At 45.6% G+C, this 144,179-nt stretch overlaps 1 protein-coding gene across 2 annotated transcripts; it reads left to right on the plus strand.

The window, feature by feature from the left end:
* Positions 1–52,848: 52,848 nt before the first annotated feature.
* Positions 52,849–119,539, plus strand: REST (RE1 silencing transcription factor). 2 transcript variants are annotated; one of them, XM_077475814.1, is made up of 4 exons: positions 52,849–52,980; positions 84,190–85,074; positions 99,336–99,419; positions 108,778–119,539. In XM_077475814.1, exons 2-4 carry the CDS (start codon positions 84,198–84,200, stop codon positions 110,943–110,945), a joined length of 3,129 nt encoding a protein of 1,042 aa, XP_077331940.1. In that variant the 5' UTR covers positions 52,849–52,980; positions 84,190–84,197; the 3' UTR covers positions 110,946–119,539. The 2 variants fall into 2 exon arrangements, with proteins under 2 accessions (XP_077331940.1, XP_077331939.1); XM_077475813.1 differs by having other exon boundaries at positions 52,857–52,976.
* Positions 119,540–144,179: the final 24,640 nt, after the last annotated feature.

Consider the following 144,179-nt stretch of genomic DNA (forward strand, 5'->3'; position numbering starts at 1 on the left):
AAGTCCGGGGGGGGGGGGGGGGTTCCTCTTTACACTGGTTTGGCCACATTAATACTCTCAAAATGGATACCCTACCCAAAGTATTGTACCTCTTTCAAACGATCATGCCTTGATGTCATATCAGTAATTGTTGAACAAGACCTGGCCCCTGTAGACTTGCTAGCCATCCTGTCATGCACCTTAGGTGTGAGTCGGATGTGCAGAGGGAGACCTCTCGTACAACCCCGGCTCAGAGGCCACTGGAGTTGACAGTGGTGGTAAGAGCACAGTGGGGTAAGAGTGCCTGCAGGGTTCTCTTAGCTGGAAGTGGTGGTGCCAGACGAGAAGCCAAAACAGCTGGTGTAGGAGTGCTGCGGATGCAGGGCAGCGAATGCAGGTCAGCAGGGGCAGGTATGCTGCAGATGCAGGGCAGCAAATGCAGGTATGCTGCAGATGTAGAGCAGTGGATGCAGGTATGCTGCAGATGCAGAGCAGCGGATGCAGGACAATAGGCTGGAGCAGGGTCAGAAAAGCCAGGTCATACACAAAGGAGCAATCAGCACAAACAGCAGGCAGAGAATAGTCAGAGTCCAGGCTGGGTTTTGGCAACAGGTAATCAGGCCGCCAGACAGGAGAAAGCAGGGTTTAAACAAGACAAAGGTCAGGACTGGAGATATTAGCATGGTCAGGAAGCCGGGTCAAACACTGGAACAGAACACAAGCACAGAGTCAGGTTTCAGGGGACAGCTGCAGCTTAAACCGCAAGGACCTAGTGCACCTGCAGCATCTTTATAGGCCACTAGGCGCCAAAGCATGTCTAATGCAGGCAGAAGGTCCCAGACACCTCCCCTGGGGTTACCAGAAAGGCCTATCATGCTTACCCTCTGCTTCATCACTAACAGTAGCAGCTCTTAAATTATGGTACAAAAGAGGGTTATGCACAGTTCTATCCTTGGACCTTTCTTCTCTAGCATCCCTGTCTGACAATCCCGCCTTCCCTCAGGGCGTGGTGGTTCCTACATTAGGCTAATTTCATTGTTCTCTTGGTCTCAGGCCCACGCATTTATTAGACCCATATTGGGAACCCCTGCTATCCCTGCGGGCACACGTGACTGGCTTACCTCCCTTCGCAAAACAACTGTTCCTTTCATCCCAAATACACCATCCACTTACTGAGCTTGAAAGGCTGTGCTCTCTGCAGGACTTGCCCGGACATCTACTTTCCTCCCTCTATGGTTTGATTCAAGCCCTTACACATAACGACTTACCCATGTACAGTAGGATGTGGTCTGCAGATTTGGGAAGGGACATCTCGAGAGCGGATTGGCAGACCTAATTTCACTTTACGCACAAATCAAGCATTTCCTGCTACTCACAAGAAAAGAATTATAAGATTATATCCTGATGGTACATGGAACCAGCCATGTTACACAGAATCTTCCCATCCACCTCCTGCTACCATTGTAGTTCAGCTTCTGGTACATGCTTCCATGTCTGGTGGGAATATGAGAGGATCCGTCCCATTTGGAATCAGGTATTTCAAGTATATAGTAATGTATATAATGAACCCCCGATGCCATCTCCAGCGATTGAGCTTCTCTCTATCCTCCCCTGCTCTATGACTTCACAAAAAAGAAACCTTCTGCATTTCTTTCTTTCCACAGCACAGCAACTCATCCCACTATATTGAAAAACTACCACTACCCGACCTCTGTCATTGTGGGCTTCCACAATGAACATGGGTGTCCGCAGCAGGGGGCAAGGGGGGTCCTGTGCCCCCCCTGGAATCCCCAAGGTGTTGCAGCCGCCGCCATGCTGCATTTTTTTTACTGAGTCCGCCGGTGGCTGCATCCTCCGCTCTCTCTCCTCTGAATCACAGAGTGGGCTGCCTCTGTGTTCAGCGGCCGCTCTGTAACATGCCCCCCCCCCCAGACCTGCTTGTGTGATAGTAGAGAGAATCAACGTTCCGCCTATCACACGAGCCGGTCTGGGGGGGCGGGGCCGTACACAGCCATATCCATAGGAGGAGATTCTGCAGGTACAGCCCGCCCTGTGTGCCACAGTGCCTGGATAGGAGGATGGGGGGGGGGGCTGCAGTGGGCCCCACTGCCAATTCTCCTATCCAACTTATTTTAATGTCCACAGTTTACCTTATGCTCCCTGCCCCCCCCCCCCCCAGTGCTCTCCTCCACCACCACACTCTCCTGCCCCCCCCAGTGCTCTCCTCCACCACACTCTCCTGCCCCATCACACTTTCCTGCCCCCCCCCCAGTGCTGTCCTCCACCACCACACTCTCCTGCCCCCCCAGTGCTCTCCTCCACCACCACACTCTCCTGCCCCCCCCCCCAGTGCTCTCCTCCACCACCACACTCTCCTGCCCCCCCCCAGTGCTCTCCTCCACCACCACACTCTCCTGCCCCCCCAGTGCTCTCCTCCACCACACTCTCCTGCCCCCCCCCAGTGCTCTCCTCCACCATCACACTCTTCTGCCCCCCCAGTGCTCTCTGCCACCACCACCACACTCTCCTGCCCCCCCCCCCCCCAGTGCTCTCCTCCACCACCACACTCTTCTGCCACCCCCAGTGCTCTCCTCCACCACCACACTCTCCTGCACCCCCCAGTGCTCTCCCCAACCACCACACTCTCCTGCCCCCCCCCAGTGCTCTCCTCCACCACCACACTCTCCTGCCCCCCCCAGTGCTCTCCTCCACCACCACACTCTCCTGCCCCCCCCACAGTTCTCTCCTCCCCTGTTCTTGCTGGCCCCCTGCTCTCCCCATCCTTCTCTAGCCACCATCCCAGTGCTCTCCACTCCCCCCGTTCAACCCCCAGTGCTCCTCCCCACAGTCCTCTCCACTCCCCCCAATGCTCTCCCCCTTGTCCCCCCCCAGTGCTCTCCTCCACCACACTCTCCTGCCCCCACCCCCACAGTTTTCTCTTCCCCTGTTCTTGCTGCCCCCCCTGCTCTCCAGTTCTCCCCATCCTTCTTTAGCCACCATCCCAGTGCTCTCCCCCCCTGCCCCCCCAGTGCTGTCCCCCCAAGTGCTCTCCCCCCTGTTCCCCCAGTGCTCCCCCCATTCCCCCCACAGTGCTCTCCACTCCCCCAGTCCTCTCCCCTCCGTGCTCTCCCCCTGTTCTCCTCCCCAGTGCTCTCCCCCCTGTTCTTTCCCCCCCAGTGCTCTCCACTCCCTCCAGTTTCTCCCCCCCCAGGGCTCTCCACTCCCCCCACTGCTCTCCCCCAGTGCTCTTCCCCCCCCATTCTTTCTCCCCCAGGGCTCTCCTCTGCCCCACAGTGCTCTCCCCCTGTTCTTCCCCCCCCGTGCTCTCCACCCAGTGCTCTCCACTCCCCCCAGTGCTCTCCCCCCTGTTCTTTCTCCCCCCCAGTGCTCTTCAGCTCTCCCCATCACTCTCCAGCCCCCACCCCAGTGCTCTCCAGCCCCCCATTCTCCCCACCCCTGTTCTTTCTGCCCCCCTGGTGTTCTCCAGCCCCCCCAGTGCTCTCTACCCTCCGTGCTCCCCACCCCTGATCTTTTTGGCTCCCCCCAGCACTCTCAACTCCCCACCCCTGTACTCTCCACTCCCCCTGCATTTTGCCCCCACCCATGTGCTCTCCAACCCTACCAGTGCTCTCCACCCCCCATAGTGCTCTCCAGTCCCCCGTGCTTTCCACCCCTGTTCTTTCTGGCCCCCACTGGTGCTCTCAAGCTCTCCCCCATTGCTCTCCACTCCCCCCTGTTCTTTGTACCCCCCCAGTACTCTCCAGCCCCCGTGCTCTCCACTCCTGTTTTTCTGCTCCCCCCCCCGTGCTCTTCACCACCCCACACTCTTAGCCCCCCCAGTGCTCTCAGCCTACCATGCTCTCTACCCCTGTTCTGATTGGCCCCCCCAGTGCTCTCAAGTTCCCCCCAGTGCTCTCCGCTCCCAATCCCTGTGATCTCCACTCCCCCTCGCTCTTTGCCCCCACCCATGTGTTCTCCAACCCCACCAGTACTCTTTGCTCCCCCTTCTCTCCAACTCCCACCCAGTGCTCTCCACTTCCCCAGGACCAGAGGACAGGCTGACTGGGGCTGGAAAATGAGGACAGCTGAAGGTCCAGGTGGCCAGGGACCACTCCATTTCACAGCAGGCAGATCCTCTGGAAGGAGCACCGTCCCCATCCAAAACGACAAAAGACCCTGCCTGCTGCTGGCCATCATGGATATCCTGCTGGCATGCAAGGTACAGTACCAAGCATCAACAACACACCTTCCCACAGACAGGGACTGCAGACTGGGACATGGGGCACAGGAGGGGCTGCAATGATGGACTCAGTGAGGCTGCATTCACGGCACAGTAAAGCTCCATTTGATGGACACAGTGAGGCTGCATTTGATGGACACAGTAAAGCTGCATTTGATGGACACAGTGAGGCTGCATTTGATGGACACAGTGAGGCTGCATTTGATGGGCACTGGTGAGGCTGCATTGAGCTCTTGCATCAAGTTTGCAGTCTCTGACCATCTCCTGTAAGGAGTCTGGAGAGGAGTCAAGAGTGGGAGCACCGCCAGGATGGGGGTCATGGGAGAAGTCAGACTTGTGTGGACTGTGGCCAGGAGACTATAGGATAAAACCAGAGCCACCAAACTGAAGCCAACTGACTGAGCCCTGCATAGTGCACCTGAGAGGAGGTCAGTAAAAGCACCGCCAGGCCAGTCGGGGGGGGGGTCACTGATGTAAGGGGGGAGTGAATACGATAATGTAAGGGGCAGGGGCGTACCTAGAGCATTTGGCACCCGGGGCGGATCCTATATCTGGCACCCCCCCACCATAAAATGTAAAAACACCCACCGTGTCCCCTGCATACCTCTGCATCCTTCAATATCTTTTTGTCACTACTGTGTACCCCCCCTCTCCACAACTGCACCTCTGGACCCCTTTAAATTACACAGCACCCTGCACCTCCGGACCCCTTTACATTACACAGGACCTTGCACCTAAGGACCTCTTTACATTACACAGCAGCCTACACCTCTGGACCCTTTTACATTACACAGCAGCCTACACCTCTGGACCCCTTTACATTACACAGCAGCCTACACCTCCGGACCCCTTTACATTACACAGCACCCTGCACCTCCGGAACCCTTTACATTACACAGGACCTTGCACCTAAGGACCTCTTTACATTACACAGCAGCCTACACCTCTGGACCCCTTTACATTACACAGCAGCCTACACCTCTGGACCCCTTTACATTACACAGCAGCCTGCACCTCTGGACCCCTTTACATTACACAGCAGCCTGCACCTCTGGACCCCTTTACATTACACAGCAGCCTGCACCTCTGGACCCCTTTACATAACATAGCACCCTGAACCTCCTGACCCCTTTACATTACACAGCCCTTGTACCTATGGATCTCTTTACATTACACAGCACCCTGAACCTCTGGACCCCTTTACATTACACAGCCCTTGTACCTCTGGACCCCTTTACATTACACAGCACCCTGCACCTCTGCACCCCTTTACATTACACAGCCCCTCACAGCTCTGGACCCTCTGCATGTTACACAGATCCCCTACAGTGCAGACCCCCCTCCCTACCATACAGACCCCATCTACAGTGTAGACCCTCCTACAGTACAGACCCCTCCACCCTATAGCGCAGACCCCCCCCTACAGTGCAGACCCTCCTACAGTACAGACCCCTCCCCCTACAGCGCAGACCCCCCCTACAGTACAGACTCCCCTACAGACCCCCCTACAGTGCCGAATCTTCCCCTACAGTACAGACCCCCCCTACAGTGCAGGACCCCTTCTACAGTGCAGGACCCCCCTACAGTGCAGGACCCCCCCACAGTGCAGGACTCCCCCCTACAGTGCAGGACCCCCCCTACAGTGCAGGGCCCCTTCTACAGTGCAGGACCTCCCTACAGTGCAGGACCTCCCTACAGTGCAGGACCCCCCTACAGTGCAGGACCCCCCTACAGTGCAGGACCCCCCCCACAGTGCAGGACCCCCCTACAGTGCAGAACACCTTCTACAGTGCAGAACCCCCTACAGTGCAGGACCCCCTACAGTGCAGGACCCCCCCTACAGTGCAGACCCCCCTACAGTGCAGGACCCACCACAGTAAAGAACCCCCCTACAGTGCACAGCCTCCCCTAAGGACCCATAGTGTACCTCGAGCCCAAGGCAGCGGCATTGCAGGGGGGAGGTGTGGGCAGCACCCGAGTGAAGTGTCACTTGTCGGCTCAGTGATCCGGGACCCGGCGCAATAATCCCCTTCTCTCTGTGGTCGCGTGACTCACGTCGCGCCGTTCTGATCAGTCTCGGGCAGCGGCTGTCACTCACAGCTGAGCAGAGTGAAGCCGCCTCCCCCTCCTCCTTTATGTCTACACAGTGCTGTGCATAGAGGAGGGGGAGGCGGCTTCACTCTGCTCGGCTGTGAGTGACAGCCGCTGCCCGAGACTGATCAGAACGGCCGCGTGACGCGACCACAGAGAGAAGGGGATTATTGTGCCGGGTCACTGAGCCAGCTGATGTCACTCCACTCGGGTGCTGCTCGCACCCCCCCCCCCCCGCAATGCCGCCCACTGCCAGTGCCTTGGGCTCTCTCTGTGTGGGCTGCGAACCCGAGGCACGGCGCTGTCTAACACTTCAGTTGCGGGGGGGGCGCTGGCCTGACCCCCCCCCCCAGTGTGTGGCACCCGGGGCGGCACGCCCCCCCCGCCCCCCCACTTAGTACGCCCCTGGTAAGGGGCACTGATATAAAGGGTTTCCTCCGTATATTAGTAACCCACCCCCCTTACCTTCGAATATTCTTTCTGCAGAAGGTGGTCCCCCCCCCACGTTCTGAGTTACTGGGGTCCCCCTTGATGATTGATCACTTACCACTATTAACTGGTAAAATGTATGGTTTTCCCTTTCATGAACAAGAAAATAATGACGTTATGCTGTTGGGCTGGTATAATAATGCTGTGAGGCTGGTATGAAATTTTTTCCAGGGCTGGTTTTTGAAAGCATGGGCGTCCGCAAGGTTACACAGGTGGCTGCATACCATGCCCATATAGCCTAGAGGATGTACATCTTTTTACACTGCAATACATCTGTTGTTCCCATATTTTTATCTTTATGTAAACAACCTATACAGTGACAGTATGAGATCAAAATATGGCCACAACAGATGTACTGCAATGTAAAAAGATGTACATTCTCTAGGCTATATGGGCATGGAACACAGCCGCCAGAGTAACTTCCAATACAAAGTGAAGATGAATTATCTGTTATATAACACATATGTATTACCAGTGGAAAGATTTTCATGAGATTGTCGAAAAGGGGCGGAGCATGAGCAGCCTTAAAATGATGCCCCCCCTTGGAAAAAGTTCTGTGGACGCCCATGACAATGAATGATATTATGAGAATGGAGGAAATGCTAGCACTAGATAATGATACATTTGATCAATATAAGGCTTTATGGTTTATTTGTCTCTGCTTCTCTTCCTCTGATACCCTTACTATTATGCTCTCAACCGTCTTCACCTTAGCCTTGACTCAGGGCTTCTAGAGATGATTTTTCACTTTGGGTCCATTGTTAATTCTCCCTCCACATGACTCTCTAGCAGATCCCTCCCTATCTTTTATTTTTTCTCCTCTATTCTTACTAATCTTGTCTTCTACATTTTCTTTGCCTCCTCCCTTTTATTATAATGTTGTTTTGTTTTGTTTTCCTTTATGTCATTGTTATTTTTATTTCTATTTCCATTTTTGTTTTTTCTATGTAACTTTTTCCCCTACACTGTTGAATTATTATGACACCTGCCAAAATGATTCCTGTCTTAAAGCGGAGTTCCACCCTAAAGTGGAACTTCCGCTCATCGGAAACCCTCCCCCCCTCTGGTGTCACAGTTGGCACCTTTCCAGGGGGAGGGGGGTGCAGATACCTGTCTAAGACAGGTATTTGCACCCACTTCCGGGCATAAACTCCCATGGGAGTCTATGCTTCTTCCTGTCTTGGCGCGCTGTCTGCTGGGACACACACGGATCCCAGAGACAGCTGGGACCATTCCCATTGCACTGCACGACTCGCGCATACGCAGTATGGAACCGGGAAGTGAAGCCGCAAGGCTTCACTTCCTGATTCCCTCATCGAGATTTGCGGCGGCAGCAGCCGAGAGCTGAGCAATCGATCGGCCACGGCTGCCGACATCGCTGGACCCTGAGACAGGTGAGTGTCAATTTAAAAGTCAGCAGCTGTAGTATTTATAGCTGCTGGCTTTTAATAATTTTTTTTCAGTGGACTCCCTCTTTAATGTTCATTGACTCAAGGTGAGCTATAGGTTATAGTCACTGGGGTGCCTCGCTGTCCCTTTATTCATTATTTGATGTTGTGCTTAAGTTATTGGAATGTTGTTCTTAAATTTCAACCCTAAAAAATTACATTGTAATAAAAATTAAAAAAAATAAAATAATAAAAATAAAGAATTACTGACACCATGCACTGCCCTACTGACACCATCCTGCACATACTACCCACTGCCATACACTCTTCACTCCTTTCCTTCACATACTACACTCCTCTCCCGCACACACTACATGCCACCATACACTCCATACTCCTCTTCTGCACATACTACCCACGGCTGTACACTCTGCACTCCTCATCTACACATACTACCTACCGCCATGCACTCCATACTCCTCTCCTGCACATACTACCCACTGACATACACTCCATACTCCTCTGCTGCACATGCCACCTACTGCCATACGCTCCGCACTCCTCTTCTGCACATACTACCCACATACTACCCACTGCCGTACACTTCACACTCCTCACATACTACTCACTGCCATACACTCCGCACTCTACTACTAAACATACTACCCACCACCATACACTCCGTACCCCTCTCCTGCACATACTACCCACAGCCGCCCACTCCTCACTGTACATTCCCTATTTAACATTACCACATTCTGCACTATGTAAGTCACCTCAGACTATTAAACCACATCCCCTTTAAGGCACACCCAATATAAACAGCGCCCACCTTTCACTGCGGCCCGAGTAGCCCCCCTCACATTTTTGTACATTTTTTTTTTATATCTTTTCATGTGAAAACACTGAAGAAATTACACTTTGCTACAATGTAAAGTAGTGAGTGTACAGCTTGTATAACAGTGTAAATTAGCTGTCCCCTTCAAAATAACTCAACACAGCCATTAATGTCTAAACCGCTGGCAACAAAAGTGAGTACACCCCTAAGTGAAAATGTCCAAATTGGGCCTAATTAGCAATTTTCCCTTCCCAGTGTCATGTGACTCGTTAGTGTTACAAGGTCTCTGTGAATGGGGAGCAGGTGTGTTAAATGTAGTGTTATTGCCCTCACGCTCTCATACTGGTCACTGGAAGTTCAACAGGGCACCTCATGGCAAAGAACTCTTGGAGGATCTGAAAAAAAGAATTGTAACTCTACATAAAGATGGCCTAGGCTATAAGAAGATTGCCAATACCCTGAAACTGACCTGCAGCACGGTGGCCAAGACCATGCAGCAGTTTAACAGGACAGATTCCACTCAGAACAGGCCCCACCATGGTCAACCAAAGAAGTTGAGTGCTCGGCGTCATTTCCAGAGGTTGTCTTTGGGAAATCGATGTATGAGTGCTGCCAGCATTGCTGCAGAGATTGAAGGGGTTGGGGGGGGCGGGGGGGTCAGCCTGTAAGTGCTCAGGCCATACTCTGCACATGCATCAAACTGGACTGCATGGCTGTTGTCATAGAAGGAAGCCTCTTTTAAAGATTATGCCCAAGAAAGCCAACAAACAGTTTGCTGAAGACAAGTAGACTAATGACATGGATTAATGGAAGCCAATACCTCAGAATAAGCCGCATAGAAATCCAGCGGCAAACCATCGTGCCCAGGCGCCTTGGACGTTGCCAAGGATGAGAGCGCCAGCTCAACCTCCTCTAGCTTAAACGGAGCCTCCAGATCCGCGATCTGGGCCACCGAAAGCTGGGGAAAGAGAACAGCCTGCAAAAAGTCCCGGGTCTCCTGAGGCGTGACCTCCACATGAGAGGCATAGAGATCAGCGTAGTAGGACCTGAACAGCTCCGCAACGCTCTCCGGGTCAGAGACAATAGTTCCCCGCTCATCCAGCAGCGACACCACTACCGGCGGCCTCGCAACCTGATGAGCAAGATACGCCAGCAATTTACCCGCTCTCTCACCCTGCTCAAAAATCCGTTGTTGCGTAAAAAAATGCTTTCTCCTAGCCTGTTCAAAGTGTAATTGATCTAAAACACGAGTTTGGAGCCTGAGAGCCGAGGCGTTCTCCGCACTAGGGTGCAGAACAAACTCCCGGGTAACAGCCTCCAAGCGCTCTTTTGCCTGACTAAGTGTAAGTTTAGAGGAGCTTTTTAACCTGTTAATGCGCCTGATCAGAGTGGAACGCGCATGGATCTTAAATGCCTCCCAGACACTGCCACCAGTCGCCGTTCCCCTATTAGCCGTAAAGAAATGAGTCCATTCTGCCGACAGGTCCTCCTGTTCCCCCAGCGCCTTCAGCCAAAAGGGATTGAGGCGCCAGACCCGAGGTCCAGTCTGCTGGGCCAGCGTAAAGGTAGCCCAGCACGGAGCATGATCCAATAGGGATCTCGCACAGAACCCCGCGTCTTCCAAATAAGGGAGGAGAACGCTGGACGTCAAAATGAAATCTATGCGGGACATGGTAGAGTGCGTGGCCGAGAAGCATGTGAACGCCTGAGTCGTGGGATATCTGTAACGCCACACATCAGTTAATGAAAACTCCTTGAGGGTGCGGCTTAACCTAGACTCCGTCTGGGCCGGAGGCGCGGAACCACCCGGCAGTCTATCCATGTGCGGGTTAAGGGCTACATTAAAATCCCCCAAGCCATATGGCAGGGATATTCGGGTGCTGAGCCATATAAGAGAGTCCCTCAGACACGATATTGGCAGAGTAGGGAGGTGGTATGTAGATTGCAAGAAGTAGATAGCGTCTGCCTTGTATAGTGCACTGTAGAAAAACAAACTGGCCCTGGGGATCTGTTCGTAAATCAATCAACTGAAAATGCACGGTTTTCGCTATGAGCAAGGACACACCCCGGGAATAGGAGGTGTGGGTCGCATGGTACGCCCAGCCAACCCACGGTCTCCTAAGCGCCAGCTGAAGCCGGCCCGTAACATGAGTTTCCACAAGCACTATAACATCAGCTCTGTATGATTTAAGGCAAGTAAAAACGGCCTTACGTTTAAGCTTATCCCTGATACCCCGGACGTTCCACGTCAGAAACTTGATCGGAGCCATAAGAGATTAGTGCTAAGACCAGGTAGCAGACGGGGCAGACCGGACCCCAGAATTGAGTCCACTCCTCGCCCTCCCCCCACCAACCACCCTCCCATCTGTGAACATAGAAATACATTGCACTGTACCATATATGCAGTAATCAACCAAAAAATAAACATAAACTCAAACCCCAAACACAACCCCCCTCCCCCCACCCAGCTCTCAGCCCCCCTAACTGGGTTGGAGCATACATCCCCAAATTGCCAAACTATAGTCTGCATCGAAGGCGTCCAGCGCAACCTCCTCCCCTCGCCTGGATTATTCGATTCCGCAGGGGGACAGACTAGGCACATAACCATACACGGGGCGGTCACTCGCTGCATAAGGTTCAGGGAGTAGGCCGCCGGACAGGGGCGTAGAACAGGGGACACGGCCTCCGCCCCCGGTATCAATGTAGAAAAAAAAAATCGAGAAAAAGGGGGGAAAAACAAAACAAACAAAAAACATTCCAAACACAGCACGGCGATCAGCTATGATCATAAAAAGGTGAACACAAGAGGGAAAGATGGGAGAAGGAGAAAGGGAACACAGACAAGTAAAAGAACAGAGGGAGAGCCTGCTTCTGGCCCAGGTACAGTTATAGCACAAGGCCTGTTGGCCTTTGGGAGGCAAAGGGACACAGCACCGAGTCCGCCAGATTCACATAGATAGTCCCAGAGGAGAGGAAAGTAGGCAGATATGAGGACATCCGATTGAACTGGGACAGTCACAGTTTATGCAAAAGTGCACAGGGCGAAACGGTCTATAGTAGTGGGTACAGCCAAACAGGTCCGCAGGTGTCAGTAGGTTGGCGTGCGAGAACAGTCAGTGTAGCCCAGGTACCAGCCGGTAAAGCCGTACTCCCAGCAGCAGGGATACAGTCTAGGGAAGGAAGCCAGAAGCAGCGGCATAGGATAGAACAGCTTACCACCACGAAACAACATGTCGAAGCATCCGCTAGGCCCGGCGATTCCTATCAGCCTCCCTCCTCTCCAGCCACTCCACTGCCTGCGTCGGGTCATCAAAGAAGTGCGCTCGGTCCTCTCCCAGAACTCGGAGTCTTGCCGGGTACATCATCGCATATTTGAGGTGGTGGGTGCGCAGTCGCCGCTTGACCTCGGCGAAACGAGCCAGTTGTTTCTGGACTTCTGCAGAAAAGTCTGGGAAAGCCATGACATGACTCGCTTGGTAGGGGATGTTGCCCTTTTCTCTACTCAGTCTCAGAACAGCGTCTCTGAGTGTGCGAGGCGGTGCGCCTTCCGGCGGGCACCTCGCGGGCATACGATGTGCCCTCTCCATTATGAAGGTGGTAGAAAAGGCTTCCCGTCCGTAAGTGTCGATCAGGAGCCTCTCAACAAAAGCAGGTGGATCGGGTCCCTCCGCACCCTCCGGCAGGCTTATAAAACGAATGTTCGACCTGCGTGATCTATTTTCAAGATCATCTTGCTTTTGGGCAAGAAGCTGAAGTTGGCGCCTCACCTCTTCATGGGAATGCTGGAGTGGGTGCAGCACATCTTCCGTCCGGCCGATCCGTTCCTCCGTCTCCTTCACCCGGTCCTTAAGTTTAGACATATCCTGTCTAATGAGGGATATGTCGACCCTGACCTCCTCAATTTTTGTGGTAAGGGAGGACTGGCAGGCAGAGATAGCTTCCAATACCTTGTCGGTGTCATTCGCCGCTGGTTGAGAAGCGGAGGGTAAGGAGGCGCCATCTTGAGCAGAGTCTCTGTCTTGCCTGCGGTACTTATCCAGAGAGGTCACCGCCGCGCCGTGCTTTTTCGTAGGCGACATGTCAGGATAGGAGATGGGATCTCAATCCACCGATCCCCGTTAGTTTCAGGCCGTTACCGAAACACAGGATGACTGTACAGGATAGACCGGGAGCGGAGCAGTCCTCACGTGCGACCTACTCCATCGCCGTCCAGGCCACGCCCCCGTGCCTCTCACTTTTTAAGGGACCAAAAGTAATGGGACAGCTTAACAATCATCCATCAAACTTTCACTTTTTAATACTTGGTTGCAAATCCTTTGCAGTCAATTACAGCCTGAAGTCTGGAACGCAAAGACATCACCAGACGCTGGGTTTCATCCCTGGTGATGCTCTGCCAGGCCTTTACTGCAACTGTCTTCAGTTCCTGCTTGTTCTTGGGGCATTTTCCCTTCAGTTTTGTCTTCAGCAAGTGAAATGCATGCTCAAACGGAGCAGATAAGTTCAGGTGATTGACTTGCCCATTGCATAACATTTCACGTCTTTCCCTTAAAAAACTCTTTGGTTGCTTTTGCAGTATGCTTCGGGTCATTGTACATCTACACTGTGAAGCCGTCCAATGAGTTCTGAAGCATTTTGCTGAATATGAGCAGATAATATTGCCCGATCCTGCTGCTTTTGTCAGCAGTCACATCACCAATAAATATAGAAACAGTTCCATTGGCAGTCATAAATGCCCACGCCATGACACTACCACCACCATGCTCCTTTCCTTCTCCATAATCTTCTCTTCCCATCACTCTGGTACAAGTTGATCTTGGTCTCATCTGTCCATAGGATGTTGTTCCAGAACTGTGAATGCTTTTTTAGATGTTGTTTGGCAAACTCTAATCTGGCCTTCCTGTTGTTGAGGCTCACCAGTGGTTTACATCTTGTGGTGAACCCTCTGTATTCACTCTGGTGAAGTCTTCTATTGATTGTTGACTTTGACATACATACACCTACCTCCTGGAGAATGTTCTTAATCTGGCCAACTGTTGTGAAGGGTGTTTTCTTCACCAGGGAAAGAATTCTTCAGTTATCCACCACAGTTGTTTTCCGTGGTCTTCCGGGTCTTTTGGTGTTGCTGATCTCACAAGTGCCTTCTTTCTTTTTAAGGATGTTCCAAACAGTTGATTTGGCCACACCTAATGTTTTTTGTTATCTCTCTGGTGGGTTTGTTTTAGTTTTTTAAGCCTAATGATGGCTTGCTTCACTGATAGTGACAGGTCTTTGGATCTCATATTGAGAGTTGACAGCAACAGATTCCAAATGCAAATAGCACACTTGAAATTAATTCTGGACCTTTAATCTGCTCCTTGTAAATGGGATAATGAGTGAATAACACAGACCTAGCCATGGAACAGCTGAGCAGCCAATTGTCTCATTACTTTTGGTTCCTAAAAAAGTGGGAGGCACATATACAAACTGTTGTAATTCCTACACCTTTCACCTGATTTGGATGTAAATACCCGCAAATTAAAACTGAATGTCTGCAGTTAAAGCACATCTTGTGCTTTTCATTTCAAATCCATTGTGGTAGTGTATAGAGCCAAAAATATTAGAATTGTGTCAATGTCCCAATATTTATGTACCTGACTGTATAACAGGATAAACCCAAAGGACAAATGAATAGGTGTATGTATATATATATATATATATATATATATATATATATATATATATATAAATTATATGTAAAAACTGGTGCTGCATCTATAAAAACATTAATATTCTGTCCATAAATGTCTACAACAAATAAAAATGTGCAACCAAAAAAAAAAGGCATATATAAATGCAAAAATGTGCTATGATTAATTAATGTGCTGTGATGTGATGTGATTAATTAAATTAAGCTGTATAGTCCAAAGAAGTGCTTGACCTGATGCAAATAACTCGGAAGAACAAACGATTTTTCTGTTCATCAAAGAAAGTAAGTAAAACATCGCCGCTTACCAGATGAGATGGATCTCAAATTATAGAGATCGCTTAGGCACACACAGGAAGGATCTCTTGGCCAAAAAAGATGTATCCACAGGGTCTTCCAATAGAGGGATCCCTCCTCCTGTAGCGGCTTTCCTCTGCTGCGATTTTCCTCATAGAGCTTTTAGCAAGATAAACTCCACCGTGGGATGTATTATGAAATGGAAAGAAGAGGCTTCATGGTACATTAATCAAATTAAAAGGTATTATATAAAACTTGCCGGTGCCACTTATGTGCACGCTTGCGGGAGCAAGTCCCCGGGACCTCTGTGGGAAGAAGAAAAGAAACGTGATACTGCCCAATCCCATCCACAGCATCACCATTACATTCTTTGCTGACGTCAGTTCTGGTATATCCGTCATTTGCGCTCCATCGTGGCCGATGGCTTCCCCTCCGCTTCGATACAGGCACCATCATGCCACAAAACTGATGCCAGCATCCCGAGGACACCATTGATCATTGTGCGCTTTTTACCTCCTCAAATGTAAGCTGACAATTTGTTATTTTAACCCTATAAGAAGTGCTCAAATCCGGGATTGAGATTGTGGGGGGTGGAGAATCGCTATAATGATTCTCTGTGATTAATCATGTAGCTCTACTGATAGGGGGTGTCTATACTGATGGAGGGGGGTCTGCACTGAGAAGGATCTGCACTGAGGGAGGGGGGTCTGTACTGAGGGGGCTGTCTATACTGAGGGGGTCTGTCCTGAGGGGGGGTCTGCACTGAGGGGGAGGTCTATACTGATGGAGGGGGGTCAGTACTTAGTGGGGGGGTCTATACTGAGGAAAGGGGGTCTGTACTGAGGGGGAGGTCTACATTGAGGGATGAGGTCTGTACTGAGGAAAGGGGGTCTGTACTGAGGGAGGGGGATCTATACTGCTGGAGGGGGATCTGTATTTAGTGGGGGGGGCTATAGTTAGTGGAGGGGAGTCTGTACTGAGGGGGGGCATTAGTTGGTGGTGGGGGTGACACCAATTTTTTCTGCACTGGGTGACACCAACCCTAGTGACGCCACTGCCTTAAACCATTATTGTTTACAGGGTATTTCAACTATTTCAGAGATAGTACATGATACCTGCTTAGCCATAATGGGAGAGCTGTATCCATCAATGATGCCATTAACAGATGGAAACGTGATGAAGAGTAGCTGGTGGTTTTTGGAATCAGGGAAACTTTCCAAACTACATCTAAGCCCTGGATGGGAGGCATATCCGCATACAAATGCCTCCCGGTTCCAGATCAAGTTTTTATCATTTCAAGAAACATATCTCATTGGTTCTCATGGCTATCTGTGATAGCAATATTAAATGTATAGCTGTGGTCATTGGGGCATACGGAGCAGTTCTGATTCCAGAGTGTTCCCGGGAGTCTGTAATGGCTCTGCAAGGGCGATTCAACATATCGTTTGATCAGCCTCTGCCAGGAACAGAAGGACCAGAACTGCCTTTCGTGCTTGTTGCAGACGAGGCCTTCGCACTTTCTACATACCTGCTTTGGCCTTATGTGAAATGTAATCTGGACGATAAGAAGAGGATCTTTAATTACCTCATTGTATGGGCAAGTAAATGGCATGTTTTCTAAACAATTTTTGCAATTAGACTTGAAAATGTTGAACTAGTAATTCAGAAACATTTCCACCTGCCCTCTGTAGAGTATAGCAGAGTGAGAGCAAGGAATGCTTACATAGCCATGCGGGACAAATTTTCCAACTACAGTGCCTTGCGAAAGTATTCGGCCACCTTGAACTTTTCAAACTTTTGCCACATTTCAGGCTTCAAACAAAGATATAACATTTTTATTTTTTGTGAAGAATCACCAACAAGTGGGACACAATTGTGAAGTGGAACGAAATATATTGGATGTTTTAAACTTTTTTAGAAAATAAAAAACTGAAAAGTGGTGCGTGCAAAATTATTCGGCCCCTTTACTTTCAGTGTAACCAATGGAACCAGGAGAGGTTCCATGGCAATACCAATATGTGTGATGCAGTACATATGTGAAATAGTTAGGCTCTGTTAATTAGATGTTTGCTATTTTTGGTTAATTTATGTTTTTCATGTGCAGCACTACCCCCCTAGGAGTTGCTGATGTCAGGGTTGCAAAGCATATTCTTCTTACATCCAGACACAGAAATTAGCCCATGGGGCTTGTTTTTTTTATTTTTATTAGGGGATGATAACTTGGATGGGGTAAGGGATTATGAGATGCCCAACCTGAAAATGTCCAACTAACAAAACCAGGGACAACGTCCTCCCTATTTACAGATTCTTCTTCTTACTTCCTCCTGTACAGACTTGGTTCCTTTTTGTACAGCTACTGTTGGATCACTCCTGGAGGAACTAACAGTCTCTCTTTAGCTCAGCAACAGCCCATTACAGGCTAGGAACTCTCAGTACCTTGGTAAAGTAGCACATGTGGAATGAACAGCATCTCTCACCACCTTCTGCTTCCTCATAGACACTGATTCCAGCAATACTGCTTGCAGAAATGCTAGCCCACCTGGCTGCTTTCTCTTCCCAGTCCTCCTGACTGACTGTCACGTAGCTGACAGCCGAGCCTGACGTGTAGAGGGAAGGCCTCTTGTACAACCCCGGCTTAGGTACCACTGATGTTGTAACAGTGGCCGTGAGAGCGTGGTGGTGTAAGGGTGCCTGAACCGTCTTCCGTGCAGTGAGTGCGTCACCAGGTTGGCCCAGAAACTGAGACAGCAGGCGTTGGCAGGTCAGCAGACTCTGGGCTAGTTGTATCAGGCAGAAGAAGCCAGGCAGGTACATGCAAAGCAGAAGAGACACAATATGTGAGGTCATACCAACTGGGTTGGTAACAGACGGTCCAGACAGAGCTTGGCAACGTGATTTCAGGCACATAAGCACGAGGCAAGAAGCAAAGCAAAGGTAGTAAATGTTCAAATAAGTCAGAGGCAAACTGGATCAAATGCAATAAGCACAATCAGGCTCAGGAACACAGGCACAGCTGCAGATCAGACAGCAAAGTGCTAGTGCAACTGCTGCACTTATATATGGCATTTGGCATCAAAGTTCTTGGCATTAGCGTGCGTGTATGTGAACATTTGTGTGCCTGTACCCGGTACGATGGACACTTGTGGGATCTCGCATGCGCATTTGCTTCTGCCTTTGATCATCAGCTGCGATATGGCCAATAGGGATGAACTTTATGTTTGGGTCGAGTTTGACCCAAACATTGGGTGTTTGCCCGTTCGACAAAAAAACAAACAAAAAAAACCCAAACATCATAGTGGCGTTATGCAGCGTTCAAGCGCCATGCAACGCCCCATAATGCACTGTGAGAGTGCAGTGCATTGTTGTATGATGACTGGCCAAAGCATTCACTGTGACCTCCATGCTTTGGCCAATCCCATCGCCCTCAGCTAAGAGAGCCATAATTGGCCAAAGGCAGGTTGGCCAACCATGGCTCAGGGGGGCTAAGTCCATGACCCACACTATATAAGGCTGCTTGCATGTCGGCCCTGTGTAGTGTGTTGTTGGCATGGATTTAGAGAGAATGTCATTTAGATTGAGGCAGGCAGGCAGGTTATTCAGTTAGCTATAGTGTATATTATATATATATATATATATATATATATATATATATATATATAGAGTCCGTTTCATATATATATATATTTCTTGATCATACATCACGGGACACAGGAGCTCATTACATAGTGGGTTATATAGGCACCTCTGGTGATTGGACACTGGTTAACCCCAATTAAGGAGAATTCCTCCCCTATATAACCCCTCCCATATGGGAGGCACCTCAGTTTTTTCGCCAGTGTCTATGGTGGTTGGTCACGTAAAACATGTGCTATGAAGAAAGCTCTGTGCAGGGCTACAACAAACCGGATCCATATCTCGGGCCGATATTTGACTCTCAAGATTGTATGGTACCCGGGCCTCGTCTGCCGAAGAAACGAGGTTTGGCCTGTAAGTCCTCTCCTGTTGGAAGACTGGGCTCTGGGAAAACCAGACTTGGTGTACTGTTTATACAGAGCGCACAAAAGTTTCTGGCAGAGTCTTTTACAAGGTCCAGGTAGGAGGCTCTTCTGAGAAAGAGCCCCAGATAAACCTGAAGGTTGGCTAACACTGCTCGCCGTGATGGGTGAAGGCTGGAATTGGTCTGTTTCAGCAATTCCTGCGGCGAGGACAGGTAAGGGAAGTTAATCCTATATATATAATTAAATGATGGATTTCTTCATTGTGAGTAGTTGTATGTCTTACCTGGTTTCCACCACTAGAGGGAGTAAGAGCAGCCTGATGCATACTTACATGCCTTTCAGTAAACACGCTCAGTGAAGCCTGGTTCTCCAGAGGTCTCACGTCTCCACTGCAGTCCCTGCCACAACAAGGTAATACAGGGGTCTGTCACGATCGTCCCAGCGTCTCGGTCGCACACGGGAGAATTACCCACAGAAACCTGTTGCCAAGAACCCGTCGTTCCCCTTTGACGCGCGTGTGCGCGGGGTCACGAACGGGCGCACGGCCACTCGCGGGGGCACGCTGACTCGTCGTGCGACCGTTTTGGCGCCCTAAAGGCTTCTTAAGGTCTCTGCTCCATTCCCTTCTTGCTGTCCAGTCTACAGCGTGTTCGGAGATTCTGCTATTCTGTTACCTGTTACCCGTTGCCTAGATTCCTGTGACCCGGCTTGTTCTTGACCACGATCCGTTGCTGCCTGCCTTCGACTACCTGCCTGTCTGACCACGTCTCTGCCTCGTCCCCTTGTACTGTGTTGACCGCCTGCTGCCGACCCGGCCTGTACCCGACTCTGCTGTTCCTGCCAATCCGTTTGGATTTCCTGTGCCTGCTGTCTCCGCTGACGATCGTCTGCTTGCCAGTCTATCCGCTTGTGCCTGCCGTCACCAGCCGATTGTCATCAGCCTTATCTACCTGCTGTCTGTGTGCTGCTGACTATCCGGACCTGCCTCTACCTGCCAGGCACTTGTGCCCTCTGAACTTTTGAATCCCTGTTACCACCTCCAGGGGTTCTTGAGCCAGGGGATACGAGGGGCCGCTCCCTGCATTCCGGGCTCGCCTACTAGGTACGTGACAGTACTGGACAGCCATGTCCGAGCCTGCGCAGGGAGCCTCCCCCATGGACGAGCTCTGCCGCCACCTGGCTGGCCTTACCCAGGCGGTAAAGAGTCTACAGGAAGGTTATGGCAGATTGGAAGAACAAGTTCAGGCGCTATCTGCTACCTCGCCAGCTGCCCCAGGGGCCCATGCCCTACCATCAGTGGTGATGATGCCACCCGAACCCAGGGTCCCAACTCCGGAACGATTTGCGGTCGACCGGAATAAGTTCAGAGCCTTCCGCAATTCCTCTGAGCTCTATTTTGCCCTGCAACCGAGGACCTTCTCCCTCAAGGCGACCAAAGTGGGGTTCGTCATTTCCCTATTGACGAATGAACCTCAGGCCTGGGCACACCGTCTACTGGAACGAAAGGATCCGTCTTTAGACACCCTAAACACCTTCTTCCTGGCGATGTCTAGACTTTACGAGGACCCCCAACTTGCTGCGACCGCAGAGGCAGCCTTACACACCCTGCAACAAGGTCGCAGGCCAGTGGAAGATTACGTGTCGGAATTCCGACGTTGGAGCGCTGACACGGACTGGAACAATGCAGCTCTGCGATACCAATTCCGCATGGGTCTGTCTGAGCCTCTGAAGGACGAACTGGCACGTGTAGGCATTCCCGAGACTTTGGAAGCTCTGATAGACATTTCGGTCCAAATTGACAGACGTCTGAGAGAGCGCCGCCAAGAGCGTTCCACCGCAGCTACTCGCCCCGTCTGGATGTTGCCACGAGTGCCTAGCTCCGCTCACCCAGCTCCTTCTGCTCCTGCCACAGTCACACTGGATCCTCCGGAACCTATGCAGCTGGGGCTACTCAGTCCATCCCTGACTCCAGAGGAACGTCAACGTCGCCGGGCCGGTAACCTCTGTTTGTATTGCGGAGAACCAGGACACTTTGTTCGCACTTGCCCAGCTAAGTTGCGTAAGTGCCTCTTCATCCCACCTGTTCCCTCACCTGTGTTGTCTGATAATACCTCTCACCTGGCTGTTCCTGTTCTTTTGCAGCTTCCAGGAAGGACTATCCCAACCCACGCAGTTATTGACTCCGGGGCGTGTAGTGGCTTTGTAGACTCGTCCTTCGCTCTGAAGAACAAGATTCCCCTTAGACCTAGAGAGAAGGGGCTTTCGGTATTCCTGGCCGATGGGTCTACCCTGGAATCAGGACCAGTGACTCAGGAGACTACCCCCTTATCTGCTACCATTGCCGGGACTCACCAGGAATTTTTATGTCTAGATGATATTAAGTCTCCTTTGTTCCCCATCATTCTAGGCATGCCTTGGTTGAGAGCACACAACCCACGCATCGACTGGGCCACTGGGATGATTGAGTTCCCTTCGGTCTATTGCCTCCAGCATTGTTGCCCAGCTGTTAACAGGGACTCTTCGGCCCTCCTCTGTTTGGAAGCAGACGCTGAAACCCGGCAAGCTGTACCCAAGGACTATCATGATTTCCTAGATGTTTTCAGTAAAAAGGGGGCCGAAACCTTACCACCTCATAGGCCATATGACTGCCCTATTGAACTACTTCCAGGGGCAGAGATCCCTTTCGGAAGAATCTTCCCTCTATCCGAGTCCGAACTGAGTACCCTGAGATCCTACTTAGATGATAACCTTGAGAAGGGATTCATCCGACCTTCTACCTCCCCGGCTGGCGCAGGGATTTTCTTTGTGGAAAAGGAGGACCATTCCTATGGACTATCGGGCATTGAACAAGATCACCATTAAGAATCGTTACCCCCTGCCATTGGTACCCGAGCTTTTTCAGAGACTAGGTTCTGCTAAGATATTCTCCAAGCTGGATCTTCGGGGTGCCTACAACCTCGTCCGTATCCGGAGGGGTGACGAGTGGAAGACTGCCTTCCGTACCCGCTTTGGGCACTTCGAATATCTTGTGATGCCGTTCGGGTTGTGTAATGCCCCAGCTACATTTCAGCACTTTGTCAATGACATTTTTAGAGATTACCTTGACCTATTTGTAATTATTTATCTCGATGACATTCTGATTTTTTTCCCCCACTTTAGCCGACCACCGAGAACACGTCAAGAAGGTCCTGACTCGTCTCCGTCTTCACGGCTTGTATGCTAAACCCGAAAAATGTGTCTTCGAACGGCAGAGCATCCAGTTTCTCGGCCTGGTCATTTCCATAAGAGGGGTTGAGATGGATCCCCAGAAGATCTCTGCAATCCAGGACTGGCCTGCCCCTTCCGATAAAAAGGGAGTTCAGCGGTTTGTGGGGTTCGCTAATTTTTACCGAAAATTTATCAAAGGATTCTCTTCTATCATCTCTCCCATTACCGGATTGACCAAACAGGGTCAGAAGTTCTGATGGACCCCTGAGGCGCAAGAGGCCTTCAAGATCCTGAAGGATTTGTTTGTATCGGCCTCCATCTTAAAACATCCCGATCCCGCTCTACCATACATCCTCGAAGTGGATGCTTCGGAAATAGCAGTTGGGGCGATACTTTCCCAGAGGCAGGGGCCCAAGTCCTTACTTCCCCCGGTCGCCTTCTTCTCCCGCAAATTGTCGGAGGCGGAGAAGAACTACGACGTCGGTGATCGTGAGTTACTGGCAATTGTCAGGAAGATCCTCCTCACGGACGTCCGAGCGGCAAAAGTCGCAGAAGATCTCTTGCCCAGTTCCAGGAGTGTTACCGCGATCGGCGGTGCGCGCGTGCACGCGCGCGCGGCCGTTTGACGCAAATTGGCGCCAATAGCGCTATTTAAACTGGATCCATGCCTCACTGCCTTGCTGCCTGATCAACAGCGTTCCTGTGCGTCCTGGTGATCCGTATCTGAATCTGAACCTGAACCTGAACCTGTACCTGTATCTGTACCTGTACCCTGATCCGTATCGAACCCGGCTTGTTCCCGACTCTGCTGTTTGCTGCCTGCCCCCCGACTTTGGCTTGTACCCGACTACTCTTCTGGATTCCGTTTCTGTACCTGATCTGCCCGCCTGTGCCTGACCTGGACTGTTACACCATCCGTCAACTGTAAGTTGCTTGCTGTTGTACTACAAGGACACCTCCCAGTCCTCCGCAATATTTGGCTGTACTCCTTCTGCGTTTGTAGCCTTCTACCTTTGGCCACAGACTACTGGACTCTTCCGCTTCCGCTTATCCATTGCACCTGCATCCGTTGTTGGACTACAATACCCCTCCGTTGTTTGTCACCTCCTGCAATCACTTGTATGCCGTTGCTGGACTACAGGAACCCTTCTGCTGTCTGCTGGACCTTATCTCACCTTTGCCTGCATTCAGACACCGGACTACAATACACCTCCTCCTTCAACGGTCTTCTGCCTCTACCATCTGCTATCCAGTCCGGCACTTGTGCCCCTCTGTGCTCCTGAGCCCCTGTCACCACTACCAGGGTCTCTCGAGTCAGAGGTCTACGAGAGGCCACTCCCTGCACTCCGGGCTCTGCTTAAAGGTACGTGACAGTATCAGGCAGCCATGTCTGAGCCCACGCAGGGAGATTCGGCCATGGATGATTTATGCCGTCATCTTGCTGGACTTACCCAGGCTGTTAAATCTCTACAAGAAGGCTATTCTCGATTGGAAGAGCGTGTCCAGGTCTTATCTACCACAGGCCCTACCGTGTCGGGAACTTCTTCTGCGCCATCAGTGGTTATGTTACCCCCTGAACCCAAGGTCCCAACTCCGGAGAGGTTTTCGGGAAATCGCAGCAAGTATAGAGCTTTTCGCAATGCCTGTGAATTGTTTTTTGCACTTCAACCCAGAACTTTCTCTCTAGAATCCACTAAGGTGGGTTTTGTTATCTCCCTCCTACTGGGTGAGCCCCAGGCTTGGGCCCACCACCTTTTGGAGCAAAAGGAAGCCTGCCTTAATAACCTGAATACATTTTTTCAAGCCATGGGTTTGCTCTATGAGGATCCTCAACAGGCGGCCACAGCGGAAGCAGCTTTATATTCTCTTCAGCAAGGCCGCAGAGCGGCAGAGGACTATGCGTCTGAATTTCGGCGCTGGAGTTCCGATACTACCTGGAACGATGCTGCTCTGCGATACCAGTTTCCCATGGGACTCTCTGAACCTCTAAAGGATGAATTGGCCCGGGTGGGTGTTCCAGCAACTCTTGAAGCCCTTATCAACCTCTCCATCCAGATAGACAGACGCTTGAGAGAACGGAGAACAGAACGCACTGCCGGGCCGTCCCGACCAGTCTGGATGTTACCCCGTGTACCTAATCCCCCTACACATCCTGCTGCTGACACGCCTGAACCCATGCAACTGGGCTTACTTAGACCAACGCTCACCACCGAGGAACGACAACGCCGGCAGCTCAACAATCTGTGTCTTTACTGTGGAGAACCCGGACATTACGTGAGATCCTGTCCTGCCAAATTCCGTAAGCATTCTTCTGTATCTTCTCCTGTTTTACCTGCTGTGCCTAGTAATGCTACTCACCTGGCTGTTCCCGTCTCTCTTCAGCTACCCGGAGGGAACATTCAAGTCCCCGCAATAGTTGATTCTGGAGCGTGCAGTGGATTTATGGACTTATCGTTTGCCCAAAAGTTCCAAGTGCCCTTACGGCCCAGGGCGAAAGGGTTGTCTGTACACCTTGCCGATGGGTCAGCTATCAAATCAGGACCAGTGACACAAGAGACATGTCCTTTGACTGCTACTATTTCCGGTAACCATCAGGAACAACTCTGCCTGGACATTATTGAATCTCCCCTTTTCCCTATCATACTGGGTATGCCCTGGCTTCGGGCACACAACCCGCAAATAGACTGGTCCACCGGAAACATTTTATTTTTCTCCCCCTATTGTCGTCAACACTGCTTTCAAGAATCAACTAAGGTTTCACCCCATTTAATGTGTATGGAGACCGATGTTGAGACTCGCCAGCACGTTCCTGAGACCTACCATGACTTCCTGGACGTGTTCAGCAAGAAAGGGGCAGAAACACTTCCCCCTCATAGACCCTACGATTGCCCAATTGAGATCCTTCCCGGAGCCGAAATCCCTTTCGGGAGAATATTTCCCTTAACAGAAGTGGAATTGGAGACTCTCAGGACTTACATTGATGACAATCTGAAAAAGGGGTTCATACGTCCTTCTACGTCCCCAGCTGGGGCAGGAATCTTTTTTGTAGAAAAGAAGGACCATTCTCTCCGCCCTTGTGTTGACTACCGGGACTTAAATAAAGTTACAGTCAAGAACCGGTACCCACTGCCTTTGGTACCCGAATTATTCCAGCGCCTTGGATCAGCTAGTATCTTCACAAAATTGGATCTTCGCGGAGCCTATAATTTGGTCCGTATCCGAAGCGGGGACGAATGGAAGACTGCCTTCCGCACCCGCTTCGGACATTTTGAATATCTCGTAATGCCCTTTGGGCTATGCAACGCTCCTGCGACTTTCCAGCATTTTGTGAATGATATATTTAGAGATTTTCTCGACCTGTTTGTTTTAGTATATCTGGACGACATCTTAATTTTCTCCCCCTCTCTGCCAGCTCACAGGGAACACGTTAAGAAGGTTCTCACTCGGCTTCGCCAACACGGCTTGTACGCAAAACCTGAGAAGTGCGAGTTTGAACGTCGCAGCATTCAGTTTTTGGGGCTGATTAATTTGGTGGATGGAATCAAGATGGATCCGCAAAAAGTTTCGGCCATCCTGGACTGGCCAGCCCCTACTGATAAAAGAGGAATTCAACGCTTTGTGGGGTTTGCGAATTTTTATCGAAAATTCATCAAGGGATTTTCTACAATCATCGCTCCAATCACCAGATTAACGAGACAAGGTATCAAGTTCCGGTGGACTCCGGAGGCACAGGCCGCATTTTCTTCCCTTAAAGAACAGTTTGTGTCAGCATCTGTCCTGAAGCATCCTAATTCTGCGCTACCCTACATCCTTGAGGTGGATGCATCCGAAGTTGCAGTGGGAGCAGTCCTTTCTCAGAGACAGGGCCCAAAGGCTTTATTGCACCCAGTGGCGTTTTTCTCACGTAAATTGTCTGAAGCGGAAAAGAATTATGATGTCGGGGACAGGGAGTTACTCGCTATCAAAGCCGCACTTGAGGAATGGCGCTATCTCCTGGAGGGAGCAGCCCATCCCATTCTGGTATACACTGACCACAAGAACTTAGAGTATTTAAAGACTGCTAAGAGGCTGAAGCCGCGTCAGGCCAGATGGGCACTGTTCTTTACAAGATTTTCCTTCCACATAACCTATAGGCCCGGATCAAAGAACACCAAACCCAACGCGCTATCCCGGATGTTCAGCGAACCCGAAGTTCTTCAACCCACAGACACCATCCTTGCGCCCGGAAATTTCCTTATGCTCCAGGAAGATCTTCTATCCCAACTTAAGCAGGCTTCATCTTCACATCCCTCAAACACCACCTTACTCTCTAGCAATAACTTGTTATGGCATGAAAACAAGATCTACGTGCCCCAACAACTACGGGTTGCTGTTCTCAAGTCTTGCCACGACCACAAATTGGCCGGTCATTTTGGGGTACACAAGACCGCCGAACTTCTCCAACGCACCTTCTGGTGGCCTCAGCTGCTAAGAGACTGTAAACTTTATGTTGAATCTTGCATTACCTGTACCCAGAACAAGAGTAGCAAGACCAAAGCCTGGGGGTTGCTGAAACCACTCCCCATCCCGGAAAGGCCTTGGAAAATGATTTCCATAGACTTTATTGTAGAATTACCTCCGTCAGAAGGCTTTACCACTATCCTTGTGGTGGTCGACAGATTGTCCAAAATGGCTCACTTTCTGCCCATGAAGGGTACACCTTCTGCCCCTGAGACCGCAAGGATCTTCATTAAGGAGATTGTAAGACTCCACGGTATACCTGCGAACATTGTTTCCGACCGAGGGGTACAATTTACATCAGAATTTTGGAGAGCTTTATGTAAGTCCTTGAAAATTGATCTTTCATTCTCGTCTGCCTATCATCCCCAGACCAACGGCCAGACCGAACGAACGAACCAGACCCTTGAGCAATATTTGCGGTGTTATTCTTCTTTTTCGCAAGACGATTGGGTATCCCTTTTACCACTTGCCGAGTTTTCCTACAATAACTCTGTTCATTCTGCAACTAATCAATCTCCCTTCTTTGCGAACTATGGTTTTCACCCTCAGTTCCTATCAGCCAATATCCCAGAATGCACGGTTCCAGCAGTTCAAGAAACTTTGGACTTTTTCTGCACCAATAACAAGTTGCTTCAAGAAACGATGGCAAGAACTCAAGAACGCAACAAAGCAGTTTTTGACAGAAAGAGGAGAGGGGAGCTCGACCTAAAACCCGGAGATTTGGTTTGGTTATCTACTCTGAATCTAAAATTAACATGCCCATCTAGAAAACTGGGCCCAAAATTTGTGGGTCCTTTCCCAATTTCCAGGAAAATTAACAATGTGGCTTATGAGCTGAAATTACCAGAATCGCTGCGTATTCACCCAGTGTTTCATGTGTCCCTCTTAAGACCTTCAATCCAGGATCCCTTCACCGATCGGAACGTGGGCCCTCCTGAACCTGTGCTTATTAATGGTGAAGAGGAGTTTGAAGTAGAAGCAATTTTGGATTGCAGAAAGAGACGCAACCAGGTACAGTATCTGGTGAAGTGGAAGGGGTATGGTCCAGAAGAGAACTCCTGGGAACCAGAGACTGGCATCCACGCCAAGAGGTTGGTTCTGGCATTTAAAAGATCTCACCCAGGTAAGATGTCCCAGTTGGGCATCCGGAGGCTGCCCATTGGGGGGGGGCAATGTCAGGAAGATCCTCCTCACGGACGTCCGAGCGGCGAAAGTCGCAGAAGATCTCTTGCCCAGTTCCAGGAGCGTTACCGCGTTCGGCGGTGCGCGCGTGCGCGTGCGCGCGGGAGCGCGCACGCGGGTGCGCGCGCGGCCGTTTGACGCAAATTGGCGCCAATAGCGCTATTTAAACTGGATCCATGCCTCACTGCCTTGCTGCCTGATCAACAGCGTTCCTGTGCGTCCTGGTGATCCGTATCTGAACCTGAACCTGTACCTGTACCCTGATCCGTATCGAACCCGGCTTGTTCCCGACTCTGCTGTTTGCTGCCTGCCCCCCGACTTTGGCTTGTACCCGACTACTCTTCTGGATTCCGTTTCTGTACCCGATCTGCCCGCCTGTGCCTGACCTGGACTGTTACACCATCCGTCAACTGTAAGTTGCTTGCTGTTGTACTACAAGGACACCTCCCAGTCCTCCGCAATATTTGGCTGTACTCCTTCTGCGTTTGTAGCCTTCTACCTTTGGCCACAGACTACTGGACTCTTCCGCTTCCGCTTATCCATTGCACCTGCATCCGTTGTTGGACTACAATACCCCTCCGTTGTTTGTCACCTCCTGCAATCACTTGTATGCCGTTGCTGGACTACAGGAACCCTTCTGCTGTCTGCTGGACCTTATCTCACCTTTGCCTGCATTCAGACACCGGACTACAATACACCTCCTCCTTCAACGGTCTTCTGCCTCTACCATCTGCTATCCAGTCCGGCACTTATGCCCCTCTGTGCTCCTGAGCCCCTGTCACCACTACCAGGGTCTCTCGAGTCAGAGGTCTACGAGAGGCCACTCCCTGCACTCCGGGCTCTGCTTAAAGGTACGTGACAGCAATTAAGTCTGCACTTGAGGAGTGGCGCTATCTTCTGGAGGGTGCCACCCACCCGATCCTGGTTTATACAGACCATAAGAACTTGGAGTACCTTAAGACAGCGAAGAGACTGAAACCACGTCAGGCCAGGTGGGCACTCTTCTTCTCCAGGTTTTCATTCCATATCACCTACCGTCTCGGATCCAAGAATACCAAGCCTGACGCCCTCTCCCGCATGTACAGTCAGCCGGAGAGCCTGCCATCCACGGATACCATCCTCTCTACGGGGAACTTTCTTCTGCTCCAGGGGGACCTAGTGTCTCAAGTTAAGCAGGCTTCCATAGGCACAACACCTCCATCCGGTATCCCGTTGTCTTCCAGTAATGACCTTCTGTGGCATGAGGACAACATTTTTGTTCCCCAGGAAGTTCGGACTCTGGTTCTGGCCTCCTGTCACGACCACCCATTGGCCGGCCATTTTGGGGTATTCAAGACTTTGGAGTTACTCCGACGTACATTCAGGTGGCCACGAATGAAAGACGACTGCAAGAAATATGTGGAGGCTTGTGTCACCTGTATTCGGAGCAAGGGCAGCAAGTCAAGAGCCTGGGGTCTGCTGAAGCCACTGCCTGTTCCTGATAAACCATGGAGGATGATCTCCATGGATTTCATCGTTGAGCTACCCCCTTCGGAGAATTATTCAACAATTTTCGTCATAGTTGATAGGCTCACCAAGATGGCCCACTTCCTGCCTATGAAGGGCACCCCCCTCAGCCTCAGAGACAGCCAACACCTTCATTAAGGAGGTTGTGAGACTCCATGGCAATCCTGCCAACATCACATCTGATAGGGGGGTGCAGTTCACCTCAAGATTCTGGAGAGCGCTCTGCGGAGCTCTAAAAATCGAACTTTGCCTGTCCTCAGCCTACCACCCGCAGACCAATGGCCAGACCGAGAGGACGAACCAGACGCTGGAGCAGTACCTACGTTGTTTCTCGTCCTTCTCCCAAGACGACTGGGTTTCGCTTCTGCCTTTGGCTGAGTTCGCCTACAATAATACAGTCCCCTCTGCCACCAAGCAATCCCCATTCTTTGCGAACTTTGGCTTCCACCCACTATTCCTGTCTGGCAATCTCCCCGAGTGTGCGGTACCAGCGGTACAGGAGAACTTTAACTTCTTTGAAGTAAATAACAAACTTCTGCAAGAAACCCTGACCAAGTCAAAGGAGTACAACAAAGAAGTGTTCGACAGAAAGAGAAGGGGGGAGCTGGATCTCAAGGTTGGGGATCAGGTCTGGTTGTCCACCTTGAATCTTAAACTGTCTTGCCCCTCCAAGAAGTTGGGCCCGAAATTTGTGGGTCCCTTCCTGATCAAGAGGAAACTGAATAATGTGGCATTCGAGCTCAAGCTTCCTGAATCCTTCCGGATCCATCCAGTCTTCCACGCGTCACTACTCAAGCCTGCAGTCCCGGATCCTTTTGCTGACAGAATTACCAGTCCTCCAGAACCCGTGATGGTCGATGGGGAAATTGAATTCGAGATTGAATCCATACTGGACTGCAGGAAGAGACGGAACCAGATCCAATTCTTAATCAAGTGGAAGGGGTACGGACCTGAGGAGAACTCCTGGGAGCCAGAATCCAACATTCACGCCAAGAGACTAATCCGTGCCTTTAAGAACTCCCACCCGAGTAAGATGGCTCAACTGGGCATCCGGAGGCTGCCCCTTGGGAGGGGGCAATGTCACGATCGTCCTGGCATCTCGGTCGCACACGGGAGAATTACCCACATAAACCTGTTGCCGAGAACCCGTCGATCCCCTTTGACGCGCGTTAGCGCGAACGTACGCACTCGGGTGCGCGCCGGCACGAACGAGCGCACACGTGTGCGCGGGGTCACGAACGGGCGCACGGCCACTCGCGGGGGCACGCTGACTTGTCATGCGACCGTTTTGGTGCCCTAAAAGCTTCTTAAGGTCTCTGCTCCATTCCCTTCTTGCTGTCCAGTCTACAGCGTGTTCGGAGATTCTGCTATTCTGTTACCTGTTACCCGTTGCCTAGATTCCTGTGACCCGGCTTGTTCTTGACCACAATCCGTTGCTGCCTGCCTTCGACTACCTGCCTGTCTGACCACGTCTCTGCCTCGTCCCCTTGTACTGTGTTGACTGCCTGCTGCCGACCCGGCCTGTACCCGACTCTGCTGTTCCTGCCAATCCGTTCGGATTTCCTGTGCCTGCTGTCTCCGCTGACGATCGTCTGCTTGCCAGTCTATCCGCTTGTGCCTGCCGTCACCAGCCTTATCTACCTGCTGTCTGTGTGCTGCTGACTATCCGGACCTGCCTCTACCTGCCAGGCACTTGTGCCCTCTGAACTTTTGAATCCCTGTTACCACCTCCAGGGGTTCTTGAGCCAGGGGATACGAGGGGCCGCTCCCTGCATTCCGGGCTCGCCTACTAGGTACGTGACAGGGTCCCTCGTAGTCTGGGGGTCCCACGCAGCTCTGATGAGACTCCTTTTCCCCCCCGGATTCCAACGGTGCGCGGGCGCGCGCTCCCGAGCTAATGGAGGAGGGGGGAGTGTGGTTGTGAGCCGTGCATGTTGGTGTGCACGGCGCTGTACTGCGCAGGCGCCAGGCGGCAGTTTTAAAAGCCCAGAGCATCAGGGAACTGTAAGTGAGAGACACAGGAGCTGTGGGCAGTAAGCATCCCAGGGGATTGTATCCAGGTAAACCTTAGACACCTACTCGGCATCAGGTTGTGCAGTATTAAGCATATATATGTTATTGTGAGACTTTTAGCACAACAGTGATTGCACTTTGTACTAGTACCTCTGCTTTGTAGCTTAGGACTATGTCTCCTCGTAAGAGGGTCTCAGGGGGAGGTAACAAGGGCACTGGTAAATCACCGCCTAGGTCCAGGGGTTCTAAAAATGCCTGTAAGTTACCATCCCCCCCTGCAAGACTGGAGCCAGCCTCACAGGATGAGTCATTGCCCCTGTCAGGTTTTGCAGCCTCTCCTAATGTCCCAGCCCCGGTATATGTCACTGAGGACTCCCTTAGGGTTACATTGGAGGGTTTTGAAGGGAGAATCATGAATTTTATTTCTGCTTCCCTGAAAGATAGCAGGAAAAGGGGTAGATCCCCTCCCTCTGCTGAGATTCCTCTCTCAGATGATTCTTCTGACAATGAGGAGAGATCCCTATCTTGGGACAGGGATCTTGAGCAGTCGGAGGAATCAGAGGAAGAGGAGGGAGTCCCCTCCTCCCAGGCGCTCAGAAAACAGGTGCAGTATTATACCACATTCAGAATGCCTGCTGCTGAAGTCGCTACGTCCTCTGTTTCTTCCCTAGGAGTCATTTAAATCCCACAGACTGCTTTTTCCTTCCCAATTCATCCTTTAATGGATAAATTGATGTATGAGGATTGGGGACATCCCGATAAACTGTTTACTCCTCCTAAAAGGTTTTCTATGCATTATCCTCTGGAGGAAAGTTTCACCAAGAAATGGGGGGTCCCATCTGTTGATGCGGCTGTTTCTTGTGTGAATAAAAACCTGACCTGTCCTTTGGATAATGCTCAGGTATTTAAAGATCCAACTGATAAGAGGTTGAAAACATTATTAAAAGCCTCCTTTTCCATGACTGGCGCTGTAGTGCAACCTACAGTCGCAGCCGTGGGGTTGTGTCAGTTCCTCAAGGAACAGGTTAAGCGGAGCTTGGCCTCCTTCCCAGTGAGGAAGTGGAGAATTATGCAGAAATACCTCAAATTCTGTGTTTCATGATTGATGCGATTTTGGATTCTGTCCAACAAGCATCTCGTTTATCTCTCCTGTTGGTACACATGCGAAGGGCCCTATGGCTAAAGAATTGGGCAGCTGAGCTATCGCGCAAGAAGCATTTAATTGGGTTCCCGTTTAAAGGGGAACGTCTGTTTGGAGAAGAATTAGACAAATTCGTCCAAAAAATTTCAGGGGGTAAATCTACTCTCCTTCCAGTCAAAAAGAGCAAACGTCCGTCATTTAGGCACTCTCTCTCCCGGAGAATCAAGCTCTAAGCAGTGGCGACGGCCTTCTCAACCCTCCTCTACAGGAAAGGCTCAGGGCCGGGCCCAAGGGCAGAAAAAGACTTGGGGACGGAAGCCTGCCAAGCAGAGCCCGAAAGCTTCCTTGTGAAGGGGCACCCCCACTCGGCCGAGTGGGGGGAAGGCTTCGGCAGTTTGCGGAAGCCTGGCGGGAAGAGATCCGGGACAAGTGGGTGATCTCTTCGGTGTCTCTGGGCTACAAGCTAGAGTTTCAGGAGATTCCACCTTCTCGCTTTCTAAGGTCAAGGATCCCCAGGGATCCAGTAAAGCAAAAACCGCTATTTCTGGCCTTGGATCACTTACTATCCCAAGGGGTGATAGTAGAAGTGGACCCAAAAGAACAGGGTTCAGGGTTTTACTCGAATCTCTTCACCGTTCCGAAGCCAAATGAAAGTGTCAGACCTATCCTAGATCTGAAGGATCTGAACCATTTTTTTACGCATCCGGTCCTTCCGAATGCAGTCAATTCGCACTGTGGTCTCCTCCCTGCAAGGGGGAGAGTTTATGGCATCAATAGACATCAAGCATGCATATCTCCATGTGGCAATTTTTCCCGCACACCAAAAGTATCTAAGGTTCGCGGTAGAGCGGCGCCATTTTCAATTTGTGGCCTTGTCGTTCGGGATCACTACGGCCCCTCTAGTCTTCACAAAGATTCTGGACCCTCTCTTGGCAAACCTAAGAGCTCAGGGTATAGCCGTTATAGCTTATCTAGATGACTTGCTTCTCATGGAGAAAAAAGTAGCGTCCCTGAACCACAGTGTTTCCAGAACACTAGAACACCTGGAACATCTAGGTTGGATTATAAACCTAGAAAAGTCATCCCTACAGCCTGCTACCAGGTTGGAATACCTGGGTATGTTTATCGACACCAATCAGAGCAAGGTTTTTCTTCCAAGGCCAAAAGCCTTGGCCATCGGGGATCTGGTGCGCCTCATTCTGGGCAGGAGATCTTCCCCCATTCGGTTATGCATGAGACTGTTAGGGAAAATGGTCGCCTACTTCGAGGCCGTTCCATTTGCCCAGTTCCACTCAAGGCCTCTGCAAAGATGCATCCTTGCGGCCTGGAACAGGAAGCCCCAATCCTTGGATCTTCCTATGCGTCTATCCCCAGGGACACGCAGGAGTCTCGTCTGGTGGTTACAAACCGAGAATTTGCTGAAAGGCAAAACCTTTCTTCCTCTTCCAGGGAAGGTTATTACGACAGATGCCAGCCTGATAGGCTGGGGAGCAGTGTTAGAGGAGACATGCTCGCAGGGGAGATGGTCTGCGATCGAGAGGCTATTGCCCATAAATGTCTTGGAGATCCAGGCAGTTTATATGGCTCTCATAAGGTGGTCTTCCAGACTACGGGGTCTCCCTGTTCGGGTTCAGTCGGACAATGCCACAGCAGTGGCGTATATCAATCACCAGGGCGGTACCAGGAGTCTGGTAGCGCAAAAAGAGGTGAATCGCATACTTGTCTGGGCAGTCTTCATTCCAGGAGTGGAAAATTGGCAGGCGGATTTTCTGAGCCACCAGCAGTTGTGCCCAGGAGAATGGGCTCTGCACCCCGACGTGTTTCGGAACATATGTCACAGGTGGGGTACTCCAGACGAAGATCTGTTTGCGTCCAGGTTCAACAGAAAACTGGACAAATTCGTGTCAAGAACAAGAGATACACTTACTCAGGGATCAGATGCTTTGACAGTTCCCTGGGATCAGTACAATCTGATTTATGCTTCCCCCCCCCCCCCCCCCCCCCCGTGCCCGCTTCTGTCGTGGTTCCTGGGAAGAGGGAAACGAAGTCGGTCCTTTTGGTAGCCCCGGCTTGGCCCAGGCGACCGTGGTACGCAGAGATCATGAAGTTGGCCGTAGGCAGGCCCTGAATCCTCCCTCTCCGACCAGATCTGCTCTCACAGGGTCCAATCTACCATCCTGCTTTACACAGTCTGAATTTGACGGTTTGGCTGCTGAGACCCACATTCTGAGAGACCGTGGGCTTTCGGGGGCCAGTCCTTTCTACTCTGGTTAATGCCAGAAAGCCGGCCTCCAGGCTTATTTACTACAAAATCTGAAGGGCATATGTTTCCTGGTGTGAACTCAGGGGATGGCATCCTAGAAAGTATGTCATTAGCAGGATCTTGGCCTTTCTCCAGTCAGGCCTAGAAATGAATTTGGCCGTAAGCACTATCAAGGTGCATATTTCGGCCTTGTCAGTATTTTTTCAGAAGCCACTTGCATCGCATTCCCTGGTGCGGGCTTTCATCCAGGGGGCTATGCGGATAAGACCGCCAGTCATACCTCTGGTATGCCCATGGGATCTAAATTTGGTTCTCTCGGCTTTGCAGGGGCAAGCTTTTGAACCTTTGCATCTGGCTTCATTAGTTCTTTTGACCAAAAAATTGGTTTTCCTGGTAGCCATTTGCACGGCTAGAAGAGTGTCAGAACTAGCAGCTCTCTCCAGCAAAGAGCCGTATCTAATTGTTCATAAGGACCGGGTGGTCGCCAACAGGTCCTTTCTACCTAAGGTAGTTTTGGGATTCCAAGAAAATAGGATTTTTATATACAGCTTACCTGTAAAATCCTTTTCTTGAGAGTACATCACGGGACACAGTGCTCCCGCCCCTCTTGGGTTTTACGTGGTTTCCTATTGCTTTGCTACAAAACTGAGGTGCCTCCCATATGGGAGGGGTTATATAGGGGAGGAATTCTCCTTAATTGGGGTTAACCAGTGTCCAATCACCAGAGGTGACCTATATAACCCACTATGTAATGAGCTCCTGTGTCTCGTGATGTACTCTCAAGAAAAGGATTTTACAGGTAAGCTGTATATAAAAATCCTATTATTCCTGGTGTACTTTTTCTAATATACTTCAGGCAGGCAGGTTTTTCGGTATATATATATATATATATATATATATATATATATATATTGTGAGGGGTTAGCTCGGCAGCGGGTGTGTGTGACCCCCTGGATGGGTTCACAACACAAAATTAGGCACAGCAGACAGCGTTGTAGGTGCAAAAAAACAAAAGAAGCGGTTTATTTAGGCTACATGCAGTGATACATATAACAGCCAAACAAAAATAAAACATGAAAATAAATCCTGGTCAGCTCGACCTCTAGCTACACACTTAGATTCCCTGTCTAACAACTGAGTGCAGCCTTGTGCTGCACCAGTCCCTGTCCCTGTTGTAGAGGTTTGCCACACAGGCGTTAACTCACCGCACAGAACAGGTGTCACACTCCCCAGTCTATACAACACAAAACTGGTTCCAGGATGGAGCATCTCCCTAAGCATGCTGGGGTTTTTTGTAGAGGTCTTAATGAGCCCATTTACTTCAGCTGGGCTCATTAACTCTTCCCCTCTAGTTGTACAAGTCTGCATAAAGCCTGAATCTAGGGCACACATATTTCCCATCCTGGATACAACCAGGTGACTTTACCTGCCTGCTGCCACAATATATATATATATATATATATATATATATATATATATATATATATATATATATATATATATATATATATATATATATATATATATATACACACACACACACACTGCATCCAGTGTAGCCAAGCCTATACCTGACTGAAGGCCTTTCCTATTGTACTTTTTCTAATACACTTCAGGCGGTGTACACAGTACAGTGCACCCATAGTGCAGTTGCTGCTACTTTTCTGGTGGTGTACACAGTACAGTACACCCATAGTTGTTATTACACTTCTGTTGGTGTACACAGTACCATGCACCCCTAGTGCAGTTGCTACTACTTTTCTTGTATTGTACACAATACATATAGTCTACCCATAGTTACTATAAAGCCTCATACACACGATCAGACTTTATAAAAACTTTTGTACAAAGGGAGTAGTCCACAAACTGGTATTGCATACACACGATCAGACTTTTGTAAAACGTTAACGTAGTGACGTTACAACGTACTGACGACGCTTCAAAAGAGGACGTTCAATTCTCTGGTGCCACCCTTCGGGCTCCTTCTGCTAATTTCAAGTTAGTAGACGTTTGGTCGGTGCTGATTCGCAGTTTTCCTTTCCGTGTTCGCTTCCGACCGCTTTGGCCAACTAGCCATGTTGCGCGATCCTAGGAGAGATTGCTATTTATGGGCATGGAGTTGTTGCTGTGACTTTAGCCCGGTCTAGAAATAATCGGAGTAGTAGGGTGACGAGTATTTGGGCCAAAACTTGGCTAGTTAATCGTGACCAATTTAGCCATATGCCTTTATTGCGTGAGCTGCAGGAGCATAATCCGAATGATTATCGTAATTATCTCTGGATGACAGACTCCTGCTTTCAGCAACTATTGTCCTTGCTGTCCCCCTATATCATGAAGCAGGACACCTGCATGAGAGCTGCTATTCCAGCAGAACAAAGGTTTATATTTTTTTGCATAATGTGAAAGATAATGTTACGCCGAGTAAATAAATACCAAACATGTCACACTTTATAATTGCACGCACTCGTGGATTGACGACAAAGTACGGTACCTAAAAATCTGAATAGGCGACGCTTTACATTTTTTTTACGGTTACCAGGTTAGGGTTACAGAGGAGGTCTAGTGCTAGAATTATTGCTCTTGCTCTGACGATCGCGGCGATACCTCACATGTGTGATCTGAACACCGTTTACATATGCGCGACTTCCGTATGCGTTTTCTTTGCTTCGCGAGCTCGCGGGGACGGCGGGTGCTTTAAAAAAAAAAATTCATTTATTTTAAAATGAATAAATTGTTTTTTTTTTTAAATAAAATTTGATCACTTTTATTGCTGTCACAAGGAATGTAAACATCCCTTGTGACAGTAATAGGTGGTGACAGGTACTCTTTATGGAGGGATCGAGGGTCTAAAAGACCCCCGATCCCTCCTTTACACTTCAATGTATTCAGATCGCAGAAAACGGCGATTCTGAATACTGTATATTTTTTTTTAAACCGGCGCCATTGGCAGCCGAGTAAACGGGAAGTGACGTCATGACATCGCTTCCGTGTTTACTATTAGGATACTGGAACGAAGCCGATTACGGCTTCGTTCCAGTTCCTCCCCAGCAGCTGGAGGCATCGGAGCTTGAATCGGTGCTCCTGATCGAGCGGGAGCACCGGTAACAGCGGCGGGAGGGGGGGGGAACGTCCCATCCCGCTCCTCCGGCATAACAGCTGAGCGACTTTTTGCCGCTTCGGTTGTTATGGCTGGATAGCCAATCGCCCGCTGTAAAAAACGGTACCGGGATGATGCCTGCAGGTGCGGGCATCATCCCGGTATAACCCCCGGAAGCCGAGTACGCAGATCTGTGTACACTCGGCGGGAAGGGGTTAATATCACCTTCATGTTTTCCAATTCATTTTATATTTTTTGTATTCAATCCTTCCCATTTTTTTAATATGCAGTAAATGAATGTCCTCTTTGTCCTCATGCATGCTGTAACCTTTTTTGTGGCCTACGTGCATATTTCCCTTCACTAACTTCCCCAGCATGCTACCCTGGGCCCATACACACCTAGCCTAGTACTTAACACTGTATTTATTATGCTTCATTCATTACCCTAAACACCACCTAAAATGTGTCCCAATCTTATTCCTGCCCTCAAATTCATGCAGAGTGCAAGAGTCCCTTTTTGTGTTTCACACACATATTTTGAACACCCCCCCCCCCACCAAAAAAAAGAAAGAAAAAAAATACTAAAAGATGCAGAGTAAACCAATACAACTACTCTATCTGCAGATTTAGCTAAACACATATACTGTGTACCTTATTTTTTTGAGTTAAGATTTCTGCCTAAATTATTAAAATAATGTAGTGCAAGGGCCTGCCTGATTACCTTCAAAATGTACAAATTATACTTTGGTTATGATTAATTTATCATTATGAATGGCTCTCACCATCCCTCTGCTGTGCCAGCTTCCTGGCTTTTTAACTTAATCATAACGATTACTCATAATTAATTAACATTTTTTTTTTTTTTTTTTTTTTTTTTTACGATGTATGTCAAAATGTGTCTAGATTTTGACAATGTGCATTCTTATTTTTCTTTTAAGCCACTTCTTACCTGTCCACTGGCCTTATAATCTTGTAAAGATGGATGGTATAAGGGAATTATTAGACCAGACTGTGTGGACTGCACAGAGGAAACCCAAAATGCATGTAGGTGAAATAACAATAGTGTTTATTATAAGTGACAAGAAAGTGAAAACAAACAGTGCACTACCAACCACAAACAAGTAATATATACAATAAATGGGAAATACCAGAGTCATCAACAAAAGCCAGGCCGAGGTCATACACCGGTGAATCAGTTGATGGGTAAGGATGGGGAACCAGCAGGAGAGGGAGAGGACGGATGGATGGGCTGCAGAGCAGGGATCTTTAGGTAACAGGAGACAAGAGGGACAGGTCCAGGATGGGCTCAGGATCAGGAGGGATCAGGTCGGGGAGATACAGGCTCAAGGTCCAAGTACAGGCAACAAGGTCAGGGCACATGGAGAGAGCGATACCAAGGCAAGCATGTGAGGGCTTGCCGGGTATTCATAAGCCTACCAATGATTAACCTCACGTAACAGCTGAGCGCAGAAGGTGTTGTCTGCTCCACACTGCCGGAGTACACCCGCTGGTGGGCACCGGTACTACAGCCCAAGGATCCAACAGTACCACCAGGAGGTAGGTCCTCTTATTACAGGCCCTGGATGTTAGAAGACACCGGCTGGTGGACACTGGTATTGCAATCCAAGAGACCAACAGCGCCACCAACGGGTGGACCTTTTCATGACATGGGTTGGCCAAATGAAACTTACATTTTAATGCATTGTTAATTGCATTGAAGTGTTTACTTCTCCAAAACATCATACCCAACTCCCCCCTCCTAAGATTTTTAGAATGTGCCACCAGAGGGGGTGAGAGAGCATATAATTGTAACTTATCATTTTTATTTTAAATACACATTTAAATGTTAGAATATTCTGTTGCCCCACGATGTTTGTGCCAAACATGGTTGCAATTTTATGTTTGATTCCACAGTTTCCGTCAAACACCCAGCAATGGCAGGATGTGGCAGCCCAGTTTGCCAATTTATGGAATTTCCCCAACTATGGAGGTGCCATTGATGGCAAGCATGTAAGGATAGTTCCACCGCCAAAGTCGGGATCATATTATTTCAATTATAAAGGATTTTGCAGCATAGTTCTGCTGGCTGTGGTGTCAGCCAAATAAGTTTTTTTGTATGTTGATGTTGGGATGAATGGCCATCACTCTGATAGAGGTGTGCTGATGCATACAGAATTTTATGACCGGTTGCAGAAAGGGACCTTACATTTTCCACCTGCTCAGGACAATATCGAGGGACTAAATTTTGTGTTTGTGGCAGATGATGCCTTTTCTTTGGGGGAACATATTCTAAAACCCTTTCCAATGAGGGACCTAACCCCAGAACAAAGGACTTTCAATTATCGCCTCTCTTGTGCCCGAAGGGCAGTTGAAAATGCCTTTGGCATTCTTTCCAGCAGATTTTGTCTCTTTTTTTTTTGTTTGACACAATCAAACACCAATCTTTTCCAGGCCTAAGAAAGCAAAAACAAAGAAGAGTGACAAATCCATAAAAGAATGACAAATATCCGTGTCTAGGCAGTATAAGAGTGGTCATCGGCTGTTTTTTCATTTGTTGGTGGACCACAGAGAGGACCTGGGCCTCCAGCTGGGAGTGATATATGGAGTAACAGCCAAAGCCCCACTGTGTGGAAGATCTGGGATCGCTTAAGGGGAATAGCTACCTGGATATCCATTTAATTATATTCTGCTTGTGGTGACCCTCTGTAACGGGGGGGTCGCTTGGAGCTGGTAAGGAGCCAATTCATTTGTCTGGTGACGGGAAAGAGCACATCACACTTCTGGAGAGGAAATTTAATTTGTGTGCTTCAAATCTAGTTATTCACATGAAGATTTTTTCACCGGTGTTTGATTAATCATATGGACACTTTGTATTAATAATTTGTCACACAATTATATGGACGTTATATAGAGTTGATAATTTTCAGTATCATTTTATTTTGTTTCTCATCTCATGCACTTCCCAATTTTTGGGGTGTGTTTAATTTCAGGTGTATATATTTTTGTTTTGGGCTATTTTTCATTTTTTATATGTTTTTTATTTATTACATATTATATTTAATGACACGTAATTGTGTTCCATTTCATACAAATTTTGCACATTTATGCATATATATTTGAATGCACCATTTCTGAGGTGGTTCTAGAGGCACTATATTTGAAGTTTTTTATGTTCAGTACTTATATATATCTCATTTATTTTGGGATTCTGAGGTTAGCGCAGTTCTTCTTTTTTTCCTTCTGTTTATTTGTGTATTTTTGGTATACATCAGAATTGCAGCTTCCGACCAGTGTTGTTTTTATTCCGTAGCGCAGTTTTTCCCTTTTTTTTTCCTGTACAAAACAGTCATAACCCTCGATCAGCTAATAACATAATATTCACTAATAAACAATCGCCCTATGATCGTGGTTCCTGACTACGAACGATGGTTCATACATACGAACGGTATGCAAATGCTTACAAGTTACTATTTATAATAGGAACGCATGACAGGTACTTACTTTTTCGAAGCGCCTTGTTTATTTTGAGGTACTGATCCGGCTCCCTCAGTTTAATGTCGGACCATCGCTTCCTCAACTGGTCTTTGGACCATCTCACCCCAAACTTCTCCTCCAGAGTGTTCACCACTCTATTCATGATTTGGTCCTTCAATAAATTGGGATGCAGGTATGGGCCATGTTTCCCATCATAGTCCTCCCTCAAAATGTCCACTATCTCCACCATTTCTTCAAAAGCCTTTTTGCTGGCCTTGAATCTCCTCCTCCTAGATAAGGATTCCTCCTCACTAGATGACACATTAACCTGCATCTGTGTCTCTGCCATATTTACTCTGACTGCACAATGAAGGGAGAAGGGGCGGGGAATATTACAGAAAAGGAACGTCAGGGGCAGGCGCCGCGAGCAGAGTTTCACACCTGCCCAGTGTATGTCAAGCTTAACACGCGGACTGTATAGGTCCGATCGGAATAAACGATGGACTCCACCTTATACACGATCGCATGGCGCTGCTAACTCCCCGCATATTTTGAAAAGTTCTTTGGTATGGGCCTTTTTTGACACGTGTGCAGCAGATCGTACCGTTGTTTATTGCAACATACGTCTGATGCATATCAAGCATGGCTAAAACAGCAGCCGCTTGGGCCCCACATGCTTGACCAGACATAAGATGACCTCCCATGCAGTCCGTTGGCAACAGCACTTAAAAGACCCACATCAAAGAACAAGGTGGACCTCTCCTTGCTCCTTACCAGCTGGGATCTAAAACCCCACTATACCTTCAGTCCTCTCAGAAAACTGGAAAAAGAGGCCAGGTGCGCCAAACTAAGTGCAGTATATAAAAATCACTGTTTAATAAATAAAAAACTAAAGCCAAATGGCTGCTCACAAAAGCAGAGTGAATACAGGCATATAATGGATAATCCAGAGGTCAAGTGCTTTGGCGGTCTGAGTTGCTGTCCAATGATGTGGAGGTGAATGGATACAGATGGTATATACCAGGTACGCCCGAGGGTTAACTGGTGGTATAGCTGTAAATCATCTAAAGCTATCCAGAAAGCCTGGAAGTACAGCGTACAAGAGTCCTGAGCATCAAGCGGAAACCTGAACCTGAGGAATGAAGGTTTAGAAATAGGTGCCCCAAGTACTTGCTGACCATCTGCTAGTGGTACACTAACATCCGATTTTAGCAGGCAAATTTCCCTACCCCAGTTGCCAAACCGTTGAAAGAAATTTGGTCCCAGCCATCCACATGCTCAGTGTCTAAATGCTTGGCCAAATTGCTATCACTGCAACTGCTGCCTTTTCAGCTAGTAGACTCTGCCCCCTTTCGTGAATTTATGGAATGTGCGGTACCTCAGTGGCAGGTTCCCAAACGCCATTTCTTTTCACGGAAGGCCATTCTGGCTCTCTATCAGCATGTGGAAGGCAATGTCTTTGTCTCGTTGGACAGGGCGGTCAGCAGTAAGGTGCATATTACCGCTGACTCATGGTCCAGCAGGCATTGACAGGGACGTTAACTTTCTTTCACGGGCACTGGTTAACTCTGCTGGCAGCTGGGAAGGATGCAGTACAGGGTTCAGCATTGTTGGAGCTTGTTCCGCCACCACACCTCCAAAATGCTAGTGGTGATTCTCCCACAGCTCTCTCCTCTACCCACTCCTCTTCTCCTTCCTCTATGGCCTCTTCCTCTGCAGATTTGTCCTCTGAACCAGCGGTGCTCCGTTGGCGTTCAAGGGGCTATGAAAGCACTCAGGCAAAAAGATGCCACATGGTGCTTGTTGGTCTGCTTAAGGGACAGGAGCCACACTGGGGCAGAGATTCAGGAGTGGTTGTATGCAACAATGGCACCAACCTCCTCTCTGCCTTTCCGACAGGGACACTTGACCCATGTTCCCTGTTTGGCTCAAGTCCTGAATTTGGTGGTGCGGCAATTCTTGAGCAGGTACCTGGGCTTACAGGATCTCCTGAGGCAGGCCAGGAAAGTCTGTGTTAATTTCTGCCGGTCATATAATGCCAGTGCTTGGTTTGCTGACCTTCAAAGGGAATGCAACCTGCCCAAGAGCCGCCTCATTTGTGACATGCCCACCAGGTTAAACTCATCGTTGGCAATGCTGCAGCAGCTGCGCACACACTTGCGATCGCTGTGCTGTGCGCCCCCCCACGCAGGTATGCATCGGCATGTTATCCTCCTGGACGTCAAATGATGCCCAGTCAGGATAACAGAACCACAGCCCAGCCGTCATTCTGCTGTAGGCTGGGTGGGAAGTGGTTAAAAGCAAAACTGTGTTATTTTGGTTCACTAAACTTTAATGGAGAAGCTGCAGAAAAGCATGTAGTTGTAGTGCATTTTTGCTGCAATTTGCATTTTAATCTGCACAACAACAAATTGGCCAAAAAAAGGATAATAAATTCAAAATGCAAATTGCGGCAAAACGCACAGCAAAAAAACACTGCAGAAATGATCAAAAGCAAATTGCATATGTGTGAATCAAGCCTAAAAGCTTCAACAAATCTGCTGGAAGCTCTACAAATCCAGGGTAAAAGCCTGCTGTTTACACTGCTGGCATTATACAAACTGAAAGTGATTGTAAAGGATCTTTTTAACCCTTTCATGACTAAGCCTATTTCTGACATTTGGTGTTTAAAATCCATATTTTTTGCAAGAAAATTACTTAGAACCCCCAAACATTATATATATATATATATATATATATATATATATATATATATATATATATATATATATATATATATATATTTTTTTTTTAGCAGAGAATCTAGAGAATAAAATGGCGATTGTTGCAATATTTTATGTTTATTTGTGCAGTGGTGTTTCAAACAAAACCTTTTTGGGAAAAGGGACACTTCCATGAATTTTAAAAAAACAAAACAGTAAAGTTAGCCCAATTTTTTTGTATAAGGTGAAAGATGATACTATGCTGAGTAAATAGATACCAAACATGTCACGCTTTATAATTGCACGCACTTGTGGAATGGCGACAAACTACGGTACCTAAAAATCTCCATAGGCGACACTTTAAAAATGTTTTACAGTTACAGAGAAGTTCTCATGCTAGAATTATTGCTCTCGCTCTGACGATCGTGGCGATATCTCACATGTGTAATATGAACACCGTTTACATATGCGGGCACGACTTCCGTATGCGTTTCCTTTGCTGCGCACGCTCGCGGGGACGGGGCACTTAAAAAAAAAAAAATCGTATTTATTCGTAATTAAATTGTGTTTTCAAAAAAAAATAAAAAATTTTCTTGCTGTCACAAAGAATGTAAACATCCATTGCAATAGTAATAGGTGGTGACAGGTACTCTTTATGGAGGGATCGGGGGTCTAAAAGACTTCAAAGTATTCAGATTGCTGGAAACGGTGATTCTGAACACTGTATTTTTTTTTAAAACCGGCGCCATTGGCGGCCGTGTAAACCGGAAGTGTCGTCGTGATGTCATTTTCGTGTTTACATTCAGGAGCCAGGAACGAAGCCATTTCCAGCTTCGTTTCACTCTGTCTCTAGGCGCTGGAAGTGGCGCCACTCAGATCAGAACTCGCGGTGGAACGAGAGGCCCGGTAAGAGCGGGGGGAGGTCCCCTCCCACTCCTCTGGTATAACAGTCAAGCGGCTTTTAGCCAGATCTGTTGTTATACCTGGAAAGCCGATCATCGGCTCTAAAAAACGGTACCGGGATGATGCCTGCAGCTGCGGGTATCATCCCGATATAACCCCCGAAAGCCGAGTATGCACATCTGCGTACGCTCGACAGGAAGGGGTTAATTAACAAACACGGGGCAGGCTCTGTTGGAGACTGCCTGCTCAGCAGGGAATCTGTCTGCTGATCCCCGCTTAGCAGGCTGATGGCTTATCCATTATCCACTCTGCTTATGCAGAGCGGACACAGACATTATGGGTGGTCAGATGTAAACGGTCTGCTTGTCTGTTTACACCCAACTGCCATCCAATTCACCAGATGGATCCCCATCCATCCGTTTTTAGGGGAGGATCAGAGGTCGGTAGGTGTCAATGGACACATGTCCGTTGACACCCGCTTCTCCATAGAGGAGACTTGAGGGTCCAATCGGGTCCACCTGAAAAACTGACAGACGGACCCTATTGGTGCGCTAGTGTGAAAGAGGACTTCTACTTACCTGCTCTGTGCAGTGCTTTTCAACAGAGCAGCCCAATCCTCTTTCTCTGGGGTGCCCCGCTGCTCCTAGCTCCTCCTGCCTTTGAGTACCCTGCTCCAGCAGTCCACTTGCTATGGGGTGCCCATATGGGTTCGATCCCCAGCCACACTGTGTGCATCTATTAACACAGAGTGCAGCTAACCCTGCTCCCTCGTCACTGGATTTGGCTGACAGCAGCAGGAGCCAATGGCGTCCAATGAGGAGTGAAAGAGAGGGCAGCACTGGACCAAGATAAACTCAGGTAAGTATTTTGGGGGGGGGGGGGCTGCAACTAAAAGATTTTTTTATCTTAAAGTGGTCGTAAACCCTCTCATATACCAAGTGAAGTGACTAGCCTCAGGCGATACATGGAGATGAAACAAATCCTCCTATATACTTTGTACCTGTTTATATGCAGTGTTATCCTCTCTTCCTGCTTGCAAAGTGCTAAATTCATAAGCTTGTGTGAGATTTCAGAAAAAAGGGGGCGGAGAGCTCAAATACACTGCAGAGCTTAGTGAAGTGAGCTCTGAGAACTGATTGGAGGGAAGGGAAACACTCCCCTTCCCACGGCTCACAATCTGCTGGAGGTCCCTCCCCGTCACCATTTTTCTCTTGGTGTCAAGAAAACTTGTCAGTAGTGACTCTTGCAGATAACAGAGCAAGAAAGCAGCAGACAAAAATTACACTCTCTTGTCATCCACCTAACTTGGAAAATTTCTCATTTGTTTGACAGTAAATACCAGGGTTATGGCTGCAGCTAGATCCCCCCAATTTCCCGGGCTTACCTCACGACCAGTGAGCCTTGGAACCCATCTGACCCTGGTGGTGGCTTGGCATAGAGATAAGTGATGGCAAGATTGCTGGCACTCATCTCTATGCCCTTGGAGGACTGGAGCGATGTCATCAAGTCACTTCCAGTTTTCAGACCATGTAAACATGGCTTTTTTTTCCTTAAAGCAAAAGATCAAATGTGTTTTTTTGATCTTTTGCTTTTAAAGGTAGGAGGAGAGATTTGGGGTCTTACTGATCTCTATTAAAGTGGTTGTAAACTCTGTTACACCACTTGTACCTACAGGCAAGTCTATAGTAAAGCTTACTGAAGCAGTAGGTACTGTGAATACCTATGATCACACATGATTTACTTGTCACCTATCTCATTTTTTGCGACCCGAACAAGCCTGGAAAGTTCAAATACCCCCCAAATGACCCCTTTTTTGAAAGTAGACATTGCAAAGTATTTAGTAAGAGGAATGGTGAGCTTTTTGATGTTGTCATTTTTTCCCACAATTCTTTGCAAAATGAATTATTTTTTTTCCCCACAAAATTGTTATTGTAATAGGTTATTTCTCTCACTTGTCATGTGTATATCACAAATAATGCCACAAAATAAATTGTGCTACTCCGCCTGAGTATTACAATACCACATGTGTGGGACTTTTTCACAGCCTGGCCACTTAGAGAGGCCCAAAATGCAGGAAGGCGCCGTCACATGTTCTAGGAGCATAAATTACAAGTCTAATTTGTTGACTACCTATTACACTTTTGAAGGCCCTGGAGCACCAGGACAATGACATGTGACACTGATAGTTTCATAGTTAGGTTGAATAAAGACACCAGTCCATCCAGTTCAACCTGAGTGAGTGTCTACAATTGCCCCTGTACATTGCACACTCACATCGGTCCCTACCCTCAAAGAGCCCACAATCCAAGGTCTCCATTCATATACTAGGGCCAATTTTGGACAGAAGCCAATTAACCTACCTGCATGTCTTTGGATTGTGGGAGGAAACCGGAGTACCTGGAGGAAACCCACGCAGGCACAGGGAGAACATGCAAACTCCAGGCAGGTAGTGTCGTGGTTGGGATTTGAACCAGCGACCCTTCTTACTGCTAGGTGAGAGTGCTAACCACTACACCACTGTGCCGCCCAAAGGCGTGGCACTGGTGACAGATGGCACTAATACGTGGCACTGATGACAGATGGCACTGATACCTGGCAATGATGATATGTGACACTGATAACAGATGGCACGTGACACTGAAAGGTGGCACTGATGACAGATAGCACCGATACGTGGCACTGATGACAGATGGCACTAATATGTGGCACTGATGACAAGTGACACTGATATGGCACTAATGACAGATGGCACTTATACATGGCACTGGGGACAGATGGCACTGACGGCAGGTGGCACTGGGGACAGATGGCAGTGGGGACAGGTGCGCATTTTATTTTCATTTTTTTTTTTTCCACTAACCGCTGCATCTCTCAGCGGTTCATCTCTCCCTCCTCACACGCTATCTCTGTGTGAGGGGGGGAGAGCCGGCGATGAGAAATGATCTCATATGTTTACATATGAGATCATCTCTCATTGGACACGCCGATCGCGATGTAAACACTGTGATTGGCCATTTACAGCGATCTGTGACTGGCTGTGTCCAAGGGACACGGCCAGCACAGAACTTCCCCGATGCGTGCCTGTGGCGGCGCGCAGAGGGGAAGTAAACAGGAGGGCATCCAGGAACGCCCTCCCGGCTGTTATCGATCGCGATGTAGCCCTCTTTTGGCTATAGTGCGGCCGCTGAGTGGTTAAAGAGGACCTGTCATTATGTGTTGCTATTGCAAGAAATGTAAACATCCCTTGCGATAGCTATACCGCATGACAGGTCCTCTTTAACCACTTTCAGACTGGACCATTTTGCTGGCTTAAGACCAGAGCACTTTTTGCGATTCGGCACTACGTTACTTAAACTGACAATTGTGTGGACGCGCAACGTGGCTCCCAAACAAAATTTATGTCCTTATTTGGGGGGATATTTATTATAACAAAAAGTAAAAAATAATGCGTTTTTTTCAAAATTGTCGCTCTATTTTTGTTTATAGCGCAAAAAATAAAAACCGCAGGGGTGATCAATTACCACCAAAAGAAAGCTCTATTTCTGGGGGGAAAAAAGGACGCCAATTTTGTTTGGGAGCCACGTCGCGCGACCGCGCAATTGTCAGTTAAAGCAACGCAGTGCCGAATCCCAAAAAGTGGTCTGGTCTTTGACCAGCAAAATGGTCCGGGGCTGAAGTGGTTATACAGCAATCAGTGCTATACAAATGCACCGATTCCTGTGTAAATGACACTGGCAGTGAAGGAGTTAACCAGGAGGTGGCAATATAGGGGTTAAGCATGTCCTAGGGCAGTGGTCATCAACCCTGACCTCAGGGTCCACTAACAGGCCAGGTTTTATGTATTACCTTGGGGAGATGAAGACTAGAATACTGCAATCACTGAGCAGCAAATGATATCACCTGTGATGTATTTCAGTTATCTTGCAAACCTGACCTGTTAGTGGGCCCTGAGGACAAGGTTGATGCCCACTGTCCTAGGGACATGTTTCTAACTTTGGGGGGCGTGGCTGTGTTTTGCAGATCACTGATCTCTGCTCCATTCACAGGGAGCAGAGATCAGTGCCACTTGTTGCTAGGCAGAACGGGAAGATGCTGTTTACATCAGCATCTCCCTGTGAGACTATCGCGGGTATCCCCACGGCAATCGAGTCCGCAGGACCAGCGGTTGGACTCACAGGGGTCCCGACCGGCACACGCCGTTGGTGGCACGCACTCGCGATGGCACGGCGGCAAATTCAAAGGGATGTACCTGTACGTCCATGCCATTCTGCCGACGTACATCGTCGTGCGCTGATCGGGAAGCGGTTAAGCAGTTGTAAACTGCTTTAAGGAAAAGTGTAAAAATAAAAAAGTGCAATAAAAGAAATAAAAACTTTTTTTTAACGCACCCCCGTCCCCCTGTGTTCGCATGCACTGGTGAACACATACGTAGGTAAATGGTGTTCAAACCACACGTGAGGTATTACCGCGAACGTCAGAGCAAGAGTAATAACTCAATCACTAGACCTCCTCTGTAATTGTAAACTGGTAACCTGTAGAAAAAAAATTAAAGCATCGCCTATGGAAGTTTTTTAGTTCTATAGTTTGGAGCCATTCCACAAACATGCACATATTAAAGCATGCTTGGTTGTTCATCATGTTAGGTATCGAATTACTCAGCACAGCATCATATTTCTTTTTTCTAAAAAAATTGGGATATATTGTGTTTTTTTTTTTCATTCATTAAAGTGTATTTTGTCTGTAAAAAAAATGTGTTTGTAAAACCACTGTGCAAAAACTGTGCGACATAAAAATATTGCAACGACCGCCATTTTATTCTCTAGGGCCCTTGCAGAAAAAAAATATATATATATGTTTGGGGGTTCAAAGTAATTTTCTAGCAAAAAATACAAATTTTTATTTGTAAACAAAGATTGTCAGAAAAAGGCCTGGTCTTTAGGGACACACTATAGAGGGATATGCTTTGTTTATATTTCATGTCTGAGGTTTAGAAACAAAATAAAAACCTTTAGGCCCCTTTCACACTTGTGCGACTTTGGACATCAGAGTCAAATGACAAGTCAAACCCCATGATTCCCAATGATAACCATTCATACCTATGCAAACTTCAAAGTAGTCCCTGTAGTGCTTTGGTCTGACTTTTATGCGAGGCAAGGTCCATAGACCTCAAGCTAAGTCATTCGTTAAAATCGCAACCAAGTTGCGGCAGTGTGAAAGGGGTCTTAGCCCTGGTTCACATTGATGCTACTTTGAAATCGAGCTTCTTCAAAGTAGCAAGGTCAGCACGATTTCAGATGCTACTTGATAGACATCTGTGCATGAAGTCGCAGCTGAAATTTGGAAAAGTAGTGCAGGAACTACTTTTGCAAATTGGTGTGGTGCCGCAAAATCAACGTCGCACTGATTGGAACAGTGCTGTTGCCTCCAATAGGCTGTGACTTGTCATGCAATTTGATCTCTCAAATCGCATGACAAATCACTCCAATGTGAACCTAGGCTTAGGTCAGTTCACACCACATGCAGTCCAGTGCATTTTTTTCTGCATCAAAAATGCAAGGAAAGTAAGTTATATGATTTTCAATGGCATAGTTCACACCAGTGCTTGCAGTTCCAGCAAAAAAAAGTTAAACATGCCAAATTTTTCCTGCACTGGAACTCTGCAAAACGCATCAAAAGCACTAAAAATGCACTGGAACGCACGTCCTTATTTAAGGTTAAGAAAAAAAAAAAAAAAAGGGGAAAAAAATTCACTGGGGTACATCAAAAAGAGCATCCGGATTACGTTTCTATGGTGTGAACTGGCACTTAAAGTGGTTGTAAACACACTTTACAACACACTTTGACCTACAGGTAAGCCTAGATTAAGGTTTACCTGTAGGTCCAATAAATATCTCCTAAACCTACAAGATTTAGAAGATATTTGCTGAAAGACAGGCACCGCTGTCTACGGCGCATGCGCCGTAGACAGCGGCGCGCAGGTGCACTGAGCGCAGCACCATCAACGGCAAATATGCTGCACGTGGCGGCTCCCGTGCGCATGTGCGGGAGTGACGTCATCGCGGCTTCGCCGAATGACGGAGCGGCGAGACCTACCGAGAAGATGGATGCGCCGGACTACAGGGGACAGCGGTGACATTGCTGGCTCCTGTGTCAGGTAAGTGACACATAATGGACTACTATGCAATGCATTGTAGTCCATTATGCTTTACCGTTGCAGGGAATGAAAGAGGAAGTAAACTCATCAGGGTTTACTTCCTCTTTAAAGGGATTGTATAGGGAATTTTTTTTTTTTTTTTTTTTTAAATAACAAACATGTTATAATTACCTCCACTGTGCAGCTCGTTTTGCAGACTGGTCCTGGACCTGCTCTTCTGGGGTCCCTCGGTGGCTGTCTCGGCTCCTCCCCGCAAGTACTTCTCATGTTCATGCGAGCTCCCTCGCATGGTGAAAAGTGCTTGCGGGCGCGCTCCCGTGATACAGTTGGCAGCTATAGCGGCTCATTGTATCACTCGCCCCCCCCGGCATCATTGGATGTGATTGACAGCAGCGCGAGCCAATGGCTGTGCTGCTTTCAATCCATCCACTCTAGCCAATCAACGGCCAGGCTGAGCGGCGAAGATGTCGGAGGTGAGCACAGGATTTTCGAGGGGTCAGGTAAGTAAAACGGGGGGCAGCACTGTCAGATATTTTTTCACTTTAATGCATAGAATGCATTAAGGTGAAAAAATGTTTACCTTTACAACCCCTTTAAGGCCCCTACACACAGGATTCGAAAATTGGAAGAAAAATTTTGTCTGCCGAACGATCTGAAGATTTTCGGATCATTAGTACGGTGCTTTCGACAGCTGAGTCTGATTTTTCGTATGACAAAAGTTGGATGTGAAGAGAACGTCCGATTTTCGTTTTTATTAGTATGGTTTTCTTCTGAAAAAAAAAAAAAAAAAAGTTTAAGAGCATAACTACACATGCTCAGAAATGAAAGGACACATACAAAACTATTCATCACATTACATTGAAGGATGAGCTTAGGCGTGTTCACAAACCGCACGTGCAGAGCCCGCCAGGAAGTCAGCACTGCGGAGTACTAAGCACAAGCAGTGAGACATTGCCCTGATACGCGGCTGTAGATATCAGGAAATGTCTGACCGCCTGCGATTATAGCATAGAGTTGCCACCTCATCACTTTAAACCCGAACACATATGAATCACACAGGTTCTGAGGCTAATTTAATGCAGATAAAGCACCAAGTGAGTTTAATTACCACCTTAATCAGCCACAGAACCTATGGATTTCATATATGTTTGGTTTTAAAAGGATGAGGCGGCAATCCCTGATTAGCGCTCCACAGTGCTGACGTCCTGGGGGGTCTTTGCGAACACGCCTGAGCTGATCCTTAATTACGTCACTTCTGAAGTTGAATTCTGTTGTATGAGAAATTGCGTATGGTGAGTAACCTCTTCATATTCGACATGAGACTAGCATGCAACAAAAAATGGACGAACGATCATCCGAAAATCTAATGGTGTGTACGAGGCTTTAGCCTTTCCAACCACGTAAAGCCTGCATGAAGCAGGCCAATGTGTACCTCAGAGAAGCCGCTCATACGTTTCTGTTAACCTGGCTATTAGACTGGCACTGGTTTCGCAGGTTATTATGCAGAGTTCCTTCCCACACCACAAGCATGTTCCTGGTGGTCGGCTGTGTGAAACCCTCAGGACACCAAACATCTACATAAAGCCCTTGTTGTGAGTTTCTCTGACCCCCCGGCCGGTCTCTCTGGCTCCAGGTGAACATGACTGAGGAAGAACTAGAGCGGGCACGAGCGCGGAGCCGAGGGCAAGAAGCGTGCGCGCTCCCTGCAGTCGTTGCACATTGGAGAGGGTGAGCCTGGCCAGGAATGCGCGGCGTGTGTAGGAATGTGATCCAGGCAGCCATCGGCTAGAAGGTGCGATCGGTTTCCCGTGGAAGTTTTGATCGCGGAGCGGTAGGTGAGCTCAGCGCACATTGTATTGGGCCGCCGTACGGAGCGGGCTCAGAGTTGGACGGAGTTTGGAGGAAGGGAGGGGGGGGGGTGCTGGTTAGGCCGAGACTCTAAGAAGTTGTTGCTCGGCGTTAGTAGTGGGATTGTATTAGAGGAAAGCGTGTGAAAGAAGTTGTGAGCGGGAAGGTGAAGGTGAGAGGCGGAGAAGCTGGCCGGGGATTCGGGGGACACTTCAAACTTCTTCACGGCTGGGCGAGCCCGTCCTCCCCTTCTCTCTTCTTCTCGTGTAAACATGGAAGCAGCTTGGCCGGGGTCTGACAGCAGGGGGGGCTAGCGGCGGTGTCCGCTCCCAGGCCGCAGTAAAAGTTTGTTTTATATGGAGAGGGGCTCCTCGTCTCTCTCATTGCCCCCTTCCTGGCGGCGTGTTCTCGTTTGTTAGGTTTTTTGTGTGGGACTCCGGTGGTGGATTAGGATGTGTGTTATGGTCTTCCCCCCCCCCCCCGGCTCCTGTTCATGGGCGTGTAGAAAGTTTAACAAGAGCGGAAACGGCGTGCACGATGATTGCTGCTGCTGTGTTATGGCCGGCTTCTGTGTACAGACAGGGGCCAATCCTAATCAGTAGCCCTGGGGTCTGTTCCGTGTATGCTATGTTCTTCTCTCTTAGGCCTGATACACACCTGTGCATTTTGAAGATTTGTACTATTTTTATACTACTATAGTTGATAAACTATATTTGCACAGTATTTTCAACATGATTTCTGAAAATGCATCATGGTTTTCACTGAAAATGCATAGGTGTGAATCGGGCATTTTGGCCCATATATACGATCCCAAAATCGGACAACAGAGCATTTTCTTCACCCTTTTTTTTTTTTTTTGCATGCTAGTTGCATATCAAAAACGGAGAGGTTATGAAAATTCTCATAAGACAGAATAAAAAAATCCAGAAGTGATGTCATGTGTTGCAGTGTATTTCTATTGTTGTTTTTTTTTATTTTTTCGGCAGATAACTGTATTTATTAAACAAAAATGATCCAATCTGGTATTAGAGAGACATTTTCGTGTTTGATCGGATATCCAATGAAGCGTCATGATCGGATCTCAAGCGTTATACTAGAGATCCAATTATCATGTCATCGATTTGAAAGCGGTATTTTTCGTCCAACAGCAGTTCACACTGCTCTATGCGAACTGCTGGAAGTGTCAATTAAGTTTTTTACCCCCCCCCCCCCAAAATCGGTTTACATTTTGCAGTGCGATCTGAAAATTCGGACAGGAATCGGATTGCGTGGGTGTGAACATCCATGCGATCTAATTCTGCTATGGACTGAAAAAGGCTTCTGTGCAAGTTTGGTCTGCATGTGGTGTGAATTCAGCCATACTATCTGTATGGCAGAGATCGCATTTGATTTGCTTTGCTGAGCAAATCACATCCAATGTCAGACATCGCTGCAGTGTAGACTGGCACTTAGGCCTAGTTCACACCTATGTAGATTTTAGTGCGTTTTGCAGAAAAGCACTACAATCCATTTAAAGCGGTATTAAACTGCTGAAAAAAAAACAAACCTGCAAGACAATAGCATAATGTGCTAGTATGCATCGCATACTAGCACATTATGAAATGCTTGCCTTGGAACGGAGCACTCGCTCACCACTGAGGGAGCTGACATGTTCCCTAACGGGAGCCCTCTGTTCTGGCAAGGGGCCCTGAATTTCCAACGCCAGACCTTTCATGCGCCGCTGACATCTGCTGCTGCATGCAGGGTTAATATCTCTTTAACCGCGTTGGAGACTTTACCTACAGCTAAGGCTTATACGCAAAAACCAAGCAGGCAATAGAACAGATTTAACATGGTTTCCTGTGGGACACATTCACATCTATTTGTTTTTCAGCCTCTGCGTTTTTGGAAAGGGTCAAGCCTGCTTCACACTTGTATGAGCCTGCCTTTGCTTGGGCATGGCAGCTCATTCAAATGAATGGTTGGTGCATTTGAATGAAATGTGCCACGTGAACCACACAAAAAAGGGCCTGCAGCTTTTTAAAACTACGGCCGCAGAGAAACTGCACGGTGTTTTTAAGCTGTTTCCGCGATCACGTGCTATATTGCATGTTGGTATATGTGGATAATGCACGCCTCGCTGCATTCCCTAGACTGGGGAGGTCCAAATGAAATCATAGAAGAACACAGAGGACTCGTAGGCCTAGAACATTATCCTCCTATACATGTTTTTATTTAATAATATAGAGGTGAATATACTCACAAACCAGTACTTGTCATAGCATGATCATAAAATCATTTGCATTCATCCATACCATATGCAAAAATCCACAACACTTGTAGTCACATCGGCTAACGTGTTTCAAGGTTTCCCTCTCTTTCAGAGCCTTGTTTAGATGTCTTGGTGTTGACGAGAACTTTTCAGTCAGGATCAGTGCCTTTCCATTTAGTGCTGCTGTATCCTAGCTTCCTTGTTTCCCAACATAAGAGGGAAATCTTGAAACGCTTTAGCCAATGTGACTACAAGTGTTGTGGATTTTTGCCTATGGATTAATGCAAATGATTTTATGATTGTGCTATGACAAGTGCTGGTTTGTGAGTATATTCACCTCTATATTATTAAATAAAAATATGTATTGAGGATAATGCACTAGGCCTATGTGCCCTCTGTGTTCTTCTTTGCTTACAGTTTATTTAGAAAGAATGGCAGCCCCATGCATCTTGGAAGAACAGTGCAATGCGGGTGCCGGAATCAGTACGCTCTCTGCAATCAGGGTGCACAGTGCAGGCTAGAGGTCGGCCGATATTTGGCATTTTTTTAATTAATCGGGATCTGCCGATTGTGCTGATAAAAAAAGCCGATTACATGTTCAGCGCCACTTGCAAAAGACTTCTGTAATAGAAGTCAATGTAAGTTGCCTAAAGACATCAGTGAAGGACTTTCCTCCTTTCTTGGCAGGCTGCCAAGAAAAGATCAAAGCGATACAATGTTTCTTCTTCAATGGGCTGAACTCCCTGTGTAGAAGTTCTCAGTTTAACCATTTAAAGACTAAATCTTTTCTGACACTTGTTGCTTACAGGTAAAAATCCAGTATTTTCTGCTAGAAAATCACTCAGAAGCCCCAAAAATTATATATATTTTTTTAGCAGAGACCCTAGGGAATAAAATAGCGGTTGTTGCAATATTTTATGTGACGCGGTATTTGCGCAGAGGTCTTTCAAACGCAAGTTAGCCCCCTTTTTTTTTTTTTTTTTGTTTAATAAATGTGAAAGACATTTTCTGCATCACTTATTAAGGCTGCTTTCACACTGGATCGGGCAGGCGTTGACGGTAAAACGCTGCAAGTTTTAGCAGCGATTTACCGTCATTTTAGCCCCGCTATTCGGCTGCTAGCGGGGCAGTGAAGCACTGCTGTAAAATCGCATTACATGTGCTTCAGCAGTGGTGACCATTCATTTCAATGGGCAGGAGTGGTGGAGGAGCGGTTTACACCGCTCCAAAGATGCTGCTTGCAGGATTTTTTTATTATTTTTTTTAACGTCCTGCCAGCGCATCTCCTCATTGTGAAAGCACTCAGGCTTTCACACAGACTGCAGGGGAGCCAATTTGAAGGCAATTTACAGGCACTATTTTTAGCCCAAAATCTCCTGAAAAATGCCCCAGTGTGAAAGGTGTCCAACTTAGATTTTATGAGATGAAGGGGGGGGGAGGAAAAAAATAAATAAAAAATCGGCCTAACATATCGGCCCAAAAAAATCGGCATCATATATCGTCCATCGGCCGCCACGATTTCTAAATATCGGCATCGGCCAGGAAAAAAAACATATCGGTCGACCTCTAGTGCAGGCTAGTTGTGAACTAAGGCTCAGTTCGCATTGGTGCAATGCAGGAAACCCCCGTGTATCCGTTCCCGCATAGCACCTGAATTGCCAGCGGTTCACACTGCCCTCTGCGAAACTACTGCTGGTGTTGATACAAAGTTAATGACACCCCCTGATTGGTTCGCAGTGTGAACTGTGAATCCCGACAGGAATCAATTCCTGTGCACATCACATGCAATGCCTGTGTGATTTCAGCTATACATTTTGTATGTCTAAAATCACATCTGCACCAAAATGGCGCAAGACCCTTTTTTTTATATTTATTTATTTATTTATTTTTTGCCTGCAACTGAATTGCATCGCGTGGGTGTGCACACCCATGTGATTCATTTCTGGCAATCATAGTGCTTTATGCAATCTGTTTTTGGGGGTTGGTAATCTAACATTGACACCCGCATGACGTGGAGCTATTGCTAAACAGGGAAATGCAGCAGATCTTGTGTGTTTCCTGCATCACATCAGTGTGAACAAGGTCTATAGCTTTAAGAGCCGGTTCACACAGGGGCGACACGACTTCCAGGACGACTTTGTGAGGTAACTTGGAGACGACTTGAACATGAACTGGGGCGACTTACAACAAAACTTTAAGTCGCCACAGGCCAGACGACTTTTGCTGTGGCCAATCAGAGAATGAGCTCTGAAGGGGGAACTCCACGCCAAATTTATGAATACAATTTGGTGTGGGTTCCCCCTCCGAGGGCATACCAGGCCCTTAGGTCTGGTATGGATTCTAAGGGGAACCCCCTACGCCGAAAAAACGGTGTGGGGGGTCCCCCCCAGATCGATACCAGACCCTTAATCGAGCACGCTACCCGGCCGGCCAGGAAAGGGCGTGGGGACGAGCGAGCCCCCCCCCCCCCCCCCGAGCCGTACCAGGCCGCTTGCCCTCAACATGGGGGGTGCCTTGGGGAAGGGGGGCCGCGTGGCCCCCCACCCCAAAGCACCTTGTCCCCATGTTGATGAGGACAAGGGCCTCTTCCCGACCACACTGGCCGTTGGTTGTCGGGATCTGCGGGTGGGGGGCTTATCGGAATCCGGGAGCCCCCTTTAATAGGCCCCCACCTTATGTGAATAAGTATGGGGTACAATGCACCCCTACCCATTCACCGGTGAAAAAAAATGTACAAAAAAACACAACACACAAGGGTTAAAATAGTCTTCCGTCTTCAGGGGTCTTCTCGCCGGACTCCTCCACTATCTTCTGCTAGCTCTTTTGCTAGCGGGGGAGCCCGGCTTTCTTCTTCGTCGCCCTCTTCTTCCGACTTCGGGGCTCTTGTCCCCCTCTTCGGTTCTTCTTGCCGGGCCACCGCTTCTTCTCCCATCTCTTTTACTAGCAGGGCCCGGTCTTCTGTCGCCGCCACCACCTTTCCATTCTTCTTCTGGAGATGTTGACTCGACGCTCTCTCCGGCCGCAATGCCAGGGACGCGGTGCGCGGCGACTTATATAGGGACAAGGGACGGGGTCACCGGTTGATGTCACATGCTGACTCCGCCCCTTATGATGTCACAGTCCCAGCATCCTCCGGGACTGTGACATCGTAAGGGGCGGGGTCACAATGTGACATCAACCGGTGACCCCGCCCCTTGTCCCTATATAAGTCGCCGCGCACCGCGTCCCTGGCATTGCGGCCGGAGAGAGCGTTGAGTCAACATCTCCAGAAGAAGAACGGAAGGTGGTGGAGGCGACACAAGACCGGGCCCTGCTAGTAAAAGAGATGGAAGAAGAAGCGGTGGCCCGGCAAGAAGAACCGAAGAGGGGGACAAGACCCCCGAAGTCGGAAGAAGAGGGCGACGAAGAAGAAAACTGGGCTCCTGAGCTAGCAGAAGATAGCGGAGGAGTGCGGCGAGAAGACCCCCGAAGACGGAAGCCCCCCGGAGCTGTGCAATAAACTATTTTAACCCTTGTGTGTTGTGTTTTTTTTTGTACATTTTTTTTTTTTTCACAGGTGAATGGGTAGGGGTACATTGTACCCCATACTCATTCACATAGGGTGGGGGGCCGGTATCCGGGGGCTCCCTTATTAAAGGGGGCTTCCGGATTCCGATAAGCCCCCCCGCCCGCAGACCCCAACAACCAACGGCCAGGGTTGTCGGGAAGAGGCCCTTGTCCTCATCAACATGGGGACGAGGTTCTTTGGGGTGGGGGGGGCGCTCGTCCCCACCCCCTTTCCTGGCCGGCCGGGTAGTGTGCTTGGATAAGGGTCTGGTATCGATCTGGGGGGGACCCCCACGCCGTTTTTTTCGGCGTAGGGGGTTCCCCTTAGAATCCATACCAGACCTAAGGGCCTGGTATGCTCTCAGAGGGGGAACCCACGCCAATTTTTTAAAATAAATTTGGCGTGGAGTTCCCTCTTGAGAGTTGATAATTGTCAGAGTCGCCTCCGTATAGACGGAGATCTGACTTTGAGGCATCCTCCTTTGAAAACAATGTGTACCAGTCGCCTACAAGTTGGATTGAAGTAGTACAGGAACCTCTTCTGAAGTCGGAGCAACTTCAGTAGTGTGCATTAAGACGGCTCTCATTCACTTACATTGATTTTTAAATGTTGTCCGACCTGAGGCGACTAGGGGCGACCTGAAGTCGGATCTGATTCGCCCCTGTGTGAACTGGCTCTTACACTCTCAACAAGCCAAATATAAATAATTTCAATGGCCTCTGTTCACACCTGTGCGTTCTGTCACCTGAAGCAACATACCCTTTGATAAAAGTACATGAGCTTCTTTTTGGCAGGTTGGGGTTAGATTGGGCTCCATAGTCTTCAATGGAACCACCTGAAATGTGCGTCATGAGTTACTTTTGCACGTTTTCTTCTCGAACAGCAGTTCTCCACCCCTAATTTCCTCCCCTAGTGCTTCCTATTGGAAAAAAAAAACAAAAAAAAAATGTCTGAAGCTTTAAAACACTTACAATACACTTCTAAAAGCATTCAAAGACCCTCAAATAAAAATGCCTAAAAGCTGCTCTGTTAGTGTGTGAATGCAGCCTCAATGGAGATGCTGCGGAAACGCATGTAGTGCATTTTTGATGTTTTTTTTTGTAATGCGTTTAGAAAAAAAAAAAAAACACATTTGTAAAAATCACCAAAGAAACGGATCAAAAAGCAAACTGCACAGCTATGGATGAGAACAGCTGATGGCTCAGCTCACTATGACATGTAACCGGCACCTACAGCACAGTGCATCCAGCAGTGATCACCGCAAGTGATTGCTTGCTCTTCAGAGATTTGCCAATAACTGTGGCCCCAGCAACCTGTTATTATAGTGGATAGGGCAGGCAGCTTTTCCTAGTCACATCCTTAGCTGTAAACAAAGGATTTTGGTGCCTTTCTACCTGAGATTTTATGAGGTAGCATCTAGTTTTCCTGATCTGTGGGTTACCTACAGGAGTAAGGAGAAACCTATACTGATTGTTGCTTATTAATTCTTATACTTGAAGTTGCTATGGAGATTATTTACTACTAGTTTTAATTATTATGGAAACTTAACCATATGTTTATCTGTTTTGACAGTATGTATTCATGATAACTGGTTGAGGCTGTTTGCATTGACGTTCAAGTATGGAGAGTACACTAAGAGCCCTTTCACTCTGGAGGTGTTTTTCAGGCACTTTAGCGCTAAAAATGAGTGCCTGCAAAGTGCCTTAAAAATGTCTTCAATCCCAGTGTGAAACCCCTAGAGCTTTCATACTGTGGCGCTGTGCTGGCAGGACGTACACAAAAGCTGCTTGCTGGACTTGTGTTTATATATTATTCCGCTCCTAAAGCGCCCCTGCCCATTTACCACTCCGTTAGTGGGGGTTAAAAGCGGCCACAAAACGCCTGTCAAGCGCGGCTAGTTTTAGCGATGCTTTACCACCGATGCTGTCAGTGTGAAAGGGCTGTAATCTTTCTTTGGATTGGCCTTTTCATATGCATATGATGCAGCTTGTCTCTGTTTTTTTTCTTTTCTTGTATCCCCTTCTATATTTTCCTTGTTAAAGCAGGGTTCCACCCTAAAGTGGAACCTCTGCTGATCGGATCCCTCCCCCCCCCCCTCCGGTGTCACAATTGCACCTTTCAGGGGGGAGGGGGTGGAGATACCTGTCAAAGACAGGTATTTACATCCACTTCCGGGCATAGACTCCCGTGGGAGTCTACGCCATTTCCTGTCCTGCCGCGCTGTCTGCTGGGACACACACGGGTCCCAGTGACAGCGCAGAGAATTCCTATTGCGCTGTGCGACTCGCGCATTTGCGCAGTAGGGAACCGGGAAGTGAAGCCGATTCGCTTCACTTCCTGATTCCCTCACCTAGAATGGTGGCGGCAGCAGCCGAGGGGCGAGCGATCGATCGGCCTCGGCTGCCGGCATCGCTGGACCCCAGGACAGGTGAGTGTGCATTTATTAAAAGTCAGCAGCTGTAGTATTTATAGCTGCTGGCTTTTAATATTTCTTTTTTTTTGGTGGAATCCCTCTTTAAGGCCAGGTTCACACTGCTGCGGGGGGAGATCCGGATGTGATTCGCACCGCACTGCAGTGCAAATCACATCCGATCTCCGTAGCGATGCGAGTTCAGCCATACAGATAGTATGGCTGAATTCGCATCGCTCCTGCAGAAAACTCGCACGGGACCCTTTTTTTGGTCCGCAACAGAATCGGATCACATGGGTGTTCACACCATGCGATCCGATTCCTGTGCGAGTCTGCAGATCGCACTGCGATATGCGGACGGATCTGGGGGTGTCATTAACATTTCATTGACACTCCCAGCCGTTCGCATAGGGCAGTGTGAACTGCCGGCGGGAGTCATGCGATGCGGGAAAACGCCGCGGATTTGCGGCGTTCCCGCATCGCTGTGGTGTGAACCCAGCCTAAATCTTTTTATTGAATTTCAAGAGAAAAAAAAAAGGGAAGTTTACAGATCATAACGAGCATCATATCCTGAGTATCGTAAATTAACAATATAGTTATAATCAGGTATTGATCACATAGATAAGGTATGTTATAAGTAACATAGAGATTGTATACTATAATATTATAAGTATTGAACTAAATTAGGAACGAACTATATGAGAGAATTAATGAAATGTGCCTGCAGACAACTTGTGCACCGCAAATGGGTTCAAGCTGTGAACAGGTGGGGGCAGGTATAATGTAAAAAGTAAAACTCTTTTCCTGGTTAACTTTAGCTCAGCACAACCAGTATTTAAAGAAAGTTTTAAAGAATAGACCCTCTAAAAGAGAGATCGATTCTCTATGTTGATGAGAAATAAACCAACTTTTGAAATATAAAACATAAATAAAAGAAAAAAGAAGCTGGATGGAAAAGAGAGAAGAAAAGGGATGAGATGAAAACTCTGGAGGTAGTGACCTGCCTGGTACATGACATAAATCAATAGCACAACAGCGATACACAAGGATTTTATTGTGGGAACAGCAATGACTGGTCAAAATCAGAAGGAAAGAAATGTTTAACCCATGATTGCCAAATCATGTGAAATTTACTAATATTATTGTTTTCAATAGCTGTCATTTTATCGAAAATTACAGCTTTGTTCAGTCTGTGTTTGGCTTCCACCACAATTAAATTTTTGGTTTTCCATGCCTTAGCTATGGTTTGTTTAGCTGCTGTATTAACCCCCCTAGCGGTAATCCCGAGTCTGGCTCGGGGTAGGAATATACTGATAGGAGCGGTAACCCCGAGCCAGACTGGGGATGGCTTCGCTCGATGCAGGGGAGGACACAGGGAGAGTTACTCACCTTGTCTCCTGGATCCAGCGATGTCCGCCGCGCTGTGTGATCGAGCCGTCCTGCGCTCGATTCACAGTGCCGAATGCCGCCGAGCTCCGTTCCCTGCGGCGTTAGGGCGCACGGGAGCGGAGAACGGCGGCAAATTCAAAAAAGTTAAGACACAAAACACACACAGCACTATAATCTTACAGATTACAGTGCTGTATTAAAAAATACACACCCCTTTGTCCCTAGTGGTCTGTGCAGTGCCCTGCATGCACTTTTATATTATAAAGACTGTTTTTTTTTACTGCCTGGAATTTGGAGATTGTCCATAGCAACCAAAAAGTGTAACTTTTTCAGTGTTTTTGGATTTGATTACATTATTGAATAATTTTTATTATTCTTTATTATATTATAAACTTTATCATACCCGGGATGTCTGCTAGACTCTGGTTTGAACAGATTTAAGAGCGTTATTCCTAAGAATTACAGGACTACAAAATAAAACGCCAGATTTCTGTGCAAAATAATTGTACCGCTTTCAGCACCTAATTCCAGACTGAATCAAACCGCCAGGGAGGTTAATATAAACAAGTAGTTTGAATTGTGTCCGTGTGAGTGAATCTGGTTTGAGATTTAAAAGTGTAATAGCTGGGTCTGGGGCAATATAGATATCTAAAGCTTTAGAGGCCATTGCAAATATGTTATTCCAAAATTCTTGCGCCACCGGACAATCCCACCATATATGAAAATGAGTACCAGGAGAGGAGCAACCTCTAAAACAATGATTAGGGTAAGATGGAAAAGTTAGTTTCCCTTCTATATTTTCCAAAACATGAATAAAGAGAGTTTATAAAGAGAAAAAGAGTAAGGCAAGGGGGATTTTTCAGCGGTGCAAAATATAACAATATTATACACAAAATATGCTAAAAATTCATATTGATTTACTAATATACATTAAAAAGACATTAGAATATTATACAAAAATTTACAAACAGTTGTATGCGCATAGTTAATGAGCTGGAGGGATCCCAGTAGTAGATGTTGGCAGAATAATCGCACTTGTTCCCGATATGTTTCGCAATGAGCTTCTTCAAGGGAAACGTGCAACTGACAACAAATTTAATATTGAAAGAAAAAGGAAAAAAAAGGGTTAAGACTATACAAGAGACAAGATACCTATTGAAAAGCATATTTGGATGCCAATAAATAAAAAGCTATATAAATATCAATCACACAGATATGTCGATCTAATAAAAGCGGCGCTTACCCACAGCCACCCAAGACACGGCGTACTCGGGATCAACAAACAGATGGAATAATCTGCACCCTACCGGCCAAACAAAAGACCCCCTAGGCCTGTTGAATAAAGAGAAATTACACAGATGTAAACTTTTTGGGAGCCTAGCCGCATACTGGCCCTGAAAACCAAGCACCACCTTCAGGATTTTTAAGGCAGGGCTCGACAAAACCCGGGCGCCAGGTCGCATTTGCGACTAGAATTAGCGACCTGGGACAGCACAGCTGGGGGTATCCTGTTTCCGTGGACCCCCCCGGTGTGATCGCGTCGGGCCATTCCGCCGGCGGCCGGTAATTGTGGCCGCGGCTTTGAGGCCTTCTGCAGTCCTATGATTCCTTCTGGAATCTGGCGCCCTCTTGTGGTGGTCATTGGTATGACAACCAGCAATGCTAATGGAGCTTCCCCTGCCTGTTTTTTTTATTTCCTGCCTATCTCCTTCCATTTATTTAGAACCCCTAAACATTATATATATTTTTTATTCTAACACCCTAGAGCAGTGATGGCGAACCTTGGCACCCCAGATGTTTTGAAACTACATTTCCCATGATGCTCAACTACACTGCAGAGTGCATGAGCATTGTGGGAAATGTAGTTCCAAAACATCTGGGGTGCCAAGGTTCGCCTTCACTGCCCTAGAGAATAAAATGGTTGTCGTTGCAATACTGTCTGTCAAACCGTATTTGCGCAGCGGACTTACAAGCGCACTTTTTGGGGGAAAAATAATTTATTTAATAAAAAAAATAAGACAACAGTAGAGGTAGCCCAATTTGTTTTTTTATATTGTGAAAGATAATGTTGCGCCGAGTAAATTGATACCCAACATGTCACGCTTCAAAATTGCGCCCGTTCATGGAATGGCGACAAACTTTTACCCTTTAAAATCTCCATAGGCCACGTTTAAAAAATTCTACAGGTTGCATGTTTTGAGTTACAGAGGAGGTCTAGGGCTAGAATTATTGCTCTCGCCCTACCGATCATGGCAATACCTCACATGTGTGGTTTGAACACCACTTTCATATGCGGGCGGGACAGGGCGCGTTTAAAATTATTTTTATTTTCTTACTTTAACTTTCACTTTTATTTTTTTCACTGTTCTTTAAAAAAAAAAAAAATTGGTGTCACTTTTATTCCTATTACAAGGAATGTAAAAATCCCTTGTAATAGAAAAAAGCATGACAGGTCCTCCTTAAATATGAGATCTGGGGTCAGAGAGACCTCAGATCTCATGTGCGCTATCTTCCCCTCACTTGTCTCCATGTCAGGCCAGGGACAGGTCCGGATCGCCATTACCGACCTGGCTCCTAACTTTTTTAGCTGGCTCCTAGATTCCAAGCAAATTTGTCAAGCCCTGCCCTAGAGAATAAAATGGTGGTCGTTGCAATACTGTCTGTCACACCGTATTTGCACAGCAGACTTACAAGCGCACTTTTTTGGGGAAAATTTATTTAATAAAAAAAATGACAACAGTAAAGTTAGCCCAATTTTTTTTTTTATATCGTGAAAGATAATGATACACCGAGTAAATCGATACCCAACATGTCATGCTTCAAAATTGCGCCCGCTCATGGAATGGCGACAAACTTTTACCCTTTAAAATCTCCATAGGCAACGTTTAAAAAAATTCTACAGGTTACACATTTTAAGTTACAGAGGAGCTCTAGGGCTAGAATTCTATCTCTCACTCTACCGATCGCAGCGATACCTCACATGTGTGGTTTGAACACTGCTTTCATATGAGTTTGCTTCTGCACGCAAGCTTGGCGGGACAGGGAGCTTTAAAAGTTAAAATAAGAAAAATTTTTTTTTTTTTTTTGTCACTGTTCTTTTAAAAAAAAAGGGTGTCACTTTTATTCCTATTACAAGGAATGTAAAAATCCCTTGTAATAGAAAAAAGAATGACAGGTCCTCTTATATATGAGATCTGGGGTCAGAGAGACCTCACATCTCATATTTACACCAAGATGCAATTTAAAAAAAAAATTGGTAATTTGAAAAAAAAAAATGTCCCTCTAAGAGCTATGGGCAATGATTTGGAGACAGGTGGGGGGCTGGGGGCTATCTCCCCCTCACTCGTCTCCATGTCAGGCCAGGGACAGGTCCAGATCGCCGTCATGGACCTGGCTCCTAACTTGTTTAGCTGGCGCCTAGATTCCAAGCAAATTTGTCAACCCCTGTTCTAAGGGCTTAAATTTTTGATTTCATTCCTCACTACCCATCAGGTTTGAAGGCCATAAAATGCCAAGATGACACCCCCCCCCAAAATGACCCAATTTTGGAAAGTAGACACGCCAAGCTATTTGCTTCGGGGCATGTTGAGTCCATGGAATATTTTATATTTTGCCACAAGTTGCGTGAAAATGTCAAATGTTTATTTTTTGCGCAAAGTTGTCACTAAATGATATATTGCTCAAACGTGCCATGGGCATATGTGGAATACATTCTGCTGCTTCTGAGTACGAAGATAGCACATATGTGGGAATCTTTGGGAGCCTAGCCACGTACGGGGCCCCGAAAACCAAGCACCGCCTTCAGGATTTCTAAGGACGCGAATTTTTTTTTTCACTCCTCACTACCTATCACTTTTTTTTTTTTTTTCCCCCACACAGTATTTGCGCTTTTTTTAATGCACTAAAACGCATTAGATTGCCCAAATGTTTGATGAAATAAAAAGATTATCTTAGCCGAGTACATGGATACCGAACACGACATGCTTTAAAATTGCACAGAAACGTGCAGCAGTGACAAACTACATATATTTTTAAAAGCATTTAAACACCTTTACAGGTTATCACTTTAGATTTACAGAGGCGGTCTTCTGCTAAAATTATGCCCCTCGATCTGACCTTCGGTGTTACCTCACATGCATAGTGCAATTGCTGTTTACATATGACACCATATGCTTTTTTTATTTTAACTGTGGTGGTGAAATCACCTCCGACAGTGCTGGAGTCAGTTTTATATATCGTGGGAGCAAACGCCATCGCTGTCAAGGTCAATAAATCCGCGCTGCAGCTGAATGGCGTACCTGAAAACAAAAAATGATTAACAATAAAACATAATAAAACCTTGCAGAATAGAGTACAGTAAAAAAGAGCAGAACAATAGAGAACAATAAAATGACGACTATTTTATTTTATATATTTTATTTGTAACGGTTCGGTTTCAGGTTTGGGACACTCCAAAATGCGATGGCATCTTGGGAGACCCTGTGAAAGTGTGTCTAGTCTGTGCCATGCTGTACCCTATGCTAAAACTCCACTAGTGTGTAGTAGCATTCAAAACATTCACCAATGCAAACACCCAGGATTGTCAGGACAGCGGGGACAATAATAACGGGTCGGGTGTCACGCCTATATCTGTGCTTTCTGCAGACACATTTTCTTTGGGGGTCTCGTTGGGTAGAGATACTCGGGAGGACATACAGAAAATGCCTCTCATGCAGCCGGCTTACTGCATTTGGTTGGGGATGGTGAGGTGGAGCACTTTCTGGATACAGAAGGTCTCTGACGATATCTTCCTGGAATTTAAAGAAGGATCCAGTCCGTCCCGAAGCTCTGTATAGCACATGAGCATTCAGCAAAGCCAATTCAAATAAACAGACGCTTTTTTTTGTACCAGCATCTGGCCTTATGGGCAACTAGGTATGGCACCAACAACTGGTCGCTGAGATCTGCCCCTCCCGTATTTTGGTTATATTCTTTGGCACAGAGGGGTTTCTCCACAACACCAGTTGCCATAGTAATTTGGATTGTCATGTCTGCATGAAGGGATGTAAGGGATGTAAGAACGAAAACATCCCTCCACTTCATAGCGAGCAAGATATTGCACTTCAAGCAGGCTCTCTCCCCCAGCCTAAGATGGGAATCTGCAAGCCGCTGGGGAAAGCCCGGGCGATTATGTCGCTCGCTGCCACTTGCTCCAATCTGATGATCAAACTGCTGACTAAAAAGTGGCACGAGTTAATAATTGTCCACGTACAAGTGGTACCCCTTTGCGAATAAGGGTGACACCAAGTCCCACAGAATCTTTCCATCGCTTGCTATGTAGTCAGGGCAGTTTGTCGACTCTATGTGACCGTAAACCATAAAACTACATGTATAGCCTGTGGCCCTGTCACAGAGCTTTATACATCTTGACCCTGTATCTGGCACGATTGCTGGGAAGGTACTGTTTGAATGACAAGTTGCCAGAAAATGTAATCAGGGACTCGTCAACGCAGACAACTTGATGTGGAGTAAACAAGTCTGCAAAATGTTGGTTGAAGTGGTTTACGAGGGGCTGAATTTTGTAGAGCTGATCATGTTGAGGGTCTCCACAAGGACGACAGAGTTCATTGTTGAAGTACATGAACCGCAACATCTGTTCGTATCGTACCCTGGCCATGGAAGCAGAGAACACGGCCATATGATACATTGGGTCAGTGGACCAATATGACCACAACGTACTCATTTTAACTATGCCTACATTGAGGGATAGGCCCAGAAAGGTCTTAAATTCTGAGACCGTAATTGGTCTCCAATCTCTGGCAAGGGAGGACTGGGGATTAGCGGCAATGTATTTACCAGCATACAAATTTCTTTGGTCCACAATAGATCTATAGAGATCTTCGGTGAATAAAAATCAAGTGACGTAAAATCAACTGTTTCCAACTGAATGCCGGGTTGGCCAGTGAATGGGGGAAGTACGGGTGCTGCAGAAGTGGTGGGTTCCCAATTAGGATTGGCGAATGCAGCAGGTGTCTTCTTGGTGGCAGCGGGACACTACTTGTGCTTGTCACCTTACCAGCTGGAACTGCACTTATGGGACTCTCCACGTGTTACTGCAGTGCTGGATGTACGACCAGGGTGTACTAGGCTGCTGGTGCTTGCCAGTTCACCAGAAGGAATATCGGCACTAGTACCTCTTTGTTCCCTATGAGAGCCCTGCGGTTCTTGCACCTCAGCAACAGAAGAAGATTGGGCTCTGGTATGCCTGACCTTGGCAGGGACCACAACTCTGTCGCCAGAGCTACCTGTCATGGAGCCGTTGACATCTACAGGATCTGTTCTGAACTTGAATCTGACAGATGAGTGACTTCCTCTTTACTATCTGTCATGCTAAGAAACGCGCAGGCCTCTTCACTAGTGTACCTTCGATTTGCCATTTTGGGCTCTAAATTTAGTGGTTCACTAGTGAGACTCACAGGTAACAAAGCTCCTGAATCTCAGCAAATGTAACAAACGTTACCAAAAAAACTGTTAGCGATCGCAAGGATCAGGCCTGACTCTGCGAACGTATCAATCGATACTGCACTTGAGTGGGCTGGGCGGAGGGGCAAAACGCAGGTGCTAGCATGTAGGGCTGCAACTATTATTTTCATAATTGATTAGTTGGCCGATTGTTTCGATTAATCAGTTAATAACCTTAAAAAAAAAAAAATGGGTCAAATTGACGTTCATTTTCAACCACTGTGATGGGAAAATTTACAAATAATAGAAAACTTCTTAGTCGAAGGAATTTTCAGACAGTGTATGTGCTTTTCGTTCAGATATTACATTCATTTTAAAAACAAGTGAAAATTTCAAACAAAATTCTTTCATTCAGCGAAGATTTTTTGTCTGAATATTCTCTAATCCGAAAATTGATTGGTGTGGCTAGCATAAGGCTCGGTACACACCTATGCAGTTTGCTTTTGATCTGTTTCTGCAGTGCTTTTTGCTGTACGTTTTTTGATTTTTGCGCACGTGATTTTACTGCAGTTTGCATTTTTGTATTTTAGTTTTGGGCAGATTAAAAAACACAATTTGCTGCAAAAACGCATTACATGCTTTTCTGCAGCTTCACCATTAAAGAATATTGAACCAATAAAGCACCATTTTGCGTTTAAAAAGTCCCTGACCCTTTCAGATGTGAACGTGTCCCATAGGAAACCATGTAAATGAACTGTAGTGCATTTCTGCAAAAGGCACCAATAAACACTGTTTTGAACAAGGTCTAAGATGTTTAGTAACATAATGGGGTTAATAAACTAAAATTATCCCTTTATAGTAGAAAAAGCAGATGATCATTACTGTAAGGGGTTCATTTTTTTTTTTACTGTAGAACAGTGAAAGTAATATTTACAGTAGCAATTATTTGATCTTTTTGTACTATAAAGGGCTCATTTTAGTTTTTTTTTACCCCATTATGTTACTGGCCGATTAATCGATTATGAAAATAGTAATTGATTAATTTCATAATCGATTAGTTGCCGATTAATCGATTCGTTGTTTCAGCCCTACTAGCATGTATCTGGGCTGATCCCGCTAACACTGCGGTTTTAGGAACCCTAAACTGCTGGGGATGCTAGTATAGATCTGATCGGATATTGATTCGTTCAAATATACCACTAAGGGAGGTTAGCGGTACTGGCACTAACCTGATGCTGCCTGGGGCGACGCAGACCCTATCTGACCCTAATACCTAACTTATATCACCCGCCGGGCGGTCAGGGGGTTAAACCTTTATTGGGTAATAAACGGCCCTGACACTATAAAAAACAAACTAACCAGCATCACCTGTAACAGTTATCACTGGTGAAAGGGTTAACTAAGGGGCAATCGGGGGGTTAAAACCTTTATTAGGTAGTACATGGGGGTACCTGACGCTATAAAAAGTTGACGGCAAACCTAAATACTTACCTGCCTAACTAGCGTCACCTGTGACACTAATACAGAGATCAGAAAAATGATTGCTTAGTGATACTGGCGAGGGGGGGGGGGTGCTTTTATTAGTGGGTTACCCTAGACCCAAAGGGGCCTACCACTAACTGTCCTACCACTTATAACAGTCAAATGACACCAATGCAATAATCAGTAAAAAAAAAATGCTTTTGGTGTCACTGTGAAAGGGGGTGCAGGTGGGTGATTGGGGGGGGGGGGTGAATAGTGTGCCTGCGTGTTGGTGCGACTCACATTGATGTCTTTTTTCTCCTCGGAACAAAAAGAAAGACACGAGGAGAGATGACATCACTTCCTCTGCCGCTGTTTACATTACAGCAGCAGAGTAGAGCTGCAACTAATGATTAATTTGTCTGTCGACTAATCTATCGATTATTTTTTCGATTAGTCAACGACTATCCGATTATTATTTTTATTTTTTAATGAATCTAGTTTTTTTTTTTGATTAGCTAATTAATCCTTTGGATAACCTTGAGAGTATTGCATTGCATTGCATCGGAGCGATCACATTGTAAACGCCTGGGTGTAGAAAGATGGCCGCCGCTTCGGAGCTAGGCCGAAGCCGCGGCCTCTCCTAAGGCCGAGATCGCGGCATGTGCGCTCGGATCACGGATCGGTGACGATCCGTTGCACCCCTAGGGACGGCGGCACGGAGGGGGAGAAGAGAGGGGGACGGCGGGGGAGAAGATAGGGGGACGGCGGCACGGAGGGCAGCGCTAGATACTAAGTACTGCCACCACTGTGACGCATTGACGCCCAGAACGCATGTCAACGTATTTTCTTAGTCGACGTAGTCGATTACGTCGTCGTGGCATCTCTACAGCAGAGGAAGATTTTCATTTGTCAGGAGTGATTGCGAGGGGGTGGCCTCCTGATCGGGCCCCCCATCCGCTGGCAGATAGGGACATACAGGTACGCCCATATGCCTGCCCGTGCCATTCTGCCGACATACATCGTTGTGCGGCGGTCGACAAGCAGAGGATGTGTTGTCTGTTCAGGACAAATAAGTGTGAATCCCTAAGCCAGTGATGGCGAACCTTGGCGCCCCAGATGTTTTGGAACTACATTTCCCATGATGCTCTACTACACTGCAGCATGCATGAGAATCATGGGAAATGTAGTTCCAAAACATCTGGGGTGCCAAGGTTCGCCATCACTGCCCTAAGCAGTATGAGTAAATCCTGTTTACAAGTAACCTATATACCAATAAAAACACTCTTTATCCACATCAAGAATGGTGCATGATCACAAAGTGGATAGTGTCTGATAACCTAGTGTTGATAATAAGTGAACTAATTTGCAAGTGAATCAAGTGACCAAAAAAATATATAGAAAAAATGTACAGCATTAAGAAATATGCAATCATTAAATAAAAACCGTGGAGCAAAAAGATTGCTCGTTACCAAGTGAATCAAACGGATATAATTTCTGTACAGTTGAGAAAATTATATATAAATATAAAGTCCATGAAAACCAATATTTAAGAAAGTCTTTCAATATCCAGTGTTCTTAATCCGAAAAAGTGACTTGTGCTGGTTTCCAGGTGATGCTGCTTTGATATCAACTTCTATGCATCAAATAAAGTGACTTCTCGTGCTCCCCCTTAGGTATATGCACTCACCAGAAGCCCCCACCCCTGCACCCCTATAAAGAGCATGTAGTTAACTGGGTCTCCAATCTGGATGTCTCCTGGAACGGTAAACTACTCCGGAGCAAGATATATGCAAAGCGGTATCCACATGCAATCAAAAATGGGCATTCATAGTGTAAATCCGGTGAAATGTTTTTTTTTTTTTTTTTTATCACAAATAGAAATAGTAAAAAAGGACTTTCCTTTAGACAAAAAGGGGCTAACAATTGCCCCGATTACATGAATGGCTTACAGGAAACAGTTCCTGGGTCTGGGCGGCATGTGTTCCTTAGACCGACATGAAAAAAACCAAGTCCCACCTTGCGTGTTTTGTCACTGGACATCTGAGGCGTGATGCCTCAGGCAAAGTCTAGTCACGAAACGCGTAAGTTGGGACTTGGTACACGTCAAAGTCGTTTCCGGAAGCTTGCTTTTTTTCCCCCCCTCATGTCGGTCTGTGGAACACATGCCGTCCAGACCCAGGAACTGTTGCATGTGGATACCGCTTTGCATATATCTTGCTCCGGAGTAGGAGATTTTACCATTCCCGGTGATATCCAGATTAGAGACCTAGTTTACTACAAGCTCTTTACCCCTACAGGGGTGGTATTCACTTTATTTGATGCATAGAAGTTTATATAAAGTAGCATCACCTGGAAACCAGCACAAGTCCCTTTTATGGAAAGAGGAACACTGGATATTGGAAGATTTTTATATATATAAAATATATACATACACACATATATACACACACGTTTTAATTGACTTTATAGTCATCATTTATGTACATTTGAGATATAACATTTTTTTTCAGTTTGGTTCACTTGATAATAAGCAATCTATTTACCCCACCGTTTTTATTTAATGATTGCATATTTTTTCATGCCATACATTTTTTCTATATAATATTTTTGTCACTTGATTCACTTGCAAATTAGGAGTTCACTTTACATCAACACTAGGTTATCAGCCACTATCCACTTGGTGATCATACACCATTCTTGATGTGGATACAGAGTGTTTTTATTGGTATATAGTTTACTTGTAAACAGGATTTAATCATACTGCTTAGGGATTCACACTTATTTGTCCTGAACGGACAACACATAAGCTGCTTAAAAATAGGAACCCATTATAGTGTCTAAAGATTCACTTTTTTTTTTTACTCCCTTACTGTCCCAAACAGATTCATATATATTATTGTATTTTTACCATGATCATGGTTGGCTGATATGTATGTTATAGTTAATATAAGCAGTGCCAATATGCCCGTCTTTTGATTATCTACAATGGTAAAGATCCCCACCTGCGTCAACCGATCACTTTGTTGGTGGAAAAATCAGTCAGTGTTGCAAAATGTTCTACTCTGGTCCTTCTCGATCAAAAAAATTGTGACAACAGATGCCTGTATGTGGGGATGGGGGGCCCACGTGGGTCAGGATTTGGCACAGGGAACATGGTCATGGAACAAAGCAGAAAAATCCTCAAATTGGAGGGAGCTAAAAGCAGTCGTCTTAGCGCTGGCTGCCTTCTCTCCAAACCCTCTAGGATTCCGTGTCTAGGTTGTTGGACAGCGCCGCTACCATAGCATACCTGAACAAGCAGGGAGGCACGAGAAGCAAAACTCTAACGTTTCCGTCAGAGGAAATTCTGGGGTGGGTGGAAAACCATTTACTGCCCTTATCTGCAGTCTATTTCAAAGGCACATTAAGCAAAGTGGCAGATTTTTTTGAGCAGGCAGAAGGTTCAGGAGCCTTAATACAGAGGTTTTTGCATTGATCACCAGGACCTGGCGCCATCCACAAGTGGCCCCGTTTGCATCAAGGCAAAATGCACAGCTCCCGTAAATATTTTCCCTTCACAGAGACGACATTTCTCAGGGGATAGATGCCTTGGCGCACCCTTGGAATTTTCACCTGGGGCACGCCTTTCCCTCATTCCAGCTGATTCCACTGGTATTGAGAAAAATGCATAAGGAAAGAGCGTCGCTAATTCTGATTACTCCATTCTGGCCTAAGAGAGCTTGGTTTTCCACTATTCTGCAAATGGCAGTAAAACCATTTTGGCAGCTTCCTCTCAGACAGGATTTACTTCTACAAGGCCCAGGGTATTAGTGGATGTAGCCAGGTTAAGCCTCACTGCCTGGTATCTGAGGAGCAGATGCTAAGGAGCAAAGGTTTGTCAGAACCTTTAATAACCACATTATTTTCCAGGAGGAAGAAAGTAACTAGAGCTATTTTATGCCAAAGTGTGGAAGGTATAAGTTTCTTGCTGTTGTTCAGAAAATAGAGCTGTGAAAGCCATTGTCTCAATATTCGAGTTCTTATAAAAGGGTGCAGACAAGGTTCTTTCAGTCAGCTTTCTTAAAGTGCAAGTGGCCGCATTGGGGCCACTTACCAGCTCCGGCTAAACCTTTTCCCAAATGGGATCTCTCTCAGTGGTTCTGCAAGCCCTCACAAAGGAACTGTTTGAACCACAACAAGTAGTCTCTCTAAAGAATTTGACTTTAAAAACTGTATTTCTAGTTGCAATCACATCTGCAAGAACAATCAGTGAACTCAGTTAAAGAACCTTTTTTGTCCATTTATCCAGATAGGATTGTACTTAAAGCGAGGGTTCCACCCTAAAGTGGAACGTCTGCTCATCGGAACCCTCCCCCCCTCCAGTGTCACAGTTGGCACCTTTCAGGGGGAGGGGGGTGCAGATACCTGTCTAAGACAGGTATTTGCACCCACTTCCGGGCATAGACTCCCACGGGAGTCTGTGCTATTTCCTGTGCCGGCACGCTGTCTGCTGGGACACACACGGGTCCCAGAGACAGCGCAGGTCATTCCCATTGCGCTGCGCGACTCGCGCATGCGTGGTAGGGAACCGGGAAGTGAAGCCGCAACGCTAAACTTCCTGATTCCCTCACGAGAATGGCGGCAGCAGCTGAGAGCCGCTCAATCGGCCTCGGCTGCCGACATCGCTGGACCCTAGGACAGGTGAGTGTCCATTTATTGAAAGTCAGCAGCTGTAGTATTTATAGCTGCTGGCTTTTAATATTTTTTTTTTTTTCCCAGTGGAATGTCTCTTTAAGACAGATCCAAGCTTTTTACCAGTAGAGACATTTCAGAACCAGTCGCAGGAGATCATCCTGCCAACCTTTTGCTCAAACCCTTCAGGAGAAAAGGAAGGTCACTTTCACAACCTGGATGTGAGACGAACCCTATTGCGTTACTTTAAAATAATGAAAGTTTTCTTGTCCCCGGACTCTATTTGTTCTCTTTCTGGAAACCAAAAAGGCCACCAAGCATCATAGAGGTCAATTGCTAGATGGTTTAAATCCACTGTTTTGTTAGCTTATTCTCAGATGGGTCTATCTCCCCCGCTGGGAATTAGAGCTCACTCTACAAGGGCTCAAGCCACAACATGGGCAGAAAAAGCTGGTGCCACCCCAGATCAAATTTGTAAGGCGGCTACGTGGTCAAGTTACTGTCCGAAGATGATCAGGCTTTTGGCAGAAAGGTCCTGCAGGCTGTGGTTCCCTCTGGTGTGGGGGGTGCATTTTATCCCCTCAGGTTCTGTCCTGAAAGACGTTAAGGGAAAATTTAAGTTAGACTTACCGGTAACATGTTTTCCAGGAGTCTTTCAGGACAGCAACAACCCACCCTATTGTTTTTTGTATGCTGTGACTAACCTTATTGTGATTATGTGTAATCTTCAGGCTTAAATTTTTTTTTTAAGTGCGCAAAAAAATGCAAAAACATGTGCTACTCGTAAGCTTTGTTCATAAAAAAAAAAACTGGCTCCTAAACTTTTTAGCTGGCTCCTAGAATTAAAGCAAATATTTTGAGCCCTGCATTAGGACTACATCCCCACCATTTGCCAAAAACTCCCCCAGCAAAGTGTATATGATAGATCTTGCATATAATGTTTAGCCAGCTGTGCAGCACTGACCCCAACCACAAACACGCTGAGCCACTTGGATAAGTTCACAACAGCTGCTTTGTTGTTCAAGAGGTGCTTGGCAGGGGTCAGAACCACCTGTCCAGGGCTTTATTTTACTGCCATTCTTATTCTAGACTTAAGATTTAAATCTTTTAAATACGTAAACTGAGCATTCTTTGAAATAAATGTAGAACCTAGATTTTTGTGTATATGCTCTTAAAGCGGGAGTCCGCCGTTTTTTTAAAGCCAGCAGCTACAAATACTGCAGCTGCTGACTTTTAAAATAATGACACTTACCACCGCCCAGCGCGCCCGCGATGTCGGCACCCGAAGCCGATCTCTCGATCGTCTCTCGGGTGCTGCCGCCGCCATCTTGGGTATGGGAATCAGGAAGTGGAGCCTTTCGGCTTCATTTCCCGGTTCCCTACTGAGCATGCGCGAGTCGCGCTGCGCAATAAGGATGGTCCCCGATGTCTCTGGGATCCGTGTGTTTACCAGCAGGCAGCGGGGGACCTTCGGAAAGGGGCGTAGATTCTGCGGAAAGGGGTGTACCTTCTGCAGAATCTACGCCGGAAGTGGGTGCAGATACCTGTACTGTACAGGTACCTGCACCCCCCTCCCCCCTGAAAGGTGCCAATTGTGGCGCCGGAGGGGGGGAGGGTTACAATGAGCGGAAGGTCCACTTTAAGGTGGACCTCTGCTTTAACCACTTGATCTCTGGAAGGTTTTACCACCTTCCTGACCAGAGCATTTTTTGCTCTTTGGCACTGCGCTACTTTAACTGGTAATTGCTTGGTCATGCAACTAGGGCTGAAACAATTAATCGATCGACAACTAATCGATTTATGAAATTAATCGATTACCATTTTCGTAATCTATTAATCGGCTAGTAACATAATGGGGTTAAAAAAAACTAAAACGAGCCCTTTATAGTAAAAAAAAAGAGCAAATCGCTACTGTAAATATTACTTTCACAGTTCTACAGTAAAAAAAATGAACCCCTTACAATAGTGATTATCGGCACTTTTTTTTTTTGTACTATAAAAGGGGTTCATTTTAGTGTTTTTTTTTTTTTTTACCCCATTATGTTACTAAATGTCTTAGACCTGGTTCACACCTATGTGTTTTTTGCAGAAACGCACTATAGTTCAGTTACATGGTTTCCTATGGGACACGTTCATATCCATGCTTTTTTCAGCTGGTGTCTATTTGTAAAGGTCCAGGGACTTTTATTTTTTTTTTTTTTTTTTATATACACAAAACAGCATTTTTTTGCTTCAATATAGTTAAATGGAAAAGCTGCAGAAAAGCATGTAATGCGTTTTTGCAACAATTTGTGTTTTTTAATCTGCCCAACATATTGGCCAAAAAAATGCAAATCGCAGCAAAATCATGTGCGCAAAATTCAAAACTCACAGCAAAAAGCCCTGCAGGAACAGATCAAAAGCAAATGGCATAGGTGAGTACCGGGCCTTATGCTGCCCACTTTGTACTTTCGCTGAATGAAAGAATGTTGTTTTGTTTGAAATTTTCACTTGTTTTTAAAGTGGTTGTAAACCCTTACAAACCACTTTGACCTACAGGTAAGCCTAGATTAAGGCTTACCTGTAGGTCCAAGAAATATCTCCTAAACCTATACGGTTTAGGAGATATTTGCCCGAAGACAGCCACCGCTGTCTACAGCACATGTGCCGTAGACAGAGGCGCACTGGGGCAGGCCGCAGATCGCGGTGATATGCCGCGACTGTTGGCTCCCGTGCGCATGCGCGGGAGTGATGTCATCGCGGCTCCGGCGAATCACAGCGCCGGAGCCGCAAGACCCGGAAGTCGCTCCGGGATCCATGGCAGCGGCAAAGAGGAAGACTGAGGACCGCTTCGGGGGCTTCATTCTCAGGTAAGTTATTATGTCTTTGTCTTGCAGGATTTTTTTTTTTAGGATTTTTTTAAAAAGTGTTTACAACCACTTTAACATTGTTTTTAAAATGAATGTAATTTCTGAACGAAAAACCACATACTTTCTGAAAATTCCTTTGACCAAGCAGTTTTCTAATATTTTCCAAATTTTCACTATGGTCGAAAATGAATGCCGGTTTGACCCCACTAACCAGTAGAAAATTAAATTTTTTTTTAAGGAAGACATTGTTTGTTTTTTAAATAAAAAAATTTGAAGCGTGTCTGATATTTACCGAATTCACCCTTTAATAGCATATACAGTATATCTCCTCTAATAGTGTATATACAGTATATCTCTTCTGTCTGTTATTCTCGGAGTGGATTAGATATTTTGCTCCCTAACCATATAGTTGGTTATTTTATATTTACCACTGTATAGAGATATTTAAGAATAAATGTCCTTTTTTTTTTTTTTTTTTTAAGGCGATTAATGGATTCATCAAAACAATAATCGGCCAACTAATCGATTATTAAAATAATCGTTAGTTCAGGGGTTGACAAATTTGCTTGGAATCTAGGCGCCAGCTAAAAAAGTTAGGAGCCGGGTCCGTGACGGCGATCTGGACCTGTCCCTGGCCTGACATGGAGACAAGTGAGGGGAAGATAGCCGCCCCCCCACCTGTCTCCAAGTCATTGCCCATAGCTCTTAGAGGGACATTCTATTTTTTTCAAATGACAAATTTTTTTTTAATTGCATTTTAGTGTAAATATGAGATGTGAGGTCTCTCTGACCCCCCGGATCTCATATACAAGAGGACCTGTCATGCTTTTTTCTATTACAAGGGATTTTTACATTCCTTGTAATAGGAATAAAAATGACACACATTTATTTTTATTTTTTTAAAGAACAGTGAAAAAAATAAAAATAAAAGTTAAAATAAAAAAATATATATTTTAAACGTGCCCTGTCCCGCCAAGCTTGCGTGCAGAAGCGAATGCATATATGAAAGCGGTGTTCAAATCACACATGTGAGGTATCGCTGCGATCGGTAGAGTGAGAGCAATAATTCTAGCCCCAGACCTCCTCTGTAACTTAAAAAGTGCAACCTGTAGAATTTTTTAAATGTCGCCTATGGAGATTTTAAAGGGTAAAAGTTTGTCGCCATTCCATGAGCGGGCGCAATTTTGAAGCATGACATGTTTGGTATCGATTTACTCAACGCAACATTATCTTTCACAATATTAAAAAAAATTGGGCTAACTTTACTGTTGTCTTTTTTTTTTTTTTTTTATTAAATACATTTTCCCCGAAAAAGTGCGCTTGTAAGTCCGCTGTGCAAATACGGTGTGACAGACAGTATTGCAACGACCACCATTTTATTCTTTAGGGTGTTAGAATAAAATATATAATTTTTAGGGGTTCTGAGTAAAGGGAAGGAAGATAGGCTGGCAGGCAGGGAAAATTAGCATTGCATCCATTAGCATTGCTGGTTGTAATTCCAACGGCCACCACAAGAGGGCGCCAGATTCCAGAAGGAACCATAGGATCGTAGAAGGCCTCAAAGCCGGGGCTAAATTACCGGCCGCCGGCGGCGCGGCCCGACGCGATCGCGCCGGGGGGGTCCGCGGAGACAGCATACCCCCAGCTGTGCTGCCCCAGGCGCCAGTTCGCTAATTCTAGTCGCAAATGCGACCTGGCGCCCGGGTTTTGTCGAGCCCTGCGTTAGTTGCAGCCCTACATGCAACGCTGTACCCAAATAAAATTGTATTTATTTTAATTTTTTTTCACCCCCCACAAATATTTTCCTTTTGATCACCACTGGGATTTTTATTAAATATAATCCAAATGAAAAAAGAACATTTAAAAAAATATATATATTTTCTACATTTTGTTATAAAAAATATCTAACTCAAAATGTCGTCCTATGTTTAAGCCAAAATGTATTCAGCTGTCTTTAGTAAAATAAATCCAATAAGCGTATATTGGCTTGTGCAAGTTTAAAGCATATACAAACTATGGTGTGTATATATATACTGGAGTTTACGCAGCTTTTACATTTTGACTGCATTCTGGCTTGCATTTTTTTTGAGGTGCTAAAATGCCAGAGGAGTACCACCCCCCTCCCCATTACCCCTTTTTGGAAAGTAAACACCTCAAGGAATTTGCTGAGAGGAATGTTGTACACACTTGCCGTGTGTATATTTTGAATTACACCCCAAAATGAAATGTAAATTTCTAATTTCACTTCCTCACTACCTATCAGCTATGAAGGCCTTGATATGCCAAGATGGCACAAAACTCTCCAAATGAACCCTTTTCGGAAAGATAGACACCCCAAGGAATTTGATAAGAGACATGGTGAGTATTTTGCTGATCTCATTTTTTTGTCTCAAGGTTTTGAAAATTGAAAAAAGATAAGATACAATAAAATACATTTTCATTTTCTTCCCTTTCCAAACAATCGTAGCAACAAATGAGATATGCAAAATATGGGCCAATTTGGGAGAGGGCTTGTGCTATCTTGGCATTTCAGGGCCTCTGAAACTGCGATAGGTAGAGAGCACGTGAAATTGGCAATTCACACCGCTAGAAAGCCTGAAGGTTTTCATGCCTCTAAGCAAATAGAGGTAGGGTGTCTACTTTACAAAAAGGGGTCATTTGGAGGGGTTGTGCTAGCTTGGCATTTTGGGGCCTCTGAAACTCTGATAGGTAGTCGGAAAGTAATGAGGCAATAATGCCCAATTTAAAAATAGTGCTGTTTTATAGCCTTCAAAACCAAAGTGATGAAATGGTTGTCGCTTCCGGTTTCTTAGACCATAGAGATGATTGGAGCCTTTTTGGTCTCTGATCTGCTGTATGGTTAGCTGGTAGAATGGCCGACTGCATTCTCCGCTTCCCCAGAGAGAGACGTCCCCCTGCTTGTAAAAGAAACCTGGCGGCTGTTAGGACTGGATTTACATTAAAGCTGACTGCCGGCTGAAAAAAGATGCCAAGATTATGCTTACACCTGCAGTCAGTATGTTGGGCATATATTGTAATTTTTTTATGTTTTTTCATGCAGCCTGTGGGCTGAATGTGTGTGTGGGGGGGGGGAGGGGGGTGAGGAGAAGCTAACAGATTGCTACAGTCTCTTTGATTGATGTGGATTAATAAATCTCTGCCAAAACATAGGGGCAGTGGAGAAATTGTCTCCTACAGCGCTGCAATCGCTGACGTGTGTATTCTGATAGGGCACTCTGTTGCTGTCAGAATAAACAGATGATGCTGCAGCTGAATGTTATTCCTGCAAAGCAAATAACGGTTAACAAAAAAAAAAAAACACCGTAATGGAACATTAACTCCAACAAAACAACTATTTTTGGATTTTTTATTTTTGTAACAAAGACTGTAAACGTTCAAGGCTAGGGTCTCTAAAGCCTCGCCCACACACGCAGAGGAAAGTCCGCTCATTTCGAGCGCATCTCCAGGTAGGCGGGGCCCGCGAAGGAGACGTCGCTGGCCCCGCCGCCTGGTATGGACTTGAAGGGGAACCCCAACGCCGAAAAAAATCGGCGTGGGGGTCTCCCCCAAGTCCACAACAGACCCTTGTCCGAGCACGCTACCCGGCTGGCCAGGAAAGGGGGGCGAGCGAGCGCCCCCCCTCCTGAGCCGTACCAGGCCACGTGCCCTCAATATGGGGGGTGCCTTGGGGAAGGGGGGGCCGCGCGGCCCCCCCACCCCAAAGCACCTTGTCCCCATGTTGATGAGGACAAGGGCCTCTTCCCGACGGTTGTCGGGGTCTGCGGGCGGGGGGCTTATCGGAATCCGGGAGCCCCCTTTAATAAGGGGGCCCCCGGATACCGGCCCCCCACCCTATGTGAATGAGTATGGGGTACAATGTACCCCTACCCATTCACCTGTAAAATAAAAGTACAAAAAAAACACAACACACGAGATAAAATACTTTATTGCACAGCTCCGGGGGTCTTCCGTCTTCGGGGGTCTTCTCGCCGGACTCCTCCGCTATCTTCTTGTAGCTCTTTTGCTAGCGGAGGAGTCCGGCTTTCTTCCTCGCCGCCGGCCTCTTCTTCCGACTTCGGGGGTCTTGTCCCCCTCTTCGGTTCTTCTGCCGGGTCTTCTGTCGCTGCCTTCTTCTTCTCCTTCTCCTTCTCCTTCTCTTGACTCGACGATCTCTCCGGCCGCAATGCCAGGGACGTGCTGCGCTGCCACTTATATAGGGACAAGGGGCGGTGTCACATGGGTTGATGTCACATGGCGACAGTCCCAGCATCCTCCGGGACTGTGACATCGTAAGGGGGCGGGGTCACCATGTGACACGCGCGGCCCCCCCTTCCCCAAGGCTCTCCCCATGTTGAGGGCACGTGGCCTGGTACGCCCCCCCTTTCCTGGCCGGCCGGGTAGCGTGCTCGGACAAGGGTCTGTTGTGGACTTGGGGGGGGGGGGGGACCCACGCCGTTTTTTTATTTTATTTTTTTATTTTTTTTGGCGTTGGGGTTCCCCTTGAAGTCCATACCAGGCGGCAGGGCCAGCGACGTCTCCTTCACGATCCCCGCCTACCTGGAGACCCGCTCAAAATGAGCGGACTTTTCTCCGGGCGGGAAAAGTCCGCTCATTTCAAAAGTACGGCGGACTGGCATACACACGGCCGGATTGTCTGCCGAAATGCGAGTCCGGCGGTAAGATTGGAGTGCAACACGGCATTCTAAGTCCGCCGTACTTTCGGGTCAAAAAAGTATGCCGGAGGCTACATACGGGGGGATTGTTTGGCGGACTTGAGTTTGCCGGACTTTTCCACCGGATTGTTTGATCGTGTGTACGCGGCATAAGAATGCAGTGGCCAGTTTCCTGACTAGCTAACATCTTGTGAGAACCTGTCTGAATTTGTGCCCTAGATGTGCTGTTTCTGTAATGATTTGTGTGCGTGATGCGTGTGCTGTACCCTATACTAATACTCAACGTGTGTGTGCGTGCGAAAGCATCCCATTTCTCATTCCACTTCATTGCAAGCAATTTATGATTTCGCAAGCAAGCTTTCTCCCCCCACACTCTAATTTTGGATATTTACAAGCCTTCGCAAATCGGGATGCTCAATGTATGCTCTGCCCTCTCCCAGAGCTTAAGCATTTTGACCCTGTATCTGGCCTGCTTACTGGGGAGAAACTGAAAGCAGGGCAGCCAGAAAAACGGAGGGACTTATCTACAGACAACTTGTTGGATCATATACAAGTCTGTAAATTTGTGTTTAAAATATACGATGGGCCGAACTTTGTGTCATATTCGGGGTCACCCTGAGGATGACAGACTTTAAGCAGTTGTATTGTCCGCTTGGTTATTTTTACCTACAGGGTAAGAGGCTGATGGAGGTGTGGCTAGCCTTCGAAACATGTTCCCATTGGCTTACACAGGTTTAGAATACCTTTCACACAAGCTATATATAAAAAAACAAACACAAAAAAAAGTAATCTTTCACCGTGTATACCGGCTTACTGTAATTGTATGCCAGACACGTGAACTAACTTGTGTGATTGGACATGCAAACGCACGTTCGCATTTTTTAAAGTTCCCAACTTAAATGTTTGTATGTAGAGAATTTGATTTATAAATTTGTATATGGTTACTTTAACGTTTACATTTACTAATCAAATGGCGCTTTAGACCCCATTCACACCTGAGCGTTTTGTAGCCCTACGCCTGAAGCTACAAAACGCTGGAGGGGAAAAAATACATTATTCTCAATGGAGATGGTTCACATCTCCACTCCATGTCGCCTGAAGCCCTACGCCTGAAGCTCAAACAAGTTCCGGACCCTTTTTTGTCGCGCGAATCAGGCTGATTTGGGCGTTTTCATTCCCATAGAAACTAATGGAAACGCTCGATTCGAGTGTTTAGCGCAACAACGAGCGTTTCTATGGGCGTTTTGACGCTGTATCTGCAATGCTTAACATTGGTGACCTTTTGCCCTGCACAAATTCGCGACAAAACGTGGCAAAAAACGACACGAATCGCGGTAAAAAACGCCGCAAAAAAACGCTTGAAAAAGCTACGCTCAGGTGTGAATGCAGCCTTAGTGCTATAAATATACCTTATTACCATATTCATATGCTTCTGATTTGTTGATGTTGTGTTTTTTCTTTTGTTTTGACTTTTGTTTTTTGTTTTTTTATCTTTCTGTAGCTCTCACAATGGCTACTCAAATGGTGAGCCAAGCCGGCAGTGGCAGCTTATTCTGCAACAGCAGCAGCTTTGGCATTGGTGACATGTATGGCTTACATGATCTTTCTAAAGCAGAAATAGCAGCTCCTCGATTAATAATGCTAGCAAATGTAGCTCTTACTGGAGATGTTAATAGTGGCTGCTCTGATTATGCTTTGGAAGAGGACAAGCAAATGGCTGAATTGACCACTGTTTATGAAAACAGTTTTTCTGATAGTGAAGGGGAAAGAATGGACCTGGAAGAATCAGCCATTGAGAGCGAGGCACCCATCTTTGAGATAATGGAAATTCAACCCCCTCAAGTTCAGGAAGAAAATGGATGTGACAATCCAATCCCTACTCTTGATAATCCTGTAGTAGCTGAACAAGAAAAAGATGTGGAGGCTCCTCCAGCGGCTGAAGAAAAAAACAAGAGCACCAAAAGCAAGCCTTTTCAGTGTAGGCCATGCCAGTATAAGGCTGAATCAGAAGAAGAGTTTGTTCATCATATTAAGGACCACAGTGCTAAGAGATTCATTGATCATGACACAAATAAAAACACAAAAGAATCAGGATCTTGCTCATCTGAAGAGGTGGACACTTCTAAAGGACCTATCAGATGTGACCGATGTGGCTATAACACCAATAGAATTGATCACTATTTGGCACACTTGAAGCACCACAACAAAGCAGCTGAAAATGAAAGAGTTTACAAGTGCACCATATGTACATACACAACAGTCAGCGAATATCACTGGAAGAAACATCTCCGGAATCACTTTCCAAGGATCGTTTATACATGCTCGCAGTGTTCTTATTTTTCAGATCGTAAGAACAACTACATTCAGCATATAAGAACACATACAGGTAACGTTAAATTCGTGAGAAAAAAATGCAATCTTTTGATACTTTCATAAGTTTATTTCTAAATCTTATCTTTATACTGTTATATCCTGCAATGTTAGTTCTATGTGAAATTAGTTCTCACAATAACTATAAAATACATGCTACAATTTTTTTCTTTTCATACATCAGGGGACACAGAGCCATAGTAGTTACTATGTGGGTTATAGGCCACCTTCTGGTGATTGACATTGGTATGCCCTGAATTAAAAAGTGCATTTCCTATATAAGCCCTCCCACTGGTGGGGGCACCTTAGACACTGCCAGTGTCTAAGGTGTTGGTCACGAGTAAAGATGTGCTTTGCTGAGCTCCACTGGAGCAATCCTTTCTGGGGCTGGCTATGCAGATGGATCCATTCAGAGTGTCTAATCTTGGCCGTATTGAATGGTACCCGGGCCTCGTATCTGAAGAAACTAGGTTTTTGCCTGTGAATGTTCTCTTTTGGGAAGCTGGACCTTGGGATGCAGTATGTAAAGCCATAAAGTTTTTACTGCCAGGGTGCTGTTGCAGGCCCAGGATTGTGTTTTTTTTTTCTTTTTGGATCCCCAGCTCCTGAAGGTTTAATGGAGCCTACCGTGAAGGGTGAAGATTGGGTCTGTTGGTTTACCACAGAAAACCCTGCGGCGGGAAAACGTAAGTTGAGTTTTCGAAGAAAATAAAAGAAAATGTATTATGAAATGTCTCCTTTTAAATTTAGTAAATGTGGTCATGCCTGTGTGTCACCACTGGGGGCTGTATTGAGTACTCACTTCTCATGCTTCCTGGAGCCACATTGTGTTTTGAAGCAGATGCTTCTCCTCCCGAACCACAGACCCTCTGGTAAGTCTGGGGGGGTTCTCTCTCTCTCTCTCTATGCCGAAATTTCTTCCCCTCTTCGGGGGAAGGAAGCGCTGCATTTTTTTGGGAAAAAACTGCAACAACATGCCGCTTGAAGGGAGGCCGTTAGAAGCTTGCAGGCTGTGCATGCTTTTTCCTGTCCATTGTTTGGAAAGCCTTTTTTGTATCTGTGCAGATCTCCCAGATGTTTTCCTCCTAAGAAGGTTTTTACACTTTATCCTGTGGTGAAGGAAATTTACTAAGTACGGTATACTAGCAGTTAACGCTGTATATACTCTGTGAATAAGAACTGTTATTGGCAGACAATACTCAAATGCTTAGGCATCCAACGAATAAAGTTGGAATTCCTGTTAAGGGAAAAAAAACAACTTTATTTTTCTCTGGCAGATTGAGCAGCCTGCTTACAGCGATTGCTTAATCGTTGAGGCCAGTTTAACTGGTGTTCTAGATGTCCTGCTCAGCAGGCCCAGAATTCTGGCAGCTTTATTCTTGCAATAATTGCTTGTGATTTCCTTTTTGTAGAACTTGCACAAGATCCTCATGCAGGTGCCGGCTTATAAACTAGTCAAATGCGCAACTGCTGAGAGGCCTATGGTGGTTTGTACCTGTATAGGCAGGGGCTATACATGGTTCTGTGCGCATTGTTGCTAAACACAAGCAGCTAAAATGTATGAGTGCAGGAACGGGCATCAGCGGAGGATAAACGTCCTTTAACCATGCAGAAACTCCTGGCTAGTCTTCCTTTGCGGTGGAACAGATATTTGTAGATGTTTGGTTAATGCATCCAAAGAAATTCTAGTGGTTAAAGTACCCCCTTTTTTTTCCATTTAAGTAATGGAGTAAATATATTTTTATTTTTAAAAGCTCCTTTTGTTTGTGCCAGGAGCATCAGCCTCCAGGCAGTCACGATGGCTTCCACCATCAGGTTCAATAGGTAATCCTCAGATTTAACCCCAGGGGTTACTGTAGCTTCCTTATCAGGAGGCGCCCCGCTAGCTCAATAGGGGGAATTCTTCTGCAGTTCTCAAAGATCTCACAGGAAGACAAATGGGGGACATCCTCAATGGCTCCAATCTGGAGTTCCAAGAATCCCCGTCTCCTCTTCCTTTTTTTTTTTTTCTCAGCTCAAATGTTCCTAAGGATCCAGAGAAAAAAGTCTTTCTCTCCACATGGCATTTATCCGATCAGTAGTCTCCTTCCTACAAGGGGTCGAACTTTGGGAGTCTATCCACGTCCTGGATGCTTTTCTCCATATGCCGATCTTCCCCGCTCGCCAGAAATTTCTACACTTTAAGGTAGAAAATCTTAATTTCCAGTTTGTAGCTCTACCTTTTCGGGCTAGCTTCGGCACCTCGAGTATGTATAAAGATCCTGGCCACTCCTTAAGCCAGGTTAAGGGCTCAAAGTATAACAATACTAGCCTACTTAGACAATCTACTCTTGATAGGTCAATTGGTAGCCCGTTTAAACCAAGGCTTGATTACAACAGTCAGCTACCTGAAATACTTAGGTTGGTGCCTCAGCCTAGTAAAATCCACCTTAAAAAATCAAGGAGATTGCAGTACTTAGGGCTGATCGTAGATACAGTCCACTAAAGGACATTTTTACCCCAGGAAAGAATCAGTTCCTTGAAGGAACTGATTTGGTGGATCAAAACTAAGAAGAATCCTTCTATTTATCTCTGCACGTGTTTATTAGGAAAGAGGGTGGCTTCTTCAAGGCCGTTCCTTATGCGCAGTTCCATTCAAGACTGCTGCAAAACAGTATCCTGTTAACTTGGAACAAGAAGATCCAAACTCTGGACTTCCCGTTGCGTTTATCTGCCTAAGTGCATCAGGGCCTCAATTGATGGTCGATATCCTAAAATCTTCTAAAAGGAAGATCCTTTCTACCAGTTACCTGGAAAGTGGTAACAGATGCCAGCCCTTTCAGCTGGGGAGCAGTCCTAGAAGAAACATCCAAGGGGAATGGTCCAGATCAGAGATGACCTTGCCCATCAATATTCTAGAGATTCGGGCAGTATGCCTGGCCCTGGAGGCCTGGACGCTCAGACCATTGTCCTGTCAGGATCCAGCCTATGGCCACATCACCCTAAAAGCGCCGGATCTCAGAAGCTACGCAGGGTCGGGCCTGGTTAGTACCTGGATGGGAGGCGGCCTAGGAATACCAGGTGCAGTATGCTCAGTCTGACAAATGCTGCAGCTGTGGCTTATCTCAATCGCCAAGGGTGCATGAGAAGTCATGCAGCCCAGAAAGAGGTGAATTTTTTTCTGTCTTAGTAGAAAACAACATTCCTTGCCTATAAGCAATTTCATTCCAGGAATGGAGAATTGGCAGGCGGACTACTCGAGTACTATTTTATTTTCCCGGGAAAATGGTTCTTTCTCCCTGGCATCATTCTGTCAATATGCCAAGGGGAGTTTTGGACGTGGGTCTATTGGCGTCCGGGTTCAACAATAGGATGGACAACTTTTGTGTCAAGGACAAGGGATCTGATGGCATGCGAAACAGATGCCTTATTTCCATGGGATGAGTTTTCACTGATCTATGCTTTCCCTCCTGTTCTGCTTCTACGCCTTCTTCACAGGAGCAAGCAAGAAGGGAAGGAGGTGTTTCTTGTGGCCCAGGAGATTTTGGTTTGCTGCGATCATAAAGATGGCGGTAGGGGACCCTTGGTCCCTACCACTCTGGCCAGACCTTCTTTCGCAAGGTCCAGTATTCCATCCTTCATTACAAACTCTAAATTTAATGGTTTGGCTATTGAGACCCACATTCTAAAATAAGACCGTGTGCGTTTCTACTTTGGTTATGCTAGAAAGCTGGCCCCCAGTGTCGTATACTAATGAGTCTGGAAGGCATATGTCTCCTGGTGTGAATCCATTGGTTGGCACCCCCAGGAAATATGTCATAGGTAGGATCCTTTGAATTCCATGGATGGAATTAGAAATTAAGCTGGCCTTGAGTACTTTCAAAGGACAGGTATCGGCCTTATTGGTGTGCCCCTGCCCATACCACGTCTCACTAACTGGTTTGTAACTTATTCAGGGGGAAACGTGGATTAAATCGTCCAGTTAGGTCACCCCTGAATCCTTGGGATTTAAGTCCTGTCGCTTTACAAAAACAGTCTTTTTAAGCCAATTCTTGATTTAAAATTTTTTTTTTTTTTCCCCTTGGTCCTCCTGAAGAACAATATTTTCCTGTTTTCCATATCTTCTGCAAGAAGAGTATCAGGGCTGGCTGCTCTTGTAAAGAGTCATATTGGATTATTCATACGGATGAGGTTGGATTGCGGCTTCATCCTAATTTCCTTCCAAAGGTAGTGTCAGGTTATTTTCATATTAAACCAAGATAATGTTCTGCCTTCATTTTTTTATTTTTTATTTCAGAACTTCATTCTCTGAAAGAAAGTTGATTACATTCTCTTGAAGTGAGAGCGGTCAAGGTGCATTTAAAGGTGACTGCTCTGATGCATAAAAACAGATATTTTTTGTTTGTGTTGCCCGACGGTCCTAAAAGAGGACAGGCAGCATTGGAATCTACGATTTCTAGGTGGATTCGTCAAGTGATTGTTCAAGCTTTTGGCTTAAAAGAAAATTGCTCCTTTTTCATTTTAAAGGCACTCTACCAGACCTGGCAGTGCATCACCAAGCCTCCATGGCTCAGATCTGCAAGGCTGCAACTTAGTCTTCAATCCATACATTTACCAGATTCTATTAAGTAGATGTAAAAGATCATGAGGATATCGACTTTGGGCGCAGTGTACTGCAGGCTGCAGTATCGGTCCTCTTGTCTCTTGGTGCCCTATTATTGTCTCCCTCCCTTCAGTTGGCATTGCTATGGGACATCCCACATAGTAACTACTATGGCTCTGTGTCCCCTGATGTATAAAAGAAAACAGGGTTTTTAAAAACCGCTTACCTGTAAAATTATTTTCTTTGAAGTACATCAGGGGACACAGAGGTCCCTCCCTCCTTTGGTATACACGTGTATTGCTTTTCTACAAAACTGAGGTGCTCCCACCAGTGGGAGGGGTTTTATAGATAGTGCACTTTTTAATTTAGGGAGTGCCAGTGTCCATCGCCTGAAGGTGGGCTATAACCCACATAGTAACTACTATGGCTCTGTGTCCCCTCATTTACTTCAAAGAAAAGGCTTTTACAGGTAAGCCGTTTTTAAAAATCCTGTTTTTTCATTCAACCCAGTGGGCTGTTCTAACAATACGATATTAGTACAGCAATCTCCTCTGCTGTTTGTGTTCTGGTGGTGGGCCGCCCCCCGTCCCCCCGTCGGAACACTCCAGCCAGTGCTCTCAGCTATTGGCTGAAAGTGATGACCTGGTGTCGGTCAGCAGACCTTTTTCGGTCATGACCCTTCAGCAGAAGCAATCTAGAGGGCTGGCTTCTGTTGGACAGGCTGCAGTACACACGGGCCGAAAGTCAGCCGGATTCTATTGAACCGGCCAATGCCATCTGACATTTGGCTCATGTGTGCCAGGCTGAACTATCTTTTTCTTGTCCCTAGGAATACTGGAGTATAAACACATCAATTAGAGCTGCACGACTAATAGTTAAAATATCGTGATCGCGATTCAAACACCGCCATGCAATCTTAATCCAGCATTTCCACAATTTGTGTCAAGTGCAGAGCAGTTCCTGGCTCACAGTTGTCAAAAAAAAAAAAAAGGCAGCTGGCGATGTTTAACAAGCGCTGAAAGAGATAAAAAGAAATTGTATTTTTCTGTTCGTTTACAGATCAAAGGGATGAACTTCAGTCTGCAAATGAGGTCAGTTTAACCACTTAAAGAGCAGACCCTTTTCTAACACTTGTTGCTTACAAGTGAAAAATCCGTATTTATTTTGTTAACTTAGAACCCTCTAGAGAATAAAATTGCGTTATTTGCAATATTTTATTCCACACCGTATTTGTGTGGCAGTCTTTGAAAGGCCATTTTTTGGGGGGGAAAAATACACTTCAATTAAAAAAACTAAACCGTAAAGATAGCCCAATTTTTTTGTAGGATGTGAAAGATGATACTGAATTGTGAGAATCGTGTTCTTTCTTCTAAGCAAAAAAATTGTGATACTCGTTTTATCCAGAATAGCGCAGCTCTAAAATTATTCATATAAACCTGTTATCTTTCAACGTAACTAGTTTAGATATCCTGTACAACAGCATTCAGTTAGGCCCAGGGAGGGCCTCCACTAGGAGATACTTGGGCTTTGTATGTATGCTATATGTGCCAATGGGGAAAAATGCGGAGAAGAGTGAGCATCAGTATGCTACTGCAACTTTGGTTCATCAGCATTCAATTGTTTTGCTCGGGGTTTTAAAGCTGTATTAAACCCCAAACCAAAATGGTAATATCCAGTAATAACCAGTCATTAGATGTGGTGACTGCATTCCTTTTTCCTTTCTTCCCTCTGTTTTCACCTGGTAATCTGGCTAGTAACACACCTCCTGTATTAGAGTGCCCCCAATCTAGATGAGGGATTACATTTGGACGGCAGCATTGTAAGTCTGGGGGGAGGGGATTGTTAGACATACCAGTGGGTTTAAATACACTAACAAATTGAAGCCAAACTCCAGCTCACACTTTATAATCGCTTGCAACAGGTTTTTGCTTTTTTGGATAAAAAAAACACCTTGTTTATGGTGGTGGGGTCAGCATTGCGGCCAGTGTTAGTCACGGCCCTGGTGTACCAGACGCTTACTGAATGGGCTAAATTGTTGCACTGTCAGAGAAGCAACAGGCTTCCCCAGTCTGCATGGAGCTGGTGGACCAGTTGGTGCAGGGCCTTAAGTATGTCTGTGATGTGGCCTTGTATACGGCCCCCTTGCTCTGTAGAGCCTCAGCTGTCGTGCTACGTCACCTGATTTGGCTAAAAAGCTGGTCTGCAGACCAGGCATCTAAAAAAGCACTGGTTGATTTGCCCTTCCAGGGAGAGGGGGTGTTTGGAGCCTCGCTGGATGGCATTAAGAATGTTACTGGGGTTAAGAGGTACATTGCTCCCACAGTCCAGGAAAGGTAAGGAGCCATACCGTAGGCAAGGGCTCTCGTTTACCGCTCAGAAGCAGACTTTTCATCCACCCGGGTTGGCAGGTAAGCCTTTCCAGTCCGACAAGGTGCCCACTGGTTTCACAAGTCTGCGAGCAAATGTGTTGTTGCATGAAGGTTTGCCCCTGCCCGACGCTCCTCAGGGTACAAGATAGTTTCTTTCTTGTCCCCCCCAAACAGATTTTTACCCTCCAACCTTCATCTTCCGGTTCCTCGAGAAGCCCTGTTCGGGGCAGTACAGGACTTGCTACTGAGCAGGGTGATAGTGCCGGTGCCAATGCAGAAAAGGTTTCGGGGATTCTCCTCCAATCTGTAGTCTCAAAGAAGGAAGGGGTCCATCCGGTCCTGGATCTTATAGCCCTCTACAGCTTTGTGAAAGTACAAAAATTCAGAATGTAATCTGTTCGCTCCGTGGTTGGGCATCAGAGGTTTCTGCGATTTGCAGTCGGGGACGAGCACTACCAATTTGTAGCTTTCCCTTTTGACCTGGTGTTGGCACCAAGGGTCTTCACCAAGGTGCTGGCCCCTATTTTGGCTTTGCTAAGGCAGCGAAGAGATCACAATCGTGGGTTACCTGGACGACCTCCTTCTGAGAGCAGCTTCCCCCTCAGAATTAAGGGAGGATGTGGCAATCTCCATACAAACTCTTTAAGAGTTTGGTTGGGTACTGAACCTCCAGAAATCGGTGTTGGTGCTGACTCAACAGCTGGAGTACCTGGGCTTGCTTCTGGATTCCTCAGAGGCGAGAGTCTTTCTCCCTTTGGACAAGCTGCAGACTCTTCATGCTGCGGTGAAGTTGGTGTCCTGCAGTTGGTCACCACTGTGTTTTTGCATGCATGTCCTGGGTATCATGGTAACCACTTTTGAGGCGGTACCGTTTTCTCAATTCCACATTCGAGTCTTGAAAAAGGAGATCCTGTCCAAATGGGACAAATCTCCGTTCTCTCTGGATTGTCAAATTCTGGTGAGCCAGCTAGGCAGGGATTCCCTGCTCTGGTGGCTGAGGTCTGGGAAGTGGTTCTTTCCTCTTCATTGGACGGTGATCACAAAGGACGCCAGCCTGACCGGTTGGGGGGGGGGGAGGGGTGGTGGATTTGGGGCATACTGTCGGCCCAGGGTTGCTGGGCGCAGAAAGATTCCCACCTGCCGATCAATGTGCTGGAACTTTGGCCGATCAGGCAGTGCCTCTCCACATGGTCACAGAGACTGCAGGGGCGTCTGATCAGGATCCAGTCGGGTAACACCATGGCAGCGGTGTATGTCAACCATCAAGGAGGAACAAGGAGCTCGGCTGCAGCACTGGAGGTCGCTCACATCCTGCGGTGTGCACAGTGGCACATGCTGGCCCTGTCGGCCGTGTACATTCTGGGCGTAGAAAACTGACAAATGGACTACCTAAGTCGTCAGATGCGAGACCAAGGGGAATGTTGTTTTTCTGGTCTGGTAACCGCTGTCTGCTACCTGGAATACTTTAGGTTGGATCCACAACCTAGAAAAATCCTCCTTAAAACCATCAAGGAGATTGCAGTACTTAGGGCTGATCACAGATGCAGTCCAGACGAGGGTATTTTTGCCCCAGGAAAGAATCAGTTAATTAACCACTTGCCAACCACTGTCAGCATATATGCATCGGCAGAATGGCACGGCTGGGCAAAGTAAATTTCCCGCTATGCGAGCTCCATGCCCACGGGACAGGCAGACTCTATCGCCGCGGGGATACCCGCGATCGTGTCACGGAGCTGAAGAACGGGGAGATGCCAATATAAACAGCATTTCCCCATTCTGCCTAGCGACAAAACGCTGATCGTCTACTCCCTGTCATCCCCGCCCCCTAGTGGTTAACCCCTTCACTGCCAGTGACATTTTTACAGTAATCAATGCAATTTTAACCACTTTCAGACCGGACCATTTTGCTGGTAAATGACCAGAGGTCTTTTTACACTTTGGCACTGCGCTGCTTTAACTGGTAATTGCGTGGTCATGCAATGTTGTACCCAAACAAAATTTGCGTCCTTTTCTTCCCACAAATAGAGCTTTCTTTTGATGGTATTTGATTGCCTCTGCGATTTTTATTTTTTGCGATATAAACGTAAAAAGACCGCAAATTTTGAAAAAAAAAGATATTTTCTACTTTTTGTTATTAGAAAAATCCAATAAACTCAATTTTAGTCATACATTTAGGCCAAAATGTATTCAGCCACATGTCTTTGGTAAAAAAAAAAGTCAATAACTGTATATTTATTGGTTTGCGCAAAAGTTGTCACATCTACAAACTAAGGTACGTTTTCTGGAATTTACGCAGCTTTTAGTTTACGACTGCCTATCTCATTTCTTGAGGTGCTAAAATGGCAGGGCAGTACAAAACACCCCCAAATGACCCCATTTTGGAAAGTAGACCCCCTAAGGAAATTGATAAGAGGCATGTTGAGCCCATTGAATATTTTATTTTTTTGCCTCAAGCGATTGAATAATGACAAAAAAAAAATTTTTTTTTTTTTACACAAAGTTGTCACTAAATGATATATTGCTCACACATGCCATGGGCATATGTGAAATGACACCCCAAAATAAATTCTGCTGCTTCTCCTGAGTACAGGGATACCACATATGTGGGACTTTTTGGGAGCCTAGCCGCGTACGGGGCCCCGAAAACCAAGCACCGCCTTCAGGCTTTCTAAGGGCGTAAATTTTTGAGTTCACTTCTCACTACCTATTACAGTTTTGAAGGCCATAAAATGCCAAGATGGCACAAAACCCCCACAAATGACCCCATTTTAGAAAGTAGACACCCCAAGCTATTTGCTGAGAGGCATGTTGAGTTCATGGAATATTTTATATTTTGCCACAAGTTGCGGGAAAATTACAAACTTTTTTTTTTTTTTTTTTTTTTCACAAAGTTGTCACTAAATGATATATTGCTCATGCATGCCATGGGCATATGTGAAATGACACCCCAAAATAAATTCTGCTGCTTCTCCTGAGTACGGGGATACCACATATGTGGGACTTTTTGGGAGCCTAGCCGCGTACGGGGCCCCGAAAACCAAGCACCGCCTTCAGGCTTTCTAAGGGCGTTACAGTTTTGAAGGCCATAAAATGCCAAGATGGCACAAACCCCCCCAAATGACCCCATTTTGGAAAGTAGACACCCCTAAATTTAGGGGTACACTAGTGAGACTAGGTAATAAATGGCGGGTGCCCTGAAACTATAAAAAAATAACTAACCAACCAGCGTCACCTGTAACAGTTATATGGTGATTACTGGTGAAAGGGTTAACTAGGGGGCAATCAGGGGGCTTTATGCGGTAGTATATGGGGGTCCCTGGCGCTATAAAAAGCTGCGGCGAACCTAAATACCTACCTGCCTAACTAGCGTCACCTGTGACACTAATACAGCGATCAGAAAAACGATCGCTTATTAGGCTGGGTTCACACTGGAGCGATGCGGGAACGCCACGAATGCGCGGCGGGTTCCCGCATCGCATGCCTCCCGGCGGCAGTTCACACTGCCCTATGCGAACTGCTGGGAGTGTCAGTGAAATGTTAATGACACCCCCAGATCAGTTCGCATATCGCAGTGCGATCTGCAAACTTGGATCGCATGGTGTGAACACCCATGCGATCCGATTCTGCTGCGGACCAAAAAAAGGGTCCCGTGCGAGTTTGCGGCGGGTGCGACACGAATTCAGCCATACTATCTGTATAGCTGAACTCGAATCACACAGAGATCGGATGTGATTTGCACTGCAGTGCGGTGCGAATCACATCCGTTCTCATAAACCGCTGCAATGTGAACCCAGCCTTAGTGACACTGGCGACGGGGGGTGATCACGGGGTTAAACCTTTATTGGGGGGGTTAGGGGGGCACATTAGAACTAAAGGGGGCTAACCCTAACTGCCCTAACATTTATTACAGTCACAAATGACACCAATGCAAAAAAAAATAAAAAAATGACATTGGTGTCACTGTGACTGGGGGGCAGGGGTAATTGGGGGGTGATCGGGGGGTAAAGGGGGGGTGTGAGTGTGCCTGGCATGTTCTACTGTGTGTGTAGAGTGTTGGTGCAACTCACCGATCCGCTCTCCTCCGTGTCGGAACGAAAAATACCGACACGGAGGAGAGAATACATCACTTCCTCTCCTGTGTTTACATTACAGGAGAGGAAGTGATGTCACGGGGGATTTCTATTCGTCGGGAGCGATCGCGAGGGGGTGGCCATGAATGAATGGCCGTCCCCTCGTCCGGGATCGCTCCCGAACGAATACCGACCGCCGCAGGCACCGGGCGGGGGCCCGATCGGGCCCCCGACCCGCGGGAGGCAAGGGACGTACATGTAAGCCCTTATGCCTGCCCGTGCCATTCTGCCGACGTACATCGGCGTGCGGCGGTCGGCAACTGGTTAAAGCATTGATCGCTGTATTAATGGCAGTGGTCCCAAAAAAATGTGTCCGCAATAATGTCGCAGTCACGATAAAATCGGTGATCGCCACCATTACTAGTAAAAAAATAAAAAAAAAAAAATAAAAATGCCATAAAACTATCCCCTATTTTGTAGACGCTATAACTTCTGCGCAAACCAATCAAACGCTGACTGTGATATTTTTTGAAAAAAAAAGTAGAAGAATACCTATCTACCTAAACTGAAGAAAAACGTTTTTTTATATATTTTTGGGGGATATTATCCACTTGCCGACCGCCGCACGACGATGTACGTCGACAGAATGGCACGGGCAGGCATATGGGCGTACCTGTACGTCCCTGCCTTCCCGCGGGTGGGGGGCCCGGTGCCTGCGGTGGTCAGTATTCGTTCGGGAGCGATCCGGGATGAGGGGGCGGCCATTCATTCATGGCCACCCCCTCGCGATCGCTCCCGGCGAATGGAAATCCTTCGTGACATCACTTCCTCTCCTGTAATGTAAACACAGGAGAGGAAGTGATGTAATCTCTCCTCAGTGTCGGTATTTTTCGTTCCGACACCGAGGAGAGAGGATCGGTGAGTTGCACCAACACGACACTTCACAGTAGAACATGCCAGGCACACTCACACCCCCCCCGATCACCCCCCGATCACCCCCCCCAATTACCCCTGCCCCCCCAGTCACAGTGACACCAATGCATTTTTTTTTTTTTGCATTGGTGTCATTTGTGACTGTAATAACTGTTAGGGCAGTTAGGGTTAGCCCCCTTTAGTTCTAATGTACCCCCCTAACCCCCCCCCCAATAAAGGTTTAACCCCGTGATCACCCCCCGTCGCCAGTGTCACTAAGGCTGGGTTCACATTGCAGCGGTTTATGAGAACGGATGTGATTCGCACCGCACTGCAGTGCAAATCACATCCGTTCTCTGCGATTCGAGTTCAGCCATTCGCAGCACCCGCCGCAAATTCGCACGGGACCTTTTTTTTGGTCCGCAGCAGAATCGGATCGCATGGGTGTTCACACCATGCGATCCGAGTTTGCAGATCGCACTGCGATTTGCGAACTGATCTGGGGGTGTCATTAACATTTCACTGACACTCCCAGCAGTTCGCATAGGGCAGTGTGAACTGCCGCCGGGAGGCATGCGATGCGGGAACCCGCCGCGGATTCGTGGCATTCCCGCATCGCTCCAGTGTGAACCCAGCCTAATAAGCGATCGTTGTATTAGTGTCACAGGTGACGCTAGTTAGGCAGGTAGGTATTTAGGTTCGCCGCAGCTTTTTATAGCGCCAGGGACCCCCATATACTACCGCATAAAGCCCCCTGATTGCCCCCTAGTTAACCCTTTCACCAGTGATCACCATATAACTGTTACAGGTGACACTGGTTGGTTAGTTATTTTTTTATAGTTTCAGGGCACCCGCCATTTATTACCTAGTCTCACTAGTGTACCCCTAAATTTAGGGGTGTCTACTTTCCAAAATGGGGTCATTTGGGGGGGGTTTGTGCCATCTTGGCATTTTATGGCCTTCAAAACTGTAACGCCCTTAGAAAGCCTGAAGGCGGTGCTTGGTTTTCGGGGCCCCGTACGCGGCTAGGCTCCCAAAAAGTCCCACATATGTGGTATCCCCGTACTCAGGAGAAGCAGCAGAATTTATTTTGGGGTGTCATTTCACATATGCCCATAGCATGTGTGAGCAATATATCATTTAGTGACAACTTTGTGTAAAAAAAAAATATTTTTTTTGTCATTATTCAATCGCTTGAGGCAAAAAAATAAAATATTCAATGGGCTCAACATGCCACTTATCAATTTCCTTAGGGGGTCTACTTTCCAAAATGGGGTCATTTGGGGGGGTTTTGTACTGCCCTGCCATTTTAGCACCTCAAGAAATGAGATAGGCAGTCGTAAACTAAAAGCTGCGTAAATTCCAGAAAACTTACCTTAGTTTGTAGATGTGACAACTTTTGCGCAAACCAATAAATATACAGTTATTGACTTTTTTTTTACCAAAGACATGTGGCTGAATACATTTTGGCCTAAATGTATGACTAAAATTGAGTTTATTGGATTTTTCTAATAACAAAAAGTAGAAAATATCTTTTTTTTTCAAAATTTGCGGTCTTTTTACGTTTATATCGCAAAAAATAAAAATCGCAGAGTCAGTCAAATACCTTTAAAAGAAAGCTCTATTTGTGGGAAGAAAAGGACGCAAATTTCGTTTGGGTACAACATTGCATGACCGCGCAATTACCAGTTAAAGCAGCGCAGTGCCAAAGTGTAAAAAGACCTCTGGTCATTTACCAGCAAAATGGTCTGGTCTGAAAGTGGTTAAAGTAAAAAAAAAAAATATATCTTTTTTTTTTTTTTTTTTCTAAATTGCCGCTCTTCTTTGTTTATAGCGCAAAAAAAACCCCACAGAGGTGATAAATTGCCACCAAGAGAAACCTCTATTTGTGGGGGGGAAAAAAGGGCGTCAATTTTGTTTGGGAGCCACATCGCATGACCACGCAATTATCCATTAAAACTATGCAGTGCAGAATCTCAAAAAGTGTTCTGGTCAGGAATGGGGTAAATTCTTCCGGGGCTGAAGTGGTTAAATCGGACCATAGATAAACATGATTTTTATCCTAACCTAAAAACTTAAATTTACTATAATGAAGCTGAACAGTCCTTAGATGTGCTGTCTGTGACACTGGCTTTTTCATACTTTGCAGTCAGACAAATAGGACAGGCTGTATAGTCAGATAATGTACCCAATTGCTTGTCAAATTGTAGCACAATCAGCTAATTGAAAATATCTAATTTGGGTATGTTTTTTCCTGTTTAACTGTATGACAGTTCTCTGACATGGTTTGCAGTTTTATAACAAGATTATTTTTATTTATTTTTTTATTTTTATTTTTTTACAGGGGAAAGACCTTATCAGTGTATAATGTGTCCATATTCCAGCTCACAAAAAACCCATTTGACTCGACATATGCGGACTCACTCAGGTTAGTGATTTATGTGTTTCACATATGGTATGTTTGATGGAAAGCCAAAAAGCATACATATTAGTGGGCAGAAGCATGTTCTTGGGTGGAGATAAATGTAAGACTATATATATGAAAACCTGCATATGATCTACACAGCACAGGTTGGCATTAATGATTAGGGTTGCACCAATACTGGTATCGGTGCCGATAAAGTATTTGCACAAGTACTCGAGCAAATGCTCCAATATCTGAAACCAATGCCTTTTGCGGTGCGATTTGAGCCGATACAAAATGAATCTACTCAAATTGCACTGCAAATTTTAGCATGCGATTATGAATCTCTTTACTGGATTTGTGTAAACACAGTAGGGGCCGGTTCACACTGCGGGCAATGCGAGGCGACACCGACTTGCCTCGCCGCGACCTGCCGCGACCTCAGCGGCAACTTGCAAATGACTTCTGTATAGAAGTCAATGCAAGTCGCCCCGAGGTCGCCCGAAAGTAGTACAGGAACCTTTTTTCTGAGTCGGAGCGACTCGAGTCGCTCCTCTCAGAACGGTTCCATTGTACAGAACGGGGGCGACTTGTCAGATCGCGGCGAGGCAAGTCGTGTCGCCTCGCATCGCCCGCAGTGTGAACCGGCCCTGAAGAAAAACAGGGAAGCCAAGTGCAGCAATGGGCAAACTTTTTATTTTTATTTTTTTATTTTTTTACAACTCACATGTTTAAAAGTACATATCTCACATGTCAAATGTCGGGTGAAACCCCTATAAACCAGCTAGGAGCATACATGTGGGTATAGGATGGAAGTGATGTCAGCTGAGGGCAGACCTCTTATACATCTCCAGTCCTGTGAGCATTGCAAGCGTCCATGGCTTTCCATCATCGTTGGGTCCCACGGCATGGGAACGCTATAACCGTTCAGATTTGTACGACATTCAAGTTATGTATTGGTTATAAAAAGTTTTAATGAACTCTCTGCTCACTGCTGCATGTAGCTTTCCTGTCTTTCTATACTGGGCTCACACAGGAGCATTAATTTGCAGTGCGATTTGAGTCTATTCATTTTGTATGGGCTCAAATTACACCACAAAGTTATCGTTACTTGGTGCAACCCTTCTGAAAACACATTTTAACGTTCTTATCTAACTTGTGTGTTTGTATATGGACACATCTAATTAATAACTGAGTGGGAATTAAGAGAATGTTGGAATAAAAGTTTATCGCTCTCCATGACTTATTTAAAGTAACTTGTACATTTCTTCAGAAATGTTAAGCTTTGCTGGAATCAAGTAAAAATGACCTAGGTGATATAAATTCAAGTCAAAGAACACATCTGTGACTTGATAACACTGGACCACTATATTTTCTGTGTTCTTAGATAAGATTAGATTTAGATAAGCCTTCCTTTTGCCTAAAGGTTTTCCCCCATCTATTGGTAACAGGGTGCAGAGATTTAGCTAGACTTTTAAGATAATTACATTTTTGTTCTCCCCTGCTCTCTTTTTGTGGTTTTGTTTTTTTGCTACAAATATTCCCTTGTCTCTACAACCTGCAGCAGCTAATATGCAGGTTGTACTGGATCTAGAGGCCCAAGGAGTTGTCACTGTCTACCAATCCCATGCCCACCCCAAATCTACCCATGCCCATTGTAATGCTTCTCCTCAAACTCCTTCACAGTTCTCAAAGGTTTATGGTTCAGTTTGACCTAGCCTGTACTTCAAGACCCTTAAAGTGGTAGTAAAGCCACGTTTTGAAAATTTGCTTGCAGGCAGGATATTTATGATAGAAGATACCATTTTGGTATCTTCTGTCATTTAAGTTTCCTCCTGTCTGTCAGCGGTCATGTGCACTGAGCCGCACATGTGAAGTTCAGTGTAGGAGTGAAGTCATCACGGTGCGGCTATTCAATTGGCTGAAGACAGAACCTGGAAAGAAGACCAGGTGAAGATGGAAGCACCCGGGACCCAATCAGACTGCAGCACTGGAGGTCTTCTTTGACAGGTAATTCTGCCATAATGTGCAAAATATGCTATGCATCCTAGCACATTATGTCATATACCTACAAGGTGCTTCTAAAAAGAAAATATGTACTGACCAGTGCTACTGCTTTAGGGCTGGTTCACACTGCTGCCAATGTGGGACACCTGCGAATCCACTGCGAGTTCCCGCATCGCATGTCTCAGCGGCAGTTCACACTGCCTTATGCTAACTGCTGGGAGTGTCATAAGTTAATGATGCCCAAATCGGTTCGCATATTACAGTGCGATCTGTAAACCCGGACAGGAATTGTTCACAACCATGTTATCTGATTCTGCTGCGGACCAAAAAAATTTTTTTACTCGCCGTAAAATCCTTTTCTCTGAAGTTGATTGACGGACAGAGCTCCATTAATTCTTGACCTTAGGGTTATCACGCCACTTCAGGAGAGGACTAGGCGGAACATGTAACACATGTAAAAATGGCAAGACTGAATAGCACCGCCCAGGGGCGATCCCTCAGGCTATAACCACTCGCCCTGCTTCCTGCAGCTCAGTTTGTCAAAAAGCAGTACAAACATAAATAGGAGGGGTGTGTGCTGTGTCAGTCGATGAACTTCAGAGAAAGGGCTTTTACGGTGAGTACAAAAATCACATTTTCTCTTTCGTTCATTGACGGACACGGCTCTTTTAATTCTTGACCTTAGGGATGAGGGGTGGAAACGGCAAAACATAACTTCATCCACAACAAAGGGAACACCTTAACAGAGGAGTCGCCATCTTAAATGGCCGGCATCAAAACCAGCGGCCAACTTGTGCATCAAAAGATGCGTTTACAACAAACTAGTAACATAAAGAATTGCAACCTTACAAAGCTGCCTGCAAAACCTTGCGGCCAAAGCAAGCATCTGAAGATGCGCTTACGTCAACTTAGATTTTAGTGAAAGTGTGAACGGATGACCAAGTCGCCACCTTACACACCTGGGAGATAGACGCTTGCTTGATGTCAGAAAGCCCAGGACATACCAATTGCTCTGGTGGAAAGAGCCATGACAGGAAAAAGGGGCACCCGCCCCTTTAAGGCATAGACCTGAACCACGATCTGTCTGATCCACTGAGAAATGGTGGACGACGAGACCGCCAGACCTTTTTTCGGATCAGCCACCGAGACAGAGTCTGACTTCCGGAAGGGAGCCGTAGCAAACAGATACACCCGTAAAGCCCGGACCATGTCCGGGGAATGTAATGCAACCTCTTTTGGGTGTGTCGGCTTAGGACATAAGGAAGGTAACAATGTCCTCATTTAGATGGAATGCCAATACCACCTTTGGAAGGAAAGAGGGCTGCAGACATTATCCTTATGAACGACCAGGTAGGGAGACTTGCAAGACAAGGCCTCCAACTCAGAAACCCTCCTGGCAGATGTTATAACCACTAGAAAAACTACTTTCTGAGAGAATGTTAATAAGGGAATCTCCCTAATGTTCTCAAAAGGTGGTTTCTGAAGCACTGATAGCACCCGTTTCGGATCCCACGGAGGTAGCGGTGGTCGAATCGGAGGCACTACGTGTCGAACCCCTTGCACAAAGGTACTCGCCAATGAGTGAGTTGCCAAGGGGCGTTGGAAAAATACAGCCAAGGCTGATGGCTGTCTCTTGATGGTGCTTAAGGCAAGTTTCTTATCCACTCCTCGCTGCAAAAACAGGATCCTGGAAACGGAATAAGTGCACGGATGCCACCCCGAACAGCAATTTTCAAGTCTTGCCATAGATTCTCAATTGGATTTAGGTCTGGACTCTGGGCCATTCTAACACATGAATATGCTTTGATCTAAATCATTGTGTTGTAGCTTTGGCTGTATTTTTGGGGTTGTTGTCCTACTGGAAGGTGAACCTCTGCCACCGTCTCAAGTCTTTTGCTGAAAGATTTTGGTTTAATATTGCCATGTATTTAGCTCCATCAACTTTGACCAGCTTCCCTGTCCCTGCTGAAGAAAAGCATCCCGCAACCTGATGCTGCCACCACCATGTTTCACAGTGATGTGCAGTGTTAGTTTTCCGCCACACATGGCATTCTGCTTATAGGCCAAAAAGTTCCTTTTGGCTTCTTCTCTGATTAATGCTCTGCTTGCCTGGCCTCTCAGTTTTAGGTGGACAGACATGTCTTGGTAGGTTTGCAGTAAGGTATTCTAACAAACATCTGAGGGCTTCACAGAACAGCTCTATTTATACTGTAATTATATTACACACAGGTGGACTCTATTTACAAATTAGGTGACTTCTGAAGGCAATTGGTTCCACTGGATTTTAGTTGGGGCTATCGGAGTAAAGGAGGCTGGATATAAATGCACGCCACGTCACGTTTATTTGTAAAAAAAAAAATTGAAAACCACTAATCACTTTAAAATGTCGTGTCACTGAATAAAATAAAGTTACGTTTTTGGTTGTAACATGACAATGTGGAAATTTTCAAGGAGTGTGATTACTTTTTTGAAGGCGCCGTAGATTCATTACACACAGTGATATAGTTCAAGCATTTTTCTTTTAATTTTGAATATGGCTTGCAGCTAGTGAAAACCCAAACTTTCATTATCTCAGAAAATTTTAATATTACATAATCCAATAAAAAGAAATTAAATACACAAATGTTGACTTACTGAAAAGTATGTCCATATACAGTATATTATGCACTCAGTATTTGGTCGGGGCTCTTTTTTTTTTTTGCTTGAATTCCTGCATCAATGCGACGTGCCATAAAGGTGATCAGCCTGTTGCACTGTTGGGGTGTTATGGAATCCCAGGTTGCTTTAATAGCGGCCTTCGGCTTATCTGCATTGTTGGGTCTGGTGTCTCATCTTCCTCTTGACTGTACCTCACAGATTCTTTATGGGGTTTAAGTCAGGCGAGTTTGCTGGCCAGTCGAGCACAGTGATATCATGATCTTTAAACCAGGTATTGGTACTTTTGGGTGCCGGAAGTCCTGCTTGAAAATTAATTTAGAATCTCTATAAAGCTGGTCAGCAGTGTGAAGAATGTGCAAGAGCGCTAGAATTTCTGGTAGAGGGCTGCGCTGACTTTGGACGTAAAGTTATTGTAAAGTCTTGATTTAAAGTATAACATGTTTGTTATTTTTTTAATCTCTTCTGTGCATTTGGTTTTTACACGGGGCAGCCCGGACCCACCTCTTGCGAGTGCCCCCACAGCGAGCAGCTTACTATTGGGGCACCCAAGCAGAATCACAACTCCCTGTGTCCATTCAGACACGGAGCCCCGCCCCCTCTCTCCCCCTATTGGCTAACTGACTTCGACAGCCGTGGGAGCCAGTGGTCCCACTGCTGTGTCTCAGCCAATTGAAGTAGAGTACTAAACAGCTAAGACACTCATTGGAGAGAGATGGGGCTCAGATAAGTCATTATGGGGTGCTGGGGAGGCTGCTACACAGGTTGTTTGTTTTTTTTTTGTTTTTTTTTATCTTAAAGTGGATGTTAACCCGATTCATGAAATTTGAGCTGGGCACATATATGGCTAAGGTCTTTGGGCTTTTGATGACCCTCTGTAAGCTAGTAAGTTCTTTCTAATAATCTCATGGGCTGTCCCAGCGTTTTCGGGAGCTTTTGTCTGATGCGGTCATTTTCTGGCAGCCTGGGGCACTGTCTCTGTTCTACTCTAGCGCTGGGTGGCTGTTGAAGCGTGGAACAGTGTGAAAACTGACACAGGACACCTCGTAGTGGAAAGCAGGCAGAGGGGAGAGCGGACCGTGCTACAGCAGCACAGAGCAGCACCTGGGTCAGGTTGGTGAGTCCTGCGGAGAGCCTCGCAGTCTGTGGCAACTAGGAAGGTGGGCATTTTGTCTCTTGCCTTACGTCCCGGTTGACAGGCGAGATGGGGTTAGCATGGCATCAGAGGCTGGCGCTTCTTCCCCAGACGCTCTATGGACACTCTATCCGCGGTCCTGGAATCATTTTGTTTCCAGAGTAGAAGCGGCATGTGAGCGCAAGGTGGGTAAAAAAACACCCCGTACAGGACTTACTACTGCGTGGTATGAGTACTTGTACCGACTTTGGAAAGGTTTCAGGGATTGTACTCCAATCTGTTTGTAATCCCGAAGAAGGAAGGGGTCTGTCCGGTAGTGGATCTCAAGGCCCTCAATTGCTTTGTGATGGTGCGGAGATTCAGGATTGAATCGGTTCGTTCCATGGTCGCTGCACTTAAAGGGGATCAATGTGTTGGCGCTTCAGGTGATCAGGCGGTGCCTCTCCACATGGTCGCAGAGACTCCAGGGGCATCCGGTCAGGATTCAGTCGGACAATGCCACGGCGGTGGCATATGTCAATCATCAAGGAGGGACAAGGAGCTCAACTGCAGCACTGGAGGTGTCGCAAATCCTACAGGGGGCAGAGCAGTGTGTGCCAGCTCTGTCACCTCTATACATTCCGGGTGTAGAAAAGTTGCAGGCGGGCTACCTCAGTCGTCAGTTACTGACCCAGGGGGAATGGTCACTGCAAACCCGGAAGTGTTTTGGCTCATTTGCCTAAGGTGGGGCATGCCGAATGTGGGTCTCCTAGCCTCTCGGTTTAATCGGAAAGGTGTAGAGGTTTGTGGCCAGATCAAAGGATCCCTAGGCGGACATGTCAGACGCGTTGGTCCCATGGGGGCATTATCGGCTGATTTATGCCTTTCCCCCTCTCGTACTCCTCCCTCATATGCTACTCAGAGAGGTGGCCGAGGGGATTCCAGTGAATGATTGCCCCAGACTGTCCTCAATGTCCTTGGTATGCCGACATAGTACGAATGGTGGCGGATGTCCCTTGGCAGCTGCGGAAGCAGGAGGACCTTCTGTCACAAGGTCCGATACTTCATCCTGCTTTACCGTCGCTGGTTTTAACGGCATGGCTGTTGAAAGCCAAGTGATGAGGGGCCGAGGACTGTCGGCTTAGGTAATTTCCACTAGGCTTTGGGCGTGGAAGTCTTCTTCCTGGAAGGTTTATCATCGAATGTGGAAGGCCTACATCTCCATATGTGAGGAGATGGGGTGGCGTCCGCGTACACATTCAGTGTCCAGGATCCTGCTGTTTTTACAGGGAGGCGTTGATCAAAAACTTGCATTAAGCACCATTACAGGGCAGATATCAGCTTTTGCTGTCTTTTTTTTTTTTTTCAGTCACCCTTGGTGACTCACTTATTGGTGCGTACGTTTGTTCAGGGGGTTCAGCATGTGGCCCCTCTGGTACGACCGCTGCTGCCCCCTTGGGATTTGAATCTGATGCTCTCGGGGCTTCAGAAACCGCCGTTTGAAAACATTAGGGAAGTCCCCTTATTGACTCTCTCAGAAAGTAGTCTTTCCAGTGTTTATTACGTCTGCAAGGCGGGTTTCTGAGTTGGCGGCCTTGTCATGCAAGTCTCCCTACTTGATTCTCCACAAGGATAAGGCGGTGCTGCGTCCGCAGACCTCTTTTCTTCCGAAGGTTGTTTCTGCCTATCATCTAAATGAGAACATTGTGCTTCCATCCTTGTCCTCGGCCGTTGCATCCCAAGGAAGTCGCTTTACGTTCTTTGGATGTGATCCGGGCTCTGCGGTTGTATCTGTCTGCTACGGCTCCTTTCTGGAGGTTGGACTCTGTTTTTGGTGGCTGGTCCGCAGAAAGGCCTGGCGGTCTTGTCTGCCACCATTTCTCGGTGTATCAGACAGATTGTAGTCCAGGCTTATGCCATAAAGGGGCAAGCGCCTCCCTTTCCTGTCACGGCGCATTCTACCAGGGCATTTGGTGCTTCCGGGACTTTCTGACCTCAAGCGCTAGTTTCTCAGGTCATCCGTACACACGCTTTCACCAAATTTTACAAAGTCGATGTGGGCGCATCTTCGGATGCAGGCTTCAACCGCAAGGTTTTGCAGGCGGCCGTTTGAGGTTGTGACTCCCCTGAGGAGGAGTTTTTTGTTATGGGTGGAGTTGATCTTCTTTGTTCCCACCCCTCGTTTTTGGCGCTGCTTGGGGGATGTCCCTAAGGTCAAGATTAAGGTGCTGTGTCCTTCAAGGAACGAAAGAGAAAATAGGTTTTTTGTACTCGCAGTAAAATCCTTTTCTCTGATGTTCATTGACGGTCACCGCACCCACCTCTCCTATTTGTTTATACTGCCTTTTGACGAACTGAGCTGCTGGGAGCAGAGTGAGGGGGTAATAGCCAGTAGGACCGCCTCCTGGGCGGTACTGTGCTTGTTTTTTATGTGTTCTGCCTAGTCCTCTCCTAAAGGTGGTGATATAACCTGAGTTCAAGATTAAGGTGCTGTGTCTGTCAATGAACATCAGAGAAAAGGATTTTACGGCGAGTACAAAAGTCCTATTTTTATGACCGAAACTAAAACTTTTTTTTTTCTTCAAAAATTTGGGTCTTATTTAGTTTGATCACCTATGGGGTTTTTATTTTTTGGCAAATACCACCAAAAGAAAGCTTTGTTTTGTGGAAAGAAAATTGATAAAAAATTTAGTTTGGAATAGTGTTGTTCAAAGTGTAACTGCGCTGAAAATTTGTCCTGGGCAGGAAGAGGCAAAAATGCCTGGTATTGAAGTGGTTAAACCTTTTTTCCTGGAGCTGGATACAGCAGCTTAGTTCGGTATAACAAACAATAGGAAACCGTTGCTCATGGTAGGTCCATACTACCAGCACCCCACACGCACCTTTCCAGCAAGGTCCTCGCCCAGCTCGCATGCTGCATAGAAATCAAAATTGGTCCGCATGGCCGCACCCTTGAACTATCATTTGTATTGTAAATAGACCTATATACACTCTATCTCTACCTCTTGGATTTTATGGTCTATTTATAATCTGGAGGATCATTCAAAAGTGCTGCCATCTGCAAATGTCATTTGGATTTTTCTAGCAACTTAGTTCCCCTGCTTTGAAATGCCTTCCAGTATCTGAAGGTCATACTGGGCATAGTCCTGTAGCAGGGGGTTTTTATGCTTGTGTTTTGGCTGGTAAATCCAAAACCATTCAAAGAGGAAAATGAAATTAGGACTTCAAAGAATGTCTGGATATGGGTAGACCCAAACTGGGACAGATCTATAGCCTCTGAGTTGGTTCTCCTATCTCTACTTAGAGATTATATTATTCTGTATTATGTATGAACTACAGAGTTTTTAAAATAACGATATTAACAAACAATTGATTTTATCTTTTTACCAAGATTTTGTGTGAATTAATCTTTCCTCAAACAAGCATTGTTTTACCAATATGTGTTTTTTTTTTTGTTTTTTTTGTTAATGCCTTCACAGGAGCAGCTGGGTATGAATTTTAATATTTTTATAGAACTATGCATGTTTTTTTTTTCTGTTTTAATAGTGTGGTGATTAAGTTTCCAATCTCTACTGCATTGAATTAATATTTTATTGTGTTGTTTAGGTGAAAAGCCATTCAAATGCGAGCAGTGTAATTATGTAGCGTCAAATCAACATGAAGTGACACGGCATGCCCGGCAGCTCCATAATGGGCCAAAACCTTTAACATGCCCACACTGTAACTACAAGACAGCAGACCGCAGCAATTTCAAAAAGCATGTGGAGTTGCACGTCAACCCACGTCAGTTCTTGTGTCCTGTTTGTGATTATGCTGCATCTAAGAAGTGTAACCTGCAGTATCACATCAAGTCCAGACATTCTGGTTGCACTGATATCACAATGGATGTTTCCAAAGTGAAACTGCGGACAAAAAAAGAAGTACCAGTTTCGGAGTTTAGTGTAAATAAGCAAGAAGAAAAAGAAAATTCACAAGTAAGATCTGAGCCAGTAGAAAAGAAAACTGATGGGAAAATAAAACCAAATAAAGAGAAATGTGAAACCCTTAAGTCTGCTTCCATTGGCCAGGTTACCAAACGTAGTTGCAAGATTGCTTCACATAAGACTGAGGATACAAGTGGAGATAAGAATACCTTAAAAGCCAAACGTGCAAAAAGAAAATTTAGCTCTGTACTTGATAAGCCATTGAAGACCAATGATGCACAAAATACCAGTATGAAGAAAAGTAAATTAAGTCAAAATAACCAACCAGTGCGTGACGTTAAAAAAGGAAAACGAACTGTTAAGTCCCAGAAGCGGAAGCTTTTTATGAATAAGAGTAGCCAACAGAAACCTCTTAATAAAAAAAAAACTATGTTGGAAAGCAGTGATAACGCAAACAGCAAATCTAAGAAAACATCTGTGGATTTTGATTCAGAAGCAAATATCCTGCAGAACCAGCACTCTGCCAGCACACCTGACCTACCACTGGGAGCTTCATTTGCTGCCGAAATTGTAGTTGATCAGCCCAATGCTAAAGAACCAGTAGAAAACAGTCAAAAGGAAGGAGAAAATAGTACTGAAGAAGAGGCTGTTGTGAATGGCCCAGAGGCTGTTGTGAATGGCCCAGAGGCTGTTGTGAATGGCCCAGAGGCTGTTGTGAATGGCCCAGAGGCTGTTGTGAATGGCCCAGAGGCTGTTGTGAATGGCCCAGAGGCTGTTGTGAATGGCCCAGAGGCTGTTGTGAATGGCCCAGAGGCTGTTGTGAATGGTCCAGAGGCTGTTGTGAATGGCCCAGAGGCTGTTGTGAATGGTCCAGAGGCTGTTGTGAATGGTCCAGAGGCTGTTGTGAATGGTCCAGAGGCTGTTGTGAATGGTCCAGAGGCTGTTGTGAATGGTCCAGAGGCTGTTGTGAATGGTCCAGAGGCTGTTGTGAATGGTCCAGAGGCTGTTGTGAATGGTCCAGAGGCTGTTGTGAATGGCCCAGAGGCTGTTGTGAATGGCCCAGAGGCTGTTGTGAATGGCCCAGAGGCTGTTGTGAATGGCCCAGAGGCTGTTGTGAATGGCCCAGAGGCTGTTGTGAATGGCCCAGAGGCTGTTGTTAATTACGCAGTTTCCCTTGGTAATGTTCTTACTTCAACTGATGAAAAAATTGAGACTTCAAGTGAGCTGCCCTTAGACAATAGTTTGTGTGAAAGAGAAATGGCTCAGATAGAGAATAGTCCAGTGACCCATAACACCGAAAGAAAATACACCGAAACAGAAAGCTTACTAGACTTGCAAACTTCAGACTATGGTTCTCAAGCAGATCAATCTGCAGCAGTAGCTGAAGAGTTTCAGTGTTGCCCTATAAAAGAAATAGAAAACAATTCACAGATGGAACACTCAGTACAATGCAAATCAGATGACTCAAAATTGCCTCAGTCACCGTCAAATACATCAGTTGATCTACATACAGAATGTAGTGAGCATAATTCATGTGACCTCATTAGTAGTGTATCCTTGGATGTTGAGGAAGATGAAGGAATCCACAGTCATGAAGGTAGTGATATAAGTGATAATGTTTCAGAAAGAAGTGATGACTCTGGTTTAAATGGTTTACAATATGCTCAAGAAACTTTAGGTCCAAAACCTTCATGTGAATTGACTCCTGTTGCTAAAACGCTTGCTGCTGAAAGTTTTGTCTGCATTTTTTGTGATCGTACATTCAAGAAAACAGAGGAATATACGAAGCACCTGAAACGCCACTTGGTCAACGTGTATTACCTTGAGAAAGCTGCCCAAGATAGACTGTAAACTGAAGCAAGTTTCATAAACGCTGTTACAACTTTGGTCATGCATTCTTTATAATGGTACACAACTGTGCAGTATACTTTAATGGCTTGATAACCACCCAACTCCTATTTGCTAAGTGAACTCTTTAATTTGAAAATGTTAACATTCTAAGGTCAGATATTTTTGTTCTGAAGCCTCTTTAGCATTGCTATTTTTTTTTTTTTTTTTTGAATAGCTGTTAAAGGTAAAGAAAATGGTATACAATTCTGAATGCACTGCTATATTAAAACTGAATACCTTGCAATACAGGATTTCCTGCTATTCAGTTCACTAATGAAAAGGTTTTCTAGCTCATTCCAGTCAGGAATCTTTTTTTTCTACTTTACTAAAGTACCATTTAGTATAGAAATGAGAGTTGACACTGCAGCAGTCAGTAAAGTCAGCACTAATGGTATGCATTCTTGTTTTGAATCAGTGCCTTATTTAGCAGTGAAGCGAGGATGAAGGTGACAATCCTGGCACTTGCACCTTTACAAACAAGACAGCAGAAGCCCTTTCCATGTTCTGCTCCCTTAACCAAGGACCAATAAAAATTTGACCTAATTTTTAAATGCGTGCAGAAAAAAATTGCTTATGTAAGGGCTATAAATTTATGGAAATATTTTTCTTGCACATGGCTGATGTCCTTGGCTGACTTGATTTTAACCTATTTAAAATATTTAACAATGTTATATGATTTGTATTAATAAATAACTGGATTAGCCCTGGCTTTTTGCATTGTATGGTCCAACTATTGGCCCCAAGAAAGGGAAAAAAACAAAAAAACTATATATCTAATGTGGCAGTTCAGTACCTCCTAAAAAGTGGGGACCTCGCATATATTTTGTTGTATTTGCTTAAAAACTCAACAAAAAAAAAAATTACATCTCAAAAAGATATAGACATTGACACTTTTTTTAATTTCTTCACAATAATATGTAAGTATTGCAAAAGAGCGTTTCAGGTTTTAAAGCTTGTAACATTCCACTTTTTGTGACTTAAAGTGGCATACTCACAAAGGATAGCAGGTAACTTAAAATAAATAAATAAATATAAGTATATATGTGTGTGTGTGTGTGTGTGTGTGTGTGTGTTGGGGTAGTTGGTTATTTTTCTTTATAATTAAGCCGTACTTGATGTACATGAGCATTTTGTGTACTATAACGATACAGAAAATTATAGCTACTAAGTTAAACATTGTTTTTAGAGCCCTCCATAACAGCTTAAGTTGTCTATTTTCCTAATTTAAATTTGGGGTGTATATTCATTATACATTCTGTTTTTTAAAGTGAACCTGTGCTTTAGCAATACAGGTCAACACAAATACCTACCTGTAAGTTAACAAAATGTGAATGGATACCTGCAAAACTCTGGCTGCAAAAAAAAAAAAAAATCCAACATCTTGCAAACTATTAATTTTCCAGGCTAGTTGAAGCGGGTGGTACAGGTAGAGGAAGTGCTCATCAGAAACTGGTTTGCATTCAAAGTGGGTGTTTAGGGTGGCTGATTTATATAGGAAAGGTATGCTGGTAAAAATTATTTGTATTGGAGGTAGTATAATAAGGAAGGCAAGATGGGAGGTGGCGTGGTTTTTCACATTTCTCCATACATGGCAGTGTAAGTAATATAGAGAGTTGTCATCTGTTAATTTTGTAATGCTTAATTTTGTTTTTTTAATCAAAAATCAACAAAAAAAAAAAACCTTGCCCACTTCAGCTGCATTTTCCTTTTTTTGTATTGCAGCAAACCACTGTTGTAAACAGCGATTTGTGCTTTTTTTTTTTTTTTTTTTTTTTGCAGTACCTTGGACTTTAACATAAGTCCCCAAGCCTTTTTCTCCCTAAACTTTTTTGATTTGGCAAGTCATTGTTCCACAAATTATATGTTTTATCATTTCTAGTCTACCCTTATGCATTAAACATAGTTTTTTGGGGGAGGGTTGAGAGGCCTGTAATTGTAGCAACTTTGGATACATATATTCGTTTATTGGGAATAAATAGTATTTAAACAAAGTAATTTTCCTGTTTCCTAAGTGCAACGTTTACACCCTTGTATGGATGCCACAAATATAATCAACAACATCTGCTGATTTAAATTATATCCCGTTAGTGCACCTTGTATGTGTTGTAGTGGAACTGTAAAGTTCAAATTGAACATATGAATTTTACTTTAGGTGAACGGTATTCCCCCTTTAATGTTACAGGCCGGTGTATGCAAAGGGGAAAAAAGTGGTTTGACTCCATTGATAGTGAAAAATTTCAAGGTTCTGCCTCTGGTCACTGGAGGCCAGATCTAGACCCACATGTAGTTGTTAAGCAACAGATCACATCTAACAGAGATCTATTACTTGCTGCAGGGAGAGGCTGTACAGAGCTACAATAGCTCAGCCTGAGCCTCGCTGACAGTGCTGTGACACTCCCAATGTAGTCACAATGCAAAAGCATTGTTTACATTCTCTTCTATAGCATGCTCCTATGGAGCAATTTGTAAAAGTATTGGTAGCTCAGGAGCTGATTGTTTTAGAAAACTTTTGATTTGTTTCACTGACCACTAGGACAAACATGAAGAGGGAATCTACAAAGTGAGCCAATAAAAACCTCACAGGAGATCTGATTTTTACCACACTAACATTCACGTCAAATCTGAAAAAAAATTAAATAAAAAATGGTTTGGATCCAGAAACTGCTTGGTTAAATGTTTGCTTTTTTCAACTCTTGTACATACATCTAAGACCCGACTTTGATAGTTTAAAGATGATTACATAATGTCAATGCATATCACTGTTAAGTATGTCCGTACTATGGAGAGAACAATGAAATTGGGTTATGTGAATTTAGGGCTTTTTGGGCAATGAAATCTGTCCTTGAAAATTGCTATGTAATATTCATGCACTTGATGAATTTTTATTCATCATACAGGTTTATGTTTGATTTAATATTAGTGGGACCTTCATTTTCTGTATCAAAATGATTGTGTGTGTGTATATGTGTATGTATGTGTAAAATATATATGTGTATGTATGTGTAATATATATATATGTGTGTGTGTAAAATATATATATATATATATATATATATATATATATATATATATATATATATATATATATATATATATATATATATATAGTGTTTGTGTGTGTGTGTGTGTGTGTGTGTGTGTGTGTGTATATTAATAAAATCATCTTATCTATGCAGTTAAAATAGTTTGCTTCAGATTAAAGCCAAAGTTAATTAATGTTTTAGTTTCCTGTATCCATTTGTCTATATTGAAATGCATTCTTTCATTTACTAGTAAAAGACAAAGTAGGGTTTTAGTTGAACGTACTTTTGAATATTGGATGGAACTAATATAATTTATTTATTTTTTTTACTCAATTTTAAATGTGATAGGATTTAAACTTTTTTGATCATTAGGTCTTGGTTAATTGTATTTTCGAGTGCGAAGACCTGCTTTAATCGCATCTGATCAGTGTTGTGTGATGGACCTATGTGGTATTGGCTAGCTCTTATTATTTTTTTTTGTATCCAATTAAGATTTGACTTTGCAAAGTTGATATGTTCTAGGTATATGTGCGTCAGGGTTTAGCATTTCAAAGAACATGTAATGGTTGTCCTTTTCTAATTCCCTAATTCAGTGTTGCTTGTTGTCAGGGACAAAACAGTATTCCAGATTGCTAGTCAGAGTAAATTTGTGGTGGTGCGATACATTATTTGCTAATATGCAGCACTAATAGTCCTGAATAATAGCCATATTTCAATTGAAAATATTTCTCTATTTGGGCTAGATAAAAATTAAAATGTTTTACACTGACATTTGGTAAGATAAATTAGAGTAACTAACTTATTTTTGTGTTGCAGTTTTTTTAGCGTGACTGTCAAACATTTCCTGTTGATAAGAGCAGTGAGTGGGGAAAGTGCATGTCCTTACTAACTTTAAATTGTGCTTACACTTTAGCAGCCAATTTGGGATAACACATGCTTTATATTTGGTACATGTTCTCATTCACATAGCATAACTTTAATACATTTAAAAATTGCAGCTTGAATTAAGTGTTCTGTTCTAGACATGACAGGACTGTAAAATCCTAGTCCTAGTCCTCTTTTTGTTTGAGGGGTCTGAGCTTCTGTGTTTGCCAAAATTAACCCTGGTTGTACTGTGCAGCCAGATCTTGTCAGTTGTAAACTACAGAAGGTTTTGAAGCCAGGAACTCAAAAGTGGAACTCTGCTTGCTTATCTCCCCCCCGTTGCCACATTTGTCACCTTCTGGGGCACGGCTACCTGTTTTTGACTTGTACCATTCCTTACTAACAAGAGACACCCACTGCCAGACCAATTAGCGCAATGCGCATGCGCTGTAGGGAACAGCTTCACTGCTGGGTTCCCTTACCAGGAATGGTGGCGACTGCACCAGACAGCCGATCCGAAGATCAGCTGGAGTGCCGACATCGCAGGCTCCCTGGACAGGTAAATGTCCATATATTACTTTTTTAATTTTTCATGGGGGAGCTGGACCTCCCCTAATGAGAGGAAACTCTGCATGTCCTTAAGTCTCACACTGAAATTATTCAGAAAACCCCGTCAGCCTTGAGGTCTTCTCTTGAGAAATGGCTACAAGGTAAGAAATAAAAAAAATTAAAAGGTCTGGCGTGCTGTGTGAATTGGAACATCTATAATGGGGTTTTCTCAAATTTGACTGCAAATGTGGAAATACACCATGGCTCCATCTCCATTATCATTGTAAGAAAAATCCAGTTTCTTGAGCACTGTTTAATTCTATGTTGACCAGTATGTAAATTTGGAGGAGTAGTTGGAAGTTTAAAGGGACAGTCCACCACAATAATTTTTTTTATTTTATTTTTTTTATAGGCAAAGCCTAGTGAGTTATGTTGGGCATGGGCTTCTTAGGACAGCCATACACGGTTCAAATTGTTAATAGGCAGCTTAATGTACCAAGTTGATAAATTTTGGGTACAACCAGCCTGCTGGATTCTCTAACGCTAGCAGCTATTATAGCCGCTAACGATAATCGTGGTCTTCTCCTGGCAGACCAAAGTTAGGAGAAAAAAGAGTGATTTGGTGGGAGTTCAGAGGATGTTTACAAGGAGGCCGAAAAAATAATTACAGGGTTTTTAGTAGTGGGTGTGTCCTAATTATATCTGGAGAATGAGCATTTTGTCCTAATACAGATTTCTTTTTCCAAGGACTGACTTTTTATCTCTGTCCCCATAGGGTAGAGTCACATTCGCATGATGTCTTAGTGACCTAATTTTTTGTCAAATTAAAGGCAAATTGGAATAGCTTGATTAGGGATACCAGTAAGTATAGTGATTTGGGATAAAGGGTGAAGGGGACATCTCCTAGAAGGGCATCAGTAATAACATGACAAATGATCCCCTGTTCATCCAAAAGGTAAACTTAAAATGTTAGCTGGAGTTAAACTTGGATATTACCAGGTTTGTTTTTTTTATGGAGGAAGCCATAATTTTCATGCAGGCTGGAAGGAAATCAAATATGTTTGCCTTTGTTCAGCTCCATTACATGGTGGTTGGACTGAGGGATTACTAGTTAAATAAGGAGGTTTGTGCTTTCTTCTCAACTGTTAGAAGCTGACAAGGGGAGTGATTTACGAAAGGCAAATCCCCTTTGCACTGCTAGTGCACTTGAAAGTGCAGTCACTCTAAATCTAAGGGGTAGATATGAAATGAGTGGAAGCTCTACTGATTTCTTCATCCAATCATGTGCAAGCTAAAATGCTGTTTTTTATTTTCCTTGCATGTCCCCCTCAGATCTACAGCGACTTTACTTTCAAGTGGATTTTCCTTTAGTAAATAACCCCCAAGGAGTCAAACATTTCTTGCAAGATCAGGTGTCTGTAAATGCTTACAGCCTAAAAAAAGGTAACAAATACAGCCACCACATCTAGGAATTGGAAAGCTGCCATATGTTGTATTTTTGCTTTAGTTTTAGATGAGCCTTGAAGTTGGAAAAGTGAGCAGCACCCTTCATGACATGCAGTATACTGTTGTGGTATGCTGAAAACCTATAAACCATGGTTTTGGCATGCTTTAGCTTTTGTCCACCAAAATGCATTGCCAACTGTCTAGTTTTGAGCTGAGTACTGGATGTAGGGAACAATTATGAACGAGATGTTAAAAAAAAGGCAAATGTTGCTTGCCACCTGTTCTAATCAAATTATTTGCTCAGACAATCATAGTAAGCCTTCATAGCCATCTTGTTACTGTCATGTCTTAGCTGGTATGGAATAGTTTTAGGTTATATTGTCCATGTGTACATATTTGCATATGGGCAAACATTGTTTCTTTTGAGGTAGTGTGCACACTCTTTTAAATGCAGCACTCACTGATTAAATTCAGCACCTTCAATAAAGTTGTTTTTTTTTTTTTTTTTTTGTGAGCACTTTGAACCTGGAAACAACATTTTGGGAATTTTTGGGTAAGGTGATGGTTAATAGGCACTTTTTTACTATTATGTAGCATCTTTTATGAACATGGTGGGGGTTGATTACTAAAGGCAAATTTGCTCCAGAGCTTAGTAAATGAGATGAAACTACACTTTGCAAAACAGAACCAGTAGCCTGCAAGGAAAATAATTTTTTTTTTGCTTTAGCGTGATTGGATGATGGATGTTAATAGAGCTTCCCCTCATTTACCCCCTCAAGCTGCAGAGCAACTGCACTTAAAAAAAAAAAAGTGCTGTCTATTTGCCTTTAGCAAATCAAGCCCAGTGTGTTGGAGTATCAAAGTACTCCACCGAACAAGATGATAAACGCAATATTTACTTCTAGGGTGTCCATTTGTTTTTTTTAAACATTTCAGGTCACTGTTAAGTAACAGTATCAGAATTGTATATTTAAACGGACAAGATTTATAGATACTGTAGTTCCGATTTACCACATTACTGATTTCCTCTGTGGAGATGTTAATTGCATACATAAGAAGCCATCGATTATATAATTTTTTCTTTCCTGCCACACCGAGTGGAAGGAAAGAAAATTGCACAATTTGCCCATCAACACGGTCAGAGATGGCGTGAAAAAAAAATCTGATAAACTGGTTGTACTGAAGTCAATCAATGGATCAACTTCAGTACAATCTGCCTGCCCATAGATGGATTGATTCTTCGTTCAGCAGGGACTGGCCAAGATTTTATCCATCTTTGGCTGCTTAAATAGGATGTTAACTCCAATTAGTTATAAGTGAAGGATAGGTAAGGAATAGGTTTTATGTGCTTTTGTCAACCTGTAAAACTGGTTTACACACTGATTTGACCTCCTAGGGGTAGTGATTTACTTTTGTTGTATATTTTTGTGGGTCTTGGAGAACTACAGGGTGCTGGGATCAAATGGAAACACAGGGGATGAAGGTCAAATGCCAAATATGTCTCATGTCCTGCCACTTTTTTTCTTTTTCCTGAAATTTGTACAATAATCTTGTAAAACCGATTACAAGTGTTCTCTGGATGCAAAATGTAAATCCCACTTGTCTAAAAGGATATTTTGTTTTCGGTTATAAGGAAGGCGGCAAAGTGCAGCACTTCAAAACAACTCATTGAAAATTAATCTTTCAGCCATTGTCAATTTTAATGTCATTGAAGTTGTAGTACTTTGTACCTTGATTCTCTTTAAATGGCTTTGAAAAATATTCTTCAGTTGGGTTGGTTTATATATAGATATTTTTCATTCAATTAGAAAATTATATTAAAGGAAATTTCTCACCAAGAAAAATGTGCTTGCACAAAAAAAAAAAAAAAAAAATCAACAGCAGTCTCTGAGTAGAATAAGTGCAGTGAAATTCTATACTGACATTGTGTGAGACCATTATAAATATCTGCCATGTCCAGGCACAGAGCAGTTTTAAGAACTTTTGGCTGTATGTACCAGCTTTCTGTATAAGAGTTGTATATATTGAAACAGAAGCCAGAACAGATTTTTCATTATGGATTACTTTACATGCTTTACACATTCTATACTAGCTATATGTTATGTCTTACACAACTATATATATATATATATATATATATATATATATATATATCATTGTGTTGTACAAAAGATGTTCAGCACATCTCTGCTTTTTGAAAATACATTATCGTTAAATTTAAAAAGGTTACCTTTCTTTGCGGGAGGCCTACTGCATAATGAAATAAACTATGTTCTAGTTATCAAAATAAACTGTATATGTTTTTAGTAAAATGTTACTTTTTATAGGCTGTGTTAAGTACACAAATGCATATCAAGTTGTTTTGTAAGTATATTTATTTTATGCATGCAAATGCTCACTTGTATATTTATGTAGATGTGCATGTTTTTTTTTTTTCTTTGCTTTGTAAATTATACTGAGTGATATTATATATACATATAAACCAAAGGAAAATGTTGGTATGTATTAAATTTTTGATAAACACTAGTGCAGGCTATAATGATGTTTCGTGTAATCCAGTTAAGCATTATTATTACCAAATTTAAGTTTCTCTTTTTCTTGTAGCACAAATGCTTACATAAAATTGTGTGCATTTATATAGATAATGAAAGTTTAATAAAGATTTCAGGATTATTTGTCTTTATCGACCAGTTATTATATGTGCAGTTTACATAAGGTGATGGCTAAACTTTATTGTACTTTCTCTATAGGAATATCCATTTACATTGTAGAAACAGGTTTTGTGAAATAAAAGTATATACAGTATCTTAAAGTGAGCACACCCTCACATTTTTTGTAGATATTTTATTATATTGTTTCATGTGACAACACTAAAGAAATTACACTTTGCTACAATGTAAAGTAGTGAGTGTACAGCTTGTATAATAGTGTAAATTTGCTGTCCCTCAAAATAACTCAACACACAGCCATTAATATCTAAACCGCTGGCAACAAGAGTACACCCCTAGGTGAAAATGTCCAAACTGGGCACAAGGTGTCAATATTTTGTGTGGCCACCATTATTTTTCAGCACTGCCTTAGCCCTCTTGGGCATGGAGTTCACCAGAGCTTTATGGGTTGCCACTGGAGTAATCTTCCACTCCTCCGTGACGACATCACGGAGCTGGTGGATGTTCGAAACCTTACTCTCTCCACCTTACGTTTTGAGGTTGCCCCACAGCTGCTCAATAGGGTTTAGTTCTGGAGACCTACTTGACAAGTTTAATGTTAGATTACTGCCCTGTGGCCCAGTCTCTGAAGGGAGGGGATCATTCTCTGCTTCAGTATGTCACAGTACATGTTGACATTCATGGTTCCCTCAATGAACTAGCTCCTCAGTGCTGGCAGCACTCATGCAGCCCCAGCCCATGACACTCCCACTGCCTTGCTTGACTGTAGACAAGACGCTTGTTTTTGTACACCTCAACTGGCTGCTGCCACACGCTTCAAATCATCTGAACCAAATATGTTTATCTTGGTCTCCTCAGACTACAGGACGTGGTTCCATTAATCCATGTCCCTAGTCTGCTTGTCTTCAGCAAACTGCAGGCTTTCTTGTGCATCATCTTTAGAAATAGCTTCCTTCTAGGATGACGGCTATATAGACAAAATTTTATGTAGTGTGCGGCATATGGTCTGAGCACGGACAGACGTGCTCTTTACAGACGTTTTAGCGGCGGTATTCTGCTGCTAGCGGGGTGGTTTTAACCCCCGCTAACTGCCGAAAAGGGTTAAAACCACCCGCAAAGCACCGCTGTAGTGACATTTTGCTGGCTGTATAGCTGTGCTGCCCCATTGATTTAAATGGGTAGGAGCCTTCACTGCTCCAAAGATGCTGCTAGCAGGACACTTTTTACCGTCCTGCTAGCACACCGCTCCAGTGTAAAAGCCCTCCGGCTTTCACACTGGAGTGAAAGGGGCCGTTTTTTTAGCACCTGAAAAACGCCTCGGTGTGAAAGGGGCCTACAGCTCACAGTGCATGTCAGAGCAAATGAGAATCATGAGGTAAAGAACTGCCTGAAGAGCTCAAACAGAATTGTGGCAAGGCACAGATCTGGCCAAGGTTACAAAAAAAATTGCTGCACTTAAGGTTCCTAAGGGCACAGTGGCCTCCATAATCCTTAAATGGAATACGTTTGGGGTGACCAGAACCATTCCTGGAGCTGGCCGCCCGGCCAAACTGAGCTATCGGGAAAAGAGCCTTGGGGAGAGAGGTAAAGAAGAACCCAAAGATTATTGTGGCTGAGATCCAGAGATGAAGTCGGGAGATGGGAGTAAGTTGTAGAAAGTCAACCACTGCAGCGCTCCACCAGTCGGGGCTTTATGGCAGAGTGGCCCGACGGAAGCCTCTCCTCAGTGCAAGACACATGAAAGCCCGCATAGAATTTGCTAAAAAAAAAAACACACCTGAAGGACTCCAAGATGGTGCGAAATAAGATTCTCTGGTCTGATGAGACCAAGATAGAATGTTTTGGCCTTAATTCTAAGCGGTATGTGTGGCGAAAACCAGGCACTGCTCATCACCTGTCCAATACAGTCTCAACAGTGAACCATGGTGGTGGCAGCAGCATGCTGTGGGGGTGTTTTTCAGCTGCAGGGAGAGAGCGACTGGTTGCAATCAAGGGAAAGATGAATGTAGCCAAGAAAAGGGATATCCTGGATGAAAAACTTCTCCAGAGTGCTCGGGACCTCAGACTGGGCCGAAGGTTTACCTTCCAACAAGACACTGACCCTAAGAACACAGCTAAAATAACGGAGTGGCTTCACAACTCCATGACTGTTCTTGAATGGTCCAGCCAGAGCTCTGAATTAAATCCAATTGAGCATCTCTGGGGAGACCTAAAAATGGCTGTCCACCAACGTTTACCATCCAACCTGACAGAACTGGAGTGGATCTGCAAGGAGGAATGGCAGAGGATCCCCAAATCCAGGTGTGAAAAACTTGTTGCATATTTCCCAAAAAGACTCATGGCTGTGTTGGATCAAAAGGGTGCTTCTACTAAATACTGAGCAAAGGGTCTGAATACTTAGGACCATGTGATATTTCAGTGTTTTTTTTTAATAGATGTGCAAAAATGTCAACAATTTTGTGTTTTTCTGTCAATATGGGGTGCTGTGTGGGCATTGAGGAACAAAAATGAACTTAAATGATTTTAGCAAATGGCTGCAATATAACAAAGAATGAAAAATGTAAGGGAATATGCATACTTTCCGTCCCCACTGTATAAATGTGCATTTAAATCCAGGTATAACTTTTAACTCACTGACAACATACTATAGTGAATTTTATTAGCAGTGGGGGTTGATTTACTAAAACTGGAGAGTTCAAAATCTGGTGCAGCCTTGCATATAAACCAATCACCTTCCAGTTTTTTTAACAACAAAAAAAAAAATTAAGTGAACAAGCAGGTTAGAAGCCTATTTGCACCAGATTAACAGTTTAAATCTATGCTAGTATTGCTAAACTTTATAATTCTGCCTGGAACCTCCATAGTACAATCTCAGTGTTTACTAAAACCTCAACTTTCTGTACTTGCATGTGAATCGAGAAAACTGAGCTCAGCTGACCATATGCACCAGTGATTGCATCTGCTCCACCTGCAATGCAAAGCTTGATCATAAATGCCCATATTACATTTTGCCTACTTGAGGCTGCGTGGATTGATGATTCAAATGCCATTTGTCAAGCAGACAGAAAGTGGGGGACCGGTCTTCTCAGTCAAGATGGCAAGGATGGCCACCTTGCATAGAATATAAAGAGGGAAGCGCTACCTCTCCAAATAAACCTCACAACTAAAATATAACCCAAAATATAAAACAACCAAATTACAGTGTTAACTGATCCCTGTAATATCTAGGTTTCAGCACAAACAATAAGTGGCAGTAATGGTGATGAGCCCTAAGGGGTCAAAGTTTGACATTTTACACATTTTGTCATGTTACAACAATAAAATGTGTTTTATTGTGATTTTATGTTATAGCCCAATACAAAGTGGCACATAATTATGACATGGAAGGAAGGTGATAAATGGTTAGCAAAATTTTTTTACAAATTAAATATGTGAAAAGTGTGGCGTGCATTTGTATTCAATACTTTGTAGAACCACCTTTCACTGTAATTACAGCTTACGTCTTTTTGGGGATGTCTCTACAAACTTTGGACATCTCAAGGGAAATTTTTAGTTTGCAAAATAGCTCAAGCTTTGTCAAATTGGATGGAGAGTGTCTGTCTGAAAAGCAATTTTCTTGATCATACATCACGGGACACAGGAGCTTCATTACATAGTGGGTTATATAGGCACCTCTGGTGATTGGACACTGGTTAACCCTCAATTAAGGAGAATTCCTCCCCTATATAACCCCTCCCATATGGGAGGCACCCCATTTTTTTCGCCAGTGTCTATGGTGGTTGGTCACGTAAAACATGTGCTATGAAGAAAGCTATGTGCAGGTCCCTGCGGGGCCTAAGGGCTACAACAAATTGGATCTATATCTTGGGCCGATATTTTGACTCCCAAGATGGTATGGTACCCGGGCCTCGTCATCCGAAGAAACAAGGTTTTGCCTGTAAGTCCTCTCCTATTGGAAGACTGGGCTCTGGGAAAACCAGACTTGGTGTACTATTTACATAGTGGCACGAAAGTTTCTGGCAGTCTTTTACAAGGTCCAGGAAGGATGCTCCTCTGAGAAGGAACCCCAAAAAATCCTGAAGGTTGGCACAACTCTGCCCACCGCGATGGGTGAAGGCTGAAATCTGTCTGTTTTCAGCAATTCCTGCGGCGAGGACAGGTAAGGGAAGTTAATCCTATATAAATGTAGATTATGGATTTCTTCATTGAGTAGTTGTATGTCTTACCTGGTTTCCACCACTAGAGGGAGTAAGAGCAGCCTGATGCATACTTGCATGCCTTTCAGATACACGCTCAGTGAAGCCTGGTTCCTCCAGATGACTCACGTTTCCACTGCACTCTCTGCCACAATAAAGGTAATACAGGGGTCCCACGTAGTCTGAGGTCCCGCGCAGCTCCGATGGTGGTCCTCGTGCACACGCGCTAAGCGTGCTCCCGTGCTAATGGAGGGGGGGGTGTGGTTGCGAGCCGTGCACGGCGCTGTACTGCGCAGGCGCCAGGTGGCAATTTTAAAAAGCCCAGAGCGCCAGGGGGCTGTAAGTGGAGACACAGGAGCTGTGGGCAGTAAGCATCCTAAGGGATTGGATCCAGGCAAACCTAAGACACCTACTCAGCATTAGGTTGTGCAGTTTAAGCATATATGTTTATTGTGAGACTGTCAGTAAAGGCTGGCTGGCGACAGTGGTCCGTCACCTGTCTGTGCGCGAGTGCCTGGTGCGCGTGTTTGCGTGCGTGCGCACGCACGGTTACCGGCGCCAGGCGGGCTGTTTAAACCCAGTTCTCCCTTCAGATCTTGCTGCTTGATCTACAGCGTTCCTGAGACTATTACCTGAATCTGATCTGTTTGTGTATTGACCCGGCCTGACCTTTGACCTTCCCTGCCTTCTGCCTGCCTCTGACCTCCGGCTTGTCTACGACTCTGCACCTGTCTCATCCTCTGGTCCATCCATGCTCATCCATTACCGACCCGGCCTGTTCCATGTTCCTGCCTCTGCCTGCTGCATCTGTTCCTGTACTGACTGTCTGGTTTGACCCGGCTTGCCTGACTCTTCTGCGTGCCTGCCCCTGAGTATCCACCTGTTCCTGTTGGTCTCCTGCTGTCTACTGGTTCCTGTCCGCTGCCACTAGGGCCTGCTTGTCCAGCTACAGTTCCTGAAGTCAGCCTGATCCATCCACCGGCTGTTGATCCTGCCAGGCACTCGTGCTACCTTTGACTCCCGTGCCTCCTGTCACCATCATCAGGGGCCCTGAGTCGGGGACGCAAGAGAGGTCTCCTTTTGCATTCCGGGCTCACCACTAGGTACGTGACAGAGACTTTGAGCACAACTAGTACACTTTTTGTACTAGTACCTCTGCTTTGTAGCTTAGGACTAGGTCTCCTCGTAAGAGGGTCTCAGGGGGAGGTAACAAGGGCACTGGTAAATCACCGCCTAGGTCTAGGGGTTCTAAAAATGCCTGTAGGTTACCATCCCCCCCTGCAAGACTGCAGCCAGACTCCCAGGATGAGTCAGTGCCCCTGTCAGGTTTTGCAGCCTCTCCTAATGTCTCAGCCCTGGTATATGTCACTGAGGACTCCCTTAGGGCTACATTGGAGGGTTTTGAAGGGAGAATCATGAATTTTATTTCAGCTTCCCTAAAAGATAGCAGGAAAGGGGTAGATCCCCCTCCCTCTGCTGAGATTCCTCTTTCAGATGACACCTCTGACAATGAGGAGAGATTCCCATCTTGGGACAGGGATCATGAGCAGTCGGATGAATCAGAGGAAAGAGTCCCCTCCTCCCAGACACTCAGAAAACAGGTGCAATATTATACTGAATTGGTGCGTCTTGTTTCTTTCCTGGGAGTCAGGAAAATCCCACAGACTGCCCTTTCCTTTCCAATTCATCCCTTAATTGATAAATTGTTGTATGAGGATTGGGGACATCTCGATAAACTGTTTGCTCCTCCTAAAAGGTTTTCTATGCTTTATCCTCTGGAGGAAAGTTTCGCCAAGAAATGGGGGGTCCCAGGGGAGGTGGCCGGATGTGTGTGGGGGCGTGGCGGGAGGATGTAGCTGGGTTGAGGTGAGTGAGAGGCCGCTGTTGTGTCTCCTCCCCGCCCTATCTTCGAGAGCTACACGCTGGATGGCCTGACGTACAGCCCAGGGAGAAGCCAGATCCGAGGACCGGGAGGCCGGTAATGTCGGCACCAGTCGAAGTTGGCCGAAGATTTCTAGAGGCTCGGTGAGCCCGGCCGAGGACTTCTGGGATACCGTTGGAGCGTAGGTGCGGCAATCTGTGCCAACCATAACGGCCGAAGCTACGGATAAACCGGCATGGGCAATATCTAGACGCCCTCACTTCCCAACCTACGGTAGCCGTGAGTACCCCCAGTGGGGGAATATAGCAGAGGAATATCCCTCCTCGACGAGTACATTGTTTGTTTGTAATCGTGATTGGTTAAAAAGACCATTACATCTGGGCTCCCTCTGTTTCATTTTTTGGTATATAGAAGTTGGCTCGGCAGGACGCAATCTATACTTCTCCTGTGTTTTATACCTTGTTACGCATTCCCCAGTGCTGGGATCTAAGGCTTACACAGTTATAATGTTTTATACTGAACTGTTATCAGCTCTGTTCTCTTGATGTTGATAAAGACTATCCTTTTTTTTTTTTTCTCAAACCCCCTGAATGATATTCTGTTGATATCTTATATACAACTGTTTAACGGCAAGCTTACTACCGGTTAATTAGTCCTGGTTGAGGTCATTAGTGGTCACAGCTAGGAACGTTTTTTTTTTTTTTTTAAAACATTGGGCTTTAGCAGGAATTCATTAGAGGACTGTGCGAAAAAGGAAGAAAATTTTTTTTTTTCTCCTTTTTTTTTTTTTTTTTTTTCTCTCTGTGTTTTTTCTCCTGTGTATGGTAAGGAGCTGGGGGTCCCCTGGGGAGGTTTTGATACTGGTTCACCAGGTTTCCGGCTATAACCCAGGCTTTACTTTTTGGGGGAACGGCCTATATAATTAAATATGTCCAGACGCCGCGGGGAGGACCAGGGGCAGCAGGAGGGGCAGGGGATACAACACCTCCGCTCCTCTAAAGAAAAAGAAAAAAGCACACAGGCAGCAAGTTCAGCCGCGGCAAAACTAGAGCGGTTTGCGCATACCTTGATGCATACCCCAGACCAAACACCAATAAAAGGGGCTCAGGTGGTACAAACCAAATCTCACACCGGGGGTTCCACAGATGGAAAAAGTCAAGGCCAAGCGGCCCCATTGTCTATCTCAGTTCCTGAGGGTAAGAGTAAGAAGAGCATGGGGGGTACCCAAGGAGATCTGGAGGCTGATAGACCTGGTAGGCCGCAAGAGGAGGCCCCAACCCTGAGGGATGTATTACAGGCGGTTAATGTATGCCAACAGTCTTTGGGAGACCTGGCAGCTCAGCTAACAGGAATGAAGGAGGATATACTGTTAGTGCGACAAGACATCCAGAAAGTAATTGAAAGAACAGCCGAGCTGGAAGTTAGAATAAGCCAGCTGGAGGATGATTTAAACCCAATACAGCATACGGTTAAGAATATGCAAAAAAACTTGGACAGCTACGCTTTTAAAATGGATGAGTTAGAAAATAGAGCACGCCGGGTCAATATTAGACTCTTGGGGCTACCTGAGAAAAGTGAAGGCCCAGACGCTGTAAAATTCTTGGAGTCCTGGTTACCAGACAAGTTTGGAAAGGAAGGCTTTTCACCGTTCTTCTCGATAGAGAGAGCCCACCGGTATCCCTCTAGAATACCACCGCCGGGGGGACGCCCCAGACCTCTAATGATGAAGTTCTTTAATTATAAGGATAAGGTGACATTAATGCGTAAAGCAAGGGAGCTGGGGGATATCTCCTTTAATGGTTCAAGGATCTCTTTTTATCCAGACTATTCTCCTGACTTACAGAGGCGCAGAGCGGAATTCCGGACAATTAAAGCTACTTTTCAGACATATAACTTAACATATGCCCTCTTATACCCAGCAAGGCTGCGAGTGGTAACCCCCTCTGGGGTTCAGATTTTTGACTCAGCAGCCGGAGCACTGAAATGGCTGGAGGATAACAAGGAGTCTTTACGGAGTACCCACGGGGAAAGGGAGGGGAGATAGTGAAGGAGAGTGCTTGTAAATGAGTTTGATAAATTCTTGGTTGGATAATGTAGTTTTCAGGATGGGGAGGGGGGGACCACTGTGGCGGTGTTTGTGAGATAGGGTGTGAGGAGGGTTATGGATGGTTCGGTCACGTTAACCAGTTGCCGACCGCCGCACGCCGATGTACGTCGGTACAATGGCACGGGCAGGCATAAGGACATACATGTACGTCCCTTGCCTCCCGCGGGTCGGGGGCCCGATCGGGCCCCCGCCCGGTGCCTGCGGCGGTCGGTATTCGTGCGGGAGCGATCCCGGACGAGGGGACGGCCATTCATTCATGGCCACCCCCTCGCGATCGCTCCCGACGAATAGAAATCCCCGGTGACATCACTTCCTCTCCTGTAATGTAAACACAGGAGAGGAAGTGATGTATTCTCTCCTCCGTGTCGGTATTTTTCGTTCCGACACGGAGGAGAGCGGATCAGTAAGTTGCACCAACACTCACACACACAGTAGAACATGCCAGGCACACTCACACCCCCCCTTTACCCCCCGATCACCCCCCCAATTACCCCTGCCCCCCAGTCACAGTGACACCAATGTCATTTATTTTTTTTTTTTTTTTTTTTTTTGCATTGGTGTCATTTGTGACTGTAATAACTGTTAGGGCAGTTAGAGTTAGCCCCCTTTAGTTCTAATGTACCCCCCTAACCCCCCCAATAAAGGTTTAACCCCGTGATCACCCCCCGTCGCCAGTGTCACTAAGGCTGGGTTCACATTGCAGCGGTTTATGAGAACGAATGTGATTCGCACCGCACTGCAGTGCAAATCACATCCGATCTCTGTGCGATTCGAGTTCAGCCATTCGCCGCACCCGCCGCACCCGCCACACCCGCCGCACCCGCCGCAAATTCGCACGGGACCCTTTTTTTGGCCCGCAGCAGAATCGGATCGCATGGGTGTTCACACCATGCGATCCGAGTTTGCAGATCGCACTGCGATATGCGAACTGATCTGGGGGTGTCAGTAACATTTCACTGACACTCCCAGCAGTTCGCATAGGGCAGTGTGAACTGCCGCCGGGAGGCATGCGATGCGGGAACCCGCCGCGGATTCGCGGCGTTTCCGCATCGCTCCAGTGTGAACCCAGCCTAATAAGCGATCATTTTTCTGATCGCCGTATTAGTGTCACAGGTGACGCTAGTTAGGCAGGTAGGTATTTAGGTTCGCCGCAGCTTTTTATAGCGCCAGGGACCCCCATATACTACCGCATAAAGCCCCCTGATTGCCCCCTAGTTAACCCTTTCACCAGTGATCACCATATAACTGTTACAGGTGACACTGGTTGGTTAGTTATTTTTTTATAGTTTCAGGGCACCCGCCATTTATTACCTAATAAAGGTTTAACCCCCTGATCACCCGGCGGGTGTCATTTGTGACTAATAACTGTTAGGGCAGTTAGGGTTAGCCCCCTTTAGTTCTAAGGTACCCCCCTAACCCCCCCAATAAAGGTTTAACCCCGTGATCACCCCCCGTCGCCAGTGTCACTAAGGCTGGGTTCACATTGCAGCGGTTTATGAGAACGGATGTGATTCGCACCGCACTGCAGTGCAAATCACATCCGATCTCTGTGCGATTCGAGTTCAGCCATTCGCCGCACCCGCCGCAAATTCGCACGGGACCCTTTTTTTGGCCCGCAGCAGAATCGGATCGCATGGGTGTTCACACCATGCGATCCGAGTTTGCAGATCGCACTGCGATATGCGAACTGATCTGGGGGTGTCAGTAACATTTCACTGACACTCCCAGCAGTTCGCATAGGGCAGTGTGAACTGCCGCCGGGAGGCATGCGATGCGGGAACCCGCCGCGCATTCGTGGCGTTCCCGCATCGCTCCAGTGTGAACCCAGCCTAATAAGCGATCGTTTTTCTGATCGCTGTATTAGTGTCACAGGTGACGCTAGTTAGGCAGGTAGGTATTTAGGTTCGCTGCAGCTTTTTATAGCGCCAGGGACCCCCATATACTACCGCATAAAGCCCCCTAATTGCCCCCTAGTTAACCCTTTCACCAGTGATCACCATATAACTGTTACAGGTGACGCTGGTTGGTTAGTTATTTTTTTATAGTTTCAGGGCACCCGCCATTTATTACCTAGTCTCACTAGTGTACCCCTAAATTTAGGGGTGTCTACTTTCCAAAATGGGGTCATTTGGGGGGGGTTTGTGCCATCTTGGCATTTTATGGCCTTCAAAACTGTAACGCCCTTAGAAAGCCTGAAGGCGGTGCTTGGTTTTCGGGGCCCCGTACGCGGCTAGGCTCCCAAAAAGTCCCACATATGTGGTATCCCCATACTCAGGAGAAGCAGCAGAATTTATTTTGGGGTGTCATTTCACATATGCCCATGGCATGCGTGAGCAATATATCATTTAGTGACAACTTTGTGAAAAAAAAAAAAAAAAAAAAAAAGTTTGTAATTTTCCCGCAACTTGTGGCAAAATATAAAATATTCCATGGACTCAACATGCCTCTCAGCAAATAGCTTGGGGTGTCTACTTTCTAAAATGGGGTCATTTGTGGGGGTTTTGTGCCATCTTGGCATTTTATGGCCTTCAAAACTGTAATAGGTAGTGAGGAGTGAAATCAAAAAATTACGCCCTTAGAAAGCCTGAAGGCGGTGCTTGGTTTTCGGGGCCCCGTACGCGGCTAGGCTCCCAAAAAGTCCCACATATGTGGTATCCCCGTACTCAGGAGAAGCAGCAGAATTTATTTTGGGGTGTCATTTCACATATGCCCATGGCATGCATGAGCAATATATCATTTAGTGACAACTTTGTTAAAAAAAAAAAAAAAAAAAAAAAGTTTGTAATTTTCCCGCAACTTGTGGCAAAATATAAAATATTCCATGAACTCAACATGCCTCTCAGCAAATAGCTTGGGGTGTCTACTTTCTAAAATGGGGTCATTTGTGGGGGTTTTGTGCCATCTTGGCATTTTATGGCCTTCAAAACTGTAATAGGTAGTGAGAAGTGAACTCAAAAATTTACGCCCTTAGAAAGCCTGAAGGCGGTGCTTGGTTTTCGGGGCCCCGTACGCGGCTAGGCTCCCAAAAAGTCCCACATATGTGGTATCCCCATACTCAGGAGAAGCAGCAGAATTTATTTTGGGGTGTCATTTCACATACGCCCATAGCATGTGTGAGCAATATATCATTTAGTGACAACTTTGTGTAAAAAAAAAAAAAAATTTTTTTTTTTGTCATTATTCAATCGCTTGAGGCAAAAAAATAAAATATTCAATGGGCTCAACATGCCTCTTATCAATTTCCTTAGGGGGTCTACTTTCCAAAATGGGGTCATTTGGGGGGGTTTTGTACTGCCCTGCCATTTTAGCACCTCAAGAAATGAGATAGGCAGTCGTAAACTAAAAGCTGCGTAAATTCCAGAAAACGTACCTTAGTTTGTAGATGTGACAACTTTTGCGCAAACCAATAAATATACAATTATTGACTTTTTTTTTACCAAAGACATGTGGCTGAATACATTTTGGCCTAAATGTATGACTAAAATTGAGTTTATTGGATTTTTCTAATAACAAAAAGTAGAAAATATCATTTTTTTTCAAAATTTGCGGTCTTTTTACGTTTATATCGCAAAAAATAAAAATCGCAGAGGCAATCAAATACCATCAAAAGAAAGCTCTATTTGTGGGAAGAAAAGGACGCAAATTTTGTTTGGGTACAACATTGCATGACCGCGCAATTACCAGTTAAAGCAGCGCAGTGCCAAAGTGTAAAAAGACCTCTGGTCATTTACCAGCAAAATGGTCCGGTCTGAAAGTGGTTAAACTCCCGTAAGGGATACCTGGTTAGGTGGGGGGAAGGAAGGGAGGGTTTGCTCTTAAATGGGTGGGAAGGAGGGATGGGGGAGGGAGAAGGGTTTAGAGGGGTAGGGACGGGAGGGTTGGAGGGGGGAGGTGGGTTGGGTGGAGTTGGGGTGGGTGGGGAAGTAAAACTGTTTGTAAAAAGAAAACACGTAGAGGTAGAATTGGAAAATAGCACGATAACTACAGAGGAGAGTTAACACGTGAAGGGGAAATTTGAAAGCTGTAGGACAAACGCACAGGAGAGAGAGAATACGAACACAAAGCACTATTATAAGACATTCTTTAGGGTTAAATTTAATTGCGTGTTATTATGGTACAAAGTTGGGAAACACCAATGGGTTATGATATCTGGGAATCACCAATGGGTTATGATATTAAGTTGGCTGTACTTAATGAAGATAGGTACCCTAGTAGACTCTATACTTGATAAGCCTTATGTACCCCCTTCTTACTTGGTTGCGTGGTGTTTTCTGTTTGTCAGCATGTCTTCTTTTATAACAGATGGTAAATCTGACGCAGGGTAAATCTATTAATATTGGGTCTTGGAACGTGAGGGGCTTGGGTACTCCAGCAAAAAAAGCGATAGTTTTTGCTATGCTGGAGAGATTTGATATTGGACTGGCATGTTTGCAGGAGACCCACCTAACCAATATGTCTAAATCACTGCTAAACAATAGGAAATATCAACAACAATACCACTCAGTTTACTCCTCCTATTCAAGAGGGGTAAGCGTGTTAATAAAGGAGGGGGTGAGTTTCTCCTGCATCCAGGCCAGCATAGATGAGTTGGAGCGATATGTTTTCCTGTTTGGTAAACTTGAGGGTAATAGCTGTATTTTGGCAAATATATATATACCCCCACCGTTTAAAATGGAAGTTATCTACAAACTGATGGAGTTTATTGGGGATAAAGAGGACATTCCTATTATCACGATGGGGGACTTCAATGAAGTCCTAGATGTAAACTGATAGGTTTCCCCCTAAGGTGTGGTCCGGGGACTTGGGTGAAACTAGGCTGAGCTGTTTCCTGAATGAAATAGGTTTGAGGGATCTTTGGAGAGAAAGACACCCGAGAGTTAAACAATATTCCTGCTTGTCAGGATCGTATGGTACCCTGTCTAGGATAGATATGGTTATAGGAAATATGGAAATGGCACAAAATATAAGGGAGATAGAATATCTGCCAAGAGGGGTCTCAGACCACTCTTTGGTGAGGGCTGTGTTTAACACGGGGGTTAAAAAAAGTTCAAGGGTGTTGGAAGATTAGTCCTTTTTGGCTGGAACTCATGAAGGACGAAACGGAAGTCAAATTAAGATTAAGAGAATTTATAAGCTTTAATGCGGGCTCGGCGCCAATGAGTGTGGTCTGGGATACCCTAAAGGCGTTTATTAGGGGCGTGTTGATCCAACAGGTAGCAAGAATGAAGAGAAAATCCAGAATATGGGAGGAGAATATCAGGAAGGAACTCTTAGAAGCAGAGAATACCTATGTCATGGACCCAACTCCAGAAAATCAAAAAATTTGGTTAAATAAACAACAAGGTTATAAAATAGCGATTGTAAAAAAAGAAGAGAGTAAACGAATCTTCGTGAAACAGCGATATTTTGGAGAAGAAGGGGTGGGAAGATTGCTTGCACAGTTGGTTAAGACAAATTCTTCACCTTCACTCATTTCAAGCATTAGAAATATAAATGGGGTGACAACATGCAATAGTGAAGAGATAGTAGAAACCTTTGGAAATTACTATAGGGAGCTGTACCAGTCACAAGGTACAGGCGAGGCAGGGGCAATGGATAGCTTCTTGGAAAATTTAGAAATGGCGACCCTTACCCGGGAGGAACGGGACGTTTTAGACGCCCCGATAACCTTTAGCGAGCTTCAACAGGCAGTGGCCGGGATGCCAAACCATAAGGCTCCAGGCCCGGACGGGCTCCCGGTAGAAATCTATAAATACTATGGAGAACTGTTACTCCCTGAGTTGTATAAAACTCTAATAGACATAACGGATGGGAAACACCTACCGGCATCAATGACAGATGCAACGATTATAGTGATCCCCAAAACGGATAAGGACCCACTGGAAGTGGCCTCGTACAGGCCAATTTCACTACTGAATGCGGATGAAAAAATCTTAGCTAAAGTACTTTCAAATAGGCTGAATCAATTTATGACAAAGTTAATACACCCAGATCAAACAGGGTTTATTATGGGAAGATCTACTAGTATGAACATCAGCAGAACCTTCCTAAACATGCAGATCCCAGCAGAGAATGCAGGAGAGAGGGCTATAATGTCTCTGGATGTAACGAAAGCTTTTGACAGCTTAGAATGGAATTTTTTGTGGCGGGTGTTGGAGAAAGTAGGAATGGGCCCCATCTTTATCGGTTGGATCAAAAGGATGTATAACGCCCCTAGCGCTAGGGTAAGGGCCAACGGCAGGTATTCTGAGAGGATCGAAATGAGCAGAGGGACAAGACAGGGTTGTCCCCTGTCCCCTCTGCTCTTTGCGTTGGCCATAGAGCCTTTGGCCATTGCCATTAGGGCAAACTCCGGGATTAAGGGCTTTCAAAGAAGAGGAGAGAGACAGGAAAAGATAGCCCTATACGCAGACGATGTGTTACTGTTTCTGGGAGATACTGGTCCATCCTTGACGCAGGCAGTCACTTTGGTAGAAAGCTTTGGAGATCTTTCAGGGCTGGCCATTAACTGGGCGAAATCCGAACTGCTTCGAGTCGATCCCCCGGATGTTGCGTCTTCGCCGCCGGGGATAAAGGTAAGAGAGGTAGACGCGTTGAAATACCTTGGCATATTCTTGACACGGAACCCTGATCAATATATCAACAAAAATTTAATTCCCCTCCTGCATAAATTTAAGTGTAAATGCGACGTCTGGAGTAAACTTCCGCTTTCAGTAATCGGTCGTTGCAGCTTGATCAAGATGATTTTGTTGCCACAGTTGTACGTTTTGCATAATGCGCCGGTATGGATTTGTAAAAAATGGTTTAGGAAATTGGAGACCCTCTTTCGGGAACTTATCTGGAAGAAAGGCACGGCCCGGATACGACTCCGGACGCTGCAAATGCCAATAGATAGAGGAGGCCTAGCGGTTCCTCATCCTAGGAGCTACTACTTGGCGGCGCAGATGCAGCACCTGGCAGGTTATGACTCGGAGCAGGGAAGGAAGCTAAAAGGGGGGATTAGAATGATAGGAGCCCCACATGAGTTTATAGCTGAGGTCCTGGAGGCTGACTCCTTTCGACATAACAACTCGATAACTAAAATGTTAGCCAAGGTATGGAAAGCGGTGAAGTTAAAACTGGGTTATTCAGGGTTATTAGAATCTATACCCCTCTGGGACAACAAAAACCTACCTGAAATATTTACTATCGGTAAGATTAAATCATGGGAAAAAAAGGGTATAACTAAACTGATCCAGCTTTATGATGGAGGGGCCTTAAGGACATTTTCGGATTTAAAAAAAATATGATATACCACAACACTCATTCTTTAGCTACCTGAGGGTGAGACACGCCCTAGCAGCACAATTTGGGGGAAATATGCCCTCGTGGGATAAAATACCTCTACTTCAGAAGTTGCTCACTACAGATAGGGTAAAGGGGTTCATCTCAGGTATTTACAATCAATTAGGTATGGTTTCTAATCAGGAAACTGCTCATCCGAACTTGAAGAAGAAATGGGAAGAGGATTTAGGAGAAATATTAGATACACAGTGGAGGAGAATTATGGAACTAGGGCCGGTAACTTCAATCTCCCCTTCCCAAAAGATCTCACAGTTGATGTTGGTGCACAGGGCTTACTACACACCCAAAAAATTATGCCAGTTTGGTAGGAGGATAGACGACAGATGTCCCAGGTGTCAGGGACAGGGAGATCTCCTACACATGCTGTGGCGTTGTCCGACGCTTTTTCGTTATTGGAGAGATGTGCTGGCGAGTATTAATAGGATCTTTAAGTTAGATATGGTAATGGACCCGATTCTGTGTGTACTGGGATGCAGGCAAGAGTCGAGAGAAGGGAAATATGTCACGGTGGCAGTGGTAAGATGTCTGTTTCAGGCACGTAGATTGATCATGCAAAGATGGCAAGCTGAAAGAGCCCCCACAGGAGGAGAATGGACCCAATGCATTAATGAATTAATCTGGAAAGAGAAGACACTGTATGTAAGGAGAGGAAATTATAGAGAGTGGAAGGGAATATGGACCCCTTGGATAACAGAGATGGGACATCCTATAGATTAGACCGAATAGGAGATATAGCGGTAGTTTATTGATGTGTTTGAGTACATGGGTGGTTGGGAGGGCTACGGGAGGGGGGGGTTGGGGGGGAGGGACTAGTAGGGGTAGGGTGGGTAGGAGATAAATAATGCTGGGAGTTTGTTGCCGGTTAGATATGATTTAGGGAAAAAAAAAAAAAAGAAATGGGGGGTCCCATCTGTCGATGCGGCTGTTTCTTGCGTGAATAGAAACCTGACGTGTCCTTTGGATAATGCTCAGGTATTTAAAGGGGTTCTGCACTCAAAATACAACATTTGCCCATTCTGTTGCCTATAGTTAATATATCTCATAATGCCACCTGTTTTTTTTTTTTGATTCACCTACCTTTTGTAATCTTCAGTACTTTATTTCAAACCCCTGCGGCGATGGGCGGTCTCTTGCGGGGATCAGCGTAATTTCCTGTTGAAGCCCGCACTGTCTCCTGTGATCTCGTTGGCTGTAGCACCCGAAATCTCGCGAGTTGTCGGCTGTAGCACCCGAAATCTCGCGAGATGTCGGGTGCATTAGCCGCAATGTCTCCTGGGATTACACGAACGAGATCACAGGAGACAGTGCGGGCTTCAACAGGAAATTACGCTGATCCCCGCAAGAGACCGCCCATCGCCGCAAGAGACCGCCCATCGCCGCAGGGGTTTGAAATAAAGTACTGAAGATTACAAAAGGTAGGTGAATCAAAAAAAAAAAACAGGTGGCATTATGAGATATATTAACTATAGGCAACAGAATGGGCAAATGTTGTATTTTGAGTGCAGAACCCCTTTAAGGATCCAACTGATAATAAGCTGGAAACCTTATTGAAAGCCTCCTTTTCCATGACTGGCGCAGTAGTGCAACCTACAGTCGCAGCCGTGGGGTTTTGTCAGTTCCTCAAGGAACAAGTTAAGCAGATGCTTGGCCTCCTTCCCAGTGAGGAAGTGGAGAACTATGCAGAAATACCTCAAATTCTGTGTTTTGTGATTGAAGCGATTTTGGATTCTGTCCAACAAGCATATTGTTTCTCTCCTTTTGGCACACATGTGAAGGGCCCTATGGCTAAAAAATTGGGCAGCTGAGCTATCATGCAAGAAGCATTTGATTTGGTTCCCGTTTAAGAGGGAACGTTTATTTGGAGAAGAATTAGACAAGTTTGTCCAAAGAATTTCAGGGGGTAAATCTACTCTCCTTCCAATCAAAAGGAGCAAACGTCCATCATTTAGGCGTTCTCTCTCTCCCGGAGCATCAAGCTCTAAGCAGTGGCGACGGCCTTCCCAACCTCCCTCTACAGGAAAGGCTCAAGGCCGGGCCCAGGGGCAGAAAAAGACTTGGGGGCGAAAGCCTGCCAAGCAGAGCCCAAAAGCTTCCTTATGAAGGGGCGCCCCCGCTCGGCCGAGTGGGGGGAAGGCTCCTGCAGTTTGCAGAAGCCTGGCGGGAAGAGATCCGGGACAAGTGGGTAGTCTCCTCTGTATCTCTGGGCTACAAGCTAGAGTTTCAGGAGATTCCATCCTTCCGAATGCAGTCAATACGCGCTGTGGTCTCCTCCCTGAAAGGGGGAGAGTTTATGGCATCAATAGATATCAAGGATGCATATCTCCATTTGCCAATATTTTCCGCACACCAAAAGTAAGGTTCGCGGTAGAGCGGCGCCATTTCAATTTGTGGCTTTGCCGTTCGGGCTCGCTACGGCTCCTCGAGTCTTCACAAAGATTCTAGACCCTCTCTTGGCAAACCTAAGAGCTCGGGGTATAGCCGTCATGGCTTATCTAGACGATTTGTTTCTCATAGAGATAACAGTAGCGTTCCTGAACCACAGTGTTACCAGAACACTAGACCACCTGGAATGCCTCGGTTGGATTATAAACCTAGAAAAATCATCCCTACAGCCTGCTACCAGGTTGGAGTACCTGGATATGGTTATCGACACCGCTCAAGGCGGGGTGTTTCTACCAAGGCCAAAGGCCTTGGCCATTGGGGGTCTGGTGCGCCTAATTCTGGGCAGAAGATCTTCCCCCATTCGGTTGTGCATGAGTCTGTTAGCGAAAATGGTCTCCTCCTTCGAGGCCGTTCCATTTGCCCAGTTCCACTCAAGGCCTCTGCAAAGATGCATTCTTGCAGCGTGGAACAGGAAGCCCCAGGCCTTGGATCTTCCTATGTGTCTGTCCCCAGGGACACGTAAGAGTCTCGTTTGGTTACAAACCGAGAATTTGCTGAAAGGCTTAAACTTTCTTCCTCTTCCATGGAAGATTATCACGACAGATGCCAGCCTGACAGGCTGGGGAGCAGTGTTGGAGGAGACGTGCTCGCAGGGGAAATGGTCTGCGATCGAGAAGCTATTGCCCATAAATGTTTTGGAGATCCGGGCAGTTTATATGGCTCTCATAAAGTGGTCTTACAGACTATGGGGTCTCCCTGTTCAGGTTCAGTCCGACAATGCCACAGCAGTGGCCTATATCAATCACCAGGGTGGTACCAGGAGTCTGGTTGCACAAAAAGAGGTGAATCGCATACTTGCCTGGACAGAAAGGCATGCCCGCTTCTGTCACGGTTCCTGGGAAGAATCAAGAGGGAAACAAAGTTGGTGCTTTTGGTAGCCCCGGCTTGGCCCAGGCAACCTTGGTACGCAGAGATCATGAAGTTGGCAGTAGGCAGGCCATGGATCCTTCCTCTCCGGCCAGATCTGCTCTCACAGGGTCCAATTTACCATCCTGCTTTACACAGTCTGAATTTGACGGTTTGGCTGCTGAGACCCACGTTCTGAGGGATCGTGGGCTTTCGGTGCTAGTCCTTTCTACTCTGGTCAATGCCAGAAAGCCGGCCTCCAGGCTTATTTTCTACAAAATCTGAAAGGCATGTTTCCTGGTGTGAACTCAGGGAATGGCATCCTAGAAAGTATGTCATTAGCAGGATCTTGGCTTTTCTCCAGTCAGGCCTAGAAATGAATTTATCAAGGTGCAGATTTCGGCCTTGTCAGTGTTTTTTTTTCAGAAGCCACTTGCACAAACCTCTGGTATGCCCATGGGATCTGAATTTGGTTCTCTCAGCTTTGCAGGGGCAACCATTTGAACCTTTGCATCTAGCTTCATTAGTTCTTTTGACTAAAAAATTGGTTTTCTTGGTAGCCATTTCCTCGGCTAGGATAGTGTCAGAGCTAGTAGCTCTCTCCAGCAAGGAACCGTATCTAATTATTCATAAGGACCGGGTGATAATTCGTCCCAACAGGTCCTTTCTGCCTAAGGTGGTTTCGGGATTCCATTTGAATCAAGATGTAATTCTACCATCCTTTTTCCGGATCCACAGTCCGCAGAAGAAGAATCTTTGCACACTTTAGATGTGGTAAGGGCAATCAGTACCTATCTTCAGGCAACTGCTCAGATAAGAGACTCATTGCTTATTTATTTTGCCGGAAGGGCCAAGCGGCATCAAAATCCACTCTCTCAAGGTGGATTAGACCGGTTATTTCTCAGGCCTATAGTGAAAGGGAGGAATCTTCCCCTTTACAAGTGAAAGCGCACTCAACCAGGGCTATTGGTGCTTCTTGGGCAGTGCATCACCAGGCCTCCCTGGCTCAGATCTGTAAGGCTGCAACTTGGTCATCAGTCCACACATTCACTAGATTCTATCAGGTGGATGTCAGAGGGCAAGAGGATATCACCTTTGGGTGCAGTGTACGGCAGGCTGTGGTTTAGATCCCCCGGTCCATGGCTGTCTATATTTCTGATCCGTGTCTCCCTCCCCTCAAACTGAGTATTGCTTTGGGACATCCCACTATGTAATGAAGCTCCTGTGTCCCGTGATGTACTTCTCAAGAAAAGGATCTTACAGGCAAGCTGTATATAAAAATCCTATTTTCAAGTCTTACCACAGATTCTCAATTGGGTTTAGGTGTAGACTTTGACTGGGCCCTTCTAAAACAGGATATGCTTTGATGTTAAACCATTCCATTGTAGCGCTGGCTGTATGTTTAGGGTAGTTTTTCTGCTGGAACCCTCTGCCCCAGTCTCAGGTCTTTTGCAGACTCTTAACAGGTTTTCTTCTAAGATTCACAAAAATTAAGGAAAAAGGGAAATGGTAATGCAAGATTAATCACTAATAGTAAGTCAATAGTAATGACCAATAATTGAATCATTCACCCCTTAGGGCGTTGTTGCTGTTACCAATTAGCATATAGGACCCGGCATGTAAAGAGGTTACCACTGGCAACAAATAGTTGAAAATCTTTTTAATAAAAAGCAATAATATTTTATTGATTTAAAAAATTCATTAATTTTAATGTGGGCTATCAATTAAAGCTAAGTACAGTTTATGAAAGTTACCCACATAAAATCCAATTTCACAGGACATACATAACAAACATACACAGATACACAAGACATATCGCAGGTCCGGACCAGTTGCTGTAAGCTACTGTGACATCATTATTCAAATTCAATTCGTTTTAATTATGGTTATTAAGTATCATGCGAACTATTGTTCTATAAATCTAATTAGCCACTAGATGGTTAAACAGTAGCTTAGAGCAGGTAAGGGTAGGGGGTTTAGGGAGCTGGGTTGAGGTAGATAATTTAAGTAGCAACTTTTATAATCTCTCATCTGATGTTAAAACGTAATGATTACTGGTGAAAATACCAAGTCAATACTAAGTATCCACGTTATTGGTCAAAGCAAACAGTAATTTGACCAAGAACTCATTCTGTGGTCCTGATTCAGGATAGGAGACATCTAGATACCTCTATACTGCTCATATACCTTCTTTATGGGGTATCGAGGTATACAGAAGGCCCTCATCCCTAGCTAGCACCAGTTTCTGATTTAGCTCTTCCGCTACCCCTGGAAATGGATTATTGTCTAATTTTTGATAAGTCGAACTGTCACTAAGTAAACGTTTGACCTCTTTCATATTGTTGTTGGTTTAGGAGGACAACATTGCCACCCTTATCACTTTTTTTTATCACAATGTTCTTTCTCTCCTTAAGGTCAACAAGGGCCAGTCTTTCACCCACTGTGAGGTTATCGGGGGACCTCCGAGTCCAATCTATCTTCTCTAGATCAGCTTGGACCATGGCCAAAAAGAGTTTTAGCCATTTATTTTTTGATAGAGATGGCATTTTTTATGATCTAATTTTCAGATTGGTAGAGGACTCGTAGGGCCCCTCATTCTCCTCAAGCAGGGAATTTTAATATCTCCAGTGCTTTTTGATCATCAGTATTTGTCAAGGGATCCGTAGTTGTTACTGCATCAGGCCGAATGTATAAAGAGCACTTTCCGCAAAAACAAGGTAACATCTTTGAAAACTGTAAATTCGTCCATATTTGACACTGGTAAGAGATTCATTCCTTTTTGTAATAGGCTTATGTGGTCGGGTGATAATTTAATGTTAGATTAATTATCTTCATATCATTAGTATCCTGTGCAGCCTCTGTGGGTGACAGATCAGTCAATTTCTCTTTTGGCTCCTCGTGCAGGTTTTTGGGGCCTGTTTTTATTTTTGGAGGTGATGCCTGTCCACTCATCTGTTTCACCTCCTCTGGGTCCAAAAAAAATTACTGACCTTCGTGTCTCTTCGTCTGACTCCCTATGTGATTAGGCCCGATTCTGTCTCGAATGTTGACGTCGACCCTGTCGTGACTTACTTCGTCCATGTCGTATTGTCAAGTCAAATACTTCGTCTTTATCAAAGATCATCCAGGCACTGATACTCATATGGCGGTGGTAAAGTATGGAAAGGCTTCTCAAGTTATCTTCTTTAAAGATGCCTGCTAAAAATGCCTGGATTCAATCTCAACAGGGTCTGATAGACTTATAACCTCTGTGAAAATCAGTTGCAGCTTGATCTGTGGAAAGCAATCAACACCTATAAAGGTGTACTTTTATCAGCTGCCGTTACTTAAGAGATCATAGTGCCTTTCATAAATAAGGCTGACTGATAAGGAGTTCATAAGAATCCAGTGATCGGAGCATAGCTGGAACTGTATTCTATAGCAAGTTGTTGCAGATACTTAGTATTGATTGGTATTTTCACCAGTAATCATTAAGTTTTAACATCAGAGATTATTAAAGCTGCTGCTTAAATTATCTACCTCCAACCCCGCTCCCTAAATCCCTTCTCCTTACCTGCTCTAAGCTACTGTTTAACCATCTAGTGGCTAATTAGACTTGTAGAACAATTGTTCGCATGATACTTAATAACCATAATTAAAATTAATTGCATTTGAATAATGATGGTCACAGTAGCTTACAGCAACTGGTCCGGACCTGCGATGTGTGTTGTGTATTTGTGTATGTGTGTTATGTATGTCCTGGGAGTCTTGTCTGTGAAATTGGATTTTATGTGGGTAACTTTCATAAACTATACTTGGCTTTAATTGATAACTCACGTTAGAATTAATTTTTGGAATCAAAATATTTATTGTTGCCAGTGGTAACCTCTTTACATGCCGTGTCAGCCGACCTGTACACCCTCTCTCTTTTTTTTTTCTTCCAAGATTGTTTTGTATTAGGCTCTTCCCATAAGCGACCAGCTTCCCTGTCCCTGAAGAAAGGCATCCTCACAACATCATGCTGCCACCACGTTTCACGGTGAGGTTGGTGTGTTCAGAGTGATGAGCAATGTTAGTTTTCCGCCACACATAGCGTTTTGCTTTTAGGCCAAAAGGTTACATTTTGGTCTCATCTGGCCAGAGCGCCTTCTTCCACATGTTTGCTGTGTCCCCCACATGGCTTCTCGCAAACTGCAAATGGGACTTCTTATGGCTTTCTTCTTACCACTCTTCCATAGAGGCCAGATTTGTGGAGTGCACGACTAATGGTTGTCCTGTTTTCACACACGAGCTGTGGATCTCTGCAGCTCCTCCAGAGTTCCCATGGGCCTTTTGGCTGCTTCTCTGATTAATGCTCTCCTTGCCCGCCTTGTCATTTTAAGTGGATGGCCATGTCTTGGTAGGTTTTCAGTTGTACCATACTCTTTCCCTATTCGGATGATGGATTGAACAGGGCTCCTTGAGATGTTTAAAGCTTGGGATATTTTTTTTTTTTTAAACTTCTCCACAACTTTATCCCTGACCTGTCTGGTTTGTTCCTTGGCCTTCATGATGCTGTTTGTTCACTAAGGTTCTCTAACAAACAGTTTGAGGGCTTCACAGAACAGCTGTATTTATACTGAGATTAAATTACACAGAGGTGGACTCCATTTACCATTTAGGTCTCTACTGAAGGCAACTGGTTCCACTAGATGTTAGATATCAGAATAAAGGGGCTGAATGGAAATGCACGCCATACTTTCACATTTTCTTTACAAATATGTTAAATTGTTTCATTTTCCTTCCACTTCACAATTATGTGCCACTTTGCATTCGTCTATCGTGCAAAATCCCAATAAAACTATTGAGTTACTAACTAAAGGGGCATGAATACTTTTTCAAGGCACTGTACATAATTAGATATTTGTACCTTTTTGTTTTTGTCTGATAGCCCTGTAGAAGGGGGTGTCTTTGTCCACCCACCCGCCACCCCCCAAATGTGTTGCTTTTATCATGCTTTACTACTTTTAATAAAACTACATATTCAGCTTTATTTCATTTCTAATTTGGTACCCGGTGCTCCTTTTATCTATTCGCACAAGTATATCGCTAAAACCTGTGGACAGGGGTAGGGTAATGGGAGAGGCACATCCTTGAAAGCTCTGCCAGGTTCTAGTTCCCTGAAGGTACAAGCCTATAAGCCAGGTCTATGAATACTTTGCCTCTCTCCTGTACTGCACTCCAAGATGTAGAATTTGCAGGTAAGTGAAAATTCCTCTTTAAGTATATGCAAACAGAATCTATTACGAAAAATTTAAAAAAATGTTATTGACTCGGTGCATGCCAGGGAAACTGTAAAGATTGGTACTTAATTTTTTTTTTTTATGGGTGACACTTTAAAAGCCTTTTTAAGGTTATCAGTTTAAAATGAGCCATGCGTAATGGTCTTTGAAATATTACCCTCACTCTGACATCTTCAGTGATACCTGGAGTGGTGCAGTCACACTTTACATACTTGTGCAGGCCATACATGCATGTTTGCATTCTTGCGTATTTGTGGTATGGGGGTGCTTTTTTATTTAATTTTTTTTAACTCAAATGTAATTTAAATAGTGGTTTACTGTATTCAGAGACTGTACTGAAACCATTACTTGCAGGGGAAATCGAGGAATGGATATTCCTGTCTCCTCCCGCTCCCGTTCTTTGGCTAGTGAGTTCACTGAAAAAATGCTACCAAGCTCGCGGCTGCCCACTTGAAGTCGAGAATGTTTTACAATGGCATAACAATGGAAAGTAGTTAAAGGGTATGTTTACCTTTCTCCAAAAAATAAATGCATATCTTTTTGCAGGTAAAAAAATGTGCATTTAT

Source organism: Lithobates pipiens, unplaced genomic scaffold (genome assembly GCF_037356315.1).
Source record: "Lithobates pipiens isolate NorthernLeopardFrog02 unplaced genomic scaffold, aLitPip1_a1.2 Scaffold_13, whole genome shotgun sequence".
Lineage (NCBI taxonomy): Eukaryota > Metazoa > Chordata > Amphibia > Anura > Ranidae > Lithobates > Lithobates pipiens.

What these genes read in the sequence shown, in the direction of transcription:
- REST (XM_077475814.1), top strand. Translation starts at nt 84,198, where the DNA reads ATGGCTACTCAAATGGTGAGCCAAGCCGGCAGTGGCAGCTTATTCTGC. An exon ending in GCATATAAGAACACATACAG is followed by an intron (nt 85,075 to 99,335) that starts GTAACGTTAAAT and finishes ATTTTTTTACAG; the next exon opens with GGGAAAGACCTTATCAGTGT. An exon ending in ACATATGCGGACTCACTCAG is followed by an intron (nt 99,420 to 108,777) that starts GTTAGTGATTTA and finishes TGTGTTGTTTAG; the next exon opens with GTGAAAAGCCATTCAAATGC.